General features: G+C 51.3%; 12 protein-coding genes across 23 annotated transcripts; 6 read left to right on the top strand and 6 right to left on the bottom strand.

The window, feature by feature from the left end:
- Positions 1 to 8,363: 8,363 nt before the first annotated feature.
- DRD1 (dopamine receptor D1) lies at positions 8,364 to 10,474 on the bottom strand. The gene is made up of 2 exons (XM_075163907.1): positions 10,461 to 10,474; positions 8,364 to 9,739 (listed from the first exon to the last, which is right to left on the bottom strand). Exon 2 carries the CDS (start codon positions 9,729 to 9,731, stop codon positions 8,376 to 8,378), a length of 1,356 nt encoding a protein of 451 aa, XP_075020008.1. The 5' UTR covers positions 9,732 to 9,739; positions 10,461 to 10,474; the 3' UTR covers positions 8,364 to 8,375.
- A 14,477-nt stretch (positions 10,475 to 24,951) lies between these two features.
- On the top strand, positions 24,952 to 53,337 carry SFXN1 (sideroflexin 1). Of its 2 annotated transcripts, XM_075164381.1 has the most exons (12): positions 24,952 to 25,005; positions 25,691 to 25,814; positions 37,443 to 37,617; positions 38,278 to 38,448; positions 41,122 to 41,220; positions 42,313 to 42,388; positions 43,498 to 43,583; positions 44,843 to 44,970; positions 45,525 to 45,574; positions 50,846 to 50,895; positions 51,536 to 51,583; positions 53,027 to 53,337. In XM_075164381.1, exons 3-12 carry the CDS (start codon positions 37,454 to 37,456, stop codon positions 53,121 to 53,123), a joined length of 969 nt encoding a protein of 322 aa, XP_075020482.1. In that variant the 5' UTR covers positions 24,952 to 25,005; positions 25,691 to 25,814; positions 37,443 to 37,453; the 3' UTR covers positions 53,124 to 53,337. The 2 variants fall into 2 exon arrangements, with proteins under 2 accessions (XP_075020482.1, XP_075020481.1); XM_075164380.1 differs by lacking the exons at positions 24,952 to 25,005; positions 25,691 to 25,814 and adding an exon at positions 27,016 to 27,095.
- Positions 51,635 to 62,693, bottom strand: KIF20A (kinesin family member 20A). Of its 2 annotated transcripts, XM_075164379.1 has the most exons (20): positions 62,599 to 62,693; positions 61,811 to 61,986; positions 61,246 to 61,335; positions 60,995 to 61,114; positions 60,382 to 60,520; positions 60,102 to 60,289; positions 59,870 to 60,014; positions 58,953 to 59,153; positions 58,585 to 58,696; positions 58,414 to 58,485; positions 57,678 to 57,821; positions 57,431 to 57,596; positions 57,012 to 57,176; positions 56,236 to 56,375; positions 56,037 to 56,139; positions 55,181 to 55,388; positions 54,704 to 54,795; positions 54,274 to 54,411; positions 53,435 to 53,748; positions 51,635 to 51,644 (listed from the first exon to the last, which is right to left on the bottom strand). In XM_075164379.1, exons 2-19 carry the CDS (start codon positions 61,967 to 61,969, stop codon positions 53,476 to 53,478), a joined length of 2,655 nt encoding a protein of 884 aa, XP_075020480.1. In that variant the 5' UTR covers positions 61,970 to 61,986; positions 62,599 to 62,693; the 3' UTR covers positions 51,635 to 51,644; positions 53,435 to 53,475. The 2 variants fall into 2 exon arrangements, with proteins under 2 accessions (XP_075020480.1, XP_075020479.1); XM_075164378.1 differs by lacking the exon at positions 51,635 to 51,644 and having other exon boundaries at positions 53,140 to 53,748.
- Positions 62,694 to 62,763: 70 nt separating this feature from the next.
- Positions 62,764 to 88,196, top strand: BRD8 (bromodomain containing 8). Of its 6 annotated transcripts, XM_075164375.1 has the most exons (26): positions 62,764 to 62,847; positions 63,226 to 63,322; positions 63,997 to 64,066; positions 65,083 to 65,132; positions 66,233 to 66,355; positions 66,500 to 66,580; positions 67,043 to 67,107; positions 67,721 to 67,857; positions 69,792 to 69,936; positions 71,394 to 71,603; positions 72,021 to 72,301; positions 72,806 to 73,261; positions 73,620 to 73,713; positions 73,924 to 73,970; positions 74,345 to 74,559; positions 74,869 to 74,961; positions 75,163 to 75,231; positions 75,955 to 76,132; positions 76,787 to 76,891; positions 77,732 to 77,776; positions 83,306 to 83,590; positions 83,972 to 84,172; positions 85,491 to 85,636; positions 86,386 to 86,472; positions 86,907 to 86,975; positions 87,947 to 88,196. In XM_075164375.1, exons 1-26 carry the CDS (start codon positions 62,829 to 62,831, stop codon positions 88,179 to 88,181), a joined length of 3,603 nt encoding a protein of 1,200 aa, XP_075020476.1. In that variant the 5' UTR covers positions 62,764 to 62,828; the 3' UTR covers positions 88,182 to 88,196. The 6 variants fall into 6 exon arrangements, 5 of the variants coding, with proteins under 5 accessions (XP_075020476.1, XP_075020472.1, XP_075020474.1 ...); XR_012675928.1 differs by lacking the exons at positions 83,306 to 83,590; positions 83,972 to 84,172; positions 85,491 to 85,636; ... (1 more) ...; positions 86,907 to 86,975; positions 87,947 to 88,196 and adding exons at positions 68,291 to 68,506; positions 78,377 to 78,553; positions 78,927 to 79,340; XM_075164371.1 differs by lacking the exons at positions 83,306 to 83,590; positions 83,972 to 84,172; positions 85,491 to 85,636; ... (1 more) ...; positions 86,907 to 86,975; positions 87,947 to 88,196 and adding exons at positions 68,291 to 68,506; positions 78,927 to 79,340.
- A 762-nt stretch (positions 88,197 to 88,958) lies between these two features.
- NHP2 (NHP2 ribonucleoprotein) lies at positions 88,959 to 90,434 on the top strand. Its single transcript, XM_075164377.1, has 4 exons — positions 88,959 to 89,145; positions 89,237 to 89,306; positions 89,378 to 89,483; positions 90,175 to 90,434. Exons 1-4 carry the CDS (start codon positions 88,995 to 88,997, stop codon positions 90,298 to 90,300), a joined length of 453 nt encoding a protein of 150 aa, XP_075020478.1. The 5' UTR covers positions 88,959 to 88,994; the 3' UTR covers positions 90,301 to 90,434.
- A 630-nt stretch (positions 90,435 to 91,064) lies between these two features.
- N4BP3 (NEDD4 binding protein 3) lies at positions 91,065 to 101,880 on the bottom strand. 2 transcript variants are annotated; one of them, XM_075164368.1, is made up of 5 exons: positions 101,790 to 101,880; positions 94,077 to 94,511; positions 93,313 to 93,867; positions 92,833 to 93,090; positions 91,065 to 92,607 (listed from the first exon to the last, which is right to left on the bottom strand). In XM_075164368.1, exons 2-5 carry the CDS (start codon positions 94,479 to 94,481, stop codon positions 92,035 to 92,037), a joined length of 1,791 nt encoding a protein of 596 aa, XP_075020469.1. In that variant the 5' UTR covers positions 94,482 to 94,511; positions 101,790 to 101,880; the 3' UTR covers positions 91,065 to 92,034. The 2 variants fall into 2 exon arrangements, with proteins under 2 accessions (XP_075020469.1, XP_075020470.1); XM_075164369.1 differs by lacking the exon at positions 101,790 to 101,880 and adding an exon at positions 96,350 to 96,429.
- On the bottom strand, positions 101,116 to 103,899 carry B4GALT7 (beta-1,4-galactosyltransferase 7). Its single transcript, XM_075164370.1, has 6 exons — positions 103,829 to 103,899; positions 103,365 to 103,721; positions 102,433 to 102,658; positions 102,076 to 102,159; positions 101,790 to 101,894; positions 101,116 to 101,613 (listed from the first exon to the last, which is right to left on the bottom strand). Exons 1-6 carry the CDS (start codon positions 103,873 to 103,875, stop codon positions 101,458 to 101,460), a joined length of 975 nt encoding a protein of 324 aa, XP_075020471.1. The 5' UTR covers positions 103,876 to 103,899; the 3' UTR covers positions 101,116 to 101,457.
- A 444-nt stretch (positions 103,900 to 104,343) lies between these two features.
- Positions 104,344 to 108,067, bottom strand: LMAN2 (lectin, mannose binding 2). Its single transcript, XM_075164366.1, has 8 exons — positions 107,901 to 108,067; positions 107,698 to 107,816; positions 107,456 to 107,573; positions 107,061 to 107,140; positions 105,770 to 105,931; positions 105,458 to 105,572; positions 105,011 to 105,130; positions 104,344 to 104,858 (listed from the first exon to the last, which is right to left on the bottom strand). The coding sequence occupies exons 1-8, from the start codon at positions 108,040 to 108,042 to the stop codon at positions 104,698 to 104,700; spliced, it is 1,017 nt and encodes a 338-aa protein (XP_075020467.1). The 5' UTR covers positions 108,043 to 108,067; the 3' UTR covers positions 104,344 to 104,697.
- A 1,454-nt stretch (positions 108,068 to 109,521) lies between these two features.
- LOC142088518 (ADP-ribosylation factor-like protein 3) lies at positions 109,522 to 111,766 on the bottom strand. 3 transcript variants are annotated; one of them, XM_075163902.1, is made up of 6 exons: positions 111,602 to 111,766; positions 111,090 to 111,290; positions 110,885 to 111,001; positions 110,666 to 110,716; positions 109,669 to 109,854; positions 109,522 to 109,569 (listed from the first exon to the last, which is right to left on the bottom strand). In XM_075163902.1, exons 1-6 carry the CDS (start codon positions 111,764 to 111,766, stop codon positions 109,522 to 109,524), a joined length of 768 nt encoding a protein of 255 aa, XP_075020003.1. The 3 variants fall into 3 exon arrangements, with proteins under 3 accessions (XP_075020003.1, XP_075020004.1, XP_075020005.1); XM_075163903.1 differs by having other exon boundaries at positions 111,090 to 111,260; positions 111,602 to 111,619; XM_075163904.1 differs by having other exon boundaries at positions 111,090 to 111,233; positions 111,602 to 111,619.
- Positions 111,767 to 114,325: 2,559 nt separating this feature from the next.
- Positions 114,326 to 123,015, top strand: RGS14 (regulator of G protein signaling 14). Its single transcript, XM_075164364.1, is given in 16 exon segments — positions 114,326 to 114,372; positions 114,374 to 114,509; positions 116,033 to 116,054; positions 117,272 to 117,426; positions 117,534 to 117,626; positions 118,175 to 118,318; positions 118,487 to 118,636; positions 118,826 to 118,946; positions 119,035 to 119,159; positions 119,236 to 119,439; positions 119,540 to 119,616; positions 119,797 to 119,923; positions 120,267 to 120,348; positions 120,536 to 120,594; positions 120,811 to 120,925; positions 121,234 to 123,015. Coding segments are annotated over 16 exon segments (1,887 nt in total). The 3' UTR covers positions 121,464 to 123,015.
- A 1,556-nt stretch (positions 123,016 to 124,571) lies between these two features.
- Positions 124,572 to 129,024, top strand: SLC34A1 (solute carrier family 34 member 1). The gene is made up of 12 exons (XM_075164365.1): positions 124,572 to 124,793; positions 124,948 to 125,130; positions 125,542 to 125,670; positions 125,746 to 125,889; positions 125,999 to 126,110; positions 126,196 to 126,391; positions 126,731 to 126,826; positions 126,938 to 127,037; positions 127,284 to 127,451; positions 127,843 to 127,959; positions 128,126 to 128,250; positions 128,358 to 129,024. The coding sequence occupies exons 1-12, from the start codon at positions 124,649 to 124,651 to the stop codon at positions 128,910 to 128,912; spliced, it is 2,070 nt and encodes a 689-aa protein (XP_075020466.1). The 5' UTR covers positions 124,572 to 124,648; the 3' UTR covers positions 128,913 to 129,024.
- Positions 129,025 to 129,581: 557 nt separating this feature from the next.
- LOC142088517 (alpha-2Db adrenergic receptor-like) lies at positions 129,582 to 132,929 on the top strand. Of its 2 annotated transcripts, XR_012675860.1 has the most exons (2): positions 129,582 to 130,951; positions 132,916 to 132,929. XR_012675860.1 is itself a non-coding variant. In XM_075163901.1 (1 exon), the coding sequence occupies exon 1, from the start codon at positions 129,845 to 129,847 to the stop codon at positions 130,871 to 130,873; it is 1,029 nt and encodes a 342-aa protein (XP_075020002.1). In that variant the 5' UTR covers positions 129,582 to 129,844; the 3' UTR covers positions 130,874 to 130,998. The 2 variants fall into 2 exon arrangements, 1 of the variants encoding a protein (XP_075020002.1); XM_075163901.1 differs by lacking the exon at positions 132,916 to 132,929 and having other exon boundaries at positions 129,582 to 130,998.
- The last annotated feature ends 1,599 nt before the right edge of the window (positions 132,930 to 134,528 follow it).

Raw genomic sequence — 134,528 nt, 5'->3', positions numbered from 1 at the left:
CTCTCTGCAACCGTTCGGCTGCTCTATAAACCCCAGAGGCTTTTACTGGTGACTCTTTCCTACATTTAATTTCGAGCACAGCCAGCAAATGGGGGTGGAAAGGAACGACCGGTCATTGTGAAAAAGAAAGTGACTGAAATATTGAACGCTCCATTGATTGCAGCCCATGGCATGTAAAGTGTTTCTTTTATTGTGTTGGTTTCGGAGTGGGAACGCATGCGTACTGCAGCCCGGACCGCAGCACTGTCGCTGGGTGAGACCCCGGCCTGACTCCCTGCTCACACCACGTCAGGTCGGCACAGTTTCCATGTGGTTGCCCTGGTTTACATCCGCGTCAGGGGGGTGGGAATCCAGCCCTTCGCTGGTGGGTTTTTTCCCTGGGTGTCAGGATTGATAACTATACTTTATATTCTACTTGGTTTTGTCGTGCAGCTGGGTCTTTACTTAAATTACACGTAGGAGATATGCGTGTTTGCGCGTTAGAGCTGAGCAAATACTGCAAAATAAAATCGATCGCTGAAAATGTTTTTGGAGCTGGGAAGGGCAGATGCTCGGCGGTACCGGAGGACTGCTATTTCAGGGGTTAAGTATACGGTCACTGCCAAAAGGGTATGAGCTCATCGATTTTTCAGCCTTTTCTTGAGAATGTCTCCATCAATACGCTGGCTGGGGCTCTCCCCATCCCACTTCAAAATGTGCATCGTTCACCTCGGGGCTGTGAGCGGGGAGGTACCACCAAACAAGCTCCCCGGGCCGCTGCATCCGTGTGCAGGATGAAAAGGATGGGAGTCCAGCCTAGACCACGGCTGTCTTTACACCCGGACAGGCTGAGTTAGAGACGGGATCTTGTGCTGTTAGAGTAAAAAACTGTTCACTCCATCAATTCAAATCACATTCCTACAATTTACTTGTAGTAAATCTACTACTAAATTGTAGTAATTCTAACAAGTAAGGGAAAAAGAGGCAGAAGGGCGAGAACATGCATAAAAGACAGGGAAGGGGGAAGAAGGAATTTGTTCCTGCTGAAAGGCGGCAAGACAGACACAGAGGGCAGGAATTCAGGTACGAAAAAGTCCCTCTAAGCCCTGGCCAGGGCTCCATCCTCGGGAGGGCTGTTGAGACTCCCAGCAAAAGGCCAATTAATGGCACTTATTATGATGGAAGTTACCTTTAGATAATTATTTAATTTATTTTTAAATGCTATCACAAAGACATCTATCACTGTATTTTATCCTCTCAAGCTAGGAAGAAATATGACTGGAAGTTTCTGCATTAAATTGTTCTCATTAAACTGCAGAAATCATTCTCTGATTTTGAAGAATGTTATTCGTGAACAAAATGCATTGAAAATGTTCTACTTTATAAGGATTGTAATGATATTTAATTAAAATGTTTCTGAACTGTTATAATGTTAAAATCTTTCTCACTCAGAAAACACTGGTGTTCTTTAAGCTATAAGTCTTGCTTTTGAGAAAATTAATTCAAACTGTTTCCAAATAAATCCGGAAAAATATGAAAATGGATTGATTTTAGGACCTACAAAATAGATCTCAACTTGAAAAGTGAATTTTTTGCTCAAAGATAATTTCCCACTGTTCAAAAGCAGCCGTTTCCAGGGGGCTCCTTTCACCGTTGTCCCACATCCCAACGGCCCTGGTGGGATCCAGGGTTTCGGCAGGCGTCAGCAGGCTGGAGGAGCTGCTGGGGCAGAGTCTGTGCAGCTGAGAACACAAATTGGCATCAAAGTCTGATACAACCACAGAAGAGCAAAGAGAACGAAATCGGATGGTACAATTTACAACCTTGAAATCATTATGGAAATAGTTACAAAAGCCTTAGAATTCTAGAAAGTTAAAAAGTACATAACAGCATCCTGATACAGAATGGCATCCAAATGATTAGGAAAAGCAGTACCATCGGAAACTCCTTTATTAACAAAGAGAGAAAATAAGATGGAACTGAGGAAAATATCTGGGTGTCTGAATTCGTAATTCTCTCTCTCTGAAATTAAGAGAAACTTTGCAATGGTAGTTCAGTCCAGTGAAACGTTTGACTTCTCACATCAGCGGAGGAGAATCTGGGAAGCAAATATTTCTCTCCTTCTGTATCCTCTTTCAAGATTTCAAAACGCTTCCTTGTCTTAGGAAAATGTGACATGAATAGGCGATTGATGATCTGAAAATCAAGCGATGGGAGCAGGGAAAAGTTTTGAACAATCTAACTGTTTAATAAAAGTCACATTAAATTATTTCATGTTATTTTTAATATTTTACATTTTGTCAATATTTTCAAACCAGAGGTCTGATCTGAGTTTTAAAAATCTAACACTGCAAATTGAAAAGTTAGGTAAATTAAAAATAAAGAAATTAATTTTGAAAATGTGAAAACAACCTCTAATGATAATATCCAAACAACACTTTTTCTATTTTTTGTTTTTTATTTGAAATATCCCACAAACAGGTCTGTTGGGTGGAAACTATGCAAACAGGGAAAAATCCAACTGATTTAAAGGGGAGCTACTGACATAATGAATATAGAAGATGCGAGAGAAACAAATGTATGAGTTATTTGGAGCAAAGCAAAGTGTGAGTTAGCTGTACAGATCCCCCACCACATACGTTACTACAAATTTCATTTCTTTTTGAGTCCAATCACAGCCCGAAGCCAGACCTGCTCCTCTGCTGAGCATCTCACCGCAATACCGAGCACTCTCAGGCTGGACTGAGACCCGCTGGCGTCGGGGCCACGCAGGCTGTACCCAAGCTGGCCCCAAAGCGAAAGCCGCATTCCCCGTGGAGCTGGCCCCGTGGTGACACGGGGACCGGGAGGTGGTTTGGTCCTTGGGTCTGGACCTGAGCTCTTCCTTCATCCGTCTCCTCCGGCTGCCCGGGATCGTGGCGGGGGAGCTGGGGCACGGGGTTTCCCCGGTGCCGCCATCCCAGCGCTGCTCCCCTGCAGCCAACGCAGGAGCCCCTTTGCCACTTGCTCTTTTACGGCTCTTTTACACCAAACGATCCATCTCACCAGGTCCACGGGGTGATGATGAAGGAGGCCCAGGGTATCCCTTTGATCCCCATCCAGAAGGACAGAAATTAAAGCAATGCCATTGATGCCAGTCACGTTATTTCGGTGTGCAACCTGGAGCCCGGGTCTGTTGTTGCCGCTCGGCGTGACCGGTAGCAGGCTGTGCCTCGCCCTGCCAGCGCCAGCCACCACCGCTGCCCACGCGGGCGCTGAGCAAACTCCTTCACCCAAGAAGCGACGGGAACATCCCTACTGGAAAGGGGGAGGAACAGCCTGGTGGGACCGAAAGGGAAACGCAATCGAAATAGAAAAGCAATGGCCACCAGCCCAGCAGGGCCGGCAGCCTTCTCCTGTGTTATTGCCCGGAGATTTTTCCTAGAAATAGAATAAAAACAGGCATGGCAGAAAATTGCCGTTTCATTCTGGCCATGACTGTAAAGACAACCAACATGAAAATAGCCATCGTATACTCGATTTACACGTTCAGCCTCAAAACTACTTCCAGTGGCGCTTTGGAAAGAGCTGTGCCTGGCTGGGGAGGGCAGCGGGGCCAGCAGCACGGGGCTCTGCAATCCGTCTGGGAAGGCTGGTGTTCACAAGTGCATCCCCGACTTTGACATCTGGGGGGGGAAGGACCACCACTGTGCAAACCCAGCAGCCGCCCGAGGGGCTCCAGGAGGCAGCCGGACAGCCCAGACCCGCTCGCAAAGAGGGGATCACCACCAACCTGATCCGAGGCTCGTGGCTGGAGCCCAACGCTGGGTTCAGCCCACAGCCCACCTCTACTGCAACAGAACAGTGCAAGAACATTTTGGTTATGTGTTTCAATCTTTTAAAAGCTATGAACTAGATGCCGTTGTTTTCCTTATTCTTTAAGTCACATTCATTGTGTGGCCACGTAAGTGGTATCACTAGGAACATATTCTACTATCATTATACCAAAAAACCAAAATATTTACTGGAATAATCCGTCTCTCAAGACACTAATCAAAGCAGTTTTTTTGAGATTTCAATCAGATTTGGGTGCTTCTGAAAACTATTGATTTGAAAAAATCCAAGACTGGCTCCCAATAACTGCGTTATTAAAACTGTACATCAGCAAAGGCATTTCCTCTTTCATCCTCTATCTTTTGTACGCTTTGTTAAGTTAGAAACCCAAATCAGCATGAAATGCTTGCCAAGGGAAGGGAGAAATGTATTCAGATTTAATCTAGTGATTATGGTTCATTCGTTGCAAACAGCTCCTTCATCAAGGCCATCAGGTGAATTATTAACCTCTTCCATCCACAAATAGAAAAATACCTTCAGTCACGAGGAAGCAATGCAGAAAAAAAGGTTACATGGGTTATTTGTGGGCGCATCGGAAAGGCATACAGCAAAGCTCACTCCGCAGTGGAAAATCCTGCTTGTGGGGGGGCAAGGCTCCCACAAGAAGCCTGAAGCGCCTGATGCCCGCGGGGCAGACGAGGTGGCCGTCCTCGTGGGAGCAGTGACATCCTGGTGTCCTGGCACCTCGCTGCTTCTCGGCCTCTGCCCGGCCACGTATTGCAACACACGGAGAGAAAAATATTCCTGGGGAAGTGTTTCACCGAAGTGGCTGTTATCTCACAGATGACATTATTGCAAACGAACTTCTGCTGCTCCCATCCTCCAGACGAGCAGAGAGGCTGCTGCTGCCCGCTAGCACGGAGCGGTAAGCACTCCTCGCAGGCTACTCGCAGGGTGACTACGGCCAAACCTCACCAGTTCACTCCCTGTTATGGGCTCCACCAGAGCCTGGCGTGGGTCTGGCATATCTCCAGCCCCTGGGGTGCACCCTGACATTGGCGTGACCAGTAGTTTCAGCAGACCACTGGTTTCCAGCAGCTGGGGAGCAGGCGCAGAACAGGTAATACAGCTTCTGAGCAATTAATTCAGCACGTAAATAGAGTAGCAGTTAGCAGGTACATGCCATTGTCCCTTCTAGTCACCCCTGACACTGGTCTCCAGGCCCTGCAACAGGTAAGAGAGGCACTTCTGGGTGCAGGCTGGGGGAAGGGGACTCTTGGTTGTACTGGGGGGAAGGATTTTAATTTGGACTTTCTCCCAAGCAAAGGATTACTGAGGTCAAAAAAGCCAAACAGGGTGACAGAACGGCAGCAGCACGAGGAAAGAAAGAAGGGCAGATAAAGAAACCTGAGCTGGGAAGGCTGGAAAATGAAGGGGTAAATGGGGTACATCGGTAAATGAGGATCAAGGCGAATTCACGGTATTCTAAAACATATGTCAGGGAAAGGAAGCAGAAGCAAAAATTAGTTTAAATAGAGGTAGAGAGAAAACAATAAAATAAAGTCAGAAAAGCGTCTTTCCTGCCCTGCCTTTAGCAGGGAGCCCGTCATACCAGAGGGAAGTACCAGCAATAGCAGGTAGCGTTTCCCCACCGACCTCTGCAGAGCCCCTCTGAAACTCGGGGCCACCTGCAAGGAGGGAGGTCCTGGGACGGCTCCTGGTCACGCTAGAGCAACCATTTGTTTCAGTATACAAATCATCCCCATACAAACTAGTACAAAAATAGCATCTTGCATTACATGATCTCCTTAAATCATATTTTGTATTTTGCTATTATATCAGACTGCTGGTAGTTTTGAGAACAAAAGCTCTTGAAGGTAGATGTATTTGAGTAAGCAACCATAGAACTTCATCTTTGGCCTGTGTACTTTTTTAGAAGTAAAATAGTTCGTCAAAGGTACAGAAAAAAAAGAAATCAGGCATCAGCACCATGCAAGGAAATTTTATCCAAGGGGCTAAGAAAGCCTGGAGGCAGCCACGACCCCCTGCCTGCCGTCAGCCCTGCTGCACTCACTGACCAAGGGAGGCTGGCACTAAGGGGGGGGAGCTGGACATCACCGCAGCTCGTGCACCAGCTCAGATCCCAGCTGCTGAATCGGTCATGCTGGTAATGTTTGAGACAGAAGTGACCACGTTCGTTTGTTTGTTTCTTCATTTCAAAACGAATCTGCTGACAGAGGCAAAAACACAGTAGAGGGCTGCCATGAATAGAGGGACACTGCTGTACCTCAGCTGCACCCACCATCGCCTCACTTCTGAAATGATTCATTTGGTTCCAAAAAACAGACACTAGCAGTGCGGCTGTACCAGGCTTTGAAAAGTACTGCACAGCTTGGGGAAAAAATAAACAGAAGGAAAAAAAGCAACAATAAAAGCATGCTATAAACCAAGTTCATTATTCTGTTACACCAAGGCAAAAAAATCATTGAAATAAGAGTCACCAGTAGGTCGAGTTTTACACATTTTGACTAGTCACATTAAAGCAGAGTGTGGTTGTTTCCAAACTGCGTTTACTGCTTTCAAATCTGAGTTTAGAGCAAGGGCTGGAGAGGTCTCTCAGTAGAGAGGACTTTCTCCTGCTTCTAATAAAAATTCCCATCTGCCTCATCGGTGTGATCCCAAATAAGGGCAAATAGAAAAAGAGGAACCGTCCTCGCCTTTAACACGACCAATACAACCGCCAAAAACCAGCATGTATTTAATAAATGCAATGTAGATTGTTTTATTTGACCTTCTGTTCACAAAATAATTTTATTATATGTATGAAAGCAGCATACAGGCAATAAAATTATGAAAACATTCACAATACATAAATACACAGACCTGATGCAGGATGTATATAGTTCATTAGACTTTAAATTTTTTTTCCTCTCAGTTCTCTTTTCCTGACAACACATTTTTTTGATATATGTTATGAAAAAGTTGCTCCAAAGGGTATCTTCTCCCATTCAGAAAACAAAGAGCTTTCTCTGAATGCTGCTGAATATTAACACCCAACGTTCCTGTTGCTAACGTTCACTGATTGCTTTTGGCATTACAAAGGGAAAGCAGCAGGGAAGGACAATGGAAAAGTAGCAGTTTTTTGAATTAAACATTGGCAACTTTTTTGGAGCTCACAGGACGTTTTTGAGGTGAGGGCTGCAGTTCCATCCACATTTAGAAATGTCTTAATCCCAAATGGTAATGAGGCACTATTCCTTATTGAATGGACTATTGACATGGCAATTACTAAAATGTAACATCCTCCCAGTTTCCAAAGTAAAGCACCAGGTACCTCACTTTTTAATTCTGACCGCGATACAGCAGCAGACAGACAGCATGATCCTGGTGGTACTGCAATAATACGGATGATAATGAGGTTCGGCATGTTTACTACCAGTATAACCAATTGTGTTTGTTCAGAAAAGATATCCAAGACTTGAAATAAGAAAAGTCTGAGAAAGCTGTTTATCTTACATAAATACAAAACATTGTATACTAAGAATTGTTATCTAAGAAGCTTTTCTTCTCAAATTGGATTCTTCGTAAGGTTGTAGTCATATTTCAGGTATTTACAGATCCACAAACTTGACATTCCAGCAAAGTCTTTGTAACATGAAACTTTTTTAAAAATAAATAGCAGCAATTTCTTTTATTTCTATATGGGAAGAGAATTCACAACTCAGTCAACGCTGGTCCTATCTTTTGAAAGAAATCCCACTTAAAACAAAAAAAAAGCCCACAAGCAAACGAACTCCACACAGCATCGGTTTTGTTGATTCCTTCATTTTGTGCTGAGCTTCTTAACATTCCTTCGTTCCCCTCACTGGCTCTCCAGACTATCAGAGCTTGTAATAAAGTGCTGACTGGTTGACTGGTCAAAATGCAGTTATGACACTCCAAAAATATCCCATTATTTAGACATCTTAAATAACATAAATAAAGCTAGATCTGTTATAACATATGAAAAATATCAATTTAAAACAATAAATAAATAAAACCAGTATCAATGTATTACCTCCCAAAGCTTTAAAAATAACCATTCTCGTTATAAGGCTCAATTATTTGTCAGAAATAATGTTAAGAAGGCATGTACCTACCTTTACAATCCCTCAGTCTGTAATTAGGACCTGTTAACACCCACTATCACAAGACACAGCAATCTTTTAACTTCTAGTAAACATTAGTCTTTAAATACTTAACATTTATCTTTTGCCTCATTTTAAGCTAGAAATTGGTTTCTCTGTGTGGAGAAGAAGCAATATTTTCTTTCTCACTGCACTGTACCTAAATTTGTGTATTTTCCTCAGTATGAAACAGCACAGTTTAATATCCTTTTTTTAGCCAATTTTCAGTATCTTTTTCTGTTTATTGTTTCAAACGTTAAATTTGCTTTGAATGTCAGGAAAATGAATTCTGGGCTTGATGTAAATGTGTATTTCTCCCTAGAGCTTAGTTTCTTACTAAAAAATCTTGTATATCTTTTTTCTTTAAAAGATTATTACAATATACACTATTAGGTCTTGCTGGGTAAACCTTACTGTTCAGGTTTTATGCTGCCCATTTTGTGTAATGGGATTGATCTTTTCCAAAGAAACATCAGCTTCGTAATCCAAGATACCTGACAGTGCTGGAGACATTTTCTCCAAGGTCTTAGATAGTTCACCCTCTTCTTCCTTTTTGAGAGGTTCTTCTTCCGGACAGATAATTGCATGTGGGATCAGATAAACCAGATTAGACTCTTTGGGACTGGACCCTTTGGGCTCATGTTGGCTCGAAAAAACAACTGCTCCATTATTGTTAATACTAACAGTCTCTATAGCATTGCTGGACATAGGGCAGAGCCTGTAGCATCCTAGCAGGGTCGAAAATGCCTTGCGGAAATCAGCATTGAAGGCATAAATGATGGGGTTGAGGGAAGAATTAGCCCATCCAAACCAAACAAAAACATCAAAGGTGGTGGAATTAATGCAGAAAGCTTCTGCTCCCTTGGACGGTTGGGTAGGCTCGCAGAAGGGAATCATGCAGTTCAATACGAAAAATGGCAACCAGCAGCACACAAACACCCCCATGATCACCGACAAAGTCTTTAAAACCTTCGTTTCCCTCTTGAAGGACATTTTGAAGTTGCTCTCTGGTTGCTGGCAGTCCATACTGCTTCTGTTGCCGCTCGTGTTCTGGCAGTTCTTGGCATGCACTGCTGCTCTCTCCAAAGCTGAGATGCGTCGTATTTGCTTCTGAGCAATCCGGTATATCCTCGTGTAAGTCACTATCATGATGGCCACAGGTATATAGAAGCTAATTAGAGAAGAGGAGATGGCATACATCCTGTTTAGGCTAGAATCACAGTTGTCCATGCTTATACCTTGTAAACTGGCATTTAGGTCCAAAAAGCTTGTGGTTGTAGCCTTGTGCCAGTTCAGCTGCACAGGGATGAAGGAAATCAACACAGACAAAGTCCACGCCACGCTGATCAGGATGAAGGCTGCCTTGGGCGTCATTTTCCTCTCGTACCTAAATGGGCTGGAGATGGCCCAGTATCTGTCCACACTAATGACACAGAGATTTAAGATGGAGGCTGTTGAGCACATAATATCAAAGGCCACCCAGATGTTGCAAAAGGAACCAAAAGGCCAGAAACCGGCGATCTCCGCCACAGCTTTCCACGGCATGACCAAAACTGCCACTAAGAGATCTGACACGGCCAAGGAGATGACAAAGAAGTTGGTCACCTTGGACCTGAGGTGGCGAAACCTAATGACAGCTGCACAGACCAGCGTGTTTCCCAGCAGCGTGGAGAGGATCAGCAGCGAGAGGAAGCAGCCCGTGAGGATCCGAAAGGAAGAGTCCCTTTCGACCAGCAACCCTTCCCCATCCATAGTGGTGTCGTTCCAAGTCATAGTTTCTCCTGAGGGAAAATCATATCATGATTTTCATGACGACATCAGCTCCTTTCCTTGCAGAGATCAGAGACATCAGACGTCCATTAATTACTCATCACCAAACAGACCAAAGGTCCTTTCTTACGGTCCCTTCGCCCCCAGATGAACTTCACCCACTTTGAATCTCCCTGAACACTGAAAGCTCTGAGCAGGAACTGAAAATGCACGAATACAGTCCACCCTACAGACAGGTTTTTTTAAGCAATCCCTTCAGAAACACACCGCACCATCCCAGCATGAAGTAGCCTAGTTCAGACAGCTCACCTGCAAATGTTCTGCTGCTGTCCTCTGCAAATATACCCCACAGACAGGAAAGCAATCACTTTTCCATGCTTGCATATATTCCCACTTAAATAGCCTATTGATCGAGTGTTTCCAGCGTCCACTGCACTAGCCCTTCAAATTTATTGAAGCGTACTATACGAGGTGCTTTTTCTCTAGTTCCCTAAATGTCTTGCTGATGAAACACTCCATCCTTCCTCCTCGGTACACTCCTGTTACAAAATGCATCAGTTCTCTGTTTCTGGGCAGCGTCAGAGAGCAATTCTTCACTTTGTTTCAAACTGTTTAAGTTTTACACTTCCGAGACAAAGAAAATAAACATACAGAAGGTGTGTTTTAAAGGTTTTCAGTAAGAAGTAGCTCAGGTTATTTGGTTTTATTTAAATGAGAAATGCTGGCTCCTACCTTTCACCTCTGATTCTCTGTTTGCTCTGGGATGCAAGGCCGTCTCTCCTCCTCTTTCAGTTTTGGAATTGCATAGCAAATCTTATATACAAAACCAACACAGAAACACTGCATTGCATCAGGTGTGTGTGTGGGTTTTTTTCCCTGAAAGTGCAAATTGGGAGGGGAGAAGTAAAAACAGGAGCCGGCAGAGTTTGACCATCAGGAGTTAGTTTTCAAGGGAGCAGCAGGTCTGTGCTGTCGGACCATGCGTGACAGACCCCACCGGCGTGTGCCCAGCTACTTTCATCCCACAGTCCCTGCTGATCACTCTGCAAACTTTGTTGGCCGGATCAGTCCCAGTTGCACTTTGTACATCCCGTCGAAGTGGCACATCAGGGCAAATCATCCCAGGCAAAAGGCACGGTATTCCCAACACTGGCAAGAGCCGAGTACCAGTTCTTTCTTCTGTCATTCACTGGAAGGAGAAAGAAGGGCGAGAGGAGGAGAAGGACCTGAGTGACCTCCTCTCGGCCACGACGCGGGGTGCGACACCGGCAGTGCCCGCAGCGAGTTCCTCTTCCAGCGGGGACAAGTCGCTTTAACGCTCCGCTGCCAGGTTATAGCTCTCCATAACTACCCCGGAATAATCCCACCTCCTGCTCAGCGGGGCTGTGCTCCAGGGGTCGGGTCCAGCTTTTACCATGCTTTTTCCCTCTCAGAAAAGCGCAGGCGGAGGCAGCTCCTCACGCTCTCCCGCAGCCTGCCCCGGGCCGTGCATCTCCGGTGCCGGGGGGTCCCGGCGGCAAAGGCTTTCTTCTGCCCGGGGCAGGGCTCGGCAGCATCGCCCCTCCAGGAAAGGTCTGTCTGCCTGGCGTCTCCTTCCTAAAGGATTAAGACAAGGGAAAGACAGGCATGGAGGCACTCAGCAGGCAAAAAGCAACCCCCTCTAACATCTTCGGTCGGGCGCAGCTTCTTCTGGGCAGCCCATCCCCCGTTTTTCTGCCTTCCTGGGGGATAACGTCCCCGCCAGCCAAGGAGCCGGGGCGAGAGGCAAAGCCGGGCTCCTGGAGCGGCTGTCCTGGAGTTTAGCGCAAACGGGATTACTTTGCCCCGTCCTGAGCTCCGCCGAGCCTGGGGTGCTGCGTGATGCCTCGGCGCTGCGAGCCAGCTGAGTTCAATTAATTCATGCGGAAAGTAAGTACCGGCACCTAACTTCGGGCTGGGCGATGCTCAGGAGGCGGGCTGCAGGCCCAGGCGAGCAGCGTTACCCCTCGGGAAGGAGGGGAGGGCCGGCCAGGACCCCCTCCCGTCACAGCGGGGAAGGGGCGGCAAGCGCGGCGGCGGCGGTTACTCACCGGCGCGGGGAGGGCCGGGGCCGGGGCCGGGGCCGGGGCGGGCTGCGGCCGGGGGTGGCGGCGGGCTGCAGCCGGGGCAGCGCACCGCTCCGCGCCGCCTCTCCGCCGCCTGGCGCAGCCCTGCGCCCCCGCGGCTCCCGGCGCAGCCGCGGCCGCCGGGCTCCCTCTCCTGGACGGCCGCGGCCCCGCGCCCCGCCGCGCCGCCCCGCGGAGGCGGCCGCCAGCCCCGCCGCGGCGCAAGGCAGCCCCGAGGGGCAGGGCTGTGCCGGGGTGCTCCGCAGCCTCCCCGCCCCAGCCCGAACCCGCCGCCAGACGAGCTTAAACCCTGGGTTCGTAAGACAGGGGAAGGGCACCGTTATCCCTGCGCGTAGGCAGGGAGGGAACGGGGGGGAAACCCCAAAGCCCAGGTTCCCAGGGGTGTGTGGCTGCCTGAGGACCCGCATCCTGACTAACTTGTTCGAGATCAGGCGAGGGGACAGCAGAGGAACAACTGGCTCCGGCTCTTCGGAGCGGGCACCCCCCTATGGCAGATGCGGTGTTTCGGGCAGCTGGCTTTGTGTCTGCAGAGAAAACTCAGTGCAAGGAACTGCCCTCCATGCCCGCAAAAATCTGCCCCTCTTCAAACTGTGTTTTCTTTGCAAAAATCCTTCAAGTAAGCATGAAAAACACAGCGGTTACGTCTCAAACCCCTTCTTTCTCCAAGACGGTTTTTTCTTTCTTGCCTTACCCACAATAGGCAACAAAAGAAGATGAACATGCTGATTTGCAAGTTGCTACCTTTGTATAGGAATCTTTCTCAAAAAAAATCAGAATATGAAGATAAAAGACATCGGGGAAGATTAAAAACCTCCTAGAAGAGTAAATAAGCTCACTAAGTTGTCAAGATAAATTTTGTAAGGTTCAGCATTAGTGAAGTTGCTTTTGTGCCATCTATAATTTTTCATAATGTCAGTTAAAGCAGACAGTGCTAAGCTAACCTTGACTACCTAACTAAAACACTTGTTTTCCTTTCCCCTTTCTTCATCTTTTTTTTTTTAACTGCTTCTCAGCAAGTTCTCATTCCCCCCTTCTTATTATCCTGTCCTTTAATCATCATTCATCCCTAGAGGAGGGTGAAAATAGACAAGAAAATGAATCCTGTGCTGTTTGATAATAGACATCTCTAGTGAAACTCACTGTGAGTTTTCTTTTTCTATTTGCAAGATTTTTTTTCTTTTTTCTCCTGCTTTTAAAGTACAACACAGGTGAGGTTTACAGCGTGATACTTATCTTCTGAAAATGTACCACGCTCCTGCCTTTCAGTAGAAACCCTAGGCTGGGGGGAACATTGCCTGAGCAGATTTGATTTTATTTGTAACAACTTCAAGGGGCTCCCCCAAAATGGCTTCCTACCACAGCCGTCCTGGATTATTCCAGGAGAAATCACAACTCCAGAGTACACAAACAGCGCAATCTTCGAGGCATACTGGAGAGAAACGCTGAGGTACATATTGCAGGACAGAGCATTCTGCTCTCAATTATCTGCTTATCAGCTCATTGAGCAAACTCTTCCTTTCAGTTCAGTTCATTTTTGCTTCCCCTTTCCTGGGGAAGAGGCTGAATTCAGCGTTGGAAGTCCCTAATGCTGCTCATGTGGGTGAGGGTTTAAAACTTTCATTAGAATCCAACATAAAAAAGTGCCTTTCATCTTCCTACTCACGGCAGCCTTTAAGAATCTCACGGTCTTTATTCGTTTGGCAATTCCGTATCTGTTTCAGAAGTCAGAGCCTCTCTCCTGTCTCATCTCTAAGTTTGTGTGATCAGTTCAGGGATGAACATGAGGTCTGGCTCAGCTGAGACCGCACCAGTGGAGCAAAGCCCCTTCAAAGCTACGCAGGTTTCACACACCAGCGTTTCGTGCAGGGCACCCTGCTGTACTCATTTGTCACTTCAGCTAATTTGTAAGCTTTTAAAACTTTCATGACTTAATAGTCATACCCAGGTGAGGAACAAAAGTGCAATCCATTAAACCCCTATTATTATTTAGGTAAATTTAGTGGTGGAATTAGGCAGCCAATTGACATGAGTCTGGGAGCCAGTTATACAAAGTATAGGTGAATTTTCCTTTTGCTGCTCTCTTGGCTAACCTGCCTCCACCCAGGGCAAGAAGGATCAGCTCTCGCCCAGGTCAGGACTTGCCTAAAACTGCCACCAACAGGACGATGGTGCAGGTGTTTCTTGGAGATTCAGCAACAGGCACAGAGCTTGTTTAATTCTCCCTGGGTATCCACATAAAACAGCTGCTTAATTTTATTTAATGCTTTTCAATCACTACTGACTGATGCTGGAATCAAAGCAATGCCCAGCAAAGGAAAGCTTTTGTGTCTCTATTACCACCCTGCAAGGCACCTGCTCTTCCCAGGAGACTCTGGTTGGAGAAAGTCCTATTTGATCCATATGAAGATTTAAAAATATAAATACTGAGTAGCACCTTGATCCAAATGATCTTCATCCAAACAGTAATTAGCTACTGGAAGACCAAGTCAGAGTTGAACAAAGTCCAGATCTTGCATTCAGAGATAAATATGCTTTAATCTACAGAATAGCGCACATACTAGAGCTGGAGAAAGGCAGCTTGATTTACAGAATAATATTATAGTACGTGGATACAAATTGTACTCACGTCACTCTTGGGATGACTTTTTGAGTGTGCATGCATGGGATTTATTAAACATGCAATCAGCTGAGGCATGTTAGCAGAAATAATGTCTACAAGAGCTGTCAGGTTTCTAAATAACTGGTTATACTAATAAGCCAAGGTAACTCTAGCCTCAATGTAACCTTCTCGGAAAAATCAAGGATTCCTGGAAATCAAACAACAGCTATGAACTCTCTTAAAGATCAGTGAAGCACACTGGTTAAATTGATATTATCGTGTTGGGCATTCCACAGGGAAAACTGCAGTAGTGAGAACAAAAGCGCAGAGCAAAGAATAGCAGCAGAAAAAATTATTACTTTCCTGCTAAAAAAAAAACCCATCTCCAAGGATCTCAAGCTCATTCTTGAATGATAAAGATCCACCAACAGGGAGAAAGGAGCAGGGAGAGAAATGATTTCTAGTCCCCAAACACTGACGGCGAGAGGCCTAAGTATTGAGTGTGGGCTGCAGCTGGACCTGAGCGTCTGGGGAATTCAGCGGGACTTATCTCAAAAAGCACATCAGTGCTCTTGTGAATGTTGACTTTCGAACTATTTCCAATGGCAACCAGCGCACAAAGCATCCCTGGGTCACTGGTGAAGTGTGTGCAGAAGTCTGGACACTGACAGGGAAAAGGAAAATGAAAAAAGCCCAAACAGAAACACCATGTATGAAATTCTGAATTTAAATGACTCGTTTGAGGCAGCTCATTCAGGCAGCGGCAGAGCTGGACACAAAGGGTAATGCAAGGAGGGCATAAATGGGAAGGATTTGTTGGGCAGTGCTACTGGTTCCCGGGATCTGGAACTCATGCACTGGCTGTGGGGTGCTCACGAGGCAGGACCAGACACTGCTGCTCCTCTGGCATCTCCCCTCCCTGGCACATTGATGCTCGACTGCCGGAGCGCAGCCCCGGTCCCAGCCGGAGAGCCCACCTCCATCCCCGGGCCACAGCGGAGGAAGCCTGCAGAAAGGATTTCTGCGCTGCGGCAGATCAGGCAGCAGACTCAAAAAGCAGCCTCGTGTCTGCAGGGCTCTGCACACACAAGCTTTAGGAGTGGTGGAAAACCATAATCTGGTTGTTTGTAAAGGGAAAGGAGTGGTGTTTCCCTCCCGTCCCCCATCCTGCTCAGAGCCCGTTCAGGCTCTGCGCCCCTTTCCTTCCCTCGCCACTAATCCCTCTCTATATTTGCATGCAAACCCAGAGCGAAGCTGGTTGGTTTCAGCTGTAACCCCCCAGATTTTACAACAAAATGGCTCTTTTTGGGGAGAAGCGGAAGACAGGAAAGAAAAAGAAATACCAAACCTGTGGCCCGGGATCCGAGCAGAAGCTGTCATCTAAACAGTCCCCAACCTCCTGCCACGCAGGAGCCATGGGTAATTTAAGCTTGGTGTGATGCTGCCAATAACCGTGTTATTTAACTGGCAGAGCTTATGCAGTGACTTTTTATGGGGTTTTTCCAGTTCCACCCACTCACTCACACAGATCCAGAGAAAGAAAAGTTTTCCACAAGGAACACTTGCAGTGACCCTTCCTCTCGCAGCTCGACCCCCTCCGTCAAACCAAAGGCCATTACTGGATCTTAAATCACCCTGGAAATTGCTCAAGCAGGGAAACCTAAAATTTCCCCCCTTCTCTTTCCGGGATTTCCATCAGCCGCAGATACGGGGTAGGAGGGGGATTACTGCCCTACCAACACGTCCCTCCAGAGTGGATAGAGAGCCAAACTGCAGAGGATGATGAGAATAAATTATAGCTGAGAAAAAAGCTCTAAGGAAAGAAAAACGCTTCCTCCGACTGCCTTTTCCCTGCAGCGCAGCAGAACAGTGCCAGGAAATCCACAGCAAACCAACAAGATCCCTTCTTTAAAACCTAATCTAAACCAACACATACAAAATATCTCAAAATTTCTGATCATTTCACAGACAAATGTAGACACTTGATATACTGCTGAATTTTATGTTCTAATCCATGCATATAAAACCCCCACACAGCTGATTGCTGAGGACCTATTATATGAAATAGCACATAAACTAGTAAGTCAACACAAAAATACAGACTGGGCCATTGCGTCCCAATTTATGCTTTATTTGCATATGCATAATTTTTTTAATACTGTATAGCTTGCATTTTTGCTTTCACTCCACACTGGATGGACATTTTAGGCCCTCAGAAAAATTGAAGTTGAATATATGAATCAAAAGAAAAGTCACAGAAAAAATGACAGCACTTTTAATGTTAAAGATGGCTTTGACATATTAATTAGTATCTCAGAAATGAAATAAAGCCAGTGATACAGAATGATTCATTAGAATGAAATTAATCTGAGAAATAATTAATTCTGAGTGGATGGATAAAAAGAATACAAATAGATATATTAGCAGCAGAACTCTTCACAGATGAGTGCTACAGTGATTCTAGCAATAGTGGATGAGACTGCAGATAATACAATTTTCTTAGCAGATGGCTTGGTAGGTGGCACCCTCCACTCCTAAGCTGGTGTTACAGATTTACTCCTGAGCTGCGTGCCAGTATAAAATGGATCCTTCCCTATATTCCAGCCCAGCCCCTGATTGACAGATGGAGAAGAACTGTTTAACTTCTACCAGTAGATTTTTGTGGTTTTCTGGTGCAGGACGTGTGATGATGAAGAGTGTGCTTGGTACGTACTGGAGCCCATTGCCTCTAAAGCTTAGTGGAGCAAGTGAGCAATAGTTTGCACATTATACTTGCACAGCAATAGTTGTCCACATTATTGCACATCCAGTATGGTCAGGCTCCGCAGCCCTTCCATCAGCAGGCTACAAATCCTTGGTTTAAAGGTAATTAAACTAATACTTACCAAAAAAATAGAAGCTGATACTGCACAGAGCATCACTTCTTGCTCGTAGTGAAGGAGGACACAAGCATTTCACACCGGCGCCGCAGCGAGCCGCAGGAGCAGGCAGCTCTGCCAGGGACACCCAGCCAAGGCTCTCTGCAAGGGGGGCAGCCCCACAGTGCCCACGCAGGAGTGCAGCAGGTCCAGCTACGGTAGATGGGGTCAACCAGCAGTCCAGCGATGACCAGACCACTCCAAATGTCCCAGTCCTGGAGCTTTGCTGTTTCCGGCAGCATTTTCCCCTCTGCAGCTCCCCAGACCACCCTGCTGCTGTTGCGATGTTGCAGCTGGACCAACCCAGGGTCTCACCTTCAGGTTCTGGGATTAAATTGTTCTTGGAGGCAAGATGCTGGTTGTTCAAGTCCTTACCAAATCACACAGTCTGGACTAGATGGCAGTCAGAAATGTTCCACCAAGTTAAATAAAACACTAGAACGATATTCCAAACAAGAATCCAAACCAAAGGCTAAACTTTGGGCTGCTTCACTCCTCCTGTCATAACTTTCATTCAAACTTTTGAAAAACCCGGTGATCTAACTGGATTACCCCAAACTATGATATAATCCCAAATCCACTTTCACTCTAGCTCAGGTGGATCTGTTTTCCTGTTCCAGCCTCCATGCCTGTCCCACCACATCAGGCAGGATTGTTTCATCCCAGCAATGTAAGCAACATCTCACTCTTTGCAGCCTGCCTCGATGCCCTTGGCTTTTTCCTGCCCTGTGTGGCCAAGAGTTGTTGCTATGACAGTCTCTAAGAGACAGTACTTTCCCAGGCTGGAAATGTTCCCTGAATTTCATCATCCATTTGTCAAAATCTGTCTCAAGGTCAGGGGCCTTCCAAGTCAGCAAGCTCCCCCTGCTCCCTTCCCACAAAGCTCAGCTGCCCAGAGCTGGGCTTAGTGCACATGGGGGCTCAGTGCCACCAACACAGGCGTTCAGAGTGAGCTGGTCCTCTCCATTTAGGAGAAGTTGAAATTAGGGATATCTTCTAGGTACAAAATTACATTTCAGGAAAGGCTATGGGATCTGATCCTATCTACTTTCTGGTTTCACTTTTTTCCCCACTCTTTACAGTGGTTGATTTTCTCCTGTGCTTTTCTCAGCATTACTTTCTAAGAATTTCCCCCAGGTCTTTAGGAACTTCAGGATGTACAGGTTGACCAGGATTTTTCCATTGCTTTCTTGCATGTTTCTACATCTCTTTAGGAATTTGCCATGCCTTTTTAGGATTTTCCAAGTGATCTCTGGGAATGTCCCCTCCAGCTTTCTAGGAATTTCCACCCAGCTTTCAGGGAATTTCATATTGCTTTCTAGGAAACCTTCCCATTGCTTTCCAAGTATTTCTTTTACCTTACTAGGAATTTACATTTGCTTTCTAGGAATTTCCAGCTGCTTTCAAGAAATCTCTAATGCTCTTCTAGAAATCTCCCTGATGCTTTCTAGTAACTGTGCACTATTTATAGGAATTCCCTTCTGCTTTGCAGGGGTTCCCTTCTGCTCTTTAGAAATTTCCCACAGCTTTCTAGGAACTGCGCATTTCTTTTTAGGATTCCTCCATTGCTTTCTAGCAATTCCACCTTACTTTATAGGAAATTTCTTCCAGCTTTCTAGGAATTTGCAGCCAAGTTTCCCAGAATTCACATTTTGCTTTCCTGGAGTCCCCCCCCAGTTTTCTAGGAATTCAATTCTGCTTTCTAAGAATTTCCCATAATTTTCCAGGAGTTCCCTGTAGCTTTATAGGAATTTCCCATGGTTTTCTAGACATTTTCCATACCTTTCTAGGAATTTCCTGCTGCTATGAATCTCTCCCTGCTCTCCAGGCATTTCTATCAGCTTTCCAGGTACATCTATCATGCTGTGGCATGGTGTCAAGTGTTGTTCCATGCATGCTATCTTGTGTTGTGGCATGTTGTGTGCTATTCCGAGTTGTCCTGTGGTGTCTTGTTCTGTCATATGTTGTGCTGTCACGTGTGATTCTCACCTGTTTGCTCGTGTTGCTGCATGCCTTCCCATGTTGTTATGGCATGCTCTTGTGTGTGTCATCTTCTGCTTCTGCGTGCTGTCAGAGGTTATCAAGTAGCATCCTATCTTGCTGCAGGAATAAACATTTGAGAGTGCATATTTTTAATTGCTATTTTCAAAAGCCATTGGAAAGACTCAAGCGGTGATATCTGGTCCCTAGAGGATGATGAAAACATTTGTCAGGCCTGGTTGAAGCAGTTGTGAGTTCCTGTGGCTGTTCCCTGCGCCCTACGGGATGGTGCTACACCTCCTCTTGCCCCCATACTACATCCATAGCTGCATATTGCCACCCCAGATCAGTCTGCCCAGTTGAGTGTCTTCTACAGACAGCGGCTGGCACAGATGCTTCAGGGCACAAATGATCCCACAAGAGACATTTATAAAATAGCCACATCATAGAGGAAATGGCTTCCTAATCCGCTTGAAAGTCTGGTTTATCCCTTTAAACGTAGCTTTATGTCCCTTCTAAATGCAGATTGGCTTTTCATGTTCATTCCCTTCCAGTCTTATCTGATCTAACTATGCATGTTTTCATCTAGATAAATAGGAAAATTGGGTATGAATTAATTTAGCTTGGCACAGTATAGCATGAGTAACCTAAAATTGGGCTCAAATATTGCAGATGGAGCCAAAACCTTTAACTGATTTTGTAAGTAATCCTGTATCAGCTTATATAATTTATATTGTCAAACAGTTACTTGTCTGTTTGACCAAATTTCCCTAGATAATAGTTTATTCATTATCAGCTGAAACTGGGAAAACAGGGTGGTGGTTTTTGATATACTGACACCGACTCGCAGAAATCTCTAGCTCATTTACAGAAACAATCTTTGAATTTATGGGCACTCTTCAGACTGTACTGACATCCCTTCCAGTCCAGGGTTTGGATTTTCTACATAAAATTAATGTACAGTAAGTCAGTAGACCATAGGAAATGCTGTATGTACATGGTTCCCTTCACTCAGTGTTCTGCTCCTGATAGCAAAACCCAGCACAAAGCCTTCACAGGCACCTCCCGTCAAGTGAGTGCTAATGTATAATTCCCAGAAATGTTGCTGGTTTCTTCTGGCAAACCCCTGCTAACAGCCAGCTTGGTGCCAAGGCCAGTGCCTAACACCACCTTCCAGGGCCAGCAGCTGAATAGACCACGCTTCCTTGCACTACGCTTTCAGAGCCGTCACCACACATCATCTCCCACCTGCTCTACAACTACTTTTTTCACGGAGCAGAAAAGTCTTGACATATCCCACACTTGCCTTTACTCTCTTTGACTCCGCTGTAATCCAGGGTTGCAGAAAACCTGGTCCTGCAGTGCCACTTGCTGGACATTTATGTTAATAAAAGCAATGCGCTCTTCGTTTTTCTTGGTTGATTCCCAGTGCCAATTTGAAATGGCAAAAAACATAAAAAGCATTAATGTCCAATGTAAATATTATGAATACAGGAAAGCTTGGGAAAGCAAATACAGTAAAGCTCATTTCTTAGATGAGGCGGTAATAGTAGAGGAACAGAAATCCTCCTTTTCTAGTCAGCATAGGGAAGAATTTGCCCTGTAAATAGTCCAGGAATTCTTCCAGGTGGAAACATGCAGATGGTTAAATTCATCCCTAGTTCAACAAATCCAAAGGACTGAATGTACATCTGGAGGTTTGCGGGAGTCTTATTCATGTATTCCTTGGGAAATAAGGCAACTGAAAGGAATGCTTCAACAGGAGCTGAGGTACAACTTATGTGATTAATCCAGTCGTAGTCTCTGGGCACATGCTTTCTGTATGTACCATTAGTATTTGCACTGTAATTTAACCAGCTCTGCATGAACCTGTTAGAAAACACACACTTGAGCGTACAAATGGGGCACTGACCAAGCAAGATGGATTGATCGCATGGGACTGTCTGTGGAGGAGTCTTTTTAGGGGACCAGGACTTTTGAAGAACAAATCCACAATATTCAGCTGCGGATCAATATGGTCAAAACCACGTTCTGGGGTCTGTCCCTCCTGATCGTCCGAGGCAGAGAGCCGGGTGGAGACCACGGCAGCCCCTCCAGCCCACCCGCCTGACCTTCGTGCTTGTGGAGGGCACCGACGAGATCCGTACACCAGATCTTGCCCTAGAACAGAAGCAGGATCAGGCCAAAACACTGGATCCCCATCTGGATCTGGGAGCTGGGACATTCTCCTGGATTCTGCATTTTTTAATGCAGACGAAAACATTTTAGCATGAAAATCAGTGCAGATGAAGAAACACATGTAGCCAGAGATTAGATATTCCTTGTGAATACCCATATTCACCCATTTGCAGTTTTGTGGCTCATGAGCAATTGTTGTTGGTTGGTCAGAGCCATCTCAAGACTTTTCAGGATTCATGGCAAAAAATCAGATTTGTTTCCCAGCAATGGGAGAAATGACTAGTGAAAGAGAAGATATATAGCAGTTCAAAACCATCTGCACTGAATATAGAGGAAATTATTAACTTGAGGAATGAATGTGTCCACAGCTTTCCATGTAGCGGCTCAGAGAAAGAATTTAGGCATTAATATATTTTACATTACAGAGTCTGCAAGCAGAGCTTCTGTTGTGATGTGCAGAAAAGAGCCTGTGTGGTTTTAAAGCAGATTTACAAGTTAGTATCTTTGGCATACAAGAAAATTATTAAAGGCAGAAGACATCGGTCTTCAGAATGTAAACCATATACCACTGTTATCAGTTACACCCACCGGCAACTAATTTGTTTCTGTGCACAACATCCAGCTGTCTCCATTTTCTGAATGAGATGTTTTTCCTGCTTGGTCATTGCAATGTTTTCAGCAAAAAGTGTTAGGGCCAGATACCATCAAAGATGTACTCGGTATTGGATCTGTCAGTGGTCATGGAGACTGGGGACTGCCTGACAGGATTAAAAAGAGCTAAAGACACTAGCAGTAAAGTACATAAATTGTCAACAAATTTTGTTGTGCAAGAAAAATGCAGTGCAAGGCTATCAGTGCCAGTTTCTACTTTCATGATGGAATCTCACCTGTTATATTTGCACCTGTAACTGTCGTATATATATCTGTAAGACCGAAGTTGTGGAGCCATGGGGGAAACACATAGGTGGGCATCTGAGATTTGATGTGTCTGTTTCAAAAAGGAAGTTGAATCTTAACTTTTCATTGAAAATCATAAACTGAGTAGGCTTGCTAAAAGCTGAAAACAAACTCCAGCCTACACAATTATATTTTTATGAAAAAAAAAAAAAAAATTCCAATTTTTCACAAAAGTTCAGTTTTAACAGCAAAGATTTCACCAGTAAGTATATCTCCACAAACATTTAATACCTGGGGAGAGTTCTGGCTTTTTAATATAAAATTCCCATTAGCATCCTGCAACGAGCAGTAACAGGGAGGTCACAGCTTGCCAGCCCTGTATTCAAAGTGTTTAATAGTAGCATTGCTCTGCACGCACAGCTTCCACCCCTGCAGGGGTGAGACCTGCGGACAGAACAGTGCTGTTACAAAGAGAATTTTAACAGAAGACTTGAGAGGAGCTGGGCTGGGTTACAGATGGTAGTTGCAATCGGCCTCTGTGTGTTGGCACGTTATTCTGGTCCACAAGAGGTAAACTAGCTCTGTTTGCAGGCTGTAAATGGGATGCGGTACAGCTGTATCTGAACATGTTTTCCCTCATTCCCAGAAGACTCAGCATCAGTTATGGGATAAGACCAGTTCACGTGTTGCTGACCTGTAACACTATTAATTTGCTGATTCTTGAAACGTGCTTTAGGAATCTGGTTTGTGTGTCTATCACCGTGTTCATCAGGAAGCTGGGCTGGAGAAAGAATAGGAACAGTGTAATTGAGTATCCCTCCTATTTTTATTAAATCTCAAATGAATGCACATCTAATCTCAAACAGAGAAGCTATCGGATGCTATAAAGATAAAATGTGGATTGACCATAATTACCAAAAGGAAATAAATGCTCTGAAATCCATTCTCAGCCTTCCAACAAAATCAAGGACCCATGTTTATTTGACATTTTTAAGGCACCATACACAAGAAAGTTCTCGTCAGCTGGAATGGATTTCACAGGAATGCATTGTTTTATTCTTTTTTAGGATTAGGACATAAGAGTAAATTATTTTTCTACGGCTTCTTTCACTGTGGTTCCCTACGAACATTTCCCCGCTGCTGGTTGTTTTCTGCAACACGTATTAAAGCGGGACTGATGAAAATGTGAAAGCAAGCAAAAATCCATTGTTGCTGTCCAGGTTGCTGTTGGGCACCGGCTCTTCTGCTCCTGATGCCGTTTTCCTCAGCTGACTGATGATCCATCTCTCCCCAGCCCGAGCATTGCCATCCTGCTACGGAGGCGGCCCGTAACAGGCCCGGTAACTCCTCCGAGAGCTTTCCTTGCATTAGTTATCATAGAATCACAGAGTCATAGAATAGTTTAGGTTGGAAGGGACCTTTAAAGGTCATCCAGTCCAACCTCCCTGCAATGAGCAGGGACATCTTCAAACAGATCAGGTTGCTCAGAGCCCCGTCCAACCTGACCTTGAATGTTCCCAGGGATTGGGCATCTACCACCTCTCTGGGCAACCTGTTCCAGTGTCTCACCACCCTCATTGTAAAAAATTTCTTCCTTATATCTAGCCTAAATCTACCCTTTTTTAGTTTAAAACCATTACCCCTTGTCCTGTCACAACAGACCCTGCTAAAAAGTTTGCCGCCATCTTTCTTATAAGCCCCCTTTAAGTACTGAAAGGCTGCAACAAGGTCTCCCCGAAGCCTTCTCTTCTCCAGGCCGAACAACCCCAACCCTCTCAGCCTTTCCTCATAGCAGAGGTGTTCCATCCTCCTGATCATTTTCGTGGCCTCCTCTGGACCCGCTCCAACAGGTCCATGTCTGTCCTGTGCTGAGACGCAGAGCTGGACACAGCACTGCAGGGGGGGTCTCACCGGAGCGGAGCAGAGGGCCAGAACCACCTCCCTCGCCCTGCTGGCCACGCTGCTGGTGATGCAGCCCAGGACACGGTTGAACTTCTGGGCTGCGAGCGCTCTGTCCAGCTGTTCCTCCACCAGTGCCCCCAAGTCCTTCCGGGCAGGGCTGCTCTCCATCGCTTCATGCCCCAGCCTGTATTGATACCGGGGGTTGCCCCGACCCAGGTGCAGGACTCTGCACTTGGCCTTGCTGAACCTCACGAGGTTCAAAGTTAAAAAAGTTATAGTTATAAAAGTACTTTTTAAGTCATAAAAGTACTACCGTGGCCTGAGCTGTCTCCACAGCGCTAAGCGGCCACCGGCAGCAGAAGGGCGCTCAGCGGAGGCACCGCCGCCCCCGGAGGCGCGGGAGGAGCCGCCCCGCCCCGGCAGCCCGGGCTCCTGGGGCCTCCGGATCGTCCCGGGCGTCTTCGGGACTTCGGGGGAGCGGCCGGAGGGCGGGGGAGGTGGAGCGGGCGGCCCCGGGCCGGCTCCAGCGGCACCGCCGCCCCCCGGCCCGGCCCTGCCCTGCCCCGCCGGGGCGGAGCGAAGCGGAGCGGGGCGGCCCGACCGCCTCCCTCGGCCCCTCGCCCGCGGCGCCGAGCGAGCCTCTTCCGGGCAGCGGGGGCGAGGGGCGGCGCGGAGCCGGCAGGCGCGCGGCGGCCGGGGTGAGTACCGGGGCCGGCAACGGGCAGGCGAGTCCCCGCGGGGCCGGGCCGCGCGCTGGGGAGCGGGCGGAGGAGCCAGCGCCGGTGTCACCCCCAGTGCCACACCGGTGCCCTCGGCAGGGGCCCAGCCCGGCGTGTCACCCCCGTCCCCTCCGCAGGGGCCCAGCCCCGCCTGTCACCCCCGTCCCCTCCGCAGGGGCCCAGCCCCATCTGCCACCCCGGTCCCCTCCACAGGGGCCCAGCCCCGCCTGTCACCCCGGTCCCCTCCACAGGGGCCCAGCCCCGCCTGTCACCCCGGTCCCCTCCGCAGGGGCCCAGACCCATCTGTCACCTCTGTTACCCCTGCAGAGGCCCGATCCACTTGTCACCCCTGTCCCCTCCTCAGGGTCCCAGCTCCGTGTGTCACCCCATCCCCTCCATAGGCGCCCAGACCCGCCTGTCACCCCGTCCCCTCCGCAGGGTCCCATGTGTCACCCTCTGTGGGAGCAGAGCCGGTGTCCCAGCGGGTCACCCCTCTCCTGGGCAGGTGCTGCGGGGACAATGGCAGTGCCAGACAGCTGGCTGGGGGCTGCCACAGCCCTCCCCTCCCGCCTCCTCCCAGCATAACAGCTCCTGCTTCCCCACCCGCTCCCAAAATCTCCCCCTGACCACGAGTCGTCCCCTGAGCGTGGGCTGTCTGTCGCAGGGTGGTGCGTGGCGGCGGCACAGATCCCGGGCCTGCAGGAAACAAGCCTCCCTGCGGGGGGATCGTCCTTTCCAGGGGAGGAATACGTCGAATAACTTGGAGGTCAGAGACCCGGTAGCCAGAGGTAGGGATTTTAATTATGAGTATTGATTTTTTTTTTTAATTTCTTGAATTATAAATAATTTATTGTGATTATAATGGGTGTTGGGCGAGCGGGGGGGTGAAGACTGACTTTGTACCAATGTGCAATTAAAAAATCACCTGTATGGATGCTATCAGAAAAAGATATAAAAAATAGTGAAAAACTACAGAAGAGGGGCATGAACATGCCTGGGTAGAGCCAGATAATCCTACTTCAGTTTACCAGGGAGCGTTTAAAAAATAAGGAATAGAGACAAGCTTGCAGCAATCAGGACTGAAATAAAATAAGAGCTTGCACTAACCCTTTTTAGCAAAGAAGCTTTATTTTTCTTAATGAAGAGACGAAGTGAACATGTGACGTGTCTCTGCGATATACCTCATGCGATGGGAGAAGAGGTGGCAAATCGAAAGCTGACACCGCTGAGCTGGCTGCGGCAACCTCTAACGTCTGGAGGTAGCTTTAATGCAGAATGATGAAATCTCGTCAAGTTACACGCCAAAGATGGCTGCTGTTTTGAGGAGAGAGCCCCAGCAGCAGGCTCTATGCATTTAACACAGACTGCTGCTTTTGTTGCTAGGCTACAAGCGGGACGTACATTTATAAGCAAAAAAAAAAAAAGTATCTTGTAGTGTTGCCATGATTTGCCTTCTCCAGCGTTCAATTTGGTTTTATGATTGCAGTAGGAAAAATCAGACAAAGATTTTTTTCCTTGTGATTTGAATAGGTATTTAGTGGTAGGAGCTGCTTTGGGGAAGGAAAACTTGGCAAGTGGCTTTGTTAACATTTGGTGTAAGTACATTGCATCATACTTCTCCCAGTCATCAGCCGTACTGCTTCTTTCAAACTGTGGTAGCAAACGTAGTGCAAATAGAGGAATACCATTGCTTAATGACCCCGGTAAGTCTGATATGTGCTCTTTTGCCATCACACAAAAATGCTTTCTTCTCCTAAAAATCTGTTAGTGCTTCTCATTTGAGCTAATTATACTGCCATGATTGACATCCCTGAAGAACACATGGTGTTCTTTTCTTCGCCAGAGCAATCAAAATATGGGTAGTAGGTGGGTTTGCCTTTCAGCTGTTGCTTTGCCAATGTGTTGTAGTTTTAAACTAGAACTCAGGCTGAAGAATGGAGATCTAGGGGCTTAAGTGTGTCAAATCTTTTTTTCTCTCTCCCAGTGAATCTGCACATGAAACATTTTCATCAGCACCTGGCTGTAACTTTTGAACTATTCCTATTCTTTAGGATTCTGGTAAGAAAGAGGTACTGCTGTTATCTTCTATTTTTACTGGGTTTTCAGGGAAAAGCCTCACTCTCATTTTTCAAAAAAAGAACTCTTAGTTGCTTCTAAGAGATTTTGTGAATCATGATCTGGCCTGAGCACCTTTACATCACCTGAAGTTAGGGGTCTAAGTTCTGATAAAGGACACCGTACAAGTTACACCTTTCTTTCAGGAGTTGTGTTGGCTAGGTTACTCACTTGCCCTCCTGTATGCAGGCTGGTTTGAATTTTCTTTTAAGCTAGAGTACCCAGCGTGTCCCATGCTTTGTAACAGGGGGTTGCAGGTTGCAGTTTGGGAGCTGGGCACCAAGAAGTGAGATGTCACGATGTTTGTTACCGCAATTATGTCTGCACTGCTTTTGGACGTAGACTTCTCTTTAGACTTTTCCCTCCCCCAGCTCAATTTTTGCTGACTTTCTGAAATTGCATGCAAGAGAGGTCAAAGGCCGCTCTCATTAATAGAGTCCAGTTCTGTAGGGGAAGGTGCAGGAGGCTATCATCTGAACTCCAGCCCCCATAAAAGCAAAAAGCAACAGAAAGTTCTGTACAGAGAGTGAAGCATGCCCTATCTGGTACCCAATCTAAGGATCTTTGCTGAAGGATCCTCACTCAAGAGAATTCAGGCATTTGTATCTGTTGAGGAAAGCCTGCAGCTGGGGTAGTTCTCAGGCGAGTTTCTCTCACAAATACTCTCTCTGACAATATTGCGCTCCTGGCAATCTAAGCTGTCTGCATCTCTTGAGGAATGGACATTTTGCCATTAGGGGTGCTTCTTGACTCAGAACAGTGACTGTAGCTTTAAAAATGTGTATTTAGATCAGACATGGAGAACTGGGTTCACAGTTATACCATCAAGAAATTTCTTTTTCTGTCGTTCTGTTCCCAATTTTAGCTTAGATACTGGAAAAATTAATGACATACCTGATGAAGTTTCTTAATTGTGGAGTGGATTTTTTCAAGACTTGGGTTAAAATGCAAGGTATCAGTAACATAAGAAAATATAAATGGTTCCAAGGAAGGTAGCAAAGCTGCTTTTCATCGTCCGTGCACTGCTGCATGAGTTTAAGTTGCCCAGAATTTCCCAGATCATGTGCCCATCTGGATTATTCAGTCATGCAACAGGGTTTAAAATAAATGATCAAATGTCTGAGTTGTTCAAAATTGAGTGGTATGTTACTGTCTGAAATAAATTAAATAGTCATTGCTATTCTTTTGGCTATTGCTTTGGTTTGAAAAGTGGTTATATGACCTTCAATGTGAAGGTGAACGTGAACTTTGAAAAGGAACAGCAGAGAGTCGAACTCCTGACAACTCCTGAATCTGCATTTTGTAGGATTGCTGCAACTGCTGTTGTTAACCTTTAAACAAGGTTTAAAGTCTTCTACTATTGCTGGTTCTGTGGCAAATCTAAACGTAGCCTTTGTACTAAAACTGTTGATCAGACTTTTTGCTGGTTTTTATGTAATTATTTTTTAAGAGAGGCCACTCTCACTTATTCTTAAGCCCTTTTTTCCCCTCCATTTAATGTTAGTATTAAACATTAGACCTTGAACTGGCAGATGATTCCATCTGATCAGAGAGGGCAAGAAATTTGGGTGTGCTTGGTACTGGGGCTTCCGGCTCAGTTCAAGGTCGCTTTCTGATTGAAAGTACAAGATGAAAAAGACAGTCAAAGAATTATTGATTTAAAATAGATTTTTGTAGAAGGTTATTAAAAATATGGAGTTGAGAGTTTCCCTTCCGATAAACAAAGACCTTAGTTTTAGTTGTCAGTGAGTTCTACCATGCTTTTTAGTTTGTTTTTATTTTCTGATTACTAGGGCTGGGAGAGTGTTGGGGAGAGATGAGGAAGCAGCAGCAGGGAGACTTGGAGGGAGAGTGGTAGAGGAGATGCTGGCAGTGTAATTTGCTTTAAAGCAGTAGGGAAGCGCAGTTTCACGCAGCGGTGTCCTCTCTGTGATCAGCCATCTGTACCGCCACATCTAATTGCCTCCAGTCTACAGAACCACGTCTTCAGCTCAACTTTTGGTGCCAAGTACATGGCAAGGCGTGGCCATTTCTTTAGCTTGACAGTCATATGTTTATGAAAAACTTTATGAAACACACAATCACAGTTATGATTCTGAAAATATGCCTTGGTGCATAGGAAGAGCTGCAGCATGAAACACATGGATAATCAAACCTCTGTGACAGTGTTGGGGAGCTAAACAGTGCCAAAAAATGTTCCTGGTCATGGGAACGCGGTCCCCCGTATTGTTAACTTGCTGGAGCGCAGCGTGGAGCAGTTTTGCCCAGGACAGCTGATGCTCACCCAGACAATCCGGCAGCACAAGGGAGGATTTAGCTGCCGTTCTCCATGGGCAGTTTGGATACAGCCACCCTAGTTTGCAAACTGAAAAGGTTTAATAATACGAAAGTGCCAGAGAGCATAGTCCGTTCTTTATTACTGGTTTAATCTACTAGTGTGGACTATTACCAGCTTAGGGTTTGCAGGTACAAGTGGTTCTATTAAATACCTTTCTAATTGATCTGTTGTTTGAAACACCGAAAATATGTATTATTTCATTCCTTACTGCTTATTTTCCATGATAGATGTTAACTGTTTGACTGCGTTATGATGTCGTCTTTTATCCTTTCCAGTACTGCTGATCCTCCCGTGTGAACATGACCTCAAAGTCACATTTCAGTATGGATTATTACAGTAACTTATGTGTTTGTAAAATTAATGTTGTTTCCCAAATCCTCTGTTAATGGAGTTATTTGAGGAAGAGAGTTGTTTCAAGATCAGATTGGGTAATTTTGCTGCTTAGCCTTCCACCTTAAAATTTAAGATGTTGTTGATTCAAAGTTTTGTCCTTTTTCACAGGTGGTCTCCCCTCTGTTGGTACTTTCTGAATAGCAACAGGTGTGGGAACAATAAATCCAGATGCTTATATATAGGCAGTTAAGTGTTAGGTAGTTGTTGAAGTTTGCCTTCATTAGTTGACTGTAACAAAGCAAACATTTTTATCTTTGTTCTAGAGGATTTGTGCGTTTACTTTCCAGTCCCTTTACAAACTTTCTACTTATCTCGGTTCGGATGGATTTATTTTAATTTGATTTAACCCAAATGTCCTTTATTTTTTCTTTACACAATTCTATTATGGATATATGGATAATGAGAACTTAAATCTTGGGCACGCTTAATGTATATGGAGAATTATATCACTGAAGGTAGTGGAGTTACACCCTTGACAAAGCATTGCAGTTAAAATAATAATTAAATCTTAAATAGTTTTATTACAGTGGTTTTGTTATTGAGTATTTGAATGGATTATGCAAACAGCAGCACCCCTCTAAAATTGTATCTGAAAATTAAGGTGATAGCTAGGTAAAATACTGTTGCAGCAACTGAAATTGAGGGTGTTGTACCTATTTCTTGCAGTTTTACAGTCTCACTGTTTAAATAAAAAATAAAATTTAAAAAAAGCCATACAGTTTATGGTGATGACTGCATGGCTGTTGGCTAATATATTGATGAAACCATTTTTGTGCACAGACACCATTTTTACTTTATAGTTGGACATTTTGTTTTACAAGAGGATCCCTTCAAAGTACATAGTCATTTTATTGGCTTATGTTTTTCCTTTATGGGATTTATTTCCCTTTTCAGCATTTACTGAATAGGGGCTGCTAAGTCATGAGTAGCATCATACAGTCTCTTTAATACAAGAGGTGGGGCTTTTATTCTAAAAGTATTTTGCTGGAAAACTTGTAAGTTTTCAAGACAGAAATTCACTGGTTCTCTTAGACAGGCACCATTGTAACAGATCTATGACTCAGAGTCCCGAGACTGTCAAATGCAGCGACCTTTTTTACTTCACTGCAAGTTTTATGTGTCTCCAAATTATATTGTTACAGTGTCTGAAATTTTTACAATCCCTTGTATGCGTGACATCTGTTCCCTTTCTGTGGGCATTGGTGGTCTGTCCCTGCCCACAGTCTTTATGATTTTTATTTTAAACTTATTTAGAACAGCATTGTTCCTACGTATATTCTTAAAGTGCAAGTCACTTATGTCAATCGCATCATTTAGAAGAAAATGGGTTTGTGTACTTAAATAGCTGTCACCTAAAGTTATAATCCCTTTTTGCATGAGATCTAATCTTTTGCAGGGTGGACACCTGTCCCGTCCCCCCATCCTATGCAGGATTGGATGCTCTGTACTATCCTTTATCTTTATTAAGATTAGTAATATTAAAGTCAATGTTTTCTGTTGCTATCTTTCTAAACAGATGCAGTGATTTCAAGCATGATCTTTTCTTGTAGCACATGCCGAGGGTCCTCCATTAATGTATGTTTTCCATTTTCCTGCTAGGTTGCTTTTTGCTGCTGCAGCACTAACCCTTTTTTGGTAGATTTACAAGGAGAAAGAGAGACCAAAGCATGTGCTGACATGCTTCTGCTAGCTTAGCCTGGCTAGCATGGGTAATAGCAGTGAGAAAAGCATGGAAACAGGAGTTTTACCTTGTGCTGACAACCAGAATGGTTGTGTGTTGTTTTTGGGGTGCTTTTATTCTGCTAGCATGTGGTACGGCCACCCTGGCTGCCCTCCTACCCCTACTGCTTAGATCATGTTAGCTCGTTCTACCATCCTACCTTTTTTTTGCGATGTAGACACACAAGGTCTGGGAGTTTTTCCAGTTTATAGCAAGTTAGGTCTTTCTTGCTATATATAAAGAAAACATTTTCTTTATATATAAAACATTTTCTTGGTCTGTAATGTAGACTTTCAATCTCTTGACTCTGCCAACGTTTAAAATTATCTGTGCTTTCTGTTTCTTGTTCATTGTCTTCCCTGCAGATTTAAGGCTAGGCTTCAAGATTTGCATTATACCTGGCTCCTCCCACATCTGCAGATCCTGAACTTGAGCAAAATGGTGAGCCAAGGTGGTCACTGGTTAGTCTGTTGAAGGAGCATGGGAATGCAGACCTTTCGTGCTCCCAGACCTTCTACTGTGCCGGTTCAACATATTAATCCAGGAGACTGAGCCGGCCTTTCTCTTCTTTCTGCTGCATTAGTTTTCTGCTAGGATAGTAAGTTATATCAGCACACATGGTTCAAGGATCATCAGAGCGGACACAGAGTAGATCAAGTGGGAAGGGGATAAAGATAGGACGTGAAAGTAGTAAGTCGTCTATTTTCTGTAGATCCACCTTCGCCAGGGTAGGCTAAATGAAATGGAGTGAAACGATCCAAAATTGAACCATGAACCATCTACAGTGAAGGCAGATCCTTATTGTTTAGATTTCTTATTACTAAAGGACTTGTTTTTGTGGGCAGAGGTATCATAAGTATATAAAAACAATTCACAGAAAACCTGGTAGTATGTATGCTAATCAAAGTGAAAGGAAAAAAGAGCTTCTATTTATGGACTGCTTTATTATGCATTCATTAGACAGCTTTAAACAGATTAACATAAGCTATCCTAAGCAGTTTTTAATCTTTCTTAATGAAACTGATAATTTAATTATAAAAATATTGAAACTTGGACTTTCCTACAAATAGTATACCTATAGGAAAGCATTCATAGAACGACTTACCAGCCTTAATGTACAGAATTTTTTTTTAGTGGAAAATAGTTTTTGAATAGATGAGTTCACCCTGCTTTCATAGCATACTGCTTTGCAAAACCAGCAGTTACCATTTTAGACCAGAAGATGGTCTGGTTTTTCACAATATATCACTGTTCACGGGGGGGTGTCTTTAATGGTATAGAACTGAGAAAGGGAAAAGAAACCTAGGGAGCATCTCCTATTCAGATGCTCTGCATGAGAACTCTGTTCTGCAAATCTGTCCTGAGTCTTTTTTCATTTCCATGATCTGTGTTCATTCTGCGACATGCCTGGTGAGAAATGTATCACATGAAAATAATCCTAATTCACAGGTGCCTCCACATTATGGCGTTTTAAACTGTTTCAGAACTGTGGAAGTACTTACAGCGAACAGGAACGTGGAATAGGAAGACAAGAATATTAAACTGAAAGTGAGGGATGAATTCTCTGCTTCTTACCCAGCGCCTTTCCATCTCTCGTCATTACTTTTGTGAAATAATAACTTGTGTCTTGCCATATCAGCAGTACTTGGAGCACAGGTCAGGAGGTTTAGGTTCTGCTGTCATTTGTGATTTGACCTGTGGTCTTGAGCCAAGTTATGTTATTTAGTTGTCTGTTTCTTTTACCTGTGTTTGGGGAGAAGGACTCAACAGTGCTGAAAAGCTGGTAACACCTCTAAATGTCTTTGGAGTAAGCTGCATGGTCTAATGTCAGTTGTTTATAATTCTGACACATGCCTTCATGTTTCAAGGTTAGCTTAGTAAATGATATATTGCTACAGCACCTTATTTTCTTGAAGTTTGTAAGATTTATTGTTTCACTGTAGGGAAATCCTGTCTCAGCATATAGTAAAGACCTTAACAAAAGCTGCCATACCATAATGAACTTAACAGTGAGGGAAATGGGAGTGGAAGAAGGGGAAGAGATTAGTTTCCCCTACTATACCACATTTATTAGCCTTCTAGTATCCTGGAAAGCTTTAGAACCTTTCCTAACTTGATGGTGAAACTTTAAGATCTGTCGGTAGTTGAATCACAACTATATTTACTGTAAGTTAGAGCAGCAATGCTGATGCTCCTTATGTAGTTGCTTACTTATTTGAGTTAATGACTGCAAATTTTAATACATGAACAGGCCTTTGGAACAATATGTTTTTCTTGAGGTCTTTCGTACCAGAGAAAAACTGAAGGCCACTAGGGAAAAATGACGTAGTGAAAGAAGAAGAAAGTGTATTCAATAGGTTGGATCTAATAATATTAAATAAATTTATCAATGTTCATTTTAATCATTGAAACACACATTTGACAGCTATTTCTATGCAGTAATGGATCACCTCCTTAACAGGTAAAACACTATAGAGCGAATAGCTTTTAAATATTCATAACATCCACCAAATACAATCAGCGTATTCTTTTGTTGCACCTCACAGTACCATTTTAATGTATTAAACTAAAATTATGCAATAACTTACTGCAGCAAATAGCTCATATTCCATGTAGTATACATCTGATGGGAAAGAAGACACTACTCGATGGGAGTCTTCATTGTACCCAAGGGTTCAGAGCTGCTGCTTGGGGTCAGTGCCGAGTGAACAGAGCTTTTTAACTCGTGAAAAAGGGGTAAATCCAGCTCTGTGTGCTCAGTTCTCAGTAAGGTCCGTGCTGGTCATAAGAAGGTCTTCATTTTTGTTGCTAGAAACTGGCTTTATTTCATCATTTGTTCTGGTTTCACGTATTAGTACAGAAAGAGCATTACATTGGATGGAGAGAGGTATAGAAAACCCTGGCCTTGTGATTTCAGATGATCACGTGTTTTTAACAGTACCATTTTCTGGGGATACTTCAGTATATTTTCCTTTATAAATCATTCACAATGATTTATGCTTTTGTCAAATAGCTGGGGGTGTTAATTATTGCAATAAAAGCTGTGAGAGCTTATACTGATTTGGGAGTCTTTGAAACAACCTTGCATGTGATGACTTGGAGTAGAAACTGGGAATTTCGAGCTTGGCTGGAAAGGATTAATTGAGCATTTAAGCTCTTAATACAGTTTATCGGGAAAAAGCAAAAGCAATCCTACTGGTGTCCTACCTGCAGCCTGTGCTGTCAGTTCATGATTATCCAGAATTCAGCAGTATCTGTAGAAACACAGCTTAGTTTTACACAATTGCTCTCTACATGGCAGAGGCAAACAGCTCTGCTTTGCCAGTACAGCTCTGAGTTTCTCCCGATGTCAGGAAAATTTAGAGAGCAGGACACAGAAATATCGGTGTAGTTAAAATTTTTGTGTGATTTTTAACCAAATTGATTTAGCTTGTGTAAAATTCAATAATAAGATCTCTTCTATAGAATTGGAGATTATTTGTTCAAGGAAGAGCTTGAGTCTGGTGGAAAGCAGAGATCTTTTAACAAACTTATTTAGTAATACTAGCTGAGCTATGACATTTTCATCATTCAGCTGTTAATCATGCGGTGATTGTGAAGAACAACCCTTCATTATTATTTATTTAATCCATTCTGGGTTCTCAAAGTTTGGTGTACTAGCAGTAGGGTACTTAGCTTTCTTCGTTACCACATGTGGGACTTTGCCTCGAATATTCAGCAGTGCTGAATAGGATGTACTTGCCAAATCCTCTTTAAACATTGCTTATCTTCATGTATAACACAGTTATTCTGCATTTTTGCAACCTTATCTTTACAGCTTTACAATCATGTCTGGTGCTCAGTGCCATCACGCTTATGCATACACAGTTTCTATTGACTTCATGAGCACGTGTAACCTTGGAAGAATTTGAGCAGTCTGAATGCCATCGGCGGTTCTTTCTGGCAGATGATGTATCAGAAAATCAAACATTTCCCATAATGTTTGTACGGTACACCATAAAATAGTATGTGGCCACTAGGTTTTCATTGTTATTAAATCACAGTAATAATAACCACAGGAGTCCTAAATAAGATTCATGCTTGTGCTATTACATAAGCATAAAAATGCTAAGTCTGGGTAAACGCAGGAAGACAGTCTTTTCCCTGAATAATTCCCACTCAAAGAGCAATTCTGACTGATAAGTGGTTCAAGGCAGAATAATTTTTACACAGTCCTCATCTGCTTAAAAAGTTGATTTCATGGTTCCTGTGAGAGCTGTTACAAAGATGTATAATCTCCTTCTTGTACGACTATAAGCTGATTTAGCTCACTTTCAAGAACAGACTTTTTGGGGGTTTGATGGTTTGTTTTTTTTTTTCTGGAAATGCTGCTTTATAGTGTCTTCTACATATTTATTAGTGTTCTGCTTCTTCCTGTTGCTTAAAGCTGCCGATTTAGGGCTGGTTATGATAGATGGGGAGCCTTAATTTCTGTAGAAGTTTACTTTCCCAAAGACTTCCAAGTTTTTCCACTTGAGGTAGAGAAGAAGGATCATAATTACATTTGAGAGATGGACAATAGCTTCTTCAGATTTCATGAATGGTGTCTCCTTTTTTCCCATGAAGTTCACGTTTTTTTTATGATGGAAACACTTTACATGATCAGTTACTTTCTTTATGTGATTTTTTTTCTGTTCTACATCATATAAGTTTCATCAAATTGACCAAAATGTCTCAGACAACTTCATGGTGTTCTTGAGTTAAGATGAAAATACTCTTCAGTGGCAACTTACACCATACGTATCAGTTGCCCTCACAACGATGATGTTTTTCCTATTAAAACAGGTAAAATGCTATGTGATATCATCTGTATTTTTATAGATTCAATTCACTTCAGCCATTTGAATTACAAGCATAATTTGGAGGATGGCTTTTTTTTTTTAACTGGCTATTAAATTTCTCTTAAGAAAGTTAAAGTTCATATAGCTTGTGCTATGCAGGGACTGTCCTCCTTTTGTTAGATGTTGAAATAAACTTAGTCATCTTGAAGTAATTTTTAATTTTCTGGGCTTTAGGCCCTATAAATGCCCAACTATGTTAGTTCAGTGCCCTTCGTTGTAGTTCTTTAACCATCTTCGAAGTATCATTAGGAGATCTGATCATGTGTTCGTAATGTGGCAAATTGTTGCATTATATCATCTTTGTTTTGTTAAAACATGGATTTAGAGAAACAACATTTATTAAAAGAAATTGTTGCGTTTGTGTTCCTAATTTTTGTTTTCTTTTGCTATGCCAGAGAACTAAACTGGATTTTATTAAATATTTCTTCTGTCACTGCACTTTATAGCAGCTCTTCAGGCATCTCTTGAAATATTTAATCTCTCCTTCCCTTCAAGACAATATTTTCAGCAAACACTACTTCATTGAAATAAAGAACACTTCTGATTACTATACTGTTATTTAGTACAGCTATTTATTAATAAATTTCTATACTTTCTTTGCATCTGCCTCATCGTCAGATATTTGTATATGATGTACCACTACCTCATAATCAGATACTCGTACTCTTACGAAGATGTAATATATAAATGTCTTGGGGAAACAGGCACAGAAACGTTTCTGTAGACATTTAGCTAAGTTCTTGCTTTTTTACTTCTATCAATACCAACCTCATTAAAACCCATGATGATATCTGACATCATTTGCTTTCTGGATATATACTTGCCCCTTTAAACTTCAGTTCTGCAAGTTGTTTGGTGTTTGTTCTCTGTTTTTTTACTCTAAGCATAACCACTTTTCATCTTGCAGGTTATATATACATTATGAAATAAGTGGAATTCTGAATTGCAAATTTTTATGTTTTCTTCACAGAGTTTTTGAAGATGTCAGCAGATATACCGTTAAATATTAATATCAAGGAGCCCCGATGGGATCAAAGCACTTTTGTTGGACGAGCCAGTCACTTCTTTACTGTAACAGACCCCCGGAATATTTTGTTATCTGATGCCCAACTGGAAAATGCAAGAAAAATTGTGCATGATTACAGGTATGGCATTGATCACTTTTACTGCTGGCCCAAAAAAGTCCATGTCAATGATAAGTACATGGTTATATATTTAAAAGGAAATATTTAAAACACTGTATTCATTGTACCACTCTTTCTTCTTATTTCAGAGCTTGAAACACTTTTTTTTTTAAACGAATTTGCTAATGAATGGGGAAATTACGTCATCTGAGAACCCCTATTAAGTATTCTGAAATACAGAAGTGTCTAATTCTGAAAGTAGTTAATATGGCAACAGAATTTAAAACTTCCTCTTGTATGTTCCTTCCCAATGTGTTATATTGTTTTAAGCAAGTAGTTTCTTAAATACTTGCAAAGTAAATTTTCAGAGTTTCACGCTAATGACTCCAGAGATTTTAGCTCTGCGTTTTTGCTTAAAATCTAGTACAGGTTTGAGTAAATAGAAGTTTGGTGCTGGATATATTAACTCAGCCAACATAACCACCGCTGGGAGTTTTGATTCTTTTTATTTCACCAGTCCATTTAAAAGCTGAAGATCTACAAGCTAACTATGAGGCTAGATTAACTTAGTATGAACATCCCAAAATCCTCTGATACCACATTTGTCACTGGAGCTTGCAGCATTTTATAACAGTTGTGCTTTTTGCTGTTGTCTTGTTTTGTTTTTTAACTTGTCCCAAGACAAGGTATCGTGGCACCTGGCTTGACAGAAGATGACTTGTGGAGAGCAAAATATATCTATGATTCAGCCTTTCACCCAGACACTGGTGAAAAGATGGTCTTGATTGGCCGAATGTCTGCTCAGGTACCCATGAACATGACTATCACAGGTTGTATGATGACCTTTTATAGGTAAGCAATGGCAATATAACACATAAAACATTTGCCTACAAATTAGATAAGTGAAAATCAATGTTATTGTCAAAAGAGCATTTTAGAAATTTTATAATATGTATTTTAAAATGTAAAATTTTGCTGCCTTTTCTCTTCTCTCTCTCTGCATTCCCTCACACTGATTAGTGTTTCCTCTAGAAGTAGTTGTGAGATAAGCCCTTAGCCCCTCTCCTTCACCATCCCACTTTTCCTCAAACTGGGAAAGTTGAATGTGCCGAAATCCCATCCTTGTAGGAGAGTTGTGTGGAGGACAAAGAGGAGGAGATACCTGGGAATTTCTAACCTTAGAGATCTGGCATGTAGGATGTTCTGTCTGCCAAGTGAGTACTCAAAATGCTTCAGTCCATCAGTCATCGAGTTTCTCCAGCTCCTGTTTGATCCTTCCATTGCCTCAGTAGTTCCTGAATCACCAATACAGTGAAGTCCACAGCAGAAGCCGTTACCATCTGTTACTAGACTACATGTTAGAAATATTTTTGTGACACAATGCTTTGTTAGCAAGAACTGGCGGGAGGTTCAGAGGAAATAACAATAGCATTTTTGATGCTGACATTTTACAAATTCTTGAGTCACACTCCAGAAAGGCACAGCCATTTTGAATGGTGCATATATACGTGTGTGTTTTAAAAAATAGTCGAGATATGAATAAAACCATCAGTACAGCTGCCCATTCACAAGCACTGCTTCCTGTTAACTGGTTATTCTTTTATGCATGTTCTGTTATTATCTGTAATACTTATAGCAACTAGAAACCTTTTCTTTGCATTATTGGTAGAGTCACTTAGATTCAAAACTAGGTGGTTTATTAGTGTGGAAGACATTGATTTCTTTGGACCAAGCCCTCAGCAGTGCAAACAGGGTTGTGTAGAAGTCCTTGGATGATGCAATGTAGCCTCCATCCTGCTGCACGTCACTGGAAGAAGCAAATTCCTTGTTACATCTGTGAGGGCTCTTGGGCGTGCAGTGAGGCAATGTGAGTCATGCCTGAACTTTATAGCAAGCCTGACGTCCTTTACATAGCAGTAGCAAGGAAACAAGAAAAGATGAGTCAGGAGAGAGAGTTGCACATGCACGGGAAGAAGGGAGGAAGAACAGCAGTAGTGACGGAAAAAATCCAGCTAGTTTATCACTGTTACTTTGGCATTTCATTCAGATACTGGAAACCAGAGGGAATAAGAATACACTTTCAAATCTCCTGAATCTTTCAATTTTTTGCAATTTAAAGAAATATCTTCCCATTTCAGAACCGAAGTCTCATCATAGACGCACGCCTTCTACTGTAGCATCTCCTCTTTGCTTTCCCACCTTTACGGAATAATTGGTACAACCACTGCTTTTTCTTTAGCGCTCTTAATTTCCCTATCAGCCCTCCAATGAGAACCACACTCCTGTTACCATTACTGCCTGTGTTATTACAGAATTTAATTAAGTATAAGCTTTAAAGTCCTATGAAAAGTATTTTAATGATTGGGAAATAGTTTTCAGTAGCAACTGTTGGTTTTGGTGGCCTGACTGAAATTCTGGTGGAGCAGAATCTTCAGTGGTTTCTCCACTGGAGGCAGCGGAGACAAAGCACACCAAGAAACTCTTTTCCCCTGGTATACTCTCCTAGCCTCCAACTATTTGTGGATCAGGAACTTCCCGATCCAGAGGTCCTTAGTGGATTTCTTTTTCATAAGTTTGTCCCATTGTTTAAGTATACTACTGGTTTGAGAGCAAAAGCATTCGTCCCTCCACAAGTCAGCCCCATACATTGTGAAACAAATTGACTGTCACCGTTGTTACTTATCAGCATAACCATTTGTAAAATAATTATATCGGCAGTTTAACAGGGACCACATTAGCTTGTTAAATGGGGACTCTGTGACTTGTACAGAATATATTTTTTTCATTGCCCCCGACCCATGCTCACAAGTTAGTACTTTTTTGTCCTAAGGCATCTGAATACTGGCACTGATAAAATTTATTAGGATTCCTTGAAGCTCTTTTTTTTGTTGTTGTTTTTTGATGACTGTTCATCTGGTTCATGCTGTACTGAACCAGATTCATTTCTGTGCTGTACCTGTACTTCTTAAACGTGCAGATACTTTCATGAAAATAATTTTTCTTTTTGGAGTTGTGTGTCTTTTTATCTGGTTCTACATGTGACTGAATGTTTTAGTGTCACAGGGATTTATTAAAACAATGGCATCATATTAGCTTTTTGAAGAATGAGAAGATAAACCCTGTCTCCTAAATTCCACCTCTCAGGCACTTGTGGAGCTTCCTAAGAGAACTAGCAGACTGTAAAGGAATAATAACCCTGAAAAAGTATTCTAGAAATTAGAGAGTTTTATATTTCTCTGTGTGTTTTTTATAGAGATCTTTGCTATAATGCTGTTGCTATTACAACAAAACTTTGTCCCAAGTGAACCTTGCTATTCAATTACAATGCTTTTAAATTCTATCCTTAGAAGTAGCTTCTACTTTTCATTATTAAGACAGTATCTCATTGACTGTATTGTTTCATTCAGATAAACAAAAACCTCTGCATGATTACTGCTTGCACTTGCTTTTCTTGATTTGCTGTCATTTTTCTGTACTGTTGATTCAACTCTATTTTTAATAATAGTAATTGTTTCTCTTTTCAAGAACGACACCAGCCGTGGTTTTCTGGCAATGGATTAACCAGTCCTTCAATGCCATAGTAAATTACACGAACAGGAGCGGTGATGCCCCAATTACTGTCAGGTCAGACACTGAACCAGATACTTCTGATGTGTTTATAAATTGATCTCTGATGTACTGGAACATGATTGGGCTTTAAAGTTTGAGGTGATAGAGGGATAAGTTTTTTCATCTATGCTTATAATTAATTTGATATGCACAGACAAGAAGTCTGAGAATGATGGAGCTGAGAACTCCATTTCTGCCATTAAAGATAAGCCTAAGCACCTTGATCATAAGCGCTTAACAGCGTAGGATTTAATAGGAGTCTGTGTTGCGTTGCTCAGTCAACCATTTGAAAGTGCCTCATCAGTTTGGTGTTATACCAGGATATTTCTAAGTTGATGTTTTGTGTGGACCTTCAGGTGTCTCTCTGTGTCATCTTCTCAGTGCCCTGCAGTGTAGCACACACCACACCATGTGCTTATTTACAGAAAGAGGACACTTCAAGGAACTATTGCACAGTACTATTTTCTACTTGAAGGCAAAGAGAGAGACTAAGTAGATGCAGAAAGCTAGAAATCATGAACAGGAGACTGGAATCGCAGTGCTTGACTTCCAGGTTTTGAGGCTGACTTGCTTATAGATGTCCAGGAGAAAGCAGTGGATTCGAGGATATACAGACACCTCCTAGCTGGGAAGTATATAAAGTATGTTTTAGGGCAGATTGGGTTGGATTTGGGTGTTTGCAGCATAGCTGGTCTGCGTATATAGGTTTCGGCACAGTTGATTTTAATTACTATCGTAGACATGGCCTTAGAAATCCAAACTGATTTTATTAGTTTAAGCAATTAGGAAATTAAATACAGAACTAAGTCCTTCAAGGTGTTCATTCAGACACATGAGAAAATAGCTGAACAGATAGCAATGCAGAACCAGCAGAACCTGATTCAATGTTAAAACGTTGCTTGCATGTGATTTTTACTGCTAATGAAAGAAAAGTGTTTAATTTAGCATCCGTTTGAATCTTCCATCTACATCTTATTGCGATGTCACAGAAAGGTCTACTACTTAACTTTGGGGCGGGCATAACTACCTGTGTAAAATGTAATTATTTTTAAAAGTGACATAAATGTAGTTGTTGTGCATGTGCAAATGCTTTTATTTTTGTTTTAGCCAGCTGGGAACAGCCTATATTTCTGCTACCACGGGTGCTGTCGCAACAGCTTTAGGACTTAATGCATTAACAAAGGTATTGCTGCTATTTTTTTCCATTCTTAACTAGACTTTGGTGTTCTATGAGATGTTAACAGCTCATTTCTCCTCCTGTGTAGCTGTGTCATGTTATGCACAGCTCCCAGTATGGGGTTGTAATGGCCGTTGGCAGCTCCCTCCTTTAGGTCCCAACCTTATTTTTGCCCCATGTAGATGGTTTTATATGTGTTTCAAACAGCCTGTCCTCCTTATATGTATATCAAACAGCCTTGTGTTTTGTTAATACAAACTGTATCTAATAAAATGCCTTTTTTGCAGTTTCTTTTTTATATGCCAAAGTATCTAATAGCATTTGAAAGTTAGTTGGAGTGGATGTGTAATTACAACGATGTGGACTCATTATCCCATAAACTGTATAGGTGTGTTTTTAAGGTGCAGTATCACTTCTGCAAACATGGACGCCTGCTCTAGACTGGCTGAAGAACTTGTAAGGAGGTGCCGCTCTTAAATGCAGAAAACTCAAATTCTTTAAACAAGTGCACAACGCAATCAAGGAAAAAAGGTCCTTTACAAAAAAAAAAAAAAACAAAAACAACAACAGCAAAAATCTGTTTTGTACCCCTCTGCTTGTGCTTTAATGTACTGGGAGTGGTATAGCATTGACAAGTTATTTGAGAGACTATTCTAAGCAGAGTAATTCAGATTATACAAGACATGGACTAGATGAATAGCCTCCACAGTCAGTGCCCTTAGATGCAAAGCAGCTGGTATGGATGTGGCTGGCTGTGACCTTGCCAGCAGAGACAGTAAAGTTAAGGCCTATTTAGCGTTGCTGTTGGGCTGACAGGCATGCTCAGAAGCTGATGCTTCTCTGCAGTGATGCTACTAAATTAAGATTGTCTTTGCCAGTCTCCTGCCACTGCTCACTCTGAGAGAAGAATTTATGACTTACGTCTTGTTTGTTGGTTGGTTTACCTCTGCCCCACCAGTGAGTGTTCCTCTGAATTTTAATTTAAAAAAACAATATTCAGGTCTATCATTAGCACATCAAGTGTTTTAATACGACCTTTGGGAAAGAAAATGATTATGTAATTTTTTTTCCTTTTCTTCTTTTCCTTCTTTTTTTTCCTCTCTGTGTTTTTACAGCATGTCTCACCTCTTATAGGACGGTTTGTTCCTTTTGCTGCTGTTGCTGCTGCTAACTGCATTAATATTCCACTAATGAGACAAAGGTAGGAAAAAGAACAAAGATCACTCATTCTAGAAGAAAGGATGTTATTGAGTTTTTAGATCAGCAAGTTACTAAATAAAGCACGTTATATATCTTTAGCTTGTTTCAGAACCTTCCAAAAACCTCATGCATGATCTTGTTTTGATTGATTGATTGTGACAGGTATAAAACAGAACATCCTCACTCTCTTCAGTGAGATATCCATGGAGTTCTTCAGTCTTAGATCTCAGAAACCAAGTACCAGTCCTTCAAAACTTGATCACGTGGACCCTTTAAATACAAACTCCACTTTGGAAAAATACAGTCATTTCAAAAATGGTGCTTCAAATCCCACATGCAGAAGTTAGTCATAGAAGTCAGGCTCTGCAGTTCTGTTTAATTATCTGAGATTACAAAAATACGCACTTTCTCAGAAACAAAATTTCATATGTATTCTGATTCGACTAGGACTAAGAATAGAAGTGGGGAAAATCAAATTAAAAGCATCGTCTTATAAACACAAGGTTATGGGCAGAAAAGGGAATATTTAAAGTTTGTATTTACAATGAAATTCCATCCATGGTAGTATTTTATCTCTTATAAATGATGAGGAGAAGAATAAAGGCAGTCCTCAGTATATCTGCCCTTCTGTCTGCTTCTCAGTCCCCTAGAAGTTCTCCCCAGAATGTGAGTTTAACACCTAACCCTGCACTTGAGCAGAAGATCTAATAGAGAATAATACAGTTACAGAAATGTAATTTTGTGCATCCTTTTATACTTTCAATTATGTTCTTAGTGGTTGAAATGAAAACTCAGACTAGAATGCCAGAGAGGGATTTTCACAAAAAATTCTGGTTTCGTTCAGTGAAACTGATCTTCCTGTTTTCCCTGTGTTGTCTGTCAGAAAGGACAGGCTACTTCCAGAGCAGTCCAGAAAATTCCACTTTTCTGAATTGCTTTTTGAAGGAACCTCTCCCTTCTGTGGACTACAGAAATAACACATCTCCTTTCTTCCCCCTTGGAATGCATGTGACCAGGCTCAAGTGGCAGATTGCTGTTACAAATATTCAGTTGTTTACACTTCAGCATATTTTTCCCCAGATCATTCTCTGCCTTTTGAAATTTTTGTGCCAAAGAGTGTTACAAACAGGATAACTTGGAAAATAAAATAAAAACCATAATTCTTACAAATTACAATTTTAAGGGGACAAAGATAAAGTGACAAACAAGGTGAACAAATGCGTGTAAGTCACTGCTTTATTTTTACCCCTTATTCAACAGGGAACTTAAGTTTGGAATCCCCGTCACGGATGAGAACGGAAACAGACTGGGTGAATCAACAAAAGCAGCTGAGCAGGCAATTACCCAGGTGGTTATATCAAGGATTCTTATGGCTGCTCCTGGCATGGGTAAGAATAACTGCAGTCATGTGCAGCTCCTGATTATCAGTTCCTAATGTGAGAGCGAGCTTAAATTCTATATAAGTGATTTTTCTCAGCGGCCAAATTCTCTTACAGTTATCCAGGCAGTGTTTACATTTCTGTTAAGAAGTTCCACAAAAAAATGTACATTTCTTACTGTGAAAACATCCACAGCGTGTTACACTGAAGTGCAGCAGAAAAGCTCTTGGGATGCTTTTGCGGAAAAGATACAGGCAGATAGCAAAGGAATAGTAGCAAATTCTGCTTGAGTGGAATTAGTTTGATGAAAAGCAGGTGCTTTGACCAGTGCCAAGTTACTGAGCTCAGGTTTAGTTATGTGTGAAATTAGAAGTTTTGCTTATTGGGAGTATTTACCTCTGTAAATATCAATCCAGTATCTTGAATTGGCAATGTGAAATGAAAACTCAGTTAATGACAAAAGGCTGGGAAAATTGTATTATGGTGTTAGTTCATCTTAACAGAAAATGAAAACCAAGTGCCTTTTTCTCCAAGGTTAATGCTTTTTTTCTTTTCATTTGCAGCAATTCCTCCCTTCATAATGAACACGTTGGAAAAGAGAGCCTTTTTAAAGGTTGGTCTTAGATAATCTACGTAGATCTATTTTATAGCCTGAGTTAATATTTTCATTAATTCAAAATACATTCTGAGTCTTCGTATTTGCCTCCCAAATGTGCCTCCACTCTGGGAGGACATCACTGTAGAGCTTGCTTTACAGCTGTTGCTGTCTTTATGCCTTTTTTAGAGATAGCTTGGTTCTTTTTATCCCAGTGTAAAATAACATTAAGAAAATATGAACTTCTGTTATTTTTATCATTGTTCTTAAAATGCAGAGTTCCTCCTAGTAAATAAATCTTCTTTGTACCAAGACTTGGAACATAGTTTATCAGAAAAATATTTTAAAATTTTATAATGCTTTTTTCTCAGGATATCAGTAAGGAGGCTTTGCTTAGCTGCAAATTTGACTTTGGAATAGCAAATAGCAATTTGACTTTGGAAATAGCAATGATGATAAAAATCTCTTTTGAAAATGACCCTTTAAAATTTACTGGATGAGCAAGTGCAGGGTAGGCATAGAATGGGCATGCTTCATCAAAGATTATGTATTTCCTATATTCTAATGTTTATGCTAATGTAGTGTGAAGTCAAACACCTGGTGTGAGTAAATATATAAACTAAGTCAACATTATGCACTATGTGTGCATGGGAGGGTAAAGAACAATAATTAAATTAATTATAGGGTTGTCTAACACAAGAGGAATAATATTCAGATGAGGGACTCTGTAATTCTTTACCAGTAAAGGGCGTTTCATCTTCACCAGCTGATATCACTGATTTACTTACTTGCATAGCTCCAGGCAAAGTCTCCGCCTGTGAAACCCACCCACCAAGCTGGGAACAATGGTCTCCTTCCTGTTAGAAAAAGTTAGGAAAAGAAACTGTGGTCTGAGTTTCCAGACCCTCCCTTGGAAAAGTGGTTTGGGTGGGGACTGAGAGGACAAGCAGGGGAAGTTGCCTGGTTTTGTTTGTCTAAGATAAAGCTTTCTAAAATATTTAAATTCTATTTCTTACTATTTCTGCCCTTTATTTTTCTTGTGCAGAGTTAGATTACCCAGTTACATACACCATTTGAAAGTGCTTCTGTAAATATAAATGAGACATTGGGAAGAGGTCCCAAGTGTCTTCCAGTTTTAAAAACTTTTTTTTCCTGAAGTGCTTTGCTTTTTTCCCCACCTTGTTAACAGAAAACGCTATTGCTCAGCATGTAAAAATGGGAAATGTGGCGTTCGAGTTTTAGGGTGAAAGCCAGTGTGTGCTGCTTATATCTCCTGAAAGAAGTGAGACTGCAGTGCATCCAAATACACTATTTGTCTGCAGTATGAAGAGCCCTATACTGATCTGGCTAATTCTTAATTGCTGATTTTTTTTGACCCATACCCTGTTTACCGAGTAGCTTTAAGCAGCTTGTGGTACTGTTATGTTCTTGAGAATGTATTACCCAGAACACTAACCCTTGTTTAGGAAAAAAAAAAACACCACACCAAAACTCATATATTTAGAGCAAAGATTATTTTATATGTATTTGATGTGGGAGAAATGTCACAAATGCTGTCAACTCAACTGGCAAATACGTGACATTTGTGAAGAAGTTGTAACAATTCTCAGGGTTTGGAGACAAATATCTATTGGTTTTGTGTGGTATAATGAATATAAGGGTGTTGTGCATTTTTCAGATCAGCAAACATGAGCGATTTCTTCAGTGACTACTCAGTGGTCTTTGGTACCATCATGACCGTTTATGCTCACCTGTTCCTCCCCCTCAGCCTCAAAGACTGTGAGTTCAGGTGAAACACTGCTCTGCAGGTAGTCAGTGATAACACGTCGTAGAGATTAGTATTAAAACCATTAAGGAATGAGCTGCATTTTAACAAGCAGCTTCTGCATGCTCTCTTGAGGTTTCAGAAGCACCATCCCATTTGCAGTAGTCCAACACCATCCACACAATGCTTCACTAACTCATTTTCCTTAGCCTTTGCTTTGTACACCATCACTCTTGAAAATAATTCTTGTATGCTTCCAAAGCCTATTAAGGAACACGCAAGGCCAGAAAATAGTCAAATGGTTGTGAAATAATGAAGAAAAGAGAATGAAGTTCTGCAGTAAGACGGAGAGAAAGAAATGCTTCTGGAATGCTGGTCTCAGTGATAGCAGGCTATCATCCTCTGATACTTGAAATAAGATGTAGGTTATATGGCACTATTCATCCCCCATATTCTGATAATGTTTTGCACGAGGACGTTTTGATGGTAACATTAGTATGAATTAACAATATTCCCAACAGTTATTGCTAGAAAATGACTCAAGAATGTTTTTAGAACAAAACCACATACTTACTGCTTCAAAAAGAATCTATTTCTTGACTTGAAAAAAATATTGTTTTATATATATGTGCTTTTGCTATAGGTTTCAGCAGTGGCTTTGGCTGCCTTTTATGCAATTATGCACTGTAGTGGTTCTTGATTAGGCTGTATAATGTCTATGTTCATTATCCCTACTGATGTACACTTGACTAGCTCTGTGCAGAACCAAGTTATTTTATCTGCTGCAGCAGGAGGATCCATAAACAACCTTGCTCTGAGGTGCAGCATTTACAGATTTATTTTAGTTCCAGGTAACCTTTCTCCTAAGGAAAGAAATCCGTTTTTTCCATAGAAACTTCTGAAAATTCCAATCGACAGTGAATTTTTATTTATATTACTACGCTTACAGCTTCAGCTACTGTTTCTCTCCTGCATATTGTATTGACATTCAATTTGATTCCAGAAATTTCCTCGTATATCCTTAAAACAAGCTCCTTGGGGTCTCTTAGTCTGCAACTAAAATACGTATTCAAAACTGTTATAAAACTAGAACAGAGAGCCTTTTTTTTTTTTTTAAGCATCGTTTTGAATGTCTTATGCCTTAGAGTCCTCCATGCATTCCTAATTTAACTGTCATTTCATTTTCATTATTCATTTTTTTGAAAACAGGCATAGCTAGCCTAGAAAAGCTGACAGATTTTGAGATCCAACAATGAAAGGAAGCAGTTAGAAAAAAGCTGATTCTCCTTATGGCTTTTCTTTGCTTAATTATCATTTCTCCATTTTCTCCGTTTGCACTAACCACTAAAGATGCCATAAAGACATCTGGAAATGAAATCCTAATTCATCAATTTTAACTTCTTCCAGAGTTGAATGATAGTTTTCTAACACAGTTAATTCTTCTGCTGTCTTGTACTTCTCCATTTTATCTCTTTGTAGGGATGTACAGCCTGCATTTGAGTTTTGCTTTATTGTTTTACGTTGTTCCCTGGGCAACTCCAATTCTTAATATTGACCTCCCAGTGCTAGAGCTTTACCTCACCGTCTTTCTTGAATAGTGCAGCCTGGTAACATTCTTGAAAAGTAAAGGCTGTCACTCAGGTCGAGTGCCTTGGCAAAAAATGTTCCACCACATGAAATAGATGTTGTTTATATTGCTGTACTAGTAGACACCTCTCTCTCAGATTAATGACAAACTCTGATAAAGGCCTGAAACCATCTATTACTTTCATGACACCCTCCAACAGTCTTTTCAGTTATAAAATCATATTTGGGGCTTTTCTGTTATGTGTCTCAGGTCCCACGCTCACACTGCAATGCGTAGCATCCCTCTCCCTTAATTCTCCTCAGACTGAAGTCATTGGCAGTGCAGAGTTTGACTTGTGTTCCCAAATACATGTAATATTTACCAATGCCACAGTCGTACATCCCTTCTCCTGCCAGTCACGCCATCTCTTGTCCCCCAATGTATAAAATGTAAAGCATTTTGAGTGAATTTATTTCAGCTGAGAGTCAAATTGAAGGTGTGTTTAGTGGAATGCCAGAACAGCAGAGCACTGCTGTATTCACTCTTTATCCTCTTGCTATTGCTGTCTTTTTCCATTTGTTATCTATTGTTGCAGGTTATTGCTGAATTGCACAGTTCTTCCTGCACTCATTCCTGGATTACAGATTGACTCCAGGGGGAAAAAAAAAAAAGAAGAAGCAATCTTCTACATCATTTCTTCTCCCTCAGGCTCTGGATAAAGTTTAATCCACACAGGCTTGTTTTCCATGCCTCTTATGCTGCTGTGATCTTCCTTAGCACCAAGCTTTGTCCTACCGAGCTTTCTTTTTTCTATTTCTGCTCTCAAATAGTGCCCATCTTTTGTTCACCAGTTTCCCCTTTAACTTCTACATCTTAAGAAATGCTTCTTGCAGAAAAAAACATCTTTGTTGAAAACACCATCCACTGTAATGTGTGATTTTTAACTCATTAGCTGTTTTGTTTCAAAATCTACTTCCTGTTATCATAGCGGTTGTGTATGTCCTGCTTACTGGAGACACTGATTTTATTGTAGCAACAGGCCATTGCAGCAGTGTAATTTAAACAGGTCTGGTTTTATTTCATCAGTAATTAATTTCAACTAAAGTTCTAACATGGGGGAGTGGATTCCTAAATCATTTAAAGGCCTACAAGAAAACTATCATATTTCTTGGCATATGTTCAAGTTCTGCAAAAGTTACAGTAATGAGGAATATGCTAAAAATGCACCCATAGGTTTTGTGTTACTTTCTCAGCCTTGTTTCCCCAGTTCTTCTACCCTTTTTCCCTTTAATAAAAGGTGGACTCTTGCAGAACTGGAGTGTACCAGACTGTGCTGCAGGGGCAAGTTCCTACATGTCAAAGCAAATCTTAAGACAGGAGAAAGGGCTATGAGAGGCAGACATACGTTTTTCCTTGACACCTCCCTTACTTATGGCTGGTGGCTGCAGTTGCTCTTGCTCACAAAGTAAATCTCCAGTTGTAAGTTAAAACCATTTGATGTCACTGCAGAGACAGGAGCCGTAACCAGACCTAGCTCTTCTTGGGGGTACCTGGGCAAAATTCACTGTGCCCTTAGGAGGTGTGGCAGCACCTTGCGCCTGCAGCACCGCTCCAAGCACTGGCTGTGTTGCCAGCTGCTGCGGGCTTGTGTGACTCAAAGGAATGGCCCACGTACTCAGGATCGGGTCGTAAGTAAAACAGTCAGCCCCCTGTTGTAGTTTCTGAGGGACACTTACTCCGGGTAACAGTGTACACTGATATCACTGGGAATTTTATTACCTTTCAAAGGGGTTGGGCTCTCAAATGGGGCTCAGCTTTAAGGTATGCTGGTAATTGTTTTGCCTTCATCGTGTCCAAGTCTTTTAGGTGCAATCTGTCTCTTACAAGAATTCCAGGAAGGTGGGAAGAGGGGGGAGAAAAGATACCATACTCACTGTGTGTGGTTTATTTTTAACAGAGGTTTCCTTGGATGAGTGCTCCCATTCAAGTTGGATTAGTCGGATTCTGGTAAGTGATTTCTTTGGCTTGTGTCTGCTATTTTAAGAGATACTTGTAGGTTTTTTGGAGGAAGTAGCAATATTTGCACTTTGTTTAAAGAAAAAAAAAGTTGAGAGGAGTTAATGAGGCTACAGCAGTTACTTCACTTCCATATCTGTAACTGATAATACCATATTAAAAAAAAGCCATTAGTAATGAAGAAGCTGCCAAGAAAAGCAGGGAGAAGGGGAAAGAAGGCATGTAGCAGCTGGATTAGAAAAGATGCTTTGGCTGCTACCTCCATAAACAATAATTGAAATCCAATCCTGTAGGGTTGACGAATTCTCGAAACATTTGGTTGATGGAGAGTTTCATTTGCTGTTGTCTAGCATTTTATGTTGTCATGCACACCAATGCAAAACACTGAAAGGATGTATAAATGATAATTTTATACACATTTGTAAGCACGGTATTGATGCATTTAGTACTACATAGTAGGTAAATTATTTCATAGGTATAATGCAGTGAGAAATAAAGGTTACATAGCACTCCATTGAACTTTACCTCACTGTATACAAAAAAAAGCTTTCTGCCTAGAAGACCATGCCCAAGGGTTTTGAATTTTGTTTTAGCACCCTAAATATTGTAAACCCATTTTTGTCTCTTCTAGTCTTGTGTTTGCAACACCCCTGTGTTGTGCACTGTTTCCTCAAAAAAGGTACGTATTCCTGTTACGTTACTCTCACTTTAATGTTACACTCCCAGATGCATGCAAGGTACTGCAAAAAGACAGAAACAAGTGGTCATTGCCTCCTAGAGCATACAATCTTAATTCCCATATAACAAGTGTGATAAACATGAGAATATGCAGAAAAGTAATAACTATGTTACTCATCAGTAATATAAAATAGTTGAATTTGGCTCATTTACAAACTCCTAGCAGCTTGAGATGCAGCTACATAGGGGGATAGTGAACAAGAGGTTTAGGTGAGTAGTTTAACTGTGCTATTTCAAGCTGAGAAGTTTGAGCTTGATAATAGAGTTAGGAATCACTGGAATGATTCATTAAAAAAGCTAATGTGGTCCAAACAATATATTATGTCCCGTAAGGTTATGGCTTCATTAAATACAGTCAGAGCCCGTTTGATTTTCAGCTGGAAACTCCTCTGGTTATACAGAACTTGACTATATGTGCTTATTTGCAATTTGATTAATATTTTTCCAGAAAGAATTTTTCATCAATACAAATACCTCAGTACTGAAAACTGTCTTAGAAACAATATTCATTATAGCTGAAATCATAATGAAACCTGGATGGGTTACCTACAAATAAAGTTAGCTTAATTTGCAGTATGTAGGTATGAACAGGGTCTTAAATTCCTAAGCTGTCCCTCTCATATTTTCAGTGGTTGTCTAAACTTGACAAGCTGCCAAATGTAGCTTAAACGATGCAAGCTGGAGCTGAATCCTTTAAAATCTTGAGCAACTAAAGTAGCTTTTGACTTCCAGAAAACAATACTTAATTCTCATCTGATGCAATTGTTTGAGTACAACAAAGCAGTCTGACACCATCTGTTTCCCTGCCTGGCGTAGAATAGAGAATTGTGGTAGATGAGTGTCACTAGGCTACCTGGAGATGACTTCACACGCTAGCATAGCAAGGGTGGTGCTGTTCTTGATTTTAACCAGGGCTCTCGGTTTCATAGGAAGATAAGGCCTTAAACTGTATTTAAGAAATTGCAGCCCTTTAAATGATCTGGCAGCTTAATTTGCTTTACTGTGAGATGACTTATAAAAATAAACCTTTTATTCAACTGAATAAAATCATGCAGTAAGTTAAATAGGCAAATACATTATATTTAATAAAAACACCTTTAAGAAGGTAAGTTTCTATTGCCAGCAACAACCTCAAGCAACTAAGTAGATTCCTACCCTCATGGTAGTAGCAACAGCCATTTCTTGACTCTGTAGACTATCTTATTGCCTTTTAAGCAGGGATTCATTTGCCCCTAGTCTGTGAGCATGATTCCTTCATAAGAAGTTAAAAAAAGATCTGAAAACTCTTTTCACAATCCAGGAAGTTTAACCAGATGCATCATCCGTCTTATTTTACATCCAAGTGCTTGTTATATATAATCATTTTACTGTTTCTTTTGCTTAGTTCTATGTCTGTAACACGCTTGGAGCCAGAATTGCAAGCCAAGATCCGAGAGAGCAGCCCTGAACTAGAACGTGTATACTTTAATAAAGGATTATAATTCAAGGAAGGGAAAATATCTTTCAAGGAGGATCTTGTGAACTTATTTTTGAATGATGTGCCAACATAGTTGAAGATGAGAACTCACTTTTAACTTGTCCTTTTGTTAAACAACTTTGATCATCTGCATTATTTTAAAGACTTTCCTTGTTGTAGTGTTTAAATTACAAAAGGCCATTTTGTCCACTTTGGTATTGATTAAAAGGTTAACCATACATATCAAAAAATGTTTACCATAAGCTCTCAAGCAGCTACAATAACAATAAACAAGCACACAAAGAAAAATAGATGCTATTATATCGGATTTGCCACCTGTTCCAGTAATAGCGGGGCAGGGATCTCTTTGTGAAAAGTCATAGAGCAACTGAACGAAGTTGCCACCCTCTGCCAGCAACAGGACGGGTAGCTGAACGTAACAGAAGGTTGTGCAGGAAGGGCTTTTTACCAGGAGGTTGATTAGGTTGTAAGTTTTCCCTGTTGGCACAGAATCGTTTCTTTAAGGTAGTTGTTGGAGGAGCCTGGAGCTTCTGCACAGTGTGGTACTGTTCAGCAATACAAGCTGCTTTCTTCCTCAGGTCTAGTTTTACCAGCATCATGTTGTTCTGCAGTTCTGCCAGTGTTTGGTCCTGAGAAAGGGAAGGCAATATATATGTAAAGATATGACAAGTAACTCCCTGGTTACTATGAACTGAAGAGGATAAACTGCCTTTGCCAAAATTCACTAACTGGTGTGCTAAATAAGGCTGTGCATAAAAGCTTCTACTGTCAACAGTGTAGCAGTTCAATAACAAAATAGGAACAGTAAGGCTAGGAAAAAGCTGAATCCATCCTCCTGCAAACATGCTGCCATAGCAACTGTGATAGAGTGAAGTGGATAAGGAAATGAGAACTCTGAATTCTCCTACTTTAAGCACAGGCTGTCAGTTAACCAAACAGGAACAACTTGGGTCTCTTTGGAGAGTTAAATATGCAGTCTGACTCAGCTATTGAAAAAATTGGCAATATAGCTCCCCTAATGTAATAGACAGTATGTGTCTAGAGAATAAGTAATTTTTATTTGTAGCTGCAAGAACCTAGGTTATTCTGGTGATTATGGCAAAGTGCATAGACTAAATCCCCCTGTGCAACCCACAACAAAACTGACACATTACCTGTCTAGCCAGAATGTCATCACACGTACAGAGGGCTTCTCGAAGTTTCCCTGCACTTGTACTGTGGCAGCACGCCCTCTCTGCAGACTGAAGAGACTCCCCAAGTTTTTGTAATTCTGAACGCAGCAATCTGACATTCTACAGGAGAAAGATTTAATACAACAGCTAGCTTTGACATTGCTCTGCAAACAAAGCCACTCCAGGGTAATTCAGACATGCAGTACTGAGGGAGGATCCCATCTGAGTGAGGTACACAGGGATCACAGATACCAGAATCTTCCACGTCTCTAGTAAGGGTTTGTTTCCAACAGACCCATTTCAACATCAACCATTTGTTTAAAAACCTGGAAACAGCAGCTCCAAACACTGTTTAAACTGTCAACCACCTTGCCCTGCAAGTGTCCTTTCTGTAACACAGAGATGGAGTTACCTTCTGTCCATCCTCCAGCTTCCTGTCTACATCCACAGTAATGGGTTTGGCAGAGGGAGGCGGCTCCAGTAATTTCTGGTATTTGCGCAACTCTAGGAACAGACAAAAAGTGGTGAGCAACAGTACACTCATAAGCTTTCAGTTTTTCTGAAGTCAGGACTTGCCTTGAGACAAGCTGCCACAGGCAAGCTGAGAAAAGCTTTGAGTTTGTGCAGATGTGCACAAACTTTCCAGGCTTCTTCTCTTTCAGTTACGCAAAGGGACTTTAGAATCTGAACAGGAAGATGATCCTGCCCCAAAGTCCGTGTGAAAATGAAGTGAAACCCTGTCCATCCAGCTCATTATTCCTATCATCTACAACTAGGAATAGTGGTTTCAGGATGTTTGAATCCAATGTACCCTACTGAAAAAAGTGTCTCTAACCCTCTAAGGATTGCTCGGGCATAGTTCAGAACCAGTGCAGCATCACTACCTTACCTGCTGTTGCGGTATTTAACTCCGTTTGACATTGCTCCAGTTTGGCTTTGGTATCTACCAGCTCCTGTTGCAGAGTGCATGAGGTAGCCACTCGCTTCGATCGACGCAAGCCTTGCCCTGAGTCCTTTTGCTTAGTATCCAGACTCTCCAATTTTTGTTTTGCCTCCTGCAGAGCAGCTTGGAGCTCCTCAATCTTGTCATCACGCTCCTTAGAAAGCAAGTTTGTTCAAATATTCAACAAGATTTTCTTAACACAGCTTTTCTGAAACTTTCAATGTCTTTCTTCCGGGAGACTTTCTCAATCACACACTTCACATGTTGGACCCAGCCTTTAATATCCTTTAAGTGAAAAGAGTGAACCCATTTCCTGGGAGCCTAAATCACTTTTTTACAGCCTCTAAATACAAGGGATTTTTTGAGAGTTGGCATCTTCAGAGAGGTCTGCAACAAGTCCCATAGGCCACTCAAATGCCATAGCATGAAAAATGTAGACAGGCCCATACATTTAACTAAGAAGAGAAATTCACAGAACTTGTGTTAATCTGAAGAGTGCAAAGCAAGGCACTAGCGAAAAGACTAAGAGGGGAGAGAATCATGTTGAACAAACAGAGGAGTCAATAGTTGCACATTAGTTTCTAGATTAAGGGCTGAAAATTAGAAAGCCTAGTGAACTACATAAAGCAGTAGACAAGCGAAAATTGTAGATCAAGCTATCAAATAATATCACAAAAAATACCACAAAAAGCAAAATCTTTCCATTCAGTTTGCATAAGTCACCTTCCTGGACTCAAGTACCCTGAGTCCCCTCCCAACCCACTGCCACTTTCCTGATGTCATTTCATTGCCCTGAACAAACCTGGATCTCCTCCTGGTAATAGTCAGTCAGTGACTCCTTCAGGTTATTCAGTTTATCGTCGTACAGTTCCTCCAGCAGCTCCTTCTGAGCATCCACATGTTGGCTACAAAGAGAGTAAACAACTACACGTCAGGGTCTGGCAGTTCTTGGTACTGTAGCTTACCCTGCACAAAGGAAGGGAGATCAGCACAAGCTGTACCTGCACCATTGCTCCTTCTGTTGCATTTGCTCCAGCATCTCATTGCAGATCTCCTCACGGAGGCGCATTTCTAGTTGCAGCTTCTCCTGCCGCTCTTGCACCAGCAGTTCTCGTGCAGCTTCCACTACACGCAACAAGTCCTGCAAGAAGGACACGAACTCCATTGCCCACACTGCACATCAGAATTAAGACCTAGAATAAACTAGGTGAAGCCATATCTGTAGGCTGGGGTGATCTAGGTTTAAGATTCTTTCAGTCACTTGGAAAGAGAAGTTGCCAGGTTTGCTCTTAATTCGTCTCCCATGAGATGGCTTAAACAACACTGCACTCCAGATGGAGCTTTCTCCAGAGCAGCTTCTCCTACTGCTCTGCCCAGGGCTGCACCTGCATTTGCCACCTTGACACATTACAACTCAAGTCTCTGTAGGTAAATGACTTCCATCTTGATCTTTCAGCTATTCCAGCTGCCTGCTTTAAGTATCTAGGAAGTTTGGTTATTTTTCCTCGATTTAGCCATCTGTTTTGCATATCTTCTGATCTCTAGATTTCCCTTGTAGAGTAGGGATTATAGGTCTGCAGCCAAGCTCTTCCTGTCCCTATTCCACAGTGGAATGTTTTCCTCATGGATTCCCAATTTCCCGGGTCCCATATCCTTCTGAGGTTCTCTGTGATCTCTTGGTATAATGCTGAGCTCCAGCCCCACCTCCCAGGCCAAAGCTAACAGTCATGTTCTTGCCCCTCTATCCATAAAGGCTGTAAAACAAATTACAACCCACCTCCTTCTCATACATGGAAACATCTGCTTCATCCTCACTGCCTTCTTCTGATTCCACTTCTTCCTTTGCCGCTGCCTCTGGACCCTGGCTGGTTCGCCTGTTGTGCTCTTTGATGATTGATTGTATGGATGGAAGTCCCAGCTTTGTGGGAGGTGCCTGAACAAGCTGAAGGGGAAAAGGCCATCATTACTAGTCTACAAAGCCTGGAAGTTGCATAGTCTTTAAACACGGCACTTCTCTGCAACCTGTCAACCCTTTCAGTTTAGCAGAATCTGGAAATACTGTAAAGGTAATAATCCACTGGAGAAGTGTAGGGAAGATGTGCAAGCATCCCCCCTGCCTTGTGATGGAAAGGGGCCCATTCCCACCGAAGCAGGATGTATCCTGACCATGCCATGATCCTGGTGTGTGCTACTTACCTGGCTGGCAATGGCTGAGAACTTGGCTACATACAGAGTTTCATCATATGTAGATGCACACTGGTTGATGTTGACAATCATGCAAGAGCGCCCACGTCCAGTGAAGAAACCCTGGAACACACGGGTTAGCTTGCTATCCCGGAAGGGAACCACAGTCTGCTTCAATCTATGGGGAGAGACAAGAGTGAGCCCATGGGAAAGCAAAACAGCCTGCCCACACGCTCCCTGTGGAGTTCTGGATACTCACTTGGACTGCTGGTTCTGGCGCAGGGCAGCAATGCAGCGACCCAGCGTGTGGAGGGAGGTATTGATGTTGTTTGCTTCTTTCATTCGGTCCCCACTTTTCTGGTCTTTGCAGCGCTCTGACCCCGCAAGGTCACACAGGGATAACCTGAAGAAAACACAGGCGATATTCACATGGCCTACTAGGTTTGTCCTGTTCTAGCCACGTTTACAATTCAGACACCCTGCAATCACCTACCCTGCTCACCTTCCCAGCTTCCCCGTAAGGGCACAGAAAGCTTTTTTGGGGTGTATGGGCTATTGCTGGACAGAAGGACCTACCCCTAGGTGTAGGGGTTACACAAGTAACACCAACATGAGCTTTGCAGCATCAAGTTCAAAGATTCTCTGCCAGTCCTCAGGACAGCCACTTCCTGGGTACTGAGACCACCCATTTCCAGATAACTACATCCCAGAAACAAGCAACGGCAGCACTCAGATCAGCCCCGCTGCAAGGGTAGGATTACTCACATTTACCTTCACTCAAAACTGAGAACTACCTCAAGTTGTACTTCGCAGTACTCCTCACAAACTCCTCAGTCAGTTCCAAGACTTAAGAGTGGAAACATTTACTCCTTCCAAGTACTTTCAACAAGACCTTCCTCAAGATACTTCTGATACCCCAGATCCACACCAAAAGAAACAGGAAAGTTGAGTCCACAGAGAACACCCCCAAATCCTAGAGAGAGCATGAAACTTACTCGCTGATTTTTGGAACAATTTCACTGCCACCTCTTTGCAAGTGCAGAATCCGAATGGAGAAGACACTGTGACTGTAAAGAAACACACAGATGTTTTAAAAGGGAAACACAACCTTTAGAAGCCCCTCAGAATTGTATGTCTGTCTAAACAACCCCGCTCCCCCTTCAGACCTGCGGCTGGAGTTCTGGTTCATGTGGGTGCTAGCAAAACTCTGGTTTTTCCGACCCAGTTTCAGGAGCTTCCAGGCCTCATCAGCATCCCGGACATTGATCCAGTTCAGATCTGGAAAAGCAGGCACACATTGGGCAAGGCAGTTAGGAGACTGGCAGAAAACTTAATTATCTCAGCACCAACTTCACCGTCGCATTTGCTTGACATTAACAGACTTAACATTCCCATAATCCAGACATCTGAGATCTCTGAGAGGCCACAGAGAACTCCCCATCGTGCTCCCCAACACATCACTGCTAAGCCACCCACCCAGTCAGTTCTCAAGTCTCCCTAGCAGGCCACTAAAAATATCTTTCAGGTAAATTACCTTTCACATAGGCGTTGCCAGTCTGGTCTTCACAGAGCCGCAGTGTCTGCCTCTTGCGGTTCTGGCCAGGTAAAGCTGGTTCTAACAAGTCATAGATGAACTCATTGTAAATCTCAAAGAAGGAAACCCAGATGGAGAACTCGATGTCTCCTGCATTGGTGAGTGAAACGCGATCCAAGTCAGCCCAGCGAGGGCCCAGTTCTGGGGAAAAGATAAAGAAAAAAGTAAAAAAAAAAAATCAGGATTGCAGCTTTTCATGGGTCCAACCTGATTGGTTTAGCTATAGACTGAGATATCTTTCTTCAGCAGGAACACTATCCCAGGCTCAAATCTATTCTATATACCTCCTCCCATTTGGACCTACACTAATGCCTGTCCCCAGTCAGACAGCCTACAATTCCCTTTAACTGTATCCCCCTTTCTACGTAAGGACTTTTTGTAAAAAGATCTTGACTCCAGAATTATAGGATATTTCAAACATACAGTATAAGTAAAGTTTTAGTCCTTGTTACCTCAATCACTCCATGCTTCTGGATACCTAATCAGCTAGTAGTTCCTAGGTTTGAAAGTCTGGGCACAAGTGCACAGTGCAACATGCCACTTTAGCACCCTGCTTTCCAGCTATCCCCATCGCATGGCATTCAGCTGCTCAATAACCATATCCCTTGAATGAAGTAAGTGGGTATCAAGTAATTTTTCATTTCACAAGGCTTGAGTTATTATGCAGTGGCGAGTTCTTCATACGTTGGCAAGACATACGTACAAAGTTCTTTAGCCCCGACATCCTTATCTTTCAAAGAGGAAATTGTGAGACTACAGCACCTTTGTTCCCTTACCCACAACGCAGCCATCACCCTTTCTTCCCCCATCCTCCAACAACAAGCAGCAGGTAGTACGCAGTAGGCTTCCAGACATACCTTCTGTCTGGCTGACATCTGAATGGTTGGTGAGTTGGCTAGATGAAGAGAGGCCAGCAACCCCACTGTCAAAACTGCCACTGGTGGTGGCCTGGAGCTGAGATTCAGCACTGCGACTCCTCTTCAGTGGCGTTAGCAGCTCCTCCTGGAAGGAAACAAACACGAGCACGTATGTAGTATGACACCATCCTTTCCCTATTACTATTAAACCTCCTAGAAGCCACAGGCTTACCTCCCAGAGACCACCCTGCAGCATGGTCTGCTTCTTGGTCTCTTCCTGCCGCACCTGCCTGCTGTCCAGCCAGATCACCTCATTGGAGAGGGAAGGCTTCAGATCCATGGCTGGGTACAGCCGGTCCCCCACACTGTTGAAGATGACCGCCAAGGAGCGGGGCAGAATCCCACCATCTTTGTGGCTGCCTGAAGCAGGAAAAACAACAGCAAGCTGAGGATTCACATGTAGAAGCAGACAACTCCCTCAACAGGCTACTAACACCTAGTGCTTTCCTTACCCTGAATAGTGTGAGTCTTCCCTGAATTGGTGATGCCATAGGTGTAAACCAGCCAGTTCTGCCCATTCAGTACATCCTTTACCACCTGCTTCATTGTCTCATCAAAGAACAATTTCTGCCCCACATCTGGTCCAAAGATCTGTAAACAAGACACATGAAAAATGGCCTCATGTAGATCTTTCCTATCTTTTGACTGCTGATGGTTGTTCCATGTTAGTGGATATTACGTAGTCCTTTGTCCCCTCCACTAGCCCCACATCATAAGCAACAGACGCACCAGTAATTCCAGTCCAAGCCCCTTACAAAAACAAGCTGTTCATTTGCTTAATCCGGTAACATCTGGTATCACTACAGCCTCTAGTGCGTTTAGAGCCTCGTGAACAAAACAAGAGTTTGGCATTTGCTGCCGAAAAAGTTGTCAGGATCAGCTTAAAATGAGGAAAAACTAAAGAAACAGCAACAGAAACAAATGTAAGTGGAGAGGATTGTACGAGACTACATAGTTCACGCAGTGCATTGGAATCAGTGCGTATTAGTAAGCCAGCTTTTCAAGCTGAAAGGCTGGTTTATGCTTGAAAAGCTTCCAGATGGATTGTTGGTCCCAGTTACCTACCTGAGTAAAAGAGAACCTATGTGCTGCTTGTCCCACTCCACGTTCTGTGCTCCGCATGGTGAAGGAGTCCTTAGGGGCTTTTAGAAGAAGGGTCTCCGAATTCTCAATGCAGACACAGCCCTAAAGAACACAAAAAGCCCCATCATCGCAATGGCTTACAAAAGGCCGTACTGTAAACAACAAAGAATAATAGCATCTCTCAGCAGGCACACAGGCAACCAGCTCAGAGACTGCTTCATTCAGTGTCTCACCTGGTCTTCCCCTTTTTCCACTTCTGTAGATTTCAGAGGTCGAACTCTCAGATACACCTTTAATTTTCCATTATTGTCTTGAGCTACGGCCTGCAAAAATCAGCACTGGTTAAACATGGTAGCCAGAGAGGCAGCACACAACCATCCGTCAGAATTCTTAACAGGAACCACAGCATAGAACACATGTGTGGCTACCCTGACTAGTGCTCAGTAACTAATGGACACTTCTCTGGTCCCAAAATCCCCAGCAACACCAGAAGCTTTCTCAGGCATTTCCAGGCACGCCAGCATTTATTTTGTTTATCTAGTGAATCAGATCAACAACCTGAAGACCAACAACCAAAACCAGCCCCCAAACCAAGCACCACACTAAAAGGCATCATGTTAAGGGGCACTTACTGACTGTGCCCTTCATAGTACACTGTTCATAACAGGAACTGTTCCCCCAATGCAACATTTTGTTCTAGCCTCATCTGTCGGCCCTGTATCACAACACCTTTGTGCAGAGACAGCAGCCACAAGTCAAAACACTGCCCTGTTTGTGACAGAAGAGTTCCAGCCTCACCTGCTGGGAGCCCTCCAGGTCTGGAGAGATGGCAGAGAACTCCGACAGCAGGTCCTTGCGCACATCAGCTCCAAACCCTGTTGCTGTGGATTCAAGAACAGGGGAGGCTGCAGCATCGTCATCAGAGAACAGCCCTGGGGAGGCAAGTGCTTGCGCCATGGCGTCTCACACGGCTCCTGGAGAAAAAGGGGCACAGTGAAGATAGGGTGATGTTACAGCAGTCTTCTGGGAGTCCAAGCTTTGCTCCCCACGCATACACCCCACTACACGCAGTCTGCCACTACCAAATCCATCCGTTCCCCACAAACACAGACTGCAGCGCAGAACCCTCCCTCCACACACACACTGACACACAGGATGCCGCTGCAAATGCACACACACACCCCCCCACCACACAAGACCCCAGACACACCACCTACACACACACACACCAGCCCTACACACGCCCCCCCCCACCACATGGGTCCAAACAGACGTAACACGTACACGGACCATCACACAGGACCCACACACACAGAAACCACACACAGGCCGCCCCCCTCAACACACACAACCCCAGAGATCACAACACAGGGCCTGCCCACACAGGCACAGACTGCTACACAGGGCATGTCCGCACGCACACGGAATCACCGCTGCCGCCGCCGCCGCTCACAGACCCCCTCACCCACTCCTCACGTTGGCAGACCGCTACAAAGGCCCCCCGCTCCCTACACAGGCCCGGCCCGGCCCCGCCGCGGCCCGCTCCGGCTCCGGCTCCGGCTCCGGCGCCGCCGCCTCGCGCCCACCTCACGCCCGCGCGGCGCCTACTGTTGGGGTTTCAAACGTCGCCGCCCGCCCGCTCCGCCAATGGGGGCCCGCGCCCGCTCGACCGCCAATCAGCGCCCGCCGTGGGGCAGCAGGGGCGGGGCCCGAGCGCTCGGCCGCCCGAGCGCCCGGAGACGGCTGGGGGCGCGCGCGCCTCCCAGCGGGCTTTGCGCGCGGCTCCGCCCTGCCTCCCTCGGGCCGGGCGGGGAAGATGGCGGCGGGGACGGGCAGTGAGTGCGGGGCCTGTCGGGAGAGGCGGCGGGGAGCGGGTGGGCGGTGGCGAGGGAGCGGTGGCGGCCCGCGGCAGCGGGGCGGGAGCGGGAAGGGGGCAAGGGAACGGCCCGAGGAGAATTGAGCAGTTCCGAAGGGAGGGGGCGAGGCCAACGGTGGCGCCAGGGGGCGGAGCTAACGGCCCGGGAGAGGGGTGGGGCTATGGTTCGTGCGGCCGCGGGGGGCGGGGTCATCGCCGCGGGGGGCGGGGTCACCGCCGCGGGAGGGGGCGGGGCCAGCGGACGGGGGCGGGGTTCCAGGTTTGGGGTCCCCGGGGGTGCTGCCGGGGCTGCGCAGGGGGGAGGCGGGTCCGTGCACTCCTTCCCCTCTCCCGGCAGAGCACAAGCTGCTGAGCGCCGGCCCCACGGAGCCCTGGTCCATCCGCGAGAAGCTCTGCCTGGCCTCGTCCGTCATGCGGAGCGGGGACCAGAACTGGTAAGGGAGCGGGGCTGGGCGAGGGCTGTGTGCGCTGCTCTGCCTTCGGGTGGGCACAGGCACCGGACTCCCGGGGCAAAGCACGGGTTGCGTGCTGCACTGGTGCATGTTTTTTCACCATGCCACTTTGTTGTGCAACAGTTAGTCATAAACACTTCTGCTTTCTGTGTACTTTCTGCTCTAAACAAAATTGGGCTATTAAAGATGGAAGTATTAGACGTGTACCTTGAAAATCTTTTTGCTTCTTTCATAACTATTGTGTGAAAACACAAGTGTGTTAATCAGAACAAAGAGTAACATTATTCCAACATAAATTGGAAGCGGTGAGTTGTGGTCCAGGAGGATATTTGATCACAGTCCTGTGCATTGCTTCTGCACTTGTTTTGCTGCCTTTTTCCAAAGTAAAGTTTTTGTGGAAATGTGATGGTGTCATCAAAAGCTAGAAACTTGCTTTTCAAAGCAAGGGAAGGTGTTGTTTGTTTGGGATTGGGCAAATATTTTTGAGTCCAAGGGCTGTACTTCAACAATTCCCAAACATAACAACTCATCGGCAAGTTCATTGTGTTTACGGGGGCTATTCAGTGATGAATGTCAAGACAGGTCAGCATCTTTTCTCTGCATGTTGGTTGGGGAAGAAAGTAAGTTGACGGTGACTTACCATTTCTCTCCTGTAGGGTCTCAGTCAGCAGAGCTATCAAACCTTTTGCAGAGCCAGGACGCCCACCTGACTGGTTTTCCCAGAAGGTAAGGTACTGGCAGTTGAGTCTTGGAAAAAAATGGGTTCTGCATGGGATATAAAAGACAGCTGCCTAAGAGAATGTATTTCTTGTTTTTAAAAAAGATAGCAAAATTAATTTAAAAAATCAGTTTTGTATAAATCAGATTAAATACTTTTTTCTGTTTCTGAAATTAAATTTGAGCTTACAGTACAGTTGGATAAGGTTAAGGAAAAGACAAGGATGATCAAAGACATGAAACAGCTTCCTTGTAAGGGATGGCTAAGTAAGGTAGAACCCTTCGACATAAAAAAGACATGAATAATGGGAGATACGACAGGTGTCTGTATAATCAGAAGTGGCATGAAGTTGAGGATGAATGAGCATTAATTGAAAGAGCTTTGTCCAGTACAAGATTTAGAGGCTATTAAGTAAGACTAACAGGAGACAGATTCAAAGCAAGCCTAAAGAGAGTGTTCTTCACCAGGCATGTCATTAAGCTGCAGAATTTCTTGCCCCAGGAATTTGTGAATGCCCGTGTATTTTGGTGTGTCCTGCTGTTTGAGCAAGCACCTGGGATTTTTGTTGTATAAGAGACAGAGAGATTAAGAGAATCAAGGGAGGAGAAGTTGGGGTTTTTATGTTCCTTACTGTTTCTGCTAAGCTATGAAACTGGCCTTGATATAATGTTATTTTGTTTTTTCCATTTAAATATTTTTGGTTCATGTTCACAGACAGAAACGTTACGTCTACAGTTTTCCTAATCATGCTTGCCTGCTTTGATTTCTAAATTGTTAGTTGGGAGTGTCTGTTCTTTAGCTTTGTTTTGGAGATCAGCCTGGGCAGTTCTAGAGTAAAAGAGCGAATATGCTTCCTCACTTTGCGCTACACTAAAATATAGCCATGGGGCAAACTCTGTCAGATATGTTCATAAAGTGTTAGACCTCTGAAGAAGTAGGACTAAGTGCCCTGTAGGCTTTGTTGATGGGCGTTTGCTGATGCTGACTCTTTGGTGTCCTCTGACTTTCTTTTGTTTCTTCTTAGCACTGTGCATCTCAGTATTCAGAGCTCTTGGAGACTACGGAGACCCCCAAGTGAGTACAAAGTCTGAAGCAAGTGCAGACTGCAGCAATTTTGGGTGGACTTGTTGGTTCTTACAGCAAAGAGCTTGATAGTGCTCCTCCCAAAAGGAGCGTACAGGAATGAGGAAATTCAGTTGTGATAGCTGGCATGAGTGGACAGTGGGATCAGGGTATGGCAGATGGGGAGATTGGCAAGCCCAAGGTATTTCTTAAAACATGCTTCCCACATCTCCTTATCTTGTCTCCTTTTTTCATAAGACTGAAGTATTTCAGTATTACATGGTTCTAAAACTGGTCACTGTGTACTTGTTAGTGTCTTCCATACACCCCTACTGTCGTTACAATATGTGGCAGGGTAATTGGGGCCTCTTTGCCACAGCTCCATTTGTAAGAGTTGCAGTGTGCATTTGGGGATTTAATGCAGCAAAAAGAAACATTTATTTGGCTAGAATAAAACACTACATATTAATCTTATTGATCAGAAGCTTTACACATAAAATTATCATTCAGAATAGGGGTAGAAAAGACAGCGAGAGTGAGAAGGGGAAACATTTTGTATTTGTCTCTATTTTCCAGTTGTTTCTTATAGTTTTCTTATCAACACTATCACCACAGCTTTGTGGTCTCAGATATTTCTCACTCCTAAATCCAGGCATTTGTTTTTGAGACTTCACATCAAATTAAATTAAAGGCAGGGTGTTTAAAAGTAGTATTTGTGATAGTGCTGAGTGATCTTCAGTACTAGAGGTGCAAAGACAAAAGGCTGAGTAGACTTATTGAGGAAAGAAATAGATGTTTCTTCATGGGTAGTAAGAATTTTCTCTGAAGTTGAATGATTGATTTTTTTCAGGTTGAGAATTTGCAGGGGGCTTGCATCTTTGATCTATCCCTGAAGTCGTTAACACTGGACGCATTTAAGAATTAGATAAACTTTTCAGAAGAGATTGTTTGAACATTGTGCTGTCCAATATCATTTAAAAGAAATTGAAGAGGAGGTTGATTTCTTTTGTGCATGTTTGTCAGGAATGACAGACAGCAGGCATTTATAAAAGGAGAACTGGGGTTTTCTGTGTTTCATGTCTAACTTTTTTGTTTTTTCTCTTATTCTATAGGAGAAAACGTGGGGAGAAGGGAGAAGTTGTGGAAACTGTAGAAGATGTTATTGTGCGAAAACTGACTGCAGAACGAGTTGAGGAGTTGAAGAAAATGATTAAAGAAACACAGGAGAAATACAGGTATGTGGCAGAGGCATTAAGCTGTGGTGCATCTGAGAGTCCTGTCTTGAAAAAGGGGCCTAAGTGGGTTGGTGCTTGGGGTGAAAATGCTGCTTAGGACTTATTGTTCAGTAATAAATAAGTAAGAAGGTTTTCTGACTACAGGCAACTCAAGAAGGATGCAGAACTGATCCAGGCCGGACACATGGATAACAGACTGGAGGAGCTGTGCAATGAGATTATGATGTGGGTTATTTAATTATTTCCATGTTATGCTTTCTTCTGAGATTGTAGTTGCCTGACACTGTGTGTTTGTCAGGCACCTCTTGCTCTGCATACATTGGGTTAAGAGAAGCAGGGCAGCTGGGCAGATGCTTTGGCCTCTGAGGGTGGACTTAGTTTAGATTGGGGGACACCAACTTGTGTGGAACATCTTTTGGAGCTTCTCAGTGAAGAGCTCGGTGATGGCTTGCAACATCATGCTTGCCTCTTCTGTTTTGATAATCAGCTGGAAGTGAAATTCCCTGCCAAGCGTGTCATTCTCCGACTGGCCTCTGACTCTGCTTCCCTCCTCAGAGGATTTGAGCCTGAGTCCGCAGAGGCAGGTCATTGTTGTCTGGAGATAATGGGATGGGGGTCAGCAAGCTGCAGGAGGAACTAAGGGAAAGTGGGACACTGTGTGACAGTAAGTTTTGGTTCCATATACAGAAAGAAAAAAATGGAGGAGGAGGAGGCAGAAGTCAAGAGGAAGGCTACAGACGCTGCTTATCAGGGTAAGCTGGAAATGAGCTTCCTTACTCCTCCTCAGAGAGAGATGCATATGTTCTTAAGAACATTTGGGAAATATTTAAGTCTTGTTAAGTCTTGTTCAGGAGGAATTCCGTGACCCTAGGAGTTGGAAAGAAAGATTATATTCTCTTTCCAGCACTGTATTTGTAACAGGGCAAAATGCAGAGACTTCCGAGAAGGGAACAAATTCTGTAGAAAAGGTATACCTAAGAAGAAGCAGGATTAGCAAGGAGCTCTCTGTTAGAATGTCAGGCTCTTCACCCCTTTAGTTTTCCCTATAGTTTTACTATTGTCTGAAGATAAAAGGAAGAAAGATTTGTTCTGAATATTTAATTCATTTGTAATTCTTAGGGCAATTCAGTGAACTAAACTACCAGTGGTGAGAGGTGGTGAATACCCAACTGCTATGGAGATCTGAAATTAAAGTGCATTACCCAATGCTAGTATTATTTGTGACCTGAGCCTAGTGTGGTGCAAGAAATTCCTACAATATAAATTGTTTTCTTAGGGTTCTTTAGGATAAAGTCAGAGGTAACTTTCAGGGACTGTCCAAGGTGGAGTTTTGGAATCTCACTCTTTTTTTCTGTTCTCTTCCAGCTCGTCAGGCCATTAAGAATCCGCCACGACGATTGACAGGTGTGATGGTTCGCTCGCCTGCAGGCTCAACCTCCCCCGGGGGAGACTATGCTCTGGGAGATCTGTCTCAGCCTGCTGTGGACGAGGCCAGTCCGGGGGTAAGGATGCTTCCCCTGCTAGAGGGAAAGACCAGCTTGGGACATGGGGCTCTGTGTCCATCACGGAACAGGAGCCTTGGGAGAAGCCCTTGCCTTATTTTTCAGACTTTTCGTTGTGGTAGTGCTGTAGTGTGGTTGATGTACGGTGCTGCTCGAGATACGTGTCCTTTCCCGTGTCTGTGATGATCAGGTGCCTGGATCGAAGGCTACGTAGGGGCATCAGTGGGTTGGCCAGGCAGTCTTCTGTGTGTGCCTGGGAATTGGCACTACAGAGCAGGGAAAGGGTGAAAGCATATGCCTGGAGCAGGTGTAGCGAGTGAATGGAGTAGGTGTCTGTGGTGTGCTGGATCAATGCTCTTGGGGGAAGCAGCAAGTGGGGCTAGTCCGTGTGGTGGAGTGTGGCTTTGAACAGTGTGGTTTTTCTCTTTCTCAGGTCACTCCAGGGACATTGCCCAGCACCCCAGTTGCCTCCTTCATTGGAATCCCTGACACCCCTCCAGGCTCTGCTCCCCTGGATGCCCCCATGACCCCAGTCACTGATGATTCACCCCAGAAAAAGATGCTAGGACAAAAAGCAACTCCGCCTCCTTCCCCTCTGCTCTCAGAGCTGCTGAAGAAGGGCAGTCTCCTGCCCACAAGCCCCAGGCTGGTATGGAGCTCTCTGCTCATATATGCAAGCACACAAACAATTTGCTCCAGACTCTCCCACTGAAAAAGGGGGAGCTGCAAAGGCTTTTTAAAAACGTAGAGTTTTTGTGAGAGTCCCAACAGAAGCGATACCTGAGAGATATAATTACCCCTATGAGCCACAGAGGTGGGACCCTTTCCCAGCAGTACTGTGGGTGCAGGACTGCAGGAATTATTCAGCACATAGGACTGACTGTCTCCCCTCAGTCGTAAGGAGTTGGAGTTGCAGGCTTTGCTGGAGGAAATCATTCTCCCTGGGGGAGGGGGCGTGTTAGCATCATCCCGATCAGGCTCCATGGAGGTGTTCTTGGCGATTTCTACTTTGGGCTCACAAGTCGTTTTTACATCTTGGCAGGAAGTTGAGTTTCAATATGTGTAATGGGTCTTAGCGTAGGAGTAGGGAGTCCTTTAGTGGGTTTTATGACCAATATTGAAGTGCTTCAGTCTTCTCGTAGTTGTAGACGGTTATTAAAATCACTGTGATGACAAGCCACTCTGACCCTTCTGGTGTTAGTGACTCTGGAAGTCTTAGGTGACTGTTGCCGACACTGTTCAGAGCCCAGTCTGAAAATAGCAGCCATCAGCCTGCCCGTGGCAGGGATTCTCTCTGTTAGTGCTTGTGTGATGGAATCCGTGTATTGCTGTTGACTTTCTTTTTTTAATAGTCAGATCTGGGGTCTTTTCTATTTGTTAGGTTGGGTAAATGTTCCATGGGTTCTATGTTTGCAGGGTGCAATGTAACATAGGGTGGAGCAAGGAAAGATGATGGCTGTGGAAGACGGGGTTTTCTTTGTATCGACAGGACTGTTTTACATCTGCTTCAAGGTCCATCATAGATTTACTATGTGACCTTGATAGAGTTACTTTCCATCTTGGTGCTTCAGTTTCCCTCAACTCAAAATAAGGGATAGTTCCATGCCATCTTGGGGGGTAGAGAGACTCGTACCTGTAAAGGATTGTGAGGTCCTTGAACAGAGGAACTAAGGTAGAGCAAATTATGTATTTGGACTAGCTTCAAAGGAAGGTGGCACTGCAGCTGTGTTGTAGCTGAAGAACAACAATTAGCTTCAGACTGTCATGTTGTGCACTTGCATAAGGGGCCTCAGGCAGGGACTAGACTGGACTAAAAGCGCAAAAGAAACGCTGATACAGCAAATGATGGACATATTCCTGGAGGTGCATATCTGGCAGAGAATCACTGATGCGATGGTATCTCCAGGAACTTCAATTGTGTCCTCCTTTGGCAGGTTGGTGAAAACGAAATGGCAGTGGCTTCTGGTCACATGAACAGCTCAGGAGTCCTGCTGGAGGTAGGAAGCGTCCTTCCAGTGCTGCACAGTGGGGAAATGCAGTCGGCACCTGGTGCTGTCCCTGCATCTCCTGCTGCTTCAGGTAACTCAGGACTCTCCCTGTACAGTTCTCCCTTCAGATGTACCTTCAGACTGTTCTATGAATTCTCTTTGGAGAGAGATGAAGGACATCTAGCCTGCCTGGTTTGGGGGCTTCTTTATAGAATCACAGAATAGAATCATAGAATAGTTTGGGTTGGAAGGGACCTTTAAAAGTCATCTAGTCCAACCCCCCTGCTGGGGCAGGGGCATCTTCAACTAGATCAGATTGCTCAGAGCCCCGTCCGACCTGACCTTGAATGTTCCCAGGGATGGGGCACCACCTTTCTGGGCAACCTGTGCCAGTGTTTCACCACCCTCATTGTAAAAAATTTCTTCCTTATATCTAGTCTAAATTTATGAGTTGTATTTATAAAAAAATACAACTTTATGAGTTGTATTCCTATTTCTGTACGCCCGTCCCTCTCACCCCTACTTTTTTTTAAGACTACTCTAATCCTTCCAGAAAAAAGAGTGCCTTCATCTAAAATGACTGAAACAATTAGACTTGATTAGATCCTCGTCCATGCAGTCTAGTTTTTTGGTTTTGACACTGGCTAACACCAGGCATTTCAGTGTAGAAAGAAAGGGTTAGTTTACAGGAAGTTGAGGAAAAATTGGTTTAGTATCATGATTCCCGATGTGTCAAACTGCAGCTCCCTGTGAATCTGGAGAATTCGTATGTCTTAACCTCTGCTTTAGCTTAGAGATCTGTTGAGGATTAGAGCACAGTGGACTGTGACCTCCAGAGTAAGTTCCACAGAGGGTGGTGAGATGGACAGCACAAGAGTCTTTGTATTGGGCCTTGTCAGAACAACCTGCCTAAGGTGAAGTTTCTTCTCAGCTCATGCTAACCAGTGGTTTAGTCACGTTGTCTGCAACTGAGGATTTATGCCATTCATTCATATGTAATTCCATGTGAATAATCTCACTTTCCTTATCCATGTCTGTTCTTTAAGACCTGTTAATTTGGTCCAGACAGTTCAGTAAATTCAGACTGGAAATTACAGCTAAGATGAGTGGCAACCTTTGATATAAGAGGAATTCTCCAGGAAGGACCTGCAGAGGGATCCCCTGTGTTCCCTTCCAGCTCCTGTGATGACTGTTTGTCTTGGCTTACCTCATGTGGCTCTCTCAGCACTGTTTTTCAGATTTCCCGTAATAGTACTGGGATGAGCCTTTGGAAGGGCATCTCTCTGCATGTGTGGCTTAGCCTGTCCAGCCCTTACATTGAACACAGTGTCCCATAGTCTGCATGATTCTGTCTCAGACAGCACGCACAAAGGAGTCATGCATTTTTGGTGCAGGTTCTCCATATAGCTTTTGGGACCATTTATAGGTACCTCTCAGTGTCTTTTCCCAGAAGAAGTCACCAGACAGTGAAGAGCCCAGTGGTGGCTTTGTGGACTTCAGTGGTGGCTGCTTCTTGCTCATGTGCTTTTCCCTTCTACTCTCTGTTAGGTGCTCCTACGCTTTCCCGGCTTTTAGAAGCTGGTCCTGCACAGTTCACCTCACCTCTTGCTTCCTTCTCCGCTGTTGCCAGCGAACCTCCAGCTAAGCTCCTGCCACCCCCCGTAGAGCCTGTGTCGCAGGCAACCATTGTCATGATGCCCACGCTGTCAGCACCATCCGTTGTGCCACCAGCTGCAGCTCCAGAAAGCGTAGCCACAGGTGCGTTCCTGAACTACGCACTCGTAGGTCATGCACTGCTGAAAAACAGAAATTCCCTTGGGATCAGCATCCAGCGAGCTCTCAGCTGGCCTTTTATCACGTTAGACTCGCCATCCTTGATGAAAGGACGGTTACGGCTGGATTCTGGTGTAAACAGATGGTTTTAAACAGGATTTGCTGGGTGGGGGTGGGGGTGCTAATGGTATGTTGCTGGATTGTGGTTAAAGGGCTGGAATCTCACTTTGTCTCTACTGTGGGATAGCAAACCCGTATTTGTCTTATTTTTCTAAGCCATGGTGGTGTGGGTGGACTTGGGGTACTTGCGGTTGATGCTTGGTCTTATCTGCTGCAGTATTTGTTTATGTGGGCTTGACTTCTCCAGATTGGTCTCTGATTGTCACTCTCATCCTTGTGCAGTGAGCCAGCCAGAAGCCTGTGTTTCCATGGAGGCAGTGTCTGATTCCCATACCGTGACAGTGTCCATGGACAGCAGTGAAATATCCATGATCATTGATTCCATCAAGAAAGAGTGCCTGGGTTCTGGGGCTGGCAGCGCTGCAGGGTCTTCCAAAGATCACTGCATGGATGGGAAAGAAGACCTGGATTTGGCTGAGAAAATGGACATTGCAGTGTCCTATACGGGGGAAGAGCTGGACTTCGATACTGTTGGAAATATTATAGCCATCATTGAGGACAAGGTAAATGGGCAAAGCAGAGTGCCAGTACCTTTTGCTCCACATCCAGTTAGGTTAATCTCAAGTGATTACTGTTCACCAATTTAGTTAGTTTAAACAAGCAAGAAATAACTTCAAAATGCACATTCTCACCATCGTTGTCCAGATCAATAGGAAATGACCCTATGGCACCACTGCTGCTAGTCTGCCATGTTTAGCCTGGTACTCCTCTTCAGAGTGCAGAAAAAAATCTCTTTTTTCCTCATGTTGAGTAGGGTTTGGGTCACATCTCTGGCAGACAAATGAGTGCTGCTTGCAGCATACTTTCCAGGAGTGCTGTATTTCTGAAACTGAAGCTCCACAGGAGACTCCATAGGGAGTGATATGAGTCTGGCTGCAAAAGGAAACTTTATAAACCCAGTATACCGGGTTTTCCACAATTGTCTCGTTACCAAATAACACGAACTTTTTTTAATCCCTCTTTCTGACCTTGGCCTGCACTGCTGTGTGTTTGTTTTGGCAATAAAGGTAGATGACCACCCTGAAGTCCTGGATGCAGCAGTTGTTGAAGCTGCTCTGTCTTCTTTCTGTGAAGATACTGATGACCCTCAGACCCTGCCTGGCCCGTGGGAACACTCAATTCGTCAGGAGCACGAGAAACAGGCCCAGATACCCCAAGTGTCGGTGACTGTGAAGCAGGAGAGACTGGAGTGTGAGGAGCCAGAGGCAAAGGGAATTCGAGACCTAATGGGCATTGGCGAGCTGGGATCAGAAATAAAGACAGAACCTGCAGAGCAGGAGCAGAATCAGCTGGGCCCTGAGGAAACCATACCAGCAACTGCAAGAGTGACGGAAACACCAGAGCTTAGAACTCAAGACATAGAAGAAGATCAAAGAGCAGCTGTGGCAGCAGGAGAGACTTCTGAAATTGAGATAGAATCGGCCAAGGGAGAAGATGAAGTGCACAATGCAGTGAAGACAGAGGTATGTGAGCAGAGAGGCTGTCTGGAACTGGTGTGGTGAAAGAAGGGAGCAGTTGTGGCAGGCAGGAGAGAAGTTTAGAGGAAGGATGACTGCTGGGTTGAGAGTGACCCTTCAATGAATGTGACTGACTTGTTTTCTTGGGAGTCATGCTGCTGATCTGTTCGATCTGCAGAGAAGCTCTCTGCTTTAGGCAGTACCTTTATGTATCTCCCCCAGCCCATGTGCAGAATTGCTGTTGGGAAGGTGCTCAGTGAACTTCATTGCCTGGAGTTAGGTTAGGGTGAGTGAGATGTGCCCACACCTTCACTGAAGTAAGCTGACACAAACATCTAGATTTGTGCATTTCTCTTCCCTCCAGACCCCACCTGATGATGATTCATCCCCTCCACAAGTCCCAAATGTGAGTGAAGACTCCTCACAGGCTGATGTTCAGCACAAATTTGAGCTGTCAGGTAACTTAATTCAGCTAGGAAATCTTTTACATGCAACATTATTAGCTGGATAGATGTCAGTGATCTGGTTCAGGTTTTTTGGGGAGGAGGGAGAAAAGATACGTGTAGGAACAGTGGTAATTACTGCAGGACAGCAGGCATTGGTGCAGGAGCTTTTGTAGGAAAGACTGCTTTGGAGAATCAACCTTTCTGCTTTTCTTTTTTTCACAGAGTCAATGAAGGAGGAGGCCCAAGCCCTGTTTAGGAGTCAGATGAAGGTAATTCTAGATTGGTTGTAGTCATCTTGGGTTCATTAGTAACATCTCACTGCTACTGCTGCTTCCTGGCTCCCATCTGCTGAAAAGCAAAGCTTGCTTTCAGCTTTCTGCACTGAGAAGAGAATTGGGCAGTCTGCAGTTGGAGCTAAAGGGGAGATGGCTTCAGGCACTATAAAGCTGTGTGTATGTGTGTTTCAGTTTCTGCGGGGGGAGGCAGGGCAGGATAGAGTTGCTAGGATTTTGTGAAAGTGCCTGTACAGTTGTCAGCAGCTGTAGCAAGAAAATTATTTTGCTTGCTGAACCATAGTTGCTTTGGAGGCTCTGAGTTGCTGCTGTAGCTGGCTGTGCAGACTCATGAACTCTCTGTGTTTCAGGATGGGCAGGGTGAAGAGGATGATGAGGATGGTGCCAGTGAGGCTGCCAGTTTGGAGGAACCCAAAGAAGAAGATCAGGGTGAGGGATATCTATCGGAGATGGATAATGAACCCCCCGTGAGTGAGAGCGATGATGGCTTCAGTGTCCATAATGCACCTCTACAGTCTCACACGCTAGCCGACTCCATCCCCAGCAGCCCAGCCTCCTCGCAGTTGTGAGTATCAGTGAAGCTCCCAGGGACACAGGTGCAAATCCCAGGCTATTTTGTAGAGGGAGCATAGGATTCTCATTTCTGTTTTGCTGGTTGAGTGGGTCCGAAGGGGAAATTTGTTGATGATTTGTCTGGTTCTCCTTGCTTACAAGTGCAAGTTTGCAGGCAGCGCCATAGTACCAGGTCCCATTTTTTTCTTTCTGTCTTTGGCGTGGATTAGCGTAGGCATGTCAAAGGCAAAAGAAACCATAAGGTTTCTGCTCTGAGGCAGCATGCAGACTCCTGAAGGAATTCCTATTCTTTTCTTCCCAGCTCAGTGTGCAGTGAAGACCAGGAAGCAATACAGGCCCAGAAGATCTGGAAGAAAGCCATCATGCTAGTTTGGAGAGCAGCAGCTAATCACAGGTGAGTTTGATGTCTTGAGAACTGGCAGAAAGAAGTGACTAATCCTAGACAAGTCTCTGCGCTCCCATCTCGGAGGCTTATCTGCCTTGGTACCGGGAGATGATGAATCATACTGTTACTGGTAGCAGACAAATAAACATGAGAGCATGAAACAAATATTTACCAGCAAGGACTGGGCACTAAGTGGACTCCTCTCTGCAGGTACGCCAATGTCTTTCTACAACCTGTAACTGACGATATAGCACCAGGCTACCACAGTATTGTGCAGAGGTGAGTCTCAGCAGTCTTCTGTCATTAGAACTCCGTATATTTGCATATTTGTGTAGGGATTTGTGGCAGGAATGATGTCGGTTTTGGCTGCCATGCAGACTTTCAAGACTTGGAAAATTATTTTTTTTCTGGCATGATTCAGTCAGAAACAGGTTTCCCCAAGAAAAGGGTCATCTTCAGATAAATGTCTTTAAACAGCTCTGTCTTTGAATGAAGTACACTAACTTACACAGAACATTTTTTTATCAGTAAGGTGATATGTGACTGATCTGCTTCTCCCAGTTTCTATTCGAGAGTAGGATTTAATCTTTGAAATTCCAAAGACCTATCTTCTTTAATCAGCATTTTTCACTGTCCCAAATAGTGGACTCTTCTGAAAGAATTACCAGAATCCCCTGCTAGCCCCCAAAATCTCTCCTAAAGAGTTCAGTGGCTGCAGCTCTAGCTCCTTAGTGTCTCCTTCAGCGATGGCTGGAGAATGCAAACGCCTCTCCTGAGGCATCTGTCACGCCACTGTTACCATTCATGGTAACTGGTGGACGGCTTGCGTCTCCTGACCCAAGGCTTTGGTACTCAGGAACACAGCCTGTGTGGGGCAGAACCTATTTGGCTAAATTCAATAGATGGTCTAACTCGACATGTCACAGACCCAGGGCTGTTTGCAAAAGAGAGGGGAAGGAGTTAAATATTTCTGTTGCTATTTTGACTGCATTTCTTTCATAGGCCAATGGATTTATCTACCATCAAAAAGAACATTGAGAATGGGCTGATACGAACCACAGCTGAGTTCCAGCGTGATATTATGCTGATGTTTCAAAATGCAGTTATGTACAACAGCTCTGACCATGATGTGTACCACATGGCTGTGGAGATGCAGCGAGATGTCCTGGAGCAAATCCAGGTAAGGTACTGAGCTGAGGCCAGTGCAGGACAGAGCATCTGCTTGGTCCGTAGGTATGGGGAAGACTTCTGGTTGTAAGACCACAGTTTCACTCACAGCGTCTTTAAATGAAGTAGTCCCATCTTTCCCTCCATCTCTCTTGTGCTAGCTCAGGTGTTTGTGGTGAACTAGATTTTGGATAATTTAAAACTAACACAGCAAAATGTTTTTTAGGTTCAGCCCAGACCAATTTCAAATCTAATTTCCTTCAGGGAAATGCTTAGGCCAGCAAGAACCAGGGTGTGGTTCAGGAACAGAAACAAGCAACAAGAATGGTGAATGACAGGGGACGCGATTGCTTCTTTTGGTGGCTGTGCTGGTTTATGCTGGTTTAAAGTGTACATGAATCTGTGTCGTGTGAATATATGCCATTTAAAATTTCTTGTGAAGTAGCAGGTCCCAGCTGGCAGGGCTAACAGAGTTTGAACTGGGGTTTTATAGTTGCTCAGGACTTGTGGCTTCTGAGGTAAATGGGGGAACTTATTCTGAGCAGCAGACAAAGAACTGAAACTGCCTCTGACCTAACCATTCCCAGCCTGTGGTTTGTGATAGTTAACTGACACTAACTGAGCTTGTTTTGCCTGAGAATCTTAACAGTGTGTGGTTTTCTTGCAGCAATTTCTGGCCACACAACTGATCATGCAAACGTCGGAGTCAGGGATCAGTGCAAAGAGCCTGCGTGGGCGAGACTCCACTCGCAAGCAAGATGCTTCGGAGAAGGTGAGAATGCTGCACCCTGTGGAAGGGCACTTGGTATCTTTTGGAGAATCCCAAGATACTGCATAAAGTTCCCATACCAAAGATAGGCAGAATGTTTTTTGAGATTGCAATGGCTCCGGCGTCTTCATGTGAACAATTTTTTCTGTAAGTGTCCATTGATTAGTTTTTAGCTCTGGAGCTGTACATTATCCCAGAGGCAGGTGTTACAAATTATTTCTGTAATCCCTAGACTTCTGTTCCCTGTTTTTAAAAACAAGTGATGAAAAATGTAGGGAAATGAACAGAGTATTGGAAGAGGCGTGATATGGCAGGAAGGTGAAGGTGTAGAGAATTGGAAGATTAGCCTCTGCCATGTTCTTCACTTCCAACTCAGATTTTTAGAACCAGGGAATCAGTCCAGCCTGGCTTGCTGTGTAAAACACAGCAGAGAACCTTTGACTTCCACACTGATCTGAACTAATAGCCATGTAGACTTTTTTTTTTTCCTTCTGTAAAGACACATCCAGACTTGATTAAGTGATCTCAAGTGCTCTCAGCTGTTGCACACAACATTGTGACAGCAAGGACTGCCTGCTTACTTCTAGTGGCGACTGCACAGTGCGGAGATTGTTTGGTAGGCCAGGCTTTGCCATGGCTGTGGAGGGAATATCCCTTTCCTAGCATTCTGACTCTCCCTCTTTCATCCATTTTTATGTTCTTGCTGCATAAGACTGGTGCCATGCGGGAAGGGGAGTGGGGCACATGTTTCTCTATGCTCGTGTGTGGGCTCAGTGCTTCTGTGTGGTGTGTGCATTTCCGTATCTGATATCTGATAAGTCCTTCTGTTTGGCCTTTTAACAGGACAGTGTCCCAATGGGCTCTCCTGCCTTCCTTCTCTCTCTCTTTGTAAGTATTGAAAGGCTCCAGCAGGTACTGCAGTACTGCTGGCAGTGTGCTCTGCTCCTTGTCTGGGTGATCACTGCGCTGTCACAGCATCCTTAGCATTGCAGCGGTGTGTGTTTAACTTAGGGGGCTGTACAACCGTGATCATTAGAGAAGAAACATCTCAGTCCCTTATTCTCAGTGTGGGTGAGTGGGAGGGGCTTCACTCTTTTCTTCTGGTTCCAAGTGTTCTCGTTTTGTCATCTGCCTTTGCTTTTTTCCACAACTTCTTTCCTGCTTTCTTTCCATGTAAGTGGGAAGACAGACCAAGTGGTGCAGTACTGTAGTTCGTACATCTCTCGTGCTTATACAGCTGCCCCTTCCGCACGTTCGAGACAGTACAAAGGGTTTTGGGAAGGTGAGGAGTCAGCTGTGTACTCCTTTATCACTCATGGTCCAGAAGGGAAATAAGATATTCTGCAGAAGTACCTTGCTCTGTGCCTTTGGTGATCTGGAAATATTTGGAAAAATATTCCCTCCAGGAGACCCCAAGTCTCTGAGTTGCGGGGAGGAGAGAGGGGAGGAAGATGGAGAGTTGTTTTTTTCTCTCGCATATATCTAAAGACAGAGGAGTACTCCAGGAGAGTCAGCATGTCAGCCAGAGGGAGAGGGCAGCGGATCAAAGGAAGCTCTCAGCTCGCCTTCTACTCATGGAAAGGAGCTGTGCGGAGAAACTAGGGAGCTAGTGCCAGGGTCACTCAACTGGAGGAGCACTTCCCGTAGGGATCAGCAGCTGCTAAGGTAGGTTAGTCAGCAGTTTCGTCTTCCCATCTTAAGAGCCAAGCTAGAATCTGCCACTTAGGAGAAAGCCTGCACTGTACAGGCTCCAAAAGCATCTGTCTGGGTGAGAGCCTTGTTGCCTCTCTCTGCCCTGGCTGCCAGCAGCGCACAGAGATGCTGCAAATTCCCGCACCTGTGCTGTGTCCAGAGTGAATTTTAGGTAGGTCTGCAGGCAGGCCTGCCCAGGTCTTCTTAGGACAGCTTCCCTTTCTCCTGTTTGGAAGGTGTGAAAAATTATTACCAGATGCACAATTCCTTACCTCCCCGAGTGCTGGAGGAAGTGTTTTGTGTTTAGGGTTGCATAACTCTCTCTTTTTGTTTGCCTTGTGACTAGGACGGCGGCACCAGAGGGCGTCGCTGTGCCATCGAGGCAGACATGAAGATGAAGAAGTGATGCTGCAGGCAGGCAGAAAATCCCAGCACCTGGCATCAAGAGTTGGAGCGCAAGCACGATGCTGTTAACAGCTGTTGGAGGAGGAAGAAAAGCTGCAGGTCCATTTCTGGGACCTCGTCGACCTTCTTCGATTGCCCCTCTGGAAAGCAGTGTCTCGTCGGAATGTGTAACCCAAAGAAACTTCCCTGGAGGGGAAGACTAGCCCCCCTGCCTGTTTTAGGGCAGTCGTCTTGGGCTTCATCAGTGTTCTGGTGTTAGCTAGCAACTGGTGGCTCGTATGTACTGTAATGTGAAGTGTACAGATTTTTACTAGTGATGTGTAAATGTGTATGTATATTAAAGTCTGGGAACAAATCCAGTGTACAGTGTGCAGTGTACTGAGCATCGCAGCTCTCTGCAGCGAGGAACCCAGTTTTTGTACAAGGGTGCATATCTGTCTTGAATATCTGCAAATATAACTCTCTTCCAGTTATCCATATAGCACACAAGCACGGCAGAGCTTTGACATTAGAGAGAATCTGTTAATCATGAGAATGTTGCATAGTGGTTGGATGGAGGGGAAGACTCCCTGCTTGAGTGTGTGAGAATATGGTACCGTTGTGATGAAACAAGAGCTCTAACCATGAGAAGTTAAATACTACAGTCTCACTGGAGCTTTCCTTAAGAGACCAATGTATTGAAATGTACCTTACATTCTTTCTCCAGAGATTTGTAATGGGTACACTAGTCAGAGTGAAAATCTGTCATTCCAGCAGCTGTAGGCATGCTGGTACCTGGTTTCGCACTGGAGCTTGTGAACTGTTTTTCTCCACTGGAAATTACAGTTCTTTCCCTCAGCAGCATGGATGCTTAACTGAGTTTTAAGTTCTTTCTGACAATTTTCAAGTCACCTTCTTATTTTCTGCTCATATGATCTGTTAGATCAAACTTGCAGATTTTCTGCCCCCATGACCTTCCAGGGGAAAAAAAAAAACCAAAACAACGTTATCCTTCCTGATGCTTAGAGCCGCCGGGAGTGGTCTACGCTTCTTTGTGCAGTATGTACAGGGCGCAGCTTTCTGACACAGAAGTTGCAGGAAACTGAGTCACTGCGATTAAGACCAGAGGGACTGTCTCCTTACCTACTAAGAGCTCTTGATTTTCACAAGTTTTGTGTTGAAGTTGGTTGTGCCTGCTGTGTTGAGTCCCATGTTTGGCTGAGGTGTATTTCCACCAAGAATCACTCTACATTTGATACTAGAAATGTAGAATCCTTTGGTTTGCTTACTGGTTAATTTTCCTTCAATACTGAAATTGGGAACAAATTTCTGATTTGAATTTTTATGCCCTCAGTTTCCAGAGATTACAGGTTGTTAAGGTCATAGCACAAAAAGTTAAGGTTTCTTTTGGTTTCCGGTATTTTATGGAATAATTTAAGTTGGAGGGGACCTCTGAGCATTTACCTAGTCCAACCTGCTGCTCGAAGCAGGGCCAGCTTCAGAGGTAGATCAGATTGCTCGGAGCCTTGTCTAGTCAAGTTTTGAAAATCTCCAAGGATGGAGATTCCCTAACCCCTCTGGACAATTTGTTTCAGCGCTTACCCACCCCCATGGAGTAAACATTTACCTTATATCCAGTCTGAATTTCCTTCAGTGCAGCTTGTCACTACCTCCTCTCCTTTTGCTTTTGGCCGCTGAGAAGAGTCTGGCTCCGTCTCCTCTGTAACACCTCTGCCCTGTCTTTCTCCGTGTTGAACAACTGAAGTTGCAGCACATGGGAGGACTTTATCATGCCCACTAGTAACTCACTTGCATTATGGAAAGCACTGCTTTCGTTCCTACCCTTGGTTTCTTCTCTTAACCAGGTATTTTTCCCTCGAAGAGCCTTTTCTCTTCCCCCCATGACATTTTAATAGCCTTTAATGATGTTTAAGATCTTTAAAAATCTAAGATATGATTTTTTCTCTACAGAGCCCTGTTGCCTCTTTCCCAATTCATCATCTCATGCTCTGACTACTAATTTTGTTCTTCCTAACACTTTGTTCTAATCTGTCTAGTGCAGAGCTCAGGCTTACTGTGCTGCACCTCCCAACATCCACCCTTTTACAGACAGATAAAACAATCGCATTTTTCTGGTTTTCTTGTGCTGTGGCTAATGTAAATGACAGGTTATACCACATAGGTTTGGTCATGTTATATTTAAGCTTCTTTAGGACTCACGAGTGAATCCCAGCTGGTTCTAAGGTTTACTGAAATTGTTCTAAAACCTCCCCATTGACATTTTAATTAGAAACAGGCTCTCAGACCCATCCCAAGAGAAAGTCTCGTGTGATCTCCTCTGTGGCAACTGCTGATAGCGATAATTAATTTGGTTTTTCCAACTGGCCCTATTTTCTGCTGAGATGTTTGGCACTGATCATGCGTCATTCCCACGATCATCTGGCAGCTCTCTGCTTCTGATGTTTTTGATGAGGTTTGTTGTTGTTACTTGCTTTTATGTCTTTAGCAAATTGTTCTTCAATTTTTTTCTTTTTTTTTTTTTGCCTACTTTTTTGTGGATTCTACATTTCATTTACTAGAGTTCAGGCTTTTATCATTTTTCTTGTTTTGACGTGCAACTTCCTTTTAAAGGACGTGTTTTTTATTTCTAACAGCTTTTTCTCGTATCGGTGAGGGTTGCGCAGTGTCTGATCTCTGCAAAGCGAACTAAAACTTCCCAATTTGATAATGATTCCTTTCTGGTGACTTACGTAGCCAACATAATTAAGAACTGCCTTAGTTAAAAGTTTAAGTCTGTATCTTTTTGTCCCTTACTTTTTGGTTTGGTAAGGGTACAGAATTGGTATGGAACTCATTTCACTCATCCCGCTTGTCTTGCACTAATGCTGCTGTTCCACTCTGGTGTCTTGAGTCTTCTAAGATTTAGTAAAACTGAACATAAGGCCGAAAATCTTTTTAATCGGTGCTTATACCCAAGCTCCCTGGGCTTCCTGATTTTAAAATGCTTATCCCTCTCAACTGGAGTACAGAAAGGTGATCACAAGTGATGGATTACCTGAGGCTAAGGCTTTTCTGTTCTTCAGCTGAGCTGCGGTGGCTGATTCTGCATGTGCGGCCAGCTCTGCTGATGGTGCAGGAAAGCGCTTTCAGATGAAATCACAGTTTGCCCAACTCCTTTAGCTGGAAGCGGAGAGCAGGTAATGTTATCTCTTACCTCATCAAATTTTATCTGCTTCCACTAAAGTTAACTTTGAAAGAGGTTTCAGAAGGTCGGCCTTTCAGATCCTAGCTCTACTTGTAAATTCATAAAATAAGCAAACAAGTTTTCTCATTCCAAACCCAATGGATTCCTTATTTCTCCCAGATATGCAGCATCAGCTTTATTTGTAGCTGTGCTAGCAGTCCTGAGAATGCAAAAGGAAATCAGTGAGAAATGTGCTTGTTCAAAATTCTGGAAAAATTAGGTTGTACATAATTAACTGAAAACTCTAAAGACACTGCTAATTAATGCATAGAATTCTCCATAGGTACAGCATCCAGGCAGCTGAGTTCAGTGGCAAGAGACAGATTTTTCTAACAGCCATTTACTGTTGTTACTGTGACTCTGCAAGCAATTCCCCAGACTTAGAGAAATCATAGTGGACTCATGCAGTAGAAGACACTTAAGCATGGACTAATGAACAGAGATGAAGTGAATGGTTTCTTCCTTCTTAAGAGAATGCTAACTCTTATTTTCTGAAATGTGTAGAACTGTCCCCTGTCAGTGTGTGACTGTACGTGGTTATAATTCTTCTGGCTCAGGTACACAACATATCACCATCCAGCTAAATCACATCTGTCACTTTCAAAACAAAGTTTCTGTGGTGTTTGTAATAGGTTATTTCCCGTATAAAAATTTCTCACGGGGCAGCAAAGGGAATTTCAATGGGTTGTCCTTGGAGTCACTAGCTTTTGACAACTGTCAGCAGCTCAGGAGCCCTGGCATGACTTGGTTTTGAGCTTGCTGCTGGCTGCCTTTGGCACCTTAAACATCTAGTATCCGACAAAGCCGCACGCTCCTAACCAGCTCAGCATCCCCCGAGCACAGTAACCCACCGACCCCCGGGCAGCACAGCAAAAGCACCAGAAAACCTGAAAGTCAGTTGCTCTGAAATGGCAGTTTGTGTTGCAGAGCTACAGCCCTGCCACGTGCTGTCAAGCGTGGGTTCAGGTGTAGGCTGCTCGCCTTTCGAAGTCCTTCCCATGCTTTGGCTCTCTGAGTATGTCAGGAAATGAACTGGGCTTTGCAGTTCTGGATCAGGGTACAAAGAAATTGCTCTCTCTCTTTATGTTTGTTTGCAGATGGGCCATGCCTGGGTGTGGTGGGAGTCTGAGACAGAGTCTCCCAGCGAGTCAGAGAAGAACAGTGACTTCCAGTCGCTTCTCAGCTGGGATTCAAGCTTGGATCTGGACGTGGGGAGCTGGAGGAATACTGCAGAGGTGGCCATGGGGAAGCTAGAGGAGAGCAGCCGAGAGGCAGACCGCGAGCTGGAGCTCAGTGAGCCTCTCTGGGAGGACGATAGTGAAGACTACCAAAAGGCAGAGAGGCCATATGAAGACGAGAATCTTCTCCAGTTCTTCTCAGAGGTAGGGCTGTTTGGATGACAGGAAAGTGGGCGGCATAGTTCAGGCCCTCCTGAAACGTTAGGGTTTTCAGGGCCTCCACCACCCCTACACACAGAAACAGTCTGGGGGAAGAGCAGATGCCCCGAGTTCACTTGCTCCCTGTCCCATTTAAAGCTGGCACCGCAACCAGGCAGCTGCTTTGCCAAAACACAGCTCACCCTAAAGCACAGAGATGTCAGTGAACTGACACTGTAATAATAACACAGGGCTTCATCAGAAGGTTTGCAAGGATTCCTAAAAATGGAAAGGCATTTGTGAGTGAAAGCAAAAATAGCATCTGTGCTGCTTATTTCTTCTTCCTTTTGCCTTCACAATTTGAAGCAATAAATCTCTGTGTTGTAGGTAACCCAGATGATGGAACCTCTCCGCATTAGCAGCACAGAGTCATCACAGACTCAGTGGGATTATTGTGGCTCTGGGAAGCAGGATGATGGGGAAGATGTGAGATGCCAGGAAAAGACCACAGGGACAGCAGTCTCAGAAGCAGATGAAAGTCAGCTACATGTCCTGGCAGATGAGAAAGAACACTTCCCAGGAAGAGAGGTAGGGGAGGAGTGGTCCTAAGTGAGCCTCTGGTCCTGGATGAGAGACAAGAGACGGTGAAGGAAATCAGCGGTAGAAGAGATGGGGAAGTCCCAGGTTCCGAGTGGGGAGATGGGGACACAGAGGAGGAGGCAGCAGGGAGGGCAATGCAAAAGAAATGTATGAGGGGAAGGATGTTTTTTATGTATGAGTATGTATCTTTATGAACAGGAAGCTTGTTACAGATCAAAACCTCAGATGCGAGCTGGAGGAATTGCTCCTTGGCAGTGTAAAGGTGACTCATGAGAGCTGGCAGTCTGCTCTCAGGTTTAAGGCAAGGCTGGAATACTTGCCTTCTTCTAATTGCTGTGTTATGCAGCACACAGCTTGGCTGGTTTCAGGCCCACATGGCTGTGATAGCAATAACCATCTGCCCCTAGAGACCATCATGTCTTGGAAGCAGGCGCTGTCTAGCCTGGGTTTACATCAGCCCTGTGTCTAGGGGGGCTGTGGGCTCCCACCAGCCTGCAATGTGTTGCTGGGACACAGCAGTGGAATGACAGTGCCATTTTTCCACAGTCACATTTGTTCTCTTGCAAACGCAGACACTGGAGACAGAAATAACTTTCAGGGTTCTCGCACTTGCCCTGTTCAGCCATGACGGTGTTATTCCCCCCAGTTCCCTCGCAGTTCTCCCAGTGGTCAAAGCCAAACACAGCACAGTGTCCACTTTCTTCCTGAGGAGTCTGCTCCATGCTTCAGATCTGTTGAGGGTTCTCAGGTGCCCCCACACATAATCCCACTTCTGGACTCCAGAAAGCCTCTCTCCCTGCACCTGTCACTCTCTATATTTTATTGGCAAATCACTACAACAGCAACACTCCCCTTCCTGGCTGAGTCTATTCTCTGTCATATTCATGTGGGAGTTTGTGAGGAAACAACCTTGTTGCACTCTAGGGCATCCTGTTATCTGTGTCTTGAGCTTTAGCAAGCCTGAGGCAGTCTTACCTCAGCTCCTGATCGCCCTCTCACATCCATGACTCTTCCCAGGAAAGCAGACAGGCGCAACACTGGGCACCAGTCAGCTCCACAGTGTTTGTGCTAGCCAGAGGTGGTTATGATCCAAGAGATCAGTCACAGCTGTTACTGGAGTGCTGGGCAGCACAGTGAAGGTCTGAATAAGGTCAAACGTCATCCTCCGGAATAACAGAGAGCAAGCTAGCTCCCAGTTGAGACTGGATGCAGTAAAGGGATATGCAGCAGGCTAGCTTCTAGATAAAGGATTCAGGTGATGGGCTGCCATTTTAGACATATCTTCCTTTTCCTCTGTGCTCATCAGGACAAGACTCAGGAGACACCTGGAGAACAAGCTTTAGGTGAGCTGCATCCACAGGAGATGAGTAATCAGGCCCAGGATCAAGATGATAGTGATAGCACCTCTGCAGCCGCCGTGCTGGACTCCACAAGTCCTGCCAACACGCAGCTGTAAGTAGTTCAGTCTGCTCCCTTGCAGGCGCAGCAGAACAAAGTTGTTTTCCTTGTCTCACATGAGAACAAGTGTATGGCACAGGTCACTTCAGGAAGGTGAGATAGCCAAGGAGAACAGGAGGGAGGGAGGTAACTTGTGCTCTCTCTGTGGATCTGCCAGCATTTTTTGGGCATTGATTCTAAACTGAAGTGAGAAGAGTAGACATTAAATAAGAGATTAAATGAAAAAATACATGTTTCCTCGAGGCAGCTAGGCCTTGTGTGAGCTGGGCATTATGCTTTGTCAGGCAATGTCCAGTCCAGCTCCTAAGAGAGGCTTTACCAGCCTGCTTTAGGCAGGTGCGGGCATGTCAGTCACACGCAGGCTCTGCCACATGTGTGATCACCTGGGCTGCCTTTCGAAGGAAAACTATAGTTTATTGGGATGAGAAACTAAATAAAAAACACCTTAGTAAAGTTCTGAACTTCAGAGCAGCATGAGCTTTTCTATCCAACTTGATCCTGCCCTTTAGAGCTGCTCAGCTCAGATCTTGTTTCTACCTATTGCCCGGCATCTTCCTGCATTCTGGATGTTTAGTTGTACATTCAGATGCAGAACGCTTCCACCATCTCATCCTGAGAGGCTTTGCGTAGCTACAGCGGAGGATCTCTGCGCTTCATCCACCTGGATGTGGTGGGTGCTAGCAGAATTGCCACCTCCTACTTTGTCTCAAGTGTGATGATCTGGCAATATATTCCCTCCACAGGGTGCAGCTGAGCTGGGAAAACCCCCTGCAGCATTTGCTCTTCAAAAGAACTCTCCTGTCCATCTGGAAGATGATAGCCAGTCACAGGTATGTGGGGGCAAAGGGTTGGATTGACATGGCTCCTGTACACATTGCCCTGAGTTCCAGCTCCTGTGTCACCAGGCCTTGTCCTCCCCTCCAGGACAGCCACCACAGGCTGGCTTGTCTCTCCATGGCTTTGCTTCTGGCTGTCCTTGCAGCAAGAACAGCTGTGCTGCAAAGCTGGAGAGAACGCTGCATATTTATTTCCTCTGCTTAATGTGGCAGAGCCCAAATGTTGCTTCCTACACAGCTGGCACAGCCAGCTTCAGCGAGGGGCTCAGCCTCCTCCCATGCCTCGTCACGCCGCCACCGAATACTGGCTGTTGCTAATTGGCCGTGGCCCTCACGGCAAGCAGGGAGAGGCAAGCACTGGTCCGTGTTGTGATGCTGTCTTTGGCAGAGAGGAGGACAGAGGTCATTCTTTGTGCTTGTCCCTGTAGATACAGTGGCCCGTTCCTGAAGGCGGTGTCAGAGAAACAAGCCCCCGGATACAGGGATGTGGTAAAGAGGTGAGTTTGTGGAGGAAGTGCTCGCTAGTTGATTTCTCTCTGTTTTTTCTGTCTTCTCTGGTTTCCAAAAGGCCAGCGGGATGGTTTCCTTTCTCCTTTTCCAGAGTTTGGCTGTCACCAGCATCTCCCACTGATTTCTTCTATTAAAACTCCCTTCCGGGTGATTAGAACCTGGAAGCTTGCACTGACTCTGGAGCTGACAGGAATTGTGCCTGCCCTTCACCGGCATTGCATGGCTGACTTACTCCAGGCACAGTCCATGCAGCTGTAAGCCCTGCCTGAGCAGGGGGTTCAGCTTCTGCAGCTCAGCAGTCTCTTCTCCCCACATTGGAAGCGTGCCTCAATCGATACCCTCTCCTCATCCACTGCTTGTTCCCCAGATGTTTTACTCTCAGTGGAGAAGTGGGTCATAAGACTGTTTCCCAGAGAGATGAAGGGCATTTTTCAGAGCTGAATCGTATTCTATTCTGGTCACAGTTGTCCTCTCTGCAGCCATTCATTTTCTCATTCTGTCAAAATAAGGGAAGTAATATTTATTCTCCATCATGTTCCCCTTATCAGCACTGCTATTTTTGCTGGTGGCACCGTTCGATTTTAAGGGGTTTTAATAGATACCTATTTTAGTAACTTTTCTTTCTTCACTAAGACCTGGACTGACTGCATGAAGACTAATTACTGGAATCGCTCCCCTTGCCTTCTCTGGAGCTCAACATCAAATTTTTTTAGAGGTGACTGCTAATGACCTGCCAAGTTGATTGGATAGCAAGTGTCGCATTGGCTAAACTTACTTTTGTCTGACTTAGAAGAAGAACATTTCTCACTCCCCCTCTTCGTCCTGAGCAATAAAATTGATTGAAAATAGCTGTGCTTTCAGGGCCATGCTGAAACGAGAATAAGCACATTCATGCAGAGCCTGAAGAATGCCTGGCCCTGGGTTGCAATTTAATTCTCCTTCTATCTGCCTTTTGTAGACCCATGGATTTAACCAGCATAAAGAGAAGACTGTCAAAGGGACACATTCAGTCCATGGTCCAGTTCCAGCGTGACCTCATGCTCATGTTCCAGAACGCGGTGATGTACAACAGCTTCAACCACCACGTGCACCGCATAGCCATGGAGATGCAGCGAGAGGTCTTGGAGCAGCTGCAGATGTTGGGTGAAGCCCTCCTGTGCTCAAGGGACAGGCTGGGGTGGGGGAGAAGGTAACAAGCCATGACCGAGGCCTGTTTCTTTTGGAGCAGTGTTGTCTCCCTGGCTGAAGAGGTCTGCTGGGGCTCAGGGGATGCGCTGACACTGCAGCCATGGCCTTCAGCAGACCTCGTTGTCCCCCAGTGGTGGCTGCCAGGTTGATGGGATAAAGAACAAGGCAGTTTCTAGGAGAGGAACTGGAAGGGAAGCCTCCTTTCTTCCCTGGAAAAGCAGCAGCGTAGCCCTGCAGTGAGGAAGGGTTCCCTGGGACGAAAAAAAGGGGAGAAAATCATCCTTGTGACCAGCTGGGATGAGTCAGGCCCAGCCCCGTGAAGGTGGCTGGCGGTACCCCCGGGGCGCTGCAGGAGAGCTCTGTTTGCTGCCTTCCCTGGGCGTTTGCGGCCTTGCTATGTTGGGGTTCGGATCGGGCTGAGTGTTCCCGCCCCGTGTCGCTTCAGGCCGTCAGCGCAGTCGCGGGCCCGCACCCGCCGGGGAGGCCAGCGCCGACTGCACCCCAGTAAAGACCCGTGTTAAAGCTTGTCCCCCGTGTTTGACACCCCGAGCCCCGGCCGGGGGAGGGCGGCGGGGAGGGAGCGCCGGGCCGAGGGGAGCCGCGGGGCGAGGGGCCTCGGGCTGCGGGGGGGGCGGCAGCGGGCCTGCAGCCCGCAGGGCCGGGGGCGGGAAGGTGCCGCTCGTCATTGGTCGGCGCCGTGGGCGGGCAGCGCCTGAGGGGGCTGCCGATTGGCTGGCAAAGAAGCCGCGGATGTTAGCCACGCCTTCCGCGCCGCGCGTGCCCCGGAAGCGGAAACGGCAGCGCGCAGCGGCTCGGCCATGGCGCGGGAGAAGCAGCCGGAGGCGGCGGCGGAGGCGGAGGGAACTCCCGAGCGCTCGTACCGGGAGCAGCTCGACTACCTGAACCCCATCGCCCAGCCGCTCGCCTCCCGCAAGCTGACGCGCAAGCTCTACAAGTGCATCAGGAAAGGTCTGGCTGGGGCTGGGGCCGGGGCATGGCAGGGGCCGAGCCGGGCCGGGCCGTGGCGGCGCAGCCCCCTCACGGTGTGATTCTCTTGCAGCGGCCAAGCACAAGCAGATCCGTCGCGGTGTGAAGGAGGTCCAGAAGTTCATCAACAAGGGCGAGAAGGGGTAAGCGCTGCCCTGGCCCCACTGCCCCGGCACGGCCCGGCCCCGCCGCTGACACGGGCTTTCCCCTGCAGGATCACGGTGCTGGCCGGCGACACGCTGCCTATCGATGTGTACTGCCACATCCCCATCATGTGCGAGGACAGGAGCCTCCCCTACGCATACGTCCCTTCCAAATCGGTGAGGGACTGGGTCTGCGCAGCCAGGAGGAACCAGCCCCAGCGAGAGGGAACCCGGTGGGCAGCGCCCGGCCCCGGCTGTGACAGGGGAGGCGTTCGGGGAGGCGCAGATCTGGTGTCTGAGTAAAGCTTGTGCTTGTCCGTGGGCAGGGCGTGAGAGGGACAAGCGGTCATGGCGCAGGTGTAGGAGTGTTTCACTCTGCGACCACAGAACTGTTTGCCCTAGTCGAGTCTCTGCAGCATTTGGGGACGGGAGATCTCCGGGACAGAGCCAGGGTGCATCTTCCCTCCCGTAGTTGTGAGCTGGGACCTGGCTGCTTGCAGAAACGAGGCACAGGCCAAGGTGTGGTGGTGGTGGGACATCCTCTCCTCTGTAAACTGGAGGTTGGGCAGGGGTTGGTGTCTTTGGGACTTCATCCCTGGTGCAGGCAGCTCTGCAGACCCTGGCTCCCCACCCTGGGGAAGAAGTATGGCGTGTGAGGCAGGTGCCAGCCCAGCGCTTCGCTTCCAGGATGTGGGAGAGAAGCTGGGAACAGGGTTCTTTTCCCGGGCTGGGGCTTGAGGGGCTGGCAGAGACATCTTCCCTGTGCTAGACCTGGGCACGAAGCGTGTTGGCTGGGTGTCAGCCCTCCCCTCTCGGGGGGGACCCGGCACCCCCCAGCCTCCCCCACTGCCTCCCTCTGTTCCCGCAGGACCTGGGAGCCGCAGCCGGCTCGAAGCGCCCAACCTGCGTTATCATGATCAAGCCCCACGAGGAGTACCAGGAGACCTACGATGAGTGCTTGGAGGAGGTGGGGGCCCTGCCCCTGCCGCTGTGACCAGCGGGGGACAGGCTGCGTCCTGTGGGGCGCTGGTGGCGGGTCCTTGTCCCCCTGTTTGTGGAGACGCTGCCGAGGGCACTGAGGGGGGTGGCGAGCGCCGTGGGGGTGAATAAAGGTGTCTGTGGTTTGTAGGACGCGGTCCCGGCATCCGTCCTGGGGAGCGGCGGGGCGGGGCAGCCCCGGCCCGGGCGCGGGGGGCTGGCACGGCTGGGGCCCGCAGCGCCAGCAGGGGGCGTCCGCGCTCTTGCCCGCGGGGGGGGCGGGGAGGCACCCGTTCGGGGGCGGGGGGTGCGCGAGGCCGGGAGGGACCACTGCCGCGGGGGTGGATGTACGTCCAGGCGTCGTTGAGCCGGGCGGGGCGGGGCCGGGCGAACCATTCCGCGGCGGAAGGGGGGTAGTCTTCTTCCTCGTGGGGAGGGGGCGTCCTGGCCGGGTTAAGCCATTCGGGGGTGAGGCCTACCCCGGCGGCAGCGCCCCGGGAGCCGGTCCGCCCGCCCCCGCGGGGCCCAGCCGGTCGCGCAGGCCCCGGCCCTGCCGTGACTCAGCCGGCTGCAATGCCCCAACTGGTTGTACCGCCAGCCCCGGGCCGCCTCCCTCCCCGACGCGGCGGCTCCCCGGCAGCCGGGATGGGGGGACGCCGGAGCGAAGGAGGCCCCGCTGCCCCCTCCCCGGGCACAGCAGGGCCCAGGCCAGCCCGCACCCGCCGTGCGTGGCTGAGAGCCCCGGTACCCCCCGCGCTGGAGGAAAGCAAAGGCAGAGGCCAGAAGAATGAAATCCGGGTTTATTGCAGGAAAGGCGCAGGAGAGCTGGGCCGGGCCCGGCCTTCACGGTGCTCCACTGTTACAGCACAGAGCAGGGCTCCTTCCAGCGCCTCTCGATCCCAGCACTGGCCCAGCTCCCCAGCTACCCCTCACCCACCCTGGGAGGGGCGATGTGGGGATACCCCAGCCTCTCCCCCAGCTTGGGGAGCATCCCAGCCCCCTGCCCACATGCCCCAGTCCTCCTCCCCAAAGGCCTCCCAGTGTGGCAGGGCACCAGATTCCCATCCCTCCTGGCTCAAGGCACTCGCCCCTCTCAGCTCAAGGGCTCCCTGCAGGGAAGCTGCATTAACCACCCTCCATTGCAGAGCAGCCCCAATACTGGTGACATGGAAAGCCCCAACAGAGATGCTGGGGAAGCTGCACCCCCTCCCAGCAGTACCAGCATTTGTCAGGCTTTCCTCCTCTGCCTTCCCAGCGGCAGCAACACCAATGGGTCCAGGCACAGGGCACTGCTGGCTCCAGGACCCTGCTGACAGGGCAGCTGCTGCAAGCAGCAGCTGGAACCCCACAGCAAGGCACTGGGGCTGGGGGCAGGGCTCGAGCCTCTCCTTAGCAAGACATTAAGTTACTGGGTTGAAGGGAATGGGGCTGCAGAGCAGGAGGGACAGGGAATGTCTCACAGGGCGCTTGGTTTCTGCCCCTGTGGCAGAAGGAATCACAGAGCAAACGCTCTTGGAGTCAGAGCACGGGGCACATGCAAGACCCCCACCCTGGCACAGGTGACCCCCCATCTCCAGAGACCCCCCCCAGAAGGGCCTGAAGAGCTGCAAGAAGGGAAAGCTCCCTTGTCGCAATCAGTCCTTCACCCCAGGGCAGCGCCGAGTGGCCGGTCCTTGTGCACACCCTGAGATCGTCCCGTTGCAGCAGCCAGAGACCTTCCCCCTTCACAGTCCCGCCAGCATCCCACCGCTCAGATCTTAGAGGACTCCACCCGCTCGATCCATGGCGAGTCGGCCCCGACGTCCCTGGGCTCCGACCGCAGCTGCCGCAGCTCCCGCTCCAGCGCCTGGCTCCGGTGGTACATCTCCATGTAGCTGGCCTGGAGCTCCCGCTGGTACCGCAGCACCTTCTCCTTCTCCTCCTGCCAGGTTTTCCTCTCCAGCTCAAAGTTCACAGCCTGCAGCTGGCCCTGGCGCCGCTCCCGCAGCAGCTCTGCCCACAGCCACTCCACCTGCCGCTCCAGTGGCTCCGCCGTGTCACTGTGAAGGCCCCGACACTTGGAGTCATCAGTTTCGCAGCCAGTGAAGTCCTGGCACGCCGGCATGGGGTCGTCACCCAGCGGCAGCGAGGCACCGGGCTCTGGGGGGCTCTGGAAGGAGTCTGCCAATTGTGCCAGCTGGGAGTCCCTGGCCTGGACCTCTGCCTTGGCCTCCCGCAGCTGTGTCTTGAGGCTGAAGATCTCGCCCAGCTTCTGAGCCATCTCCTCCTGGGTATCCCGGAGCTGCTGCTTCAGTAGGGAGATCTCTGCTGCCTTCTGGCACACCTGCAGGGCACAGGCGAGCGGTGAGGAAGGGTTGGAGGAGCAGGACCCCAGGGGTGGCAGCACCGCAGCTGTCACCACAGCATCCCTGGGAGACCACGAGCATCACACCTGGCTCGTCCCCTGCCGTACTGTGGCCATGGGTGACACCAGCGCAGGAAACCGCTGCTCCCGTCCTGGCTCCGTGGCCAGGAGGGTGGCAACAGGGAGGGAAGGAAGGGGACTCACCTCCCACTTGGTCTCCTCCAGCTTGGGGCTGACGCGCTCCCCCTGGGGCTGCCGGAGCTTGGGCTCCTCGCACTGGCACTGCTGCATGCTCAGCTCCTCCTGCAGCCGCTTCTTCTCCTGCTGCGCCTTGTAGAGCTGCAACTGCAGCGCCCGCTGCCCGCGCTGCGCCTGCTGCATCACCTGCTGCAGCCGGGCCATGTACATCTGCTTCAGATCCTCCAGCTCGTCCAGCCATAGCCGCTGCTTGTCCTCAAACACCTGCCAGCACAGGTGGGACGCTGGTGAGGGTCCATAGCCTGCCCCTGAGCGGGGCAGCCCCAGGGAGGAATCCCAGAAGTCCCGAGATGTTGGGTCCTTCCACACTTGGACATTCCCAGCCCATGGCAGGACACCAGCTCCTTCACCGCTCCTTCCACCCAGGCACCGCTGCCCCACACCCCTGCCCGGGGCACCCAGCACAGCCCCAGCCCCATGGCTTACCTGCGTGAAGGGGTCTTCGGTCTCGCTAAGGCTCCTCTTGAGCTGCCGCAGCTCTCCTCCCGTCTCCTGCAGCCTGTCCTCCAGCTGCTTCACCGCATCCTCCAGTGAGTAGGTGAACTCATAGGGCGGCGGGGGTTCCCCGGGGCTCTGCAGCCGGCTCAGTGTGGCCATGCTTTTGCAGGACAGAGGTGCCTTCTCGGGGGCCAGGGGGTCCCTGGGGCTCCGGGAGACCCTATCCAAGGAGCCCCCGATGTGGTTGATGTGGCCCATGGAGGCGCTGAACTGGCTCTGGGCAGGCTTGAGGCGGGAGCCGTAGGAGGGGAAGCTCTGGATGGAGTTGTGGCTGGAGTCGGAGCCCTCATCCAGGCTGATGGCGTGGAGCAGGTGGGTGCGGAGCGGGCCGTGCTGCGAGGCTGCCGTGCTGCTCTGCGACAGCAGCGTGTGCAGGCTCCCGTTGCTCTTGGACAGCTTCTGCCCCTTGGACGAGGACAAGCCCTGCATGGAGACCAGCCCCTTCCCGGCCACTGCCTTGAAGGCCGAGGGCCTGATACGGCACTGAAAAACAAGAGCGGGGTCAGGATGAGCCCAACAGCCCCCACCAGCACACACAGGTGCCCGGAGCCAGGGAGAACCCGCTCGCTCCCAGCCCCTGGACATCCTCAAATCCCCACATCCCATCCCTAGCACAGACCGTTCTGCTCCAGCCCCATCCTCACGCAGATGTATTTCGGGGCCCAGCACGGCACCCACAGCCACAGCCTCACCTTGTCAAAGCGGCCCCTCTCAGGCAGGGAGCTCTTGGAGAAGTCGGCCCCGCGGTGATGCTCGCGGGAGCAGCGCTCAGGGGACCGGTTCTCGCGGTCGCTTTCGTAGTCCCGCTTGTAGCAGGCGCCTGACGTCTGGTGCTTCCTCTCTGACCGCGTCTCCTTCTTGGCCCCGTGCAGGTAGCCGAAGAGCTCCCGCTGGCTCGGCCCCTTCCGCAGCAAGCCGTCGGGCTGCCGAAGCCCCCGCGAGCCCCCCAGCGGGGCCCGCAGCTCCAGGGGGGACAGATCCTGCTTCTCCACCAGGCTGCCCACACTGCCCATGCTGCCGACGAGCTCCGAGGAGAGGTAGGTGCCGAGGACGCGGGTGTCGGGCTCACAGGTCACAGGACCCTGTGCTGCTGCCATGGAGAATTAGAGAAAAGCCCGGTACCAGCACTGCCGAAGGAGAGACAAAGTCAGCAACGCCGGGCAGCCAGGACTTCAAACCCCCCCCGCCACGCCCTTTCCCAGCTGGGGGGTCCCAAGGACCGACCTGGGCTCCTGGTGCTGGGAGAGACCCGGCAGGTCCTGGGCAGCTCCCCAGGGGAGCCGAGAGCCGAGCGAGCAGGGCGCCGGCATGCAGCATGCACCGGGGCGGGGGCTCCCCCCTGCCGCCCCCCCCATGGCAGAGCGCGCCTCCCTCCCACACCCAGCCCCACCTCCCGCCTGCGGCCGGGGCCGCCACCAAAACAGGCACCTGCCGCCCAGCCAGGCGGGCGAGTTCGGGAGCCGGCAGCACCTGCCCGGGCCTGGCGCCAGCCCCAGCCCGGCAGCACCGAGCCACCCTGCCGGGACCTCAGGGTCCGGACACCCTCTGGAGACCTCCCCAAAATGACCCTGGGGATGCCCGGTCCCAGGGTCATTGGCTCAGCCTCCCCAGGGCGTGCAGGGGACGGGCACCTCTCCTGTCCCACAGGGAGTTTTCCCGCACAGCATGGGCTCCCGCACCGTGCAGGGTGAGCTCCCAAGCCCTCCCTGCAGCCCCGCTCCATCCACAGGCACTCCCACCCCAACGCCGGGCACGGACGAGGCGGCCATGGCCCAGCTGCTGCGTGCGTGCAGGGGACCCCGTGGCCGGACACGGTGGGAGGGCGGCGGGAAGGGGCAGGATGCGGATGGGACAATGCAGCTTCCTGCGCAGGTGGCCGGGGGAGGAAGGATGGGAGGACTCCTTCGGCCTCGGCTCCGGTTCCCCAGCGCCGGGGAGGGGGACGATGGCCTTCGCAGCCCTTCGCGGGCAGCCCCGGTGGAGGGGATGCGGTGAGCGTGGCAGGGGCCAGGCAGAGCCCCCTCCGCAGCTCCCGGCCTCGCCGAGGGCTCGCAGGCCGGGTTACACCCAGGAAGCTGCCCTGGTTCTCAGCACCACACGCCGGGTAAACAAACACCCCGCTTTTAATTGCTGCCACGCACAAACCTGTCTGACAGCTCCCGGCCTGCGCTGTCACCTCCCTCTGCGAGCCCAGCACCTGCTCCGGGCATCGGCACCCCACGAAGGGCATCAGGGATGGACCCTCTGGGAGGGTCCGGGCTGCCTGTGATGCCACCGGGTGTGCAGGGGGATGGGGGACATGGATGTCCCCATGGGAGGAAGCTTGCAGCATCCAGCCCCCGGCACCGGGGCATCCCCCGGGATCAGTTCGGCCAAGCCCCGCAGCAGCTCCTCCCGGCACAGGCGGCCGAGGAAGTAGGTCAGGTTGTGGGAGGTTTGGGAAGCGCCGGGGGAGCCCGAAGGTGTCCTGCCTGCGGCGGGAAGGGTGTCACCCCCCAGGCGGCAAAACACCGGTCCGGCCAGCCTGGTTCCTTCCCGGGATGGCGGACGAAATCTTGGTCCCAACCCCAGCCGTGCCCCCGCCGAGCCCTGCCCGAGCAGGATGCGGCCACAAACCCTTTCCCATCCCCTCCGGGCGTGAACCGGGGGGGCTGCGGGGAGGCGCACGGGGGGCTGCGGGGAGGCGGGCGCGGGGTCCCCCGCGCCCGCCTCCCCGCAGCCCCCCCTGCGCCTCCCCGCAGCCCCCCCCGAGCCCGGCCGGAATTTCCGGCACGGAGAAGGCGGAGGGGGAGGTCGGTCCCCAGGACCGGGCCCGGCCGAGGGCGCTGCAGCCCGGGACAAAGCACCGCACGGCGGAGAGCACCGGGGAAGGGGAGGGGCGCACCGGGAGGAGCATCAGGGCGCACCGGGGTTCCCCGGGAGGCGCACCGAGGCTCACCGGGAGGAGCACCGGGCCTGCACTCACCATGCCGGCGGCGCTGCGATCCCGCTCGGCTCCTCTCCCCGCTCCTTCCCTCGCCGTGTTTGAACGCGCCCCTCGGCCGCGGCCGCGCGGGCAGCGGGCGGAGCCGGCACCGGCAAATCGCGGCGCGGAGGCGGGCGGCGGCGGCACGGTGGGGCGGGAGGAGGAGGAGGAGGAAGGGGGACGGCCCGGCCCTGCCCACCGGCGGGGCGGGGCAGGGCGGTGCCCGGGGCGGGTTGGCTGCCTGCAGCGCCGAGCACCCCTTACGCAAACCCCCAGCGTGGGGAGACCCCCGCAAACCCCCGAGCTACAGACCCGGGACCGGCAGCAGCGGCTCCAGCCACCCCGGTGGCCCTCACCGTGGCGGGGGGGCTGGTAGGAGCAGGCCACATCGCCCACTCCGGGCGCGGGCTGGGCCGCCGGGGCAGGGGAGAAGCGTTTTGCTCAGCCTCGTTGGCTGCACCAAGCCCCCGCGGAGGGGAGAGGGGTCTCGGCTCCGGGGAGCGCTCTCTGCACCCTCCTCTTGCAGGACAGCCCCACGTCCCTCTGTCACAGCACCCACGGGTGTGCAGGAGCCACCGGAGGTGCCGGTACTGCACAGCTCACTCCACGGGCCGCAGCATGCCACGGGAGGCATGGACTACCCCTGTGGGCTGCCACCTGCCCCAGTGCCTGGCCTGGCACCGGTGAGACACGACATGCTTCATCCCTCTGAATCAGCCCTGCCACGTCCTGGCTGGGAGCTGGTTTTGTCACTCGCCACTGCAGCGTGCCAGGCACGGGGAGTGGGGATCCCAGCACGGGGTGGACGTGGTCACCTTGGGGAATGGGATGCCTGCAGCAACCCTGCTCCGTCCCCACGGCAGCCCATGCACGGCACCCGTCTCTCCCCGAGGAGCAATCGCACCCACACTGTCCCCAGCCTGGGTTCGGGGACATGTGCATCCGGCGTGCTCGTGCACCAGGGCCTTGCTCGCTGCCAGCTCCCCCAACCACACACCAGAGTCCTCAAGCTGTGCTGCCAGTGCTCACCCACATACACACACTGTCCCTGGTCCCTGCTCGTCAGGCTTACATGCTTGCATTATCCTCAGTGCGGTGCCAAGGCACGCAACCTCTCCCTCTGTCCCCAGCCTCCCTGTTCCCCATGGCTCCTTTTCACCACTCAGCTGCACACCGGAGCGGCAGGACACATGGCCTCTGAATAGGGGGGCCCTTCACAACAGTGCCATTTCCCAACCTGCTAGCACCAGGAATGCGTCTGCGATGCCCTGGCCCTCTGCCTGGAGCTCAGCCACGTGTGGGGCACCTCCAGCAGCCCGTGGGGCCGCTGGGTCCCTGCCAGAGGGACAGGCACATGCCCGCAGCAGCAGGCAGTAACGGCATCCTGACGGAACCTCGGTCCGGGCAGGTTGCAGTGGTGCTGGGCTGACTTCAACGGGTGCTGGTCACACCCGCACCTCTCCTTCCTGTCTGCTCCGTTTCCTGCTGCCACGTCTCCACCGCGGGCTGTGCCTCCCCGAGCACATCTCCATGGGATCGCAGCTCCCGCGGGGCCCCGGGGCTCGGCCCTACCCAGGACAGGGATACCCTGAGCAGAGATGCTCCTGCCTCCCATCAGCTTTTCCCCAGCCCCCTCTCTCCGCTTGCCTCAGTCCCCTGGTCCCCCCCCATCACGATGCTACAGCAATTTCATGTGGCCACTAGCAAACTGCTCCGGGCACCATCTGGTTTAAAACAACCTGGCAATAAAAGCCAGCTGATTGCCATGCCCATGGCAGCCCCCGCACGGCCTCACTGACAGCAATTCGGGCGCCAGCAGGGGGGTCACAGAGGGGCAGGACTGGGACTCCATGGGCTCTCTCTGTCCCGAGCATCCTGACCCCCTCCTCAAGGTTGCTGAGAGCACAGGAACGCCAGGAGCCTCCAGCTCGGCTCCGCGGGACTCCCGGGACAGCAGGCAGGGTGTCATCCATCTGCAGAAAGGCGACGGGGAAAAACCTCATTCCCTCCTGCTGGGCCATTGCTAATAATGAAGTGCGTGGGGGGGAACGGAGCTGAGCGACCTCCGAGTCACATTCAGGGCTATAAAAGGAAGCCGGGTCTCCAGCATGGTGCCTCTTCCACAAAAGCAACCGGAGGATGAGGGGGCTGTGAGCGGAGCTGAGAAATAGCTGCCAGGCAGCGGGAGAGAAGCCTTTAGCACTGAGCGAAGTGCGAGGTGCACATATGCTCTCTGTTTCTGCGCATCTACGTCTTCGTGAAACCTGCCCGAAACTGTGTCATCTATTTTGAACGGTGCAGAGAAATACTTTGATCTGCCTCCGCCAGCCCTGGCTGCGGTTCAGGCACCGGTAAGTGGCTGGCGTACAGGTGGCCGATCCCAAAACCTGCGTGATGGACAGACAGCAGCGGGGCTGCTGGGCCAACATCTCCCTCCATGCAACAGCAGCGAGGGACATGACGGGTCCTGGGAACACCTCCGGAGCAGTGCACCGTGTGTCCGAGCCTGCCTGCAATCTTTGTGCCAGATACCAGTGCTGCTTTGGGGCTGCTGGGCTGGAGAGGCCGTCTGGAGCTCTTGGGTACTGTATCCCCACATCACCCTGGGGCAAGGACAGGCCCCGAGCTGGGGAGGAGGACACGCTGGGCCTGCCTGTGCCTTGGATGATGCAAAGCAGCACAGCCTGATCCTCACCACCCTGCACTGCCACCTTGACCCCTTCCTCGGAGGCTGCCCCTCTCACACCCCAGTCTGCAGGACTCCAGACTCCTCACCCAGCTCCGGAGCAGCATGGAGAGCTCCAGATCTCTCCAGACACCCCATCCTGCTGCCCCTACATGGTACACGAGCCCCACGCTCGGCTCTGATGCTTTTGTATCCCTCATCCTGGCACTCCTTGCCGGAGGTGCCACTTCCCTGGGGCCACTCGTCTTCCGAGGATGGCAACAGCTTCTGTCTGGGGACATCTGCAGGCACCCGGAAAAGCCACTGCTCCGGGAAGCACCAGGCAAGGGACAACGACAGAAGGGGGCCAGGAAACACGGAGGGCCTGGTGCCAGCGCTGGCGAACGCAGGGGTACTGGCTGCTCGGCTGGGTCTGCCCAGCTTGAGGAGGCAGCAGCACCCAAAATGCGTGCCAAGACCCCAGAGCCAGTGCGGTGCCGTCCCACAGATGGCACCATCTGTGAGCCAGCCCAAGCACCCTCCACTCTGGAGCGGCACAGCACCATTTCACCCAACAGCCCGCGCACACGGCCAGGCCGGGCTGGTGATGGGAGAGGAGCCCAGCACTGGCAGGGGTCTCCATTGAGAGTCAGCGGGTGTCTCTGCCACCCCTCGGCAGATCAGGGTGAGCGGCAGCGTCCCAGAGGTCACAGAGGCTGTTCGCTCCCAGCACAAGCAGGCATGGACCCGGCGCTGCTCCACGGCCGCTGCTCCCGCCTGGGGCTCAAGAGCCAGGTCCCGAGCGGGGAATGTGGCCCCCCTGCCCCTCCTGCCCAGCTCTACACATCCCGCTTCCCAGCAAAAGGTGCTGGTGTGGCTGATTTCTACCAAACCCAACCAACCAGCAGTCCCCAGGGCCCCTCCTCAGCTGTTGGGACCTTCCCAGCTTCCCCACCTCACGGATCCGGCACTGCAGAGCACCCAGCACGTTCCCAGCAGCCAGAGGACGTTCACCTCCTCCTCCTTGTGTCTCCTGCCCCAGGGCTCTCTCCCAGCACAGTGTCAGTGCTTCGGCCACCTCCCACAGGCAGCAGATCCCCAAGTCACCGCACGGGTTGGGCTCCTGAGCACTTGGGGTTTGCAGGGTGCATTGCCCGCGTCACCTCCTGCTCACCAGCACCCCAAGGCTGACACAGCCCATTGCCCGGGCACCTTTCCTGAGGCATTCACTGACCCAGACAAGCCACAGTGGGGGCCTTGAGCCCACAGCAGAGCCCTTGCAGGCCCCGCCAGCAGTGGGGGACCAGCACTGTGATACCCTCAGCTAAATACCCCCCGCCCTGCTGGAGGGGGCAGCCCAGGTCCTTGTCCTGCCAAGCCATGGGAGAAACCGGCCTGGCGGCGAGGCAGGGCCGGGCGGCTAGAGCAAGTGGGGTGAGACCTGCAGCCCGAGCCCCGCACAGCCTTGCCTTTCCCTCATCAACCCAAACCCTCCTGCTCCCACCTCGAGGGAGGCATCCCAAACCCTGCCTTGCCCAAGGAAGCTCTTGTTCCCCTTGACTCAGGCAGGTTAGGGGCAACCGTCCCAATTCCTGCATTTCACCCATGCCATTGCCCCGGCTCCACCAGCACTGTGGTGGGCCTCGCCACCAGTCTTTCCCAGGACACCTCACACAGGGCCAGAGCAGATCTCAACACTGCTGGGGGGACATCAGGCTCTCCAACACCCCCTGAAAAAGGCCGAGGCAGCACATGCCACAGAAGGCAGGCAAGGAAGGGAGCAGCTCAGCCAGAACTCTCCTCCTTACTCCACAGAGAGAGAAGTCCTGGGCTACCTCAGCTGCTGACATCCAGCAGAGCTGCGGATGCTTGGGCTCAGGGCACGGCTCAACCACAACCGCTTTCTGCAATGAAGTGACCACAGCACAGCCCTGGGGGTACCTGGCAGCTGAAAGACAGGCACCATCTCACTCGGAGCCCGTTTCAGACCGGCTTGGCCTCCGAACCAGAGCAGATCGCCTGCCCAGACAGAGCATAGCCGGGGCCAAGCCAGAAACGGGTGCGCTGAAACCAGCAAGGTGAAGGGAGGAGGAAAAAGGAGTGGCGTGGCCCAGGGCATTCACAATTCACAGGTGCCCTGATAGTTCTTTATTGTCCTTTGAGCTGGGTGGCAGCTCAGCCATGTCCAGCGCAGGAAAACTGTCTCCTGCACTTGCCCTGGGAGGCAGCACCAGTGTCCGCAGCGACGCCACAGAGTCCCGCTCTCAGCCTCTTCTGTTGGTCCCAGCAAAGCCCGGTTCCCAGCCCTTTCTGTTCCTCTGCATCTCGCCAGCACCACCATGCTCGTCTGCTGCAAAAATCCTGCCTGCTCCAAGCAGCTCAGCGGCAGCCCCGGCATCTCAGCACAAGCACAGCGCACACGACCGGCACGTGGGAGACGGGCTCAGCCAAACGTGCACCAGGGGGTCTCGCTTATGTCACAGTCCAGCAAGATATTAACAACGGTGCAAGGGGCTCCTGCCACACTCAGAGCTGTCCGTGACTCGATTCGGTACCTCACGTTGTTCAGACCTCCCTCCCGATCCACCTTAAACTGTTCCTGAGGAAGAGAAAGACCATTCAGCCCATGCTGGCTTCCAGCGGAGGGGAAGCACCCAGTGCCTGGGGAGGGAGCACAGAGCTGGCAGGGGAGGACACGAGACAGGAGCGCTCAGAGCACGTGGTGATCACAACCCGAATCTCCTGTGGTTCCCCTCGACCATACTGAGGTCTCACCTGCTTCTGTGCAGCGATGCGCTTCTGGTCTCTCTTCCTCCAGGCTGGGTCATGCAGGTGCTGAAAAGTCTCGTATCCAGTCGTGATTCCAGAAGGACGGCGAACCTGGAAGGAAAGCAAAGCTTCTGTAAAGCTACTGGAAAACCTGCTGCGCCTGCTACTGGAGTGGGGAGCACAGAAGGGCTGCCTTCCCCAGGTCCCGACCTGGGCAGCTACAGCCAGGGTCCAGGTGGGGAGACAAGCAGAAGGGCAATTTCAACCTCGGAGGCCATGGAGCACCCCTTACCTGGAGTCCAGCTCCTTTGATACGTCGATAAAACTCATCGTCCTCCCGTCCCCAGCCCCAGAAGCGGTTGGACATGCCATTGCACTGAAATGAGAGGGGCATCGTACCGGCCGAGGTCCGGTCCAGCACAACTCCACGCGCCGCAGAGGAGCAGACACCAGCATCACAAGCCCTGAGCACCGGCGCAGCCTCCCCTCTCCTGCCACCCACCAGTTCACACCGCAGGCTCTGTCCCCGAACCATTTTGGCTCCTTTCCCCCCTTCCCAAGCGTGGAGCACAAAACATATGACTGTTCACCAAGACAATGTTGTAGCCCCTGTCCCAAACTGGCCGGGACGTCCCACCCACGCACTCACCATCTCATAGTGCTGCTTGGTGAGCAGCAGGATGCCACCCACGTAGGTCTTATAGTGGTAGAGCGGGTGCAGCTCCGGAGATGCCACGTGGAAGGGCCCTGCCTCCGGGAAGCTGTAGTCCAGCTGCTCGTTGAGGGGCAGGAGATCAACGTCATGCATCGCGATGTAGTCGGTGTCGTTGCCGCTCTCCAGGAAGCCCACGTTGATCAGGGACGCCCTGTTAAACCTGTCGCGGGACAGGGGACTTCTCAGTGCCACACACAGCAGCCGCCGTCCGTTCACGTCCCTCTCCCATGCTCCTCAACGCTAAATGTCGACCGGTCCGCAAACGGGGACACACACAAACACGGCATTCCCTGTCTTCACAGTGGCGGGTGCCATGGCTGCCCGTCCTGAAACTGCACCCCTGCTTCTCCCTACGCAGGCAGCACACGCTGAGCCCCATGGTGACGCGCAGGGGTTTGGCCACTGCAGACAGCAAGGGGCTACGGCAAACCCCATCCTGCCCGAGGCCAGCTGGGGAGCTGCACAGCACCCGCCGGGGCTGCAGGCAGGTACCGGACAGTGAGCAGGGGTGAGCGACGCCGTTTCCAAACACCCCACAGTATTTCTTTGCATTTCAGCGTCCCCAGATGTTTGCTGCTATAGACCTGCAACACTGGGGAGAAAGCTGAAATATCTGGGGGGAGATAATTCTCTTCTTGCTTAGGAAGAGAGAAGCAAAATACCACTTTGTCCTTCTATAAGCTCTAGAGTGAGTAAATTTGGGGAGAGCATCACGCCCCAGCCCTGACTCCCCACTGCCCAGGCCCTACGCTTCTCCACGCCGCCAGAGGCAAGCGGGAGACCCTCTCAGCGCTCACAGTGGGGACCGAGTTTCGGAGAAGGGTCCCCTCGCTCCCTTTGCTGGCTGCGGCGAGGGGAGACGCTACCTGAAATGATCCACCTGGTTGAGGATGAAGATGTGATGGCGGATCCTCTTCTTGCTCAGGAAGCGGTGCATGTAGGGCACGAAGGCCAGCAGCTCCTCGAAGCGCTCCCGGAAGGGGACGAGCAGCGCCAGGCGGTGGGGACCCCACGACGGCTCGTCCTCCGCCGGCAGGAGGGGCGCCTGGGGCGGGCAGGGCTGGCGGGGACCCCCCCGGCTCTGCCCGCCGCCGGGGGCCGGCCCCTCGCCCGAGCAGCTGAGCTGGAGCCAGAGCAGCGAGGCGAAGCCCAGGAGCAGCGCCAGGAAGAAGAGCGGGAAGACGGAGAGCCTGCCGGGCAGCAGGCCCAGGAGCGGCGGGGACCTGGGGCACAGCGCGGGGGTCAGCGGCCGGCGGGGACCGCCCCCCCCGCGCCGGGTCCCCCGAGCCGCCCCCGCCCGCCACCTCCCGCCCGGTGCCGCCCCGCTCACCCGCCGCCGCGCAGGCGGAGCGCGGCCCTGCGGCGGGCCGGGCCCATGGCGCTCGGCCGGCCCCGCCACCCGGCCCCGCCGCCGCCGCGGGACACGCTGGCTGCGCCCCGCCGCTCCCACCCCGCCCGGAAACGCGGCCCGGCACCGCCGTTCCGCCTCGCTCCCTTCCGCCCGGCGGGGCGGGCCAGGGGCGGGACCCGGCCTGCGGGGACCCCCCCCCCCCCCCCGCGGCTTCCCCTCCTCCGGGACACCCCCCCTTGCTCGCCGCCACCCCAGGAGCCTCCGGGGAACACCCCCGGCCCCCCAATTCCTCTGGGACCCTCCAGGGATTGCCCGCCCCCCCCCCCCCCCCCGGGGATAACCCACCACGGAGCTGGAACCCCCCCGGGGGCAACACCACCACCCCCAACACCCAGGGACCCCCCCAGCTGCTCCGTACTGCAGCCCCCCCGCCCCCAGCCCCCCTGGGGCTTCCTACCCCCTCTCCCCACCCCGGACAGAGCCAGAGCCGCAGGTGGTGTCAGTCCTTTAATGCCCTGCTCACAGCCCCCTCCCCGCAGCCCCCGTACATTCACACCCGCCGCCGCTCGCCCCCCGCCACGGGCAGCACGGCGGGTCCCGTCTGGCGGGGGGAGCGCCGGAAAAACAGGGGGAGGGATCTCCAGGCTCCCCCACCGCAGACCTGGGGGCCCCAGGGGGCATCACCCCCCTCAGTCCAACCCGCCGAGGGCCGGGCAGGGGTTACAGCCAAACAGACAGATAAGAAAATACTTCTGATATTTCTCAGAAACAGCTTTTAGAAACCACAGTTTTTACAGCTCCCCATAGAAAAGATGGGTTTGGGCACAGGCCACGGCCCAGGTCTTCCACTAGTAGAAACGCTTGTTCCGCTCCTGGCGTTTCTGGAAGACCACCGCTCCCACCACAGCGCAGACGATGATGCCCAGCAGCGCGCAGAGCAGGAGCAGGAACACTTTCCAGCCCGTCAGAGGACCGCTTCGGAAGTTCCCCGTCGGGTCATCCACGTTGTCTGCAAGGAGAACAGCTACAGAGGCCGACCCAGCCTCGCTCCTGTGGGGCCTCGCAGGGACTCACAGCTTTGCCACCCTTCAACAGGCCTTTAAGAGTCCAGCCCCAGCATCCCAATGCTCTACCAAAGGTTTCTGAAGCCCAGAGACTCACCTTTGGGTGATTTAAGGAGGCTGACGCTGGGCTCAATCTTGGTCCAGTCAACAGTCTCATCTTCTAGAGGGTGCTCCACCATGAGCTGGAATAGCTTCATCGAGATAATGTCGTGATTATCTAGGAAACAACCGTCAGCACCAAACACTGTCAGAAGCTCTGAGAGATGTCCACACGCTCAGAGCGCCTTAGGTCTGTGCTCTGCCAGATCCAGGTCTCCCTCCCTCCCTCCCAAGCCACCCTCACACCGCAAGTATCAAACTGCAATTTGAGATGTTCTTTAGCTCTTAGGTGCCTCCTTCCTCAGGCCACGGGTCCCTACCCAACAGGGTTTCAAGATTTTAACAATTCAGGGAAAAGAAGCTATTGAAGCCACCCAATGCATCCATAGCAGTATATTCCAGGCTCCACACAGCAGGTATTCCTGCAAGCAAAGCCCCTTCTCACCAGACAAATCTCCAGTGCCAGCAGAAGCACCAAAGAAGTAGCCGGTTGGCAGCTGCACCCCTGCAATGTCAATGCAGTTCTTCCATTCGTTCTTGTCTTCCACGTCAGTCATCACCTGCAAGACCAGGGAAGCATCACACCAAGCGTCACACCACCCTGCCTGCCTGCAGCTCCTTTGGAGCCGGAGGCGCAGCTGGTGGAGCCTGGAAAACCATCTCCAGTTCACCTACTGACACAGCAACACCCGCCCCTCCGCACTGCCCCCTCTAACGTGCAAGAGACACCCCGCAGAAGGTGTCCGCCACATCTCACCGTCAGGCGACCTCGGGAGTACCGAATTGCCAGGAAAGTGTCATGGTTCTGGTTCCGAAGGTCGGCGGTGCACCCCGCCAGCTCCGTCCAGCGCCCGTCCTTACTGTGGTCGTACGTCAGGGAGCCGTTGTTCACCATCGCAGAGATATAGGGGAACACGCGCTGCAGGGAGGAGAGCACTGGTGCTTTCCGTCTGCAGGGGCCTTCGAGCTGCAGCCCAAGAGCCACCTTCCCCTGCCTGGTGAGAACCTCAGCGAGCGCAGGATCTCAGCCAGGCACAGCAACAGAGCCACGGTTTTGCTGCACAGTCGGGTACGGAGGGCAGAACAATGAAATCAAGGCTCCTTTTCTACGTAAAGCTGCTTCTAAACCGAGCGAGAGCTTGTTCTGGCTAAAGCAGAGCAGCCGTTTCTGACCTTCTGTCTCAAGACCCCCACGAGCCCACACCGCACCGCGTGGCCAGGGCAATGAGACCGCCCCAGACTTGCAGAGTAAGCACCAGACTGGGTAGGAAGTGGAAGAACAGAGCAGAGGACCCAGAATGGGCAGAAATCTCACATAAGCAGCATAACCACACTCAGAGCTTTGTAGTCAGCAGATTCCGTACACTGGAAGAGGCCAACTGGAGGGAAGAACTCACCTCCCAGTGAGCATCAAGACAACAGGGGGATGGGGTCATTTCTGGGTGCTTTACCACTTAAGTGTCATGTTTTCGGTGCAATAGATCTCACTAGCAGTTATGTTTTCTGACTGTGCCATGACAACATCCACAAATACAGAGCAGGAAAGAAGAAAAAGACCAACAGCCCCCATGGGACTGATCTGTATTTTGGCCATGGGGAATTCTGGAGCAAAAAGCCAGCCCAGGAGTTTCTCTTTTAGAGATACCCAGGTTGGAAACAGAAAATAAGGCCAGAAACAATGTGGGATGATCAACCAAACCACAGAGAAGTTCAAGAAATGACACTTGGGATGAATACACTTTCAGGTGGATTCCTCTAACTTAACTTAATAGGCGGTGCATAGTTTACACCAGCTCCATGCTGCCCTCTCATCCTGAGGGGAAAAAGCCTTGGAAAGATCCGTGTAGTCAACAACACCAGAAGGCGGAGCAAGGACCTTCTTATCTCCGTTAATGCACGCACAAACTCTTCCCTTTACCAGCTCCCATGACAGGAAGAGCAACCCACTATCACGTATGGAGAGACTTTTCCGGGCGTGAAGCACTCGGAGCACAAAGCTGTGAGCGAACAGCCTCCTCGGCACTGAACGAGCTCCCTGAACTACTCACCTCTGTCGCTTCATCGTTGGGATATGTATCAAGGAAGATAGCCAGTCCGTGAAAGTTGTCCTTGCTGCCAAAGACAGGACCTGGAACAGGGCAGAACATAGGGGACAGAAGGCTCTCAGAAGGAATTTGTGGTCAGAGACTTCTATTGAGAAGAGCTGCGAGAGCTGTTTATTGCCAGGCAGATGGCTGAGGGCGCCCATTTCCAGGGCAGAACGCACAGGACACGCCATCCCCATCTCGTGAAACCAGACAGAGGGGAGCTCAAACGCCCGCCCTGGCGAGAAACCTTCCAGGACAGGGGCAGCTCTGAGGGCAGCTCCCTGGGCTGCCCCAGGGCACGTGCAAGTGGTGACAAGGCCTCAGCCCGGCCAGGCGGCCCCAGCTGCACACCCTACCTGGCACCAGGCGCTCCTGCGTGTACCACAGGGCCAGGCCGTCCCCATGCAGGTTCTTCTTGCCGGCTCCATGGATCTTGAAGTGGACGTGGAGCTCCCAGTCCTTGAGGAAGCAGGGCTGTGCGGAGAGACCGCCCAGCGGCGTCAGGGCCAGAGCCGGGAGAGGCGCTAGGGCCGCCCCGGGCCCCCGGCGGTCTCCCCCCCGCCCCTGCCCCGCCGGCGGTCTGCCCCCGGGCTCTCACCACGCGGTTCCAGATGGAGCCCTCCCGGCTGCGCTCGTCGGGCGTCAGGCGGACGTACTGGCTGGTGACCATGGTGCTGCCCTGGAAGTCCCACAGAGGCATCGCGGCGGAGCCCGCACCTGCAACGGGCCGAGAGAGGGCGGCTCAGCCCGGGCCGCCGCGGGGCATCCGTCCCGTCCCGTCCCGCCCGGCCCCGCGCTCACCCTGATACGGCTTCATCAGCGAGTGCTCCCGCTTCAGGTGCTCGCTGTTGCCGTCTGTGAGCTCGGCGGGCGCCGGGCGCGGCCCGGCCACCACCAACAGCAGCGCCGCCGCCGCCAGCAGCCCGCCCGCACCCGCCGCCATCCTCCGCTTCCGCCTTCCGGCGCGCCGCTCCCGCCCCCGGCCCCGCCCGGGAACGGCAGTCCGCGCCGCCAATCAGAAGCCCCCACACCACCGCGTTCCCGCCTCTGTGGGCAAGCGTCCCTCCTGCCCGCCTATGGAAGGGAAGGGGGCGGGGCCAGGGAGGTGCGCGGCTCCCGCCGTGCTTTGGGCGGGCGGTTGGGAGGGGGGAGGAGCGGCAGACCGCCTCCCGGCGGCGCGCAGAGGCGCGCAGCATGCCGGGAGCTGTAGTCCGCTCTCTCTCCTCGTGCCAGTCACGTGCGCACGGGAACGTGCGCGGCTCGTGCCGCCCACGGGACACGTGACCCGCTCCGGCGGCGCTGACGCGGCTGTCCCCGGCAGCCTGTCGCCATGGCAACCCCACACAAGATGGCGCCAGGCATAAGGGATGGGGCTCGGCTCCGGGAACGGCCCCAGCCCGGGGACCCGCAGGCCTCGCCGGGCTGCAGCGCGGCGGGGCGGGGGAGAGGTGTTGTCCCAGCACCGTGGGAAGGACTGGCCGAGGCAGTGCGGAGGTCACGGGCTGCTTTATTCAGGGTCACAGGGCCGCCTGTGGGCAGGCAGGGCTGCAGCCCAGGGCCTGGCACAGCAGAAGGCCCCCAGCCCGTTGCAGCTTGTCTCCCACCCATCCCCAGTGGCGCAGGCGCCTAGCCATAGTGGCTCCGGTGGCCAGGGTGCTGCATTTTCCAGCCCTCGGGATGGGCATCTTCAGCAGGAGGACAGAAGCCCCAGCTTGGGTGTGTTTAGGGCAACGCACTTCCCAGGGGCTCTTGCAGAGCAGCCGCTCTCGGTGGCATGCGCAGCGTGGCTGCAACCAAGGCTGTCACCAGCCAATGAAGCACCTCCATTGGTGACCGCATGGCCAGGTCCTCTCTGTGTCTTTGTGCGTGTCCGAGGTCCTGTGCACACATGGGAGCTCCTCTGCCAGCAAAAGATACTGAACCAAGGCCCTCCCGAGCCAGCTGCCGTGGCTGGGGCAGCACCAGTCACGTCCTGCGGGAGCGGAGGGGAATACACGCCATTCGGTTGGCTGTACGTGCCATGTCTGAGGGTGTAGCTGGTGCCATGGTTGGGTGTCCAGTGTGCCCTGGGCAGTGTGCGTGCTGCAACAGCCTCTGCGGGGTGTGCCAGTAGTGTGGGTGGACAAGTCCTGAGCAGGTTCTCGTTCTGGAGGTGGGCAAGCCCTTAACACAACGGGATATGTGCTTCCCTCCGATAGCACTGGAGCTGCAGGAGGGTTGAGGGGTACGAGGAGCCTGTGGAAGCCCAGGAGGCAGGGAGAGGGGAAGCTGACTGATTAGTGAAAGACTGGGTAGGAAGCCCATCTGAGCACGGCAGTCTAAGGCTCAGGGCCCAGCCGAGCCCTCAGGGGGAGTCTAGGGACCAGGAGGGTGCCATGGCTTAGGGACCTGCAGCTCAATCCAGTCTGGCACTTCGCAGCTCTCACTTCTTTCTGTTCATGATCTGGCTGGAAATCCAGTTCATCCCATCCTGGAGGGAAGAGAGAGACATGAGCACAGCCCCAAGAGCATGGCAGGTCCTTGGGTCCTCTCCCGCCTCTGCAGAGCCTGCAGGCCCCCATCTCTCTACCTGCACTCCTTCCCCAGACAAGGCTGAGCAGGCCTGGATCTGCCATTCCCGGTCCCGGTAGGTGTGGAGGCTCAGCCTTTCCGCGATTTCTGCTGCAGGTGCTGCAGTCACCAGGTCCTGCTTGTTGGCAAATACCAGCAGCGGGACCCCCGTGAGGGACTCCTCCTCGGTGAGCTCTGCCAGCTCCTGCCAAGAGAGAACCATCTCCCAGGGCTGCTGCCCACTGCTGCTCTCCTCCACAGAGCTGCCCGGCTGCTTGCCTGAGCTGCCCAAAGTGGGCTGGGGCACCTCAGTCCCCCAAAGTGCCTCACTCCCCTCTCTCTGGTGCTCTTATTGCAGCCAAAGAAGCCATGACGTCTCGACATCCCGAGGAAGAGACATGCACCCCTGAAGCTCCATCTGCCCTGAAGAGAGCCCGGGAGCCGCACGCAGTACTACCTGAGGGCTGAAGCACTCCCGGCACCGGGAGCCTTGGGCAAAGGGCAGCTACAGGAGCCTGCTGTCAGCCCCGTGCTGTCTGGCACACCCACACCGCCGTCTGGTGCTGGTACAGCCGAGACTGGCACTCGGCGTCTCACCTTCCCCTCTCCGGCTTCGTTCCCAGGGTTTGTAACTCTGAATTCGCTACTCGTAAACCTTTGCTTGGTCGTATCGCTAACCTGGCACCTGGGAGGTGGGGGGAGGGCACGAGGCTGGCGACCGAGGGGTCACTCTCACCAGGGGCAGAGTCACCCCCATGTCGGGTACCCCCGAGCATCACACCCAGCTCAGGGGGAGCTGCTGGGCACAGATCTGCTGTGGGGTGGGGTGGCTCTAGGTGCTGAGACCCCAATCACGACTGCTTCCCACATAGCTCTGGGGACAGCGTGGCCCCCACAGCAGTGCTGCCCCATGGTAGAAAGCAGCCTTGCTCCCCTTTCCAGTCCTCAAAGAGCTGATGCCAGCTGAGTCCGAACCCCAGGACCCCACAGCCACCCCCTGCCCAGACCCCTCGTACCTGCCCTGTCTCCTCAAAACGCTTCTGGTCTGCGCTGTCAATGACATAAATCTGCCGTGGGGACAAAAGGGACAGTCAGCGGCTCCTCTGTGCCCAGCTGCACAGCCCTCTGCCTTCTGTGGGGGCCGCAGGGCTCTGCTGGGGTACAGAGCCCCGCGCAGAGGGCATGGCTTTCCACATGCAGGGCTGCGGTGGGCTGCAGGTGGCTGCCCCACTCACCAGCAGGTCTGTGCTGCCCAGATACTTCTTCCAGTATGGGCGGATGGAGCGCTGCCCCCCGATATCCCAGACATTTAGCTTGAAACCTTGCGAGTGGATGCTCTTTATGTTGAAGCCCTGCATGGGGATGCAAACCCTAGCATCACCCAAGGAGAGGGTAAGACCTGCCACCCTCCCGCTGCCCGTGGCCCCCAGCAGCACCTACCAGGGTGGGCGTGATGGTGCTGACCTCCTCGGACGCCAGGCGTTTCAGCAGCGTGGTCTTCCCCGCATTGTCCAGCCCCAGCAGGATGATGCAGAGCTCCTGCTCCGGGGAACCCTTCAGCCTCTGGATAACGGAGAGCAGCCCCTGGGGGCGTGGGGTGCTGGAGGAGCCCTGCGGGGTGCCGGGTTGCTGCAGAGCACCCTCGTTTCGGAGGGGGGAGCTGGGTGCCCTCTTGGCCATGGGTACCCTGTGTCTATGGCCTGAGCGAGCGCCAGGGCTTGGCTCCCAAGGTGTCCAGGCTCGGGGTGGCCCCACGGCAGATCTGCCCGGCCCCAATCCCCGCCCCAGGTGTGCTGTCCCTGCCCTGGGAGCCCTGCCAGCTCCTGGGTGTGCTGGGGGGACATGCCGAGGGTAAAGCCCTCATCCTGCCCTGCCAGCCCACTACCATAGCTGGGCGCTGGTGCCGGCACACCCGCCCTGGCACAGGCAGGATGTCACCGGACCCTGCTTACCTTCTGCACATCACCCATGGTCTGGGAGTCGCTCCAGCCTGCAGCACACCTGGGGAGCTGCCGGGGGCTCGTGCCCGGGGCCCACCAGCGGCTGCGTGACTGGCACACTCCCCATCCCCGGAGGAAGAGGATTACGGGCTCCAGAATTAGCTGCTGTTTCTCCATTTACTCACAGCATTAAATAATGCCCTCAGTAAATCCCCCAGCCAGCTGTCACCCTGCCGTCGCCTACCCCCGGGATTAACCAGGTCTCGCCGGGCTGGGGCACTGGGCCACAGGGCATCCCTCTCCCCGCGGGGCCAGGCTCCGGCTCAGGGATGGCAGCACAGCAGGAGGATGCGGTACCCAGCAGCACGGGCATCACTGTGGGCAGAGCACGGCAGTGGGATGGAGCTGTGCAGCCGGTGTGTGATCCCGGGAGAGCCACTGCAGCCCCAGATTCCGAAGGGGGCCGCTGCCTGCACAGCAGGCAGCGGAGGCAGGCCACAGGCATGGCTGTGTCCTGGTGCACAGGGCTGACAGTCTTCTGTACGAGGGGTGATGCCTCAGCACATCCCCACGTCCCACCCCGCCTGAGCAGGGTAAGGCGACACCAGCACCCAGGAGCTGCCCCCTCGGAGGGTGGCAGGAGGTAACACTGAGGCTGGAGCTGCTTGAGGCCATGTCAGCCACTGCTGCAGCTCCCCGCTGCCGTCCGAGGGAAACCACCAGGCCCTGGAGCAGGTCGAGGGCTGGGCTGTCGGCAGCCGGAGGTCGGGGATGGCACGGGACAGGGGTCCAGAGGGGCACAGGCACCTTCCCCAGCAGCCCAGCCCAGGTGGGGTGAGGGGCTCATCCATTCGCCATTTGGATTAAATATATTAATTAAGCAATGTCTTTGATTCTTGCATGCCACAGTTCGGTCCTCGGATCAGGTTTCCTAGCAGAGAGGTTATCCTTGTGGTGAGGACCGTGAGTCACGCACTCTTGGTGAGACATTTTTATTTATAACTCCCGTTGCAAAGCCAAGCCAAACAACACAGCTACGCTCCGACAAAGGGAAGGGGAGAAGCAGAATCACCCCCCACCCCACTGCTGCTCTGTGCTGCAGCAGGAGGCAGAGGGGCAGCAGCGGGGGCCACCCTCCACTACCCCCTGCCCGGAGGCCCTGCCAGGGCTGTGGCTGCTAATGCCGCACTGCTTTTGTGCATGTTCACGGTGGGAACACTTCATTTTTCTCTGCATAGATCTGCACCCAACTTAATGTTAGGGTTCTGCTTTTGATAGGTTAATCACCCACCTTACGTCCCAGTTATTAGCATTTCCATGAGTGGGTTGCCATGGTGCTCTGCGGTTTATCCTGTAACTGTTAGTTACTTATATTTCCTAACAAATATCCTAAAATATCCTCAACTGGTTTGTGGTTGCTGATGAACATGGAACCCCGACCTAGGAGATGGGCAAAACTGCTTAGGCATCAGTTTGGTGACTCCAAGCTGCACGTCCACCGCTCCTCTCTGCCAGGCTCTGCCGGCGTCCGCGGCGCAGGCAGCTCTCCCGGAATGCCGGCCGCCAATGGCAGCAGCAGCAGCACAGCCCTGGAGGCCACCCCCAGACCCACCGCTTGGCGCGGGGCTGGGAGGCAGCTGTGTGCCCGGCCAGGTGTGACCGGGGCAAGTGGCACCAGGCTGGTGGAGGGGTGGTTGGGTGTGCTGATGCCCTCTGCACCCCCCTTCCCTGGGGTGATGTGATGCCCAGGCGGAACCCGCTCGGGCTGCCCAGGCTGCTGGGAGTGGTGGCGATGGGGTGGGGACCCCGAGGCAGCACAGGCCATGTTGGCGATGGGGACTGAGTGGGATGGGGATTGGGATGGGGATTGGGATGGGGACGGGGATATAGATGGGGATTCAGATGGGGATGGGGTCAGGGATTGGGATGGGGACAGGCATGTGGATTCAGATGGGGATGGGGACAGGGACTGGGATGAGGATGGGGTTGTAGATGGGCATGGGGTCACAGATGCAGATACAGATGGAGACAGAGGATTGGATGGGGATTCAGATGGGGATAGGGTCAGGGATGGGAACAGGGATTGGGATGGGGATGGGGGTGCAGATGGGAATGGGGTCACAGATGCAGATACAGATGGAGACAGGGGATTGGATGGGGATTCAGATGGGGATAGGGTCAGGGATGGGAACAGGGATTGGGATGGGGATGGGGGTGCAGATGGGAATGGGGTCACAGATGCAGATACAGATGGAGACAGGGGATTGGATGGGGATTCAGATGGGGATAGGGTCAGGGATGGGAACAGGGATGGGGATGGGGATGGGGGTGCAGATGGGAATGGGGTCACAGATGCAGATACAGATGGAGACAGGGGATTGGATGGGGATTCAGATGGGGATAGGGTCAGGGATGGGAACAGGGATTGGGATGGGGATGGGGATGGGGGTGCAGATGGGAATGGGGTCACAGATGCAAATAGAGACAGGGATAGGGATGGGGACGGGGATGTGGATGGGGATTCGGACCGGGATGGGGACGGGGATGTGGATGCAGATGGAAACAGGGAAGGGACGGGGATGGGCATCGGGATGGGGACAGGGATGCGGGCAGGGCCGCGGCGCCTCCTGGCCCGGGGCCGGAGCCGGTGCCCACCGGGGCGGTGCCGGGGCCGGTGGCGGCGGCGGCGCTGGGCGGGAGGGCGGCTCCGCTCCCCCCGCTGCGGTCTCGGTTCCCATGGCGACACTTCCTGTGGCAGCCGAAAGCGGTAGTGCCGGGGAGCGCCGGGCCGGGAGAGCCGCGCCGCGCCGCCGGCCGGGGATGCTACGGGGCCGCGGGCCGCGCCGGTAGCGCGCTCGGCCGGGCGGTGCCAGGCATGCAGGGCAAGGCCAAGCTGCTGCTGGTCCACAACGGCCGCATGGTGAGTCCCGGCCCGGCCCGGGGCGCCGGTCCCCATCTCCCGGGGCGGCCCCGCCCGGCGGCACGGCGTGGGGCCGGGTACCGGGCAAGCAGGGGCTTGGGGGCCGCGTACCGGGCGGGCAGGGAGTGTGGAGCGGATAACGGGCAAGCAGAGAGATGTATGGGGCCAGGTAGTGGGTAAGCAAGGGGTATGGGTCTGGGTACCGGGCAGGCAGAGGGATGTATGGGGCCAGGTAACAGGCAGGCAGAGGGGTGTGGAGAGGATAACGGGCAGGCAGGGGGTGTGAGGCTGGGTAACATGCAGACAGGGGTGTATGGGGCTTGGGTATCCACAGCAGGCAGAGACATAGAGGGGTATTATAGCAGGCAACGATATATGGGGCTGGGTAACAGGCAGCCAGGGACATATGGGGCTGGGGTAATGAGAAGGCAGGGGTCTATGAGGCTGAGACAGTGATATGAGTGAGGATGTATGACACTAGGGTAATGGGCAGTGATGTATGGGGCTGGGGTAAACAGGAGTCAGCAGTGCTGGGGTGCATGGGACTGGGTGGCACAGGCAGGGCAGAGCTATGTGGGTGTGGGCGACAGGGGAAGAGCAAGCAGATGACAAGATAGGGGTGTGTGGGGCTGGGGTAATGGGCAGGCAGGGCTGGGATGTGTGGGGCTGGGGTAAGGGGCATGGCAGCAGCATGCGCGATGGGGTAGCAGGGACAGGCAGGAGTGGGATAGTGGGGCTGGGGTAGGAGGCAAGAGAGACAGGGGTGTGTGGGGCTGGGATGGGGACAAGCAGGGTGCATGCAAGGCAGGCTGGGGTGTGTGGGGCTGGCAGGGTGGGCGGCACTGGCCAGCCAGGTCAAGGGCACCACTTCAGTGTGGCCCCAGGTGGGCAATGAGAGGCAGTGCCGTGCAGGGAGTGCTTGGCTGGGCTTTGACTGTGGAGGCTCTGCCCATCTGCCTGCTTGCTGTGGATCCTGGGGTACCACATGCCCGTGGCAGGTATCTGGGGCAGCCAGGGGATGCTCCAGGGCACCCTGTCCTGCTGTGCCCTGGGCTGGCAGCTCCGGCCCAAGGAAGAAGGGAGCAGGCCATTTGCCTGCTGAGGGCTGTGGTTGTCCTTCCTTCCCTCCCCTCCTCCCCTCCTCTTCCTGTGCCGGGGAGGCTGCTTCTCTCCTCGCCAGGCCAGGGTGGCAGGGTTACATCTGATAGCATCTGCCCTTTCCCAATTGCTGGCCTGGCCCCAGGGCAGTAGATGCATGGAAGTGGAAGAAAAGCTGCGTGCCCCTTGTAACCCCCCACCCGTGCTCGCTGCCCCCGGGCTGGGAGCCCCGTGCCCTGCCCCTGCCATAGGGCAGCTGTCCTGGTTGCAGCTAATACCAGAGCAGTGTTTGCTGGCAGCCCGTGTCCCTTGCTCCTGGGTTCAGACTGGGCTTGCCCTGACACTGCTGCCTGCCTGGGTACCGCTCCACTGGGCTGGCAGATGCCGTGTGCCCCCTCTCACCTCTCTTCTCTCCACCCCCGCAGGGCCCGGCTGTGTCAGATGGAGGTAAGGCTGCTCTTTGTTCTGGGACGGGAGGCCGGCATCATCTTCAGGGGAGGGAGAAGCCCACAGCCAGCCTGGTGCCAGGGGCAAGGAGCCAGCAGAGAGCTAGGTCCTGTGTCAGCACAGGCTGTGCTGTGGGCGGGTGCATGGCCAGGCCCCCGCAGAGCTGGGCTGAGCCCTGTGCCAGGGACTCCCCATATCCCCCCATCCCTCCTGCACAGCCCTGTGTCACCTGTCCCTCCCTTCTGGCTGCTCAGCTGGTACCCTTGGGTGCTGGGGGCTGAGGGGCTTCCCTGAGGGGCAGAACCTGGGTACCAGGGTACCAGCCCTGGGTTCCCTGAGGGAGTCTGTCTGTCTGTCTGTCTCATTGTGCATGAGATATCTCAGATGACCCATCCACCCCTCTCGGTCCTGCTGCAGGATCCTTCCAGCACGGGGTGCTGGTGGCTGCTGTTCTGACCTGCATGCACAGGGTGTGCACAGTTACCCCATGTTTTGGACAGGAGAAGGGCGGGAGCTCAGCAAAGCAGCAGCCTGCCGCCTCCTCTGTTCCTGCCGGCTTTGCTGGGAAAGCCCTGCTTGCATACCCTTACCTTCTCTTGCAAATGACCCTCTGCTCCCAGTTGCTTACCAGCCAAACCAGTTTAAAAGCTGGGGTTGCCCCTGGGAACTTCCCTCTTTTTGACGGAGGGACTCCATTTGAATGCATGGTCACCTTGGGTTTCCCCGAGGGAGGGTTTGCTCGGGGTTGGAGCTGGGGATGACACTTTCTGTGCTCTCCTCTCGCTGGGTTTGTCCTTATCATGGCCAGAGGAGCAGAGAAGGTAAGTTCAGGCACCTCTACCCATCCTCTGAGCTTCCCTCCACGCCATGTGCCCCAGTGTCCCCTTCCATCCTGCTTTTCCTCCCCGGCTGGGTGCTTCCCACTTGTTCCCCTGGGAGATGAGTCACAGGTGGAGTCACGGTGACACTCCGGGGAGGGGAGGACGGCCAGTGCTGGCAGGGAGGGCTGTCACGCTGGAAGGTGCCAGCTGTGGCATCACGGCGCTCAATCTGCTGAGAATGCCGCTGTGATGCTCCTCACGTTCCCTACCTAAGCTCACTGGCTCCGATCAGGATAGGGCGGATGAACTTGCTGCAGATATGGGGAGCTGCTGGTGATGGAGGGGTGACGCTCAGTGACACCCAGGCAGCCAGAACTGACCCTTTTTCTCTCTCAGAGTTAAATGCTTCCAGGGCCCGTGGCAGCAACCACAGCGTGAACAGTCTGCCGGGACCACCGGCCACCTGCGGCTCCACACAGGGGTCTGTGGTCAGCTGGGCTGAATCCTTCGAGACGCTGCTGCAGGACCGCGTGGCTGTCACCTACTTCACTGTGAGTGCCACAGCCCAGACCTCGGTCCCTGCTCCCGTCCGCCATTGGCAACCGGCCGTTCCACAGCTGCGGTGCCAGCCAAGCCAGCAGCTCTCTCTGCCCCACAGGAGTTCCTCAAGAAGGAGTTCAGTGCCGAAAACGTCTACTTCTGGCAGGCATGTGAGCGCTTCCAGCAGATCCCAGCCAGCGACACGCAGCAGGTAACGGCCTCCACGCAGCCACAGTGTGGCTGAGCCTGGGTCACACAGCTGCTGGGAGGGACGTGGGCAGAGGTGGAGGTGGGTGTTGTGCCCGCATGTCCCAGGGTCCTGGCAGACCCCTGTTCTGGGAGGCTGAGCAGGCTGGGGTGTCTTGTGGGAGTGGTAAGGAGATGGATGTGATGTGCATCTGAAAAGCTACAGCCGAGACTGCCTGCCCCATGGAGCAGGACGTGCTCCTCCAGCCTGGGGCGGCCAGAGGGTGGAGAGTGCCGCTGAGAAGACAAGAGAGCAAGGGCAGAGAGCTAGACAGGGGCTTGTGGGGACAGAGCCACGCAGCTGGCGGGGGACGGTTCCTACCTCGGGCTGTACCTCCGCGGAGAGACTGGCATGTTGTGTCCAGAGCTTGGCGCTGGGGGCGGGGGCTGGCTCCGATGCCCATCCTGAAGCCCAAGTACCGAGCTGGTCCCCTGGGGTGAGCCAGGAGCTCCCCGCAGGGTAGCAGTGAGGAGGGGGCTCCTGGTCCCGGCCTGACCCCCCTGCTCCCCCAGCTGGCCCAGGAGGCACGGCGAATCTACGATGAGTTCCTCTCCAGCCACTCGGTCAGTCCTGTGAACATCGACAGGCAGGCTTGGATTGGGGAGGACGTGCTGGCCACCCCCTCCCCAGACATGTTTCGCATCCAGCAGCTCCAGGTACGAGCAGCACCCGTGCTCCACCTCATCCACAGTATGGGGGCTGCGGGACCACCCCGTGCATCACCCAGCATCGCTGCTGTCACCGTGGGGCCATGCCAAGGGGCAGTGGCCAGACGGAGCTGTAGGTGGGCAGGGGTCTTAAGCACAGGCATCCTCCCTTTGCAGATCTTTAACCTGATGAAGTTTGACAGCTACACGCGCTTTGTGAAATCCCCGCTCTACCAGGCCTGCCTGCGGGCAGAGAGCCAGGGGCAGCCTCTGCCCGACCTGCGGCCCCACTCCCGCAGCAGCAGCCCCCCACCTGACCTCAGCAAGGTGAGCGGGGTGGGAAGGGGGGACAGGGAGCTGTCCCTGGGCCTGAGAAAATGCCAATGGGTCCCTTCTCTGCTGCTCGGAGCAAACCCAGTCTCGGACTGAGGACGGACAAGCAGTCAAGGGGCCTGGGGAAAAGGAAGGGGCAGCCTTGGATGTCTCCACGCTGAGATGCTTCTCTATTCTCCCCAGAAGTCAAAGCTGAAGCTGGGCAAGTCCCTGCCGCTGGGCGTGGAGACAGCGGGCAGCAGTGCCAACCGTAGCCCCCGCCGGTCCTTCAGGAAGGGAGAGCGGCGGGAGCCCTCCTGGGCAGGTGGGTGCTGTGCCGAGTGGGGCAGAGGGGCTGTGCCACTGCTGAAATGGGCCTGCAGTCCCCACCACTGTCCCTCTGTCTGTCCTAGATGGGGGAGAAGGTGGTGGGAGCGCCATGCTGTGGCGAGAGTCCCAGGGCTCGCTCAACTCCTCGGCCAGCCTGGACCTGGGCTTCCTGTCTTCGGCCAGCACGGCTGCCAGCCCCTGGACAGAGGTGAGCCGTCACTGCGCCGGCCCCGCGACATCACGCTGCCACCAGCCTGGCTCATCCCGCCCCATCCCTCCTGCAGGGCCATCGGAAGAGCCTGGGGGGCAGCGAGGCAGAGCTGCCGGCCAAGCCCATGAAGTACTGCTGTGTGTACCTGCCCGACGGCACAGCCTCACTGGCCTCCGTCCGGCCTGGCCACTCCATCCGTGACATGCTGGCAGGGATATGCGAGAAGCGTGGCTTCAGCCTCCCCGATATCAAGGTCTACCTGGTGGGGAATGAGCAGGTAGGGTGGGCAGGGGGGAGAGGGGGCTCCTGCCAGCCAGACCTGGGCTGGGACCACGTGCCGTTCTGCTTGCTCTCACTTGATCGTTTGGCTCTTGCAGAAAGCACTGGTGCTGGACCAGGAGTGCTCCGTGTTGGCAGACCAGGAGGTGAAGCTGGAGAACAGGATAAGCTTTGAGTGAGTGAGAGCTTCAGGGCTGATGCTGTTGCCCACATGTGTCCAGTCCACATCACACGTGGCCACCCACAGTGCCCCACACTCAACCCCCCCCAGGCAGTCCCGAACGCCCCCGCTCTGCCCCTGCCTGTCCTGCCTGTCTGTGTTTGCCTGCAGACAGCCTCTTCTCCCACTCCGCAGGCTGGAAATCTCCTCCCTCAATAAGACTATCCGTATCACGGCGAAGTCAACCAAGCGCATCAGGGAAGCGCTGCAGCCTGTGCTGGGGAAGTACGGCGTGAGCATGGAGTTGGCACTGCTGCGGCGGGTGAGGGCTCGCGCCTCGGTGGGCATGGCCCCAGCGTCCTGCAGCCAGGATGCTGGGGATGGAGGGGGGCCGGGCTTGGGGCTTGGGCCAGGGGTTGCTGGCAGTGACCAGGTGGTGGGGAGCAGTGGTCCACGCCAGGGGCAGCCTGTGAGCTTGTGGAGAGTCACTGGTGTTTGAGATGGGCTGTGGCACCCCGCCGTGGGCCAGGAGGGACCAGTGGGTGTGCTTGTGCTGTGCAGCCCATGACCAGGCAGGATCTGGCTGGGGAGCTCACAGGTCCTCAGCCTGGCCACCTTTGCCGTGTGACAGCAAGCGTGACACTGGCTGGCTCTTCCCTTTTCAGCAAGGTGAGCAAGCTGCCCTGGACCTGGAGAAGCTGGTCAGCACGGTGGCTGCTCAGAAACTCGTCCTGGAAACGCTGGCAGGTGAAGTGTCCTCCCCTCCAAGCCGTGTCCCCTCCCCAGGCCATATCCCGCCCGCCAGAGTGCTCACAGGGCCAGGCTGCTTTCTACCGGCCATGGCTCCTGCTCCCTGGGATGGGCTCCATCCTGTCACCGGCCAGGCCAGGACCGGGGTGCTGGCACGGGGTGCTGAGCATCATTTACTTTGCAGACATGCGAGTGTCGGAGAGTGCCGAGGCTGCAGCCGCCCCCTCCCCGCTCCGGAGCGAGGTGAGCTCCATATCCCACCACCCCGGTCAGAGATGCCCCCACAGCTGCTGCCATGGTCCGTGGGGAAGCTGTGTCCCACTGTGACCCCGGCACGTGCCGTGGGGCTGGGCAGCGGGTGCCGAGGCAGGAGCCAGGTTGCGGGAGGGTGATGGGGATGTGGGCTGGGGAAGCGCTGCCTCCTTGCCCCGTCACTGAGGCCTGGGCTGCTCATCACAGGAGGGAAGCCCAACAGGAGCAGAGCCCGACACACTATGGGAGATGCCCTCCTCCTTTTCCCGGTCCCGGTCTTCAGCTGCCACAAACCTGAACCGCCGCACATACGACCTGGAAGGTGAGACGTGGCATGTCTGAAAACTGAGGGGCTGGGGCAAAACATGGGGTGAGGAACGCAAGGGCCCTGGTCTGCTGGGGATGGGTGCAGGGTCCCGTGAGGCTGGGGATGGGCTATGGGGGACTTGGGGTCCCCCGGTGTGCTGGGGGTGGGTGCAGCGTCCCAAGGGTGCTGGCATGGAGCAGGGAGAAGGTGCAGGTGCTGTGCCTGGGACATGTTCAGAGTCACGTCAGGTGGAGAGGGCAGCTGAGACGTTAGGACAGGAGCCTGAGTGCTGGGCTCAGGTGCGTGACCTGCATTTTCCCCAGGGCTGGTAGAGCTGCTGAACCGTGCCCAGAGCTGCCGGGCCAACGACCAGCGTGGGCTCCTCTCTAAGGAGGACCTGGTCCTGCCTGACTTCCTCCAGCTCCCCGGGCAGGACAACTGCAAAGGGTCGGATCAGCCCCGCACCCCTCACCCAGGCTCTGAGGGAAACGGCCATCCTCAGCCCGCAGAGCCCGCGCCGGCTCAGCCTCCGGTCGACCACGAGCTCCGATGAGTCCTGCTGCACATCCGCACCTGGCACGTGGTACCCCCGGGCCATGCCGGGGTTCAACAAAGGGCCTGACCGGCCCCTGCCCTGCACCGCCGACACTGCCCGGACCGCAGATTCGTCCACGTCCTGTCCCAAACTGTCGTGTCGTGTCGCTGTGAGTGGTTGAGCAGCTGCCATGCCCCTCAGTGGGGTCGCATCCTGGTGCACGTCAAGGGAGTCCTGTACATAGTTAGAACCCCCGTTGCAAAGCACTTTGCAACGTCCCACGCATGCCTGGCACTGTCCTGCCCGGTGCCTCTGCCTGCTCTGCCTGCGGCAGAGCTGCCTGCCCAGCAAATCCTGCCTTTGCCGGGCTGGCACAGCCCCGCTGACTGTTCAGGTGGATAAAGCACCCTTCTAGTCGAAGGGTGTGCAGGATGGAGAGGATGGGTGGGGTGGCAAGGCAGGCTCCAGCCCCGAACCCCGGTGCTGTGGGCAGGCAGAGTCAGGAGAACGCACGTCTGGAGCTGGGGGCTGGATCTGGTCCCTGACCCTCAGAAATAGGGCTTCCCCCGTTGTTGATGTGCGGGTCTGCCCTTCCCAGGGACGGTGAGCATGGCCCTGCCGGCCTGTGCCCCGGGCAGGTTGTTACCATCTGCGTTCATGAGTGTGGCTGGGCCTGATCCTGCCACGATAGCACGGCCTTTGAGGAGCAGGGCACCTGCTTGCTGCCCCAAGCAGACAGAGGCAGAGCCAGCAGGTCATGCCAAAGAAGCCTTCCTCCTCCCCGCAGGGAGACCCTGTGTGGGCGGCTGCTGAAGCGACCTGCAGAAGATCCCTGTAGGTCCCCGGCCCCGGCCTGGCTGAGGCTGCAGGTTCTCAGCCCTCGGGGACAGGCCTGCCTGGTGCCAGAGGAATGCAGCACCTCTGGGTGCTGAGCAGCTCAGCCTGGTGTGCAGGTACCCGGTGTGTGCCCAGCCTGGCATCCCTGCTGGCAGCTGTGCTGGGCTGCAACCTTGAGCCTGGCTCTCCTGGACCTGGCTGTGCCCTGCGGGTCCCATCCCCGACAGCCCTGTGTCCCCAGAGGTCCCAGACCCAGTCTGCGATGGAGACAGCCCCCTGACAGCAGCCAGGAGATCCCTCCATCGTCCACGTGTGCCGGGGCCCTTCCCTGGGTCACCGCTCTGTCATCACTGCCCGGCCAGAGGCAGAGCGGTGGCCGAGGGCAGCCCCAGGGCTCGCCCAGGGATGGGGGGCATTTCCACCCAGCCCCACGCTGCCGCGGCCGGCTGCAACCCTGCGGCCCCGGCCAGAGCCCCCCTGTGTCTCCGTGGTGCTGCTCAGTCCCATCTGTGGTGTGAAACCGGGGGAAATAAAGAGCATTGCCTGGACGCACATCCCTCTCCTTCCTCCGCCGCCGAGGCCAGACGGTGCTTTTTCTGGCAGCAATGTCTCCTCAGCCCCCCCATACCCCATGGAGCCCCCCAGGGCCAGGGCAGGGTTGGAGCCAGCCCTCGGCCCCGGTGCCACCCTGCCCCGCAGCAAGGGGCAGAGCCAGGAGCTTGTTTTCCCGGCACTGCTGATGGTGTAGGGGAAGCTGCGGGGCCGGCACGGCCAAGGACTTCAGCCCCGACCCTGTCAATGAGTGACAGCCGGAGCTGCCAGGGCCTCACCGGGTTAATGATTGTGCGGGCAGCTGGCCAAGAGCCCCCGGGCACAGGGCAAGTGCGGACACTGGCCTCCTGCCCGCTGCAGCCTGGCACGGGGCTCTGCAGGTGCCACTGTCCACGGACAGAAGGACCAGAAGGGTCCCTGGGCCCCCGCAGAGGCAGGCCATGTCCCCTGCCATGGCACCTCCTGAGCATTCAGCTCCATCGGTTTGTGACTTGGCAGAGGCTCGGTGATGCTCCAGTGGCAGGGAGGTCCTCAGGCTGGCACGTCCCCGAGCACCCTGGGGTACCCAAGGGTTCTCCACTTGCTCCCCCCATACAATCGTGGTGCCTGGTCCCAGAGGAACGTGACAGCTGCGTGGCCCCTCCATGCCCCACTCCTCACAGGCACCAGGGCTGGAGGGGCCTTTGCCCTTGGCTCTTCCCTGGACAGACGTGGACACGAGCTGGCCGGGCACCTCGTGGGTGGATGGAAACTTGGCCAGAGGTGCGTAAACAGCGGGTAATGATAAACGGCGTCGAGGAGGTGGTGACGGCAACGCTGGCATTGCTCCGCTCCTGCCTGCCCTGGCATCGCACATGCTGGGGAGATGCAGGCTTTGCCCCACGCAGCCCTCGCAGTGCTGCCGGCTGCTCCGCACTGAGCTGCTGGCACGGGCTGAGCCGAGTCGCATGCCACCGTCACCACCAGTGACAGGACAAAGGGACCACGCCGATGGTGACGTAACCCACCGCCAACGCCCTGGTGGCGAAGATGACGTGTGCCCTGGGCAGAGCCGGGTCCCTCACAGCTGATGCTTAGATGGCTCAGAGGATGGTGGATGGGTGCATGGCCTCACTTCCAGTTTGGGACACCCCAGCAGCGCCAGCACTGAGCCCTTCTCCTCCTCCTCTTCCTCTCGTGCAGGGGATGAAGCACCCGGCGCCAAGTGATGGAGAGCTGAGGCTGCTCCGGCATCACCCCTCGGGCACTGTGCTCCAGCACTGCCCCAGCTTTGCTCCCCACCCGGCTCCTGCTCGCCCAGGGGCAATGCCGAGCCTCGGGCAGGCGAGGCGGGGTGTGCCGGCAGCACAGTACCCCAGAGGCGCGTGCCCCATCCCGCCCCAGGGCCGCGGCTGACGCGGGATGCCGCGGGGTTACCCATTAACTGCAGGAATTTCTGGGGAGGAGGTGAGCAGCGAGCGGAGGTGAGGGGCAACGCGGGGCTCCTTAGACTTTGCTCTTGTCGTGCGTATAAAGGGCCGCGGTGCCCTGTGGGCCGCTTTGCTGGAGGGACGCGTGGATGTGGCATGTGGACGTGGTGCTGCCCTGAGTGCCCGGCCAGCCCCAGGTGAGCAGGGCCCCGGGCAGGAGGGGTCCCCTCCCCGTGTCCCCTCTGCATGGGCTGCCTGCCCTTGTGGGAGCTTGCTGGGGTGGCACGGCGGTGGCCAGCGGCCCAGGGGACCATCGGATGATGGGATGGTCCTTCTCGGTGGTGCTAGCACCACAGGGATTCTGGGGGCCGGTGGTGGTTGGCGCGGCACAGCTGTGGCTCCGCTATGGTGACATGCGGCCGCCTCTGCTCAGCCTCAGCAGGAGCGATGCTGCCCTACCGGAGGGAGAGCCCAGCCCTGCCCCGCTGCCCGGTGCGGGGAGGAAGGGTGGTGCACGGGCCCCAGTTCGCCTACTGCCCCAGCCCCCAAGGTAGGTGCTCCCAGCCCTCCTCCTCCTCCTCCTCCTTACCCCACCGGGCTCATCTCTGCCTCTGGCCGGACCCTGGCCCGGGCAGTGCCCGGCTCTCCTCTGCAGGGGGTCCCCGCGAGGATGGGGCCATAACACGGCTGCCCCTTCTCCCCAGCTCTGCATCGGCTGCCGGGTGCCCACACCTGCCCCTTCACCGTCGGTGCGGTGCCTTGCCCTGACCATGGCTTCCCCTGTCCCGGCTCCCCAGGGCGCCTGGGCGAGGGCAGGGAGCGGTACGAGCTGGAGGCGCTGCCCTGGCAGGGGCCCCGGCTGGGCTTGGATGAGCTGCAGAAGCCAGGTGAGACCCCCAGACGGTGCACCCCAAGGCACGATGCACCCAGGTTGGGGAGCACCCTGGAGACCTGCTGGAGGCTTTGCCCCTGGGACTGGCAGCAGTTCTTCCCCGCTGCCCTGCCATGCCAGTCCTCACGCTGGCACCCCAGCCGGAGCCCCAGCGTGGTGGGATGCCTGCCAGCAGGGGAGACCCTCAGTTCCCCGGGGTGCCCCCGAGCCAAGGGGCAATGGGGGCGGTTGGCACAAGGTGCTCCAGGGTGGAAGGATGTGGAGGGGACCCAGGGAGTGGTGGCACTGCTGGGGACATGAGCCCCATCCCGCTGGGGGCACGGGAGGATGGCGTGGGGCTGCGGGAGCCCAAGGAGCCAGGGCCGTGCCACGGCTGGCGTTTAACACTCTCTCTTGTCTTGTGCAGAGCTGGGGTGCTGGACCAGGGTCCAGTCCATCTGTGTCTTCCTTCTCAAGGTGCCCCTGATGTTTGGGTTCCTGTACCTCTTCGTGTGCTCCCTGGACGTGCTCAGCTCTGCTTTCCAGCTGGCCGGAGGTAGGGTGGTGGGGGCACCTGGGCGGCTGGTGGCACCCACCATGCCAGCACCCTGCCGCTCACGGTCTCTTGCAGGCAAGGTGGCTGGGGACATCTTCAAGGACAACGCCATCCTCTCCAACCCGGTGGCTGGGCTGGTGGTGGGCATCCTGGTGACCGTGCTGGTGCAGAGCTCCTCCACCTCCACCTCCATCATCGTCAGCATGGTCTCCTCAGGGCGTGAGTGCGCCCGTGGGGCTCCCTGGGACCTGAGGCTGGGGGATAGGGTGGCTGCACAGGGTCACCCCGAGCTGGGCCATGCAGGGCTAGTGGATCTCTCTGTCTCCAGTGCTGGAGGTGCGCTCTGCCATCCCCATCATCATGGGCTCCAACATTGGCACCTCCGTCACCAACACCATCGTGGCCCTCATGCAGGCTGGTGACCGCAGTGAGTTCAAACGGTGAGAGCCGGTCGGGGCAGAGGGACTGGGGGGGCTGTGGGCGGCTCCCCGGGGCCACCCCATGCTAATGGACTCCTCTGCGCAGGGCCTTTGCCGGTGCCACGGTGCACGACTGCTTCAACTGGCTGTCGGTGCTGGTCCTGCTGCCGCTGGAGGTGGTGAGCGGGTACCTGCACCACGTCACCCACCTGGTCGTGGCCACCTTCAACATCCGCAGTGGGAAGGACGCCCCTGACCTGCTGAAGATCATCACGGAGCCCTTCACCAAGCTCATCATCCAGGTCTTCTCAAACGTGGTGTCCCCAGGCTGGTGGTGGTCCCCCAGCATTGGTGTCCCCCATAGTGGTGGTGATGTCCCCAGCACTGGTGTCCCTTTGATGGTGGTCATGCCCAAGTGTCTCTAGGCTGGCAGTGGTGTCCCCAGGCTGGTGGTGGTCCCCCAGCATTGCTGTCCCTGTGCTGGTGTCCAGTCCTGTCTCCAGCGCTGGTGTCCCTTTGACAGTGGTCATGTTCCAAGTGTCCCCAGGCTGGCAGTGGTGTCCCCATCCCAGTGAAGATGTCCCTGAGCTGGGGGTGCTATCAGCCCCCAAGGGCCTTCTCCAACGTGTGTGTTGTTGCAGCTGGACAAGTCAGTGATCACAGGCATCGCAACGGGGGACGAGAGCCTGCGCAACCGGAGCCTCATCCGTGTGTGGTGTGGCCCTGCACCCCCACAGGTGAGGGGCCCATGGTCCTGCCGGGGCCATCAAACGATCCCACAGAGGGTAGGTGGTGGGGACTGGCCGAGGACGCTGTGGAGCCGGCTGCAGCCCACCCTCTCCCTACAGACGGCTGCTGTGGGGCTTGGGTCCCTCCCGAACTGCACGGCCCCCGGCCACTGCAGCACTAAGGGCATCGAGATCCTCCACAACGTCACCAGGCAGAAGTGTGAGTGGGTGCGGGGGGCTTGGGCAGGGCTGGGGGCACAGGGCATGGGGCTGGGGAGGTGCAGGGGGTGCTGGGGGACTTTATGGTGGGATGGAGGGGTGCTGGGCATGGGGCTGGAGTCATGATGTGGGGCAGGGCTGGGAGATGTTGGGGCTGGGGTCCAGGTGTGGGGCTGTCTGGGGGTGTCAGGTTTGTGAGCGGGGCCCGACTGGCCCCAGCCCCTCGCCCAGCCGTGCTGTGGGGCAGGCGAGCACCTCTTCACTGACACACCGCTGCCCGACCTGGCCGTGGGGCTGGTGCTGCTGGCCGGGTCCCTTGTCGTGCTCTGCACCTGCCTCATCCTCCTGGTCAAACTCCTCAACTCCCTGCTCAAGGGGCAGGTGGCCAAAGCCATCCAGAAGGTCATCAACACTGGTGAGTGGGATGGGGACCGCCGTGGGGCGAGTGGGATGGGACCCTGCCTGCCCCACAGCCACCCATCCCCATCCCCATCCCCACCTGCCATCCTCAGACCCATCCCTGGCTGCCTCTAACCCCCATCCCTGCCCCGACTCCCATGTCCCCTGCCTGCCCCTGATCCCCACTCTGCTTATGGCTCCTGGTGTCCACGTCCTCCTTCCCCAGCCATCCGGGCCACCAGCCACCAGGCTGGCCCCATACCCAGAGCCTGACCCCATACCCAGAGCCTGACCCCACAGCCCCCTCCCCAGCACCATGTAGGAGCTCTGGGCTGCTCCCAGCTGATGTGTCCATGCCCGTCTCCATGCTTGTGTCCATGCCCGTGCCCATGGCCATGCCATGGCAGACCTCCCACACCCGCTCAGCTGGCTCACTGGGTACTTCGCCATGGTGGTGGGCGCTGGGATGACCTTCGTGGTGCAGAGCAGCTCTGTCTTCACCTCGGCCATCACACCCCTGATTGGTGAGTTCCGGCCAACCCTGGTCCCCTGGCACGTGCTGGTCCCCCCCACGATGGCCCGTGGGTGCCGGGACGCTCGGAGGGGCAGGAGGAGCCGTGCCTCCCTGGGAGAGCGTGGGGTCGGCACTGGTGAGGAGCAATGGGACGGGACGGGGTGCCTCTCCCGCAGGCCTGGGGGTGATCAGCATAGAGCGCGCCTACCCGCTGACCCTGGGCTCCAACATCGGCACCACCACCACTGCCATCCTGGCCGCCCTGGCCAGTCCGGGGGACAAGCTGGCCAGCTCCTTCCAGGTATGGGGCAGCCGGGGGCCATGGCCAGGCTAGCGGGGGGGCACCAGGCAAGACAGGAGCTGGGGGAAGCCTGCGTGCCTGGCCTAACAGGGATGCCATCCCTGCAGATCGCCCTCTGCCACTTCTTCTTCAACATCTCCGGCATCCTGCTGTGGTACCCGCTGCCCTTCACCCGCCTGCCCATCCGCATGGCCAAGGCGCTGGGCGAGCGCACAGCCAAGTACCGCTGGTTCGCCGTGCTGTACCTCATCGTCTGCTTCCTCCTGCTGCCCTCCCTCATCTTTGGCATCTCCATGGCGGGTTGGCAGGCGCTGGTGGGGGTAGGCACACCCTTTCTCGGCCTCCTCTTCTTCGTGGGGCTGGTGAACGCGCTGCAGGCGCGCAGCCCCGGCCGCCTCCCCAAATGGCTGCAGACCTGGGACTTCCTCCCCGCCTGGATGCACTCGCTGCAGCCCCTCGACCAGCTCATCACCCGGGCCACCCTCTGCTGCACCGACCGCTGCCGCAGCCCCGAGGGCTGGGAGGAGCGCGAGGGCCCTCCCCGCAGCAAGGCCAGGCTGGGGCTGGACAACCCCGCGCTCTCCTACCCCGAGGAGGTGCCCGGCCCTGCCGTCCGGGTGGGCTCCCCTCGCCCGCCCCCGCATAGTGCCACCCGGCTCTAGCCGGCACCAGACGTCCAGGCCACTGCTCCCGTGGCCGCCTGGTTTCCACTGTCCCCGCTCAGCTGGTGTCTAATAAATGCCAAGCGCCCGCGCCCCGGGTGTGTGTCTCTTTGGCTCCTGTCTCTGCAAAACCTGCCAGAGCCGCAGCCGGAGCCACCGGTGCCAGATGCCCACCATCCGCCCCCGTGTCCATACACCACCACTGCACAGCCCGGCGCAGGGGATGCACCAAATGCACTGCCGGGGCTGTGGGGGCACATCCCGACGATGCTGCAGCTAAACCCTGTGCCTGCGGTTCGCAGCCAGCCTGTACCGACATGCCACAGGCAGCATCTTCCTCCCCCTGGGCTGAGCCGGCAGGGTCCGTGCTGCACCGCTATGTGCCACAGCAGCGTGCTGGTGAGCCATGGGGCAACTGACGAGGTCTGTGGTGTTGCCAGGCTGGGGCTCAGCGGGATGTTGACTCGGCATAGTCAGGCAGTGTCCCCAGCCTGCCAGGTACCACAACACCCATGGCAGGAGCCCACCTGCCGTGATGACCCTGGCAGGAGCCCTTTAAGTGTTGGCAATAACCGCTTCTCCCACTGCCCACACATGCTTGGGCTCCTGCCAGCGATATCGGCCCGTCCCTCCCTCCCTCCTTCCCGCCCGCCCTCCTCCCAGGCTGGGACCAGCAGAGCCGCTGTGGGAGCCGCTCCGGGGCTCCCAGCACTGCTGCTGCCCCACATGCCTGGCCGGGCAACCACTGGGCCAGAACAACCTCCACCTTGCCGCCAGACCGGGTCAGTACAGGAGCAGTGGTGGCCAAGACACCCCCCAGGGACTCAGCGATGCCGGGGCTGCGCCACAAGATGCGGCAGGGCTGGTGAGCAGGGCACGCGTAGTGGGGGGCAGCCCCATGGGGCTTTGGCCTCCTGAGGGGCTGGGCCAGCATGGAGCCAGCCGGCGCCCTCCCCAATGCCTCCGGTAACAGCAGTGGCACCAGCAGCGCTCCGCACTCGCCCGCAGCCACGGGGCTCATCCTGCTGGCCGCCCTGGCCGTCCTGCTGGCCACGCTGGTGGGCAACGCGCTGGTGGTGGTGGCCGTCTCCACCAGCCGGGCTCTGCGGGCCCCGCAGAACCTCTTCCTGGTGTCCCTGGCCTCGGCGGACATCCTGGTGGCCGTCCTCGTCCTGCCCTTCTCGCTGGCCAATGAGGTGATGGGCTACTGGTATTTTGGCGGCCTGTGGTGCAGCCTGTACCTGGCGCTGGACGTGCTGCTCTGCACCGCCTCCATCGGGCACCTCTGCGCCATCAGCCTCGACCGCTACTGGGCCGTCACCCGGGCGGCCCGGCTCAACCTGCGCCGCAGCCCCGGGCGAGTGAAGGGGATGATTGGGGCGGTCTGGGCAGCGGCAGCCCTGGTGGCACTGCCACCGCTCCTGCGGGCCCGGCCGGGGGGCCGGGAGTGCCAGCTGAGCCAGGAGACCTGGTACGTACTGGCCTCCTGCGCCGCCTCCTTCTTCGCCCCCTGCCTCGTCATGGTCGCCGTCTACTGCCGCATCTACCATCTGACCGCCCGGCGGACGGCGGCCCTCCTCGCCACCCGTGCCCCGCGCCCCACCGGCGCTGGCAAGAAGGGGCCGGGGGTCGGGATGCCGGGCTGGCGGCGCCAGAGCCAGCACCAGAGCGTGTTGCTGTGCCGGCAGCGGCTGGTGCGGGCGCGGGAGCGGCGCTTCACCGTCGTGCTGGCCGTGGTGATGGGGGCCTTCGTGCTGTGCTGGTTCCCCTTCTTCTTCACCTACAGCCTGGCGGCTGTCTGCGGGGAGGGCTGCCGTGTCTCCAAGCCTCTCTTCAGCTTCTTCTTCTGGATCGGCTACTGCAACAGCAGCCTCAACCCCCTCATCTACACCCTCTTCAACCGGGACTTCCGCGCCGCCTTCCGCCGGCTCCTCGTTGTCCCCCGCCAGCACCGCACCTAGGGCTCCTCCGGGACACCGGGGACATGGCCCCTGGCCCCACCGCGGATCCTGGGCTGCCGTGCCGGTGTGCATCTCGAGGTATTTTTGGAAACATGGGATTGAATAAAACAAGACCAAAGCCTGCACCTGGGGCTGGCATCTGCCTCTTGTCAGCACCCATCGCCAGCACCCGTCATCACCCCAGTCACCCCACCCACCCCCCCTGCGGTGTGGGTGACCCGCTGGTGGTGACAACTCACCGTGGCAGCTCCAATGAGCGCCAGCCCACCCCGCTGCCAGGCGAACCCCAGCTCCTCTGCATGCCCTTGGCCCCCAACTTCCTCTTGCGCACGGGACGGACCCCATGGCTGCTGTAGGGGTGACAAAAGCCCCCATGTGGCAGCGTCACCGGCACTGGGCTGAGCTGGCCATGCCACTGCAACAGCCCAGCCTGAGCCCTGTGCCCCTCTGCCGGGGCTGTCCCCTCCGGCCGCCCGTCAGCACGTAGCTGTGCTGCGCCGTGGGGGCTCCGTGGAGGCACGTACGTACCCCACGGTGGGGTATGAGGGGCGCGGGGCTGGGGCAGGACACCCCATATCCTGCTCGGGGCCTTCACTGGGATCTTGCTGCAGGAGGGAAAAGAGGAATGACATCCCAGTGCAGGAAAGGCCGTCCTCCCTTAGGAGAGCGTGGGAGATGGGGCCGTGTGGGAACAGGCTCCAGCACAGCCCGAGGTGCAGGGGGCCACGAGGGCAACCATGGGGTGAAGACCTGGGGGCAACCACATCCCCCCAGGGGCAGCAGCCACCCCTCGCCCGCCCTGCCCGGCTCCCTGCCCCGCTCCGCGCAGACACCCGGGGGTCAGGGGCCGCTCCACTTCTCCAGCTTTGCTGCTCAAAATAGAAAATCTCAAAACATCGGACTTTCACTCAGCTAAAAACAGCTGCTGGCGCCTGGGAGCTGGAGCCCAAGGAACGCCAGCCCCCGTCAGCACCCGCCAGCCCCCACCGGGGTGGGTGCACCTCAGCCACGGGGTCCGGGGGGGCTGAAAGGGACAGGGGTACTCGCAGCGGTGAGGACCCCCGGGCCATCCCCTGCGCCCGCTGGCCCTGTGCGTGGAGGCTCGTGGCATGAGCTTTGGGAGCAGCGGAGGCTCCTGGTGGGGATCGTGCTGGGACGGGGGCCCGGTGTTGACCCCCCAGAGCGGCCGGCCCCGCAGTTGGAGCCATGCTGGCACCATCTGCGGAAGGAGCTGCCCTATCACTGCCGCCTGGCTTCCCCTCCTGCGGCCGTGTTTCGCCTTTTCACAATTAAACAGCGTTTTGCTTCTAAAAATACCCAGGGAGATGAGGGCGCCTGGTGGGGACTCAGCCAGGCCAGCTCGGCTGGGGGAGAGGAGCTCTGCCCGAGGGGCACCAGCCCTGTGGGCAGCACCCCGGGGCCCTGTGGTGCCCTGGCTCGAGCACCCTGCCCTCACCCTTGCCCGGCACTGCTGGGCAAGGGGACCAGGCACCGTCCCTCCTCCTGGGCGCGACTGTGCGGCTCCGGGATGCCCGCAGGGCAGGAGTGGGGGCACACAGGGACCCCCCCGGGCAAGGAGATGCCGGCACATCCGAGCCACCGAAGGGAGTTTCAGGCTGATGTCCAAAACATCAAATCCCGAAGGCTGGACGGGGTCTGGGAGCGCCTGGACCCCCCTTCGCCCCAGGCACTATCGGGTGCTCTGGGGAGAGCTCCCCCACCGAGCACCTCCCGCTTGCATTGCCACCCAGCATAAGGTCCTGCCCGCAGAGAGGGGTCGAGCAGGTCGCTCCGTCTCTCCGCAGTGTCCCTTTCCATTCCAAGTTTGTACAGTCTGTTTTATCCGCCACAGCGTGACCCTTATTCCTGCCCCTCTCGCGAGCCACCATGACCCCAGTATCGCCGGGAAAGCGGCTCCCCTCGAAGCGCTGATTACTCCTGCCCAACCGCGGCACCTGCTCTAGTCCTCCTGGAACTGCATCCTGCATTTTCAGGCTGTTTCTTCAATTTCTCAAGATTATTTTGAATTACTCCCCTAATAGGCTTGAGTTTGGAGCCCTCTCCCTCTCCAGCCACATCTCCTCTGCAGACCTAAAAAGCAGAGCGCTGGTTCCACTACCTGGGCTGCCACTGGCTCTGTTGGGGACACCAGGACCCCTCTGGACGCTCGTGCTGCCCCAGCAGGGCCCCGTGGCCAATGACTCTGGCCGGTGGTGGGAACGGTGCTGCAAAATGCCAGCTGGGAGGAAACCGAAAAAAGCAACCGAAGAGTTAAGTGTGCAAATGCATGGAAACAAAGTCATCGCATTTGAAGCTCAAAATAAGTGCGTGCCACCTTTAAAAGGAAAGCAGTTCTAAAAGAAGAAAGCTGGCAGCATGAGCTCATCCCTCACGGCAGAGTGACACAGGAGATCACCTCCGAGGTACGGCAGGGCAAAGCATCCTCCTCCTCCTTATCGCTGCGGGTTCGTAACCAGAAGATGCGACGCCCGATCTCCAGTGGATGCTGAAGGGCACGGCAGACCCCCGTCAGTACCAACTGCACGGGCGATGAGTGCTTGGAATAATTAGTAGTATCAGCTTCACTACAGCCTGAGGACATGAACCTCTCCCCTCCTGCTCACTAGCACAGCCCGGCCGAGCAGTGCTCAGGGGCCCAGCCTGGCCCCCACCACCAGGTCACCATTGACAGAGGCTGGAGGAGGGACCTGTCCATCACCATGTGCTCCTCCGTGCCCCAGCCACCACCAACCTCGCAGCCGGGGCAGCCCCACTGCCACCAGCCACCGCTCACAAGGCGGGAAGGAGGCATCACCTGCGGGCTGGAGCCAGAGACGGGATCCGTCGGAAGGCAGAGGTGATGTCTGCACCCGAAAGCCGGAAGGAGCAGAAAGCAGGGCAGGAACAACTTGCTAACGGATAAGAAGGTTAAAGAGCAGTTTTACACCCAGGAGAAGCAGGGAGCCGGGCAGGTCACCTGCAGGGCTGACAGACCTCCGGGGGCTGCTCGAGGAGGGCAGAGCTCTGCAGGGAAATCAATGACTTCTCTGCTGGGGAGCAGGCGGGGAGAAGTTCCCACACCACAACTTGTCTTCAGACAGGGGAAGGTTGCTGCTAATTGAAGTTAAAAAAGGGCTTTTAGAGCAAATCAATGGAGGGAAGAAGCCTGCAGGAGCAGCAAGAGGAGCTCAAATGCCAGAACGGCACATGAGCAGCCACCAGGGTCAGCCCCAGCAGGACTAGGCCAGCAGCTCCGCACCCCCCAACGCCAGGGGGAGGAGGAAACCCCAAACCTTCACCGCAGCGGTGACCGGGCACAGCACCCGAGCTTGCATCACCCGCCCCGGGACACAGGGATTGACCGACACCGGGCAGAGGGTGCTCGGCAGACTTCATTGAGGCTGTTGCGCACACAGGGCCAGGCTGCAAAGAGGGGGAGGCTCCCCCAAACATGTAACTGCTTTTAACAGGAGCACAGGAGAGCTCGGAGAGGGCCGTGGGTCGCCAGCCCGCCCTCACCCCACCAGCAGCCCAGCCACAAAGGACGCACCAAAGTACCCCCCACAGCCTCTGTGGAGCCCCCGCCCCAGCGCCCCCTTATAAAGAGCCGCTGGCCCCGCCCCTACGAAACGCCCCTATCACGACCCAGTCAGCA

This window comes from Calonectris borealis, chromosome 15 (genome assembly GCF_964195595.1).
Source record: "Calonectris borealis chromosome 15, bCalBor7.hap1.2, whole genome shotgun sequence".
Classification (NCBI taxonomy): Eukaryota; Metazoa; Chordata; class Aves; order Procellariiformes; family Procellariidae; genus Calonectris; species Calonectris borealis.
The sequence above is the reverse complement of the archived record's forward strand: the minus strand, read 5'-3'. Positions and strand labels throughout refer to the sequence as shown.

What these genes read in the sequence shown, in the direction of transcription:
- DRD1 (XM_075163907.1), bottom strand. Translation starts at nt 9,731, where the DNA reads ATGACTTGGAACGACACCACTATGGATGGGGAAGGGTTGCTGGTCGAA.
- SFXN1 (XM_075164381.1), top strand. Translation starts at nt 37,454, where the DNA reads ATGTCAGCAGATATACCGTTAAATATTAATATCAAGGAGCCCCGATGG. An exon ending in AAAATTGTGCATGATTACAG is followed by an intron (nt 37,618 to 38,277) that starts GTATGGCATTGA and finishes ACTTGTCCCAAG; the next exon opens with ACAAGGTATCGTGGCACCTG. An exon ending in GATGCCCCAATTACTGTCAG is followed by an intron (nt 41,221 to 42,312) that starts GTCAGACACTGA and finishes TTTTTGTTTTAG; the next exon opens with CCAGCTGGGAACAGCCTATA.
- KIF20A (XM_075164379.1), bottom strand. Translation starts at nt 61,969, where the DNA reads ATGGCGCAAGCACTTGCCTCCCCAGGGCTGTTCTCTGATGACGATGCT. An exon ending in AACCAGAACTCCAGCCGCAG is followed by an intron (nt 58,486 to 58,584) that starts GTCTGAAGGGGG and finishes GTTTCTTTACAG; the next exon opens with TCACAGTGTCTTCTCCATTC. An exon ending in CGCCAGAACCAGCAGTCCAA is followed by an intron (nt 57,597 to 57,677) that starts GTGAGTATCCAG and finishes CTCTCCCCATAG; the next exon opens with ATTGAAGCAGACTGTGGTTC.
- BRD8 (XM_075164375.1), top strand. An exon ending in TACAGACGCTGCTTATCAGG is followed by an intron (nt 67,108 to 67,720) that starts GTAAGCTGGAAA and finishes GTTCTCTTCCAG; the next exon opens with CTCGTCAGGCCATTAAGAAT. An exon ending in TAGCCATCATTGAGGACAAG is followed by an intron (nt 72,302 to 72,805) that starts GTAAATGGGCAA and finishes TTGGCAATAAAG; the next exon opens with GTAGATGACCACCCTGAAGT.
- NHP2 (XM_075164377.1), top strand. Translation starts at nt 88,995, where the DNA reads ATGGCGCGGGAGAAGCAGCCGGAGGCGGCGGCGGAGGCGGAGGGAACT. An exon ending in CTACAAGTGCATCAGGAAAG is followed by an intron (nt 89,146 to 89,236) that starts GTCTGGCTGGGG and finishes ATTCTCTTGCAG; the next exon opens with CGGCCAAGCACAAGCAGATC. An exon ending in CATACGTCCCTTCCAAATCG is followed by an intron (nt 89,484 to 90,174) that starts GTGAGGGACTGG and finishes CTGTTCCCGCAG; the next exon opens with GACCTGGGAGCCGCAGCCGG.
- N4BP3 (XM_075164368.1), bottom strand. Translation starts at nt 94,481, where the DNA reads ATGGCAGCAGCACAGGGTCCTGTGACCTGTGAGCCCGACACCCGCGTC. An exon ending in AGAGGGGCCGCTTTGACAAG is followed by an intron (nt 93,868 to 94,076) that starts GTGAGGCTGTGG and finishes CTTGTTTTTCAG; the next exon opens with TGCCGTATCAGGCCCTCGGC. An exon ending in CCGAAGACCCCTTCACGCAG is followed by an intron (nt 93,091 to 93,312) that starts GTAAGCCATGGG and finishes CTGTGCTGGCAG; the next exon opens with GTGTTTGAGGACAAGCAGCG.
- B4GALT7 (XM_075164370.1), bottom strand. Translation starts at nt 103,875, where the DNA reads ATGGGCCCGGCCCGCCGCAGGGCCGCGCTCCGCCTGCGCGGCGGCGG. An exon ending in AACCAGGTGGATCATTTCAG is followed by an intron (nt 102,659 to 103,364) that starts GTAGCGTCTCCC and finishes GTCCCGCGACAG; the next exon opens with GTTTAACAGGGCGTCCCTGA. An exon ending in GCATCGCTGCACAGAAGCAG is followed by an intron (nt 101,614 to 101,789) that starts GTGAGACCTCAG and finishes TCTCTTCCTCAG; the next exon opens with GAACAGTTTAAGGTGGATCG.
- LMAN2 (XM_075164366.1), bottom strand. Translation starts at nt 108,042, where the DNA reads ATGGCGGCGGGTGCGGGCGGGCTGCTGGCGGCGGCGGCGCTGCTGTTG. An exon ending in GCAGGAGCGCCTGGTGCCAG is followed by an intron (nt 107,141 to 107,455) that starts GTAGGGTGTGCA and finishes GCCCTGTTCCAG; the next exon opens with GTCCTGTCTTTGGCAGCAAG. An exon ending in TGGCACTGGAGATTTGTCTG is followed by an intron (nt 105,131 to 105,457) that starts GTGAGAAGGGGC and finishes GTTGTTTCCTAG; the next exon opens with ATAATCACGACATTATCTCG.
- LOC142088518 (XM_075163902.1), bottom strand. Translation starts at nt 111,766, where the DNA reads ATGGAGAAACAGCAGCTAATTCTGGAGCCCGTAATCCTCTTCCTCCGG. An exon ending in TGGGCAGCACAGACCTGCTG is followed by an intron (nt 110,717 to 110,884) that starts GTGAGTGGGGCA and finishes TCCCCACGGCAG; the next exon opens with ATTTATGTCATTGACAGCGC. An exon ending in GTTTTGAGGAGACAGGGCAG is followed by an intron (nt 109,855 to 110,665) that starts GTACGAGGGGTC and finishes CTCTCTTGGCAG; the next exon opens with GAGCTGGCAGAGCTCACCGA.
- SLC34A1 (XM_075164365.1), top strand. Translation starts at nt 124,649, where the DNA reads ATGGTGACATGCGGCCGCCTCTGCTCAGCCTCAGCAGGAGCGATGCTG. An exon ending in GGATGAGCTGCAGAAGCCAG is followed by an intron (nt 125,131 to 125,541) that starts GTGAGACCCCCA and finishes TGTCTTGTGCAG; the next exon opens with AGCTGGGGTGCTGGACCAGG. An exon ending in AGCTGGCCAGCTCCTTCCAG is followed by an intron (nt 128,251 to 128,357) that starts GTATGGGGCAGC and finishes CCATCCCTGCAG; the next exon opens with ATCGCCCTCTGCCACTTCTT.
- LOC142088517 (XM_075163901.1), top strand. Translation starts at nt 129,845, where the DNA reads ATGGAGCCAGCCGGCGCCCTCCCCAATGCCTCCGGTAACAGCAGTGGC.